Source organism: Strix aluco, chromosome 18 (genome assembly GCF_031877795.1).
Source record: "Strix aluco isolate bStrAlu1 chromosome 18, bStrAlu1.hap1, whole genome shotgun sequence".
In the NCBI taxonomy this organism is placed as follows: domain Eukaryota; kingdom Metazoa; phylum Chordata; class Aves; order Strigiformes; family Strigidae; genus Strix; species Strix aluco.
Window position 1 is genome coordinate 10,604,277 of NC_133948.1, and position 112,402 is coordinate 10,716,678.

At 50.5% G+C, this 112,402-nt stretch overlaps 7 protein-coding genes and 1 pseudogene across 15 annotated transcripts; 5 read left to right on the plus strand and 3 right to left on the minus strand.

The window, feature by feature from the left end:
• Window positions 1-2,484: 2,484 nt before the first annotated feature.
• Window positions 2,485-39,214, plus strand: CLTCL1 (clathrin heavy chain like 1). Of its 4 annotated transcripts, XM_074844063.1 has the most exons (33): window positions 2,485-2,698; window positions 10,583-10,790; window positions 14,893-15,161; window positions 15,436-15,597; window positions 16,406-16,519; window positions 17,866-18,039; window positions 18,317-18,514; window positions 18,903-19,103; window positions 19,227-19,379; window positions 20,016-20,138; window positions 20,883-21,020; window positions 21,222-21,386; window positions 21,808-21,988; window positions 22,361-22,524; window positions 23,264-23,389; window positions 23,706-23,848; window positions 24,437-24,671; window positions 26,545-26,667; window positions 27,082-27,227; window positions 27,615-27,798; window positions 28,351-28,543; window positions 29,045-29,202; window positions 29,287-29,451; window positions 29,784-29,891; window positions 30,254-30,421; window positions 30,499-30,648; window positions 31,493-31,624; window positions 31,964-32,074; window positions 32,647-32,817; window positions 33,593-33,814; window positions 34,520-34,540; window positions 36,801-36,876; window positions 37,881-39,214. In XM_074844063.1, exons 1-33 carry the CDS (start codon window positions 2,657-2,659, stop codon window positions 37,994-37,996), a joined length of 5,040 nt encoding a protein of 1,679 aa, XP_074700164.1. In that variant the 5' UTR covers window positions 2,485-2,656; the 3' UTR covers window positions 37,997-39,214. The 4 variants fall into 4 exon arrangements, with proteins under 4 accessions (XP_074700164.1, XP_074700166.1, XP_074700165.1 ...); XM_074844065.1 differs by lacking the exon at window positions 36,801-36,876; XM_074844064.1 differs by lacking the exon at window positions 34,520-34,540 and having other exon boundaries at window positions 2,487-2,698.
• A 6,825-nt stretch (window positions 39,215-46,039) lies between these two features.
• SLC25A1 (solute carrier family 25 member 1) lies at window positions 46,040-61,389 on the plus strand. The gene is made up of 9 exons (XM_074844229.1): window positions 46,040-46,196; window positions 57,419-57,526; window positions 57,697-57,796; window positions 58,021-58,159; window positions 58,649-58,733; window positions 58,880-58,984; window positions 59,396-59,511; window positions 59,847-59,920; window positions 60,036-61,389. Exons 1-9 carry the CDS (start codon window positions 46,106-46,108, stop codon window positions 60,148-60,150), a joined length of 933 nt encoding a protein of 310 aa, XP_074700330.1. The 5' UTR covers window positions 46,040-46,105; the 3' UTR covers window positions 60,151-61,389.
• Window positions 61,390-61,814: 425 nt separating this feature from the next.
• On the plus strand, window positions 61,815-70,228 carry LOC141931650 (uncharacterized; annotated as a pseudogene).
• Window positions 70,229-71,017: 789 nt separating this feature from the next.
• Window positions 71,018-74,085, minus strand: LOC141931598 (uncharacterized). The gene is made up of 4 exons (XM_074843950.1): window positions 73,980-74,085; window positions 73,824-73,898; window positions 72,236-73,387; window positions 71,018-71,699 (listed from the first exon to the last, which is right to left on the minus strand). The coding sequence occupies exons 1-4, from the start codon at window positions 74,083-74,085 to the stop codon at window positions 71,491-71,493; spliced, it is 1,542 nt and encodes a 513-aa protein (XP_074700051.1). The 3' UTR covers window positions 71,018-71,490.
• On the minus strand, window positions 73,685-88,045 carry LOC141931728 (tRNA (32-2'-O)-methyltransferase regulator THADA-like). 5 transcript variants are annotated; one of them, XM_074844235.1, is made up of 31 exons: window positions 87,902-88,045; window positions 87,045-87,222; window positions 86,740-86,826; window positions 86,429-86,456; window positions 85,939-86,087; window positions 85,625-85,747; window positions 85,274-85,394; window positions 84,856-85,007; window positions 84,267-84,351; window positions 83,820-83,956; window positions 83,161-83,358; window positions 82,086-82,782; window positions 81,836-81,988; window positions 81,634-81,743; window positions 81,345-81,505; window positions 80,923-81,089; window positions 80,452-80,637; window positions 79,718-79,869; window positions 78,979-79,122; window positions 78,556-78,660; window positions 78,144-78,344; window positions 77,718-77,868; window positions 77,360-77,594; window positions 76,978-77,217; window positions 76,625-76,850; window positions 76,279-76,485; window positions 75,837-76,075; window positions 75,450-75,632; window positions 74,784-75,050; window positions 74,485-74,690; window positions 73,685-74,368 (listed from the first exon to the last, which is right to left on the minus strand). In XM_074844235.1, the coding sequence occupies exons 1-31, from the start codon at window positions 88,021-88,023 to the stop codon at window positions 74,097-74,099; spliced, it is 5,682 nt and encodes a 1,893-aa protein (XP_074700336.1). In that variant the 5' UTR covers window positions 88,024-88,045; the 3' UTR covers window positions 73,685-74,096. The 5 variants fall into 5 exon arrangements, with proteins under 5 accessions (XP_074700336.1, XP_074700337.1, XP_074700338.1 ...); XM_074844236.1 differs by lacking the exon at window positions 78,556-78,660; XM_074844237.1 differs by lacking the exon at window positions 73,685-74,368 and having other exon boundaries at window positions 74,490-74,690; window positions 74,784-74,920.
• Window positions 88,046-92,072: 4,027 nt separating this feature from the next.
• GSC2 (goosecoid homeobox 2) lies at window positions 92,073-94,111 on the plus strand. The gene is made up of 3 exons (XM_074844574.1): window positions 92,073-92,379; window positions 93,200-93,447; window positions 93,994-94,111. Exons 1-3 carry the CDS (start codon window positions 92,073-92,075, stop codon window positions 94,096-94,098), a joined length of 660 nt encoding a protein of 219 aa, XP_074700675.1. The 3' UTR covers window positions 94,099-94,111.
• A 1,122-nt stretch (window positions 94,112-95,233) lies between these two features.
• ESS2 (ess-2 splicing factor homolog) lies at window positions 95,234-104,627 on the plus strand. 2 transcript variants are annotated; one of them, XM_074844054.1, is made up of 10 exons: window positions 95,234-95,474; window positions 95,783-95,951; window positions 96,915-97,010; window positions 97,633-97,799; window positions 99,623-99,740; window positions 100,486-100,619; window positions 100,763-100,865; window positions 102,228-102,337; window positions 103,247-103,362; window positions 103,924-104,627. In XM_074844054.1, the coding sequence occupies exons 1-10, from the start codon at window positions 95,337-95,339 to the stop codon at window positions 104,207-104,209; spliced, it is 1,437 nt and encodes a 478-aa protein (XP_074700155.1). In that variant the 5' UTR covers window positions 95,234-95,336; the 3' UTR covers window positions 104,210-104,627. The 2 variants fall into 2 exon arrangements, with proteins under 2 accessions (XP_074700155.1, XP_074700156.1); XM_074844055.1 differs by lacking the exon at window positions 95,234-95,474 and having other exon boundaries at window positions 97,611-97,799.
• Window positions 104,628-104,759: 132 nt separating this feature from the next.
• TSSK2 (testis specific serine kinase 2) lies at window positions 104,760-106,544 on the minus strand. Its single transcript, XM_074844056.1, has one exon. It carries the CDS (start codon window positions 106,192-106,194, stop codon window positions 105,217-105,219), a length of 978 nt encoding a protein of 325 aa, XP_074700157.1. The 5' UTR covers window positions 106,195-106,544; the 3' UTR covers window positions 104,760-105,216.
• Between the last annotated feature and the right edge of the window lie 5,858 nt (window positions 106,545-112,402).

The window sequence follows — 112,402 nt, forward strand, 5'->3', positions numbered from 1 at the left end:
GGCATGAAGCATTATATTATTAAAACTGTATTGAAGAAATATATCAGACCTTTGATTTTAATTATACTTTAAAAGACTCTTGATTTCCTTAGCCACTGCTCTCTCTAGTTCACGTCAGCAGTTTAGTGCCAGGCTACTAAGAATGACTGCACACAGTACACAGTGATTTCTGTGATCTGTAATGTTTGCTAATAAAAATATGTCTGAGACAAACCTGTTGTTTTTTTCCTTTGTCACAATTTTCTTTAAAATATAAACAATATAAAAATATAGATTCTGTAACTATGTACGTTACTTAAGAGCTCCCACTTCATCTGTGATGAAAGTCTGTGGCTTGTTTTTTTTAAACAGAGCAAGTCAGATATAAATTAGAAAGCAAAACCTAGGAATTTGAGCTCTGGATACAAGTAATTAGTATCCATAAAGTGATTGTGAGGGAAGGCTTGACAGAGGCAAACACAGGACAAGTTTATTATACCAAATGGGCTGGTGACAGATCATGTCCCACTGATGGTCTTGTCTCTGCAGCACTGTTGACTTGCCCTCATTTAGAAGTTGATATAGCTAACCCACCGTAAATGAACTGCTACTAACAAACCTATGAAGTAGATGCTACTCAAACCCTCTTTGAAACCATGTAAACAAAAGTTGTCTCCACCTCAGCTTCATTTTTGCATGCTTTTGAGAGAACAGGACTTGGTGCCTAACCCCAGTCATGAGTCCTCTGGGGAGAGCTACAGATCCCAGATTTCCCGAGGGATGGGGCTTTAGTGGCACCTCAGTCCCAGCACCTTCCACCGCCGGTGCAATGGGCTGTTCAGGGTTTCCTCAGTCCAGCTGCAGACCTTCAGATCTTGCATACATGGCAAAGGGGTCCCCACGGCTGCAGCCTGCGACTGTGTGCGCCTGTAGGAACCAAGGTGTCTCAGCAGACCCATGCCTACAATTCCTGTGGAAACCTAACCCAGTTTTGGTAATTCCCAGCTCCATATGTTAAAAATGAATGAGGTTAAGTAAAAATAATGAGGTTTTAAATTGTAATATATTTGGAATTGTTTTAATCTGCCTTCTGGTTTTGAGTCTTCAGGGGTCCCTTGTTCAGCTTTTCTTTGCAACCCACAGCATGAGAAACTCATTTGTAAAAAATTAAATCAGAGATTCTCCTGTAATCTTATGTTTCCCAGAGCTGGGCTCTCTGGGAAAATGTGAACACCACGATGCTCCAGATAAAACTGCTGGAGCTAGCAACACTGCAGCAGTTTCCATCTCTAAGGATTCCTGTAATTTAGGAGAAACATAATAGCAGTAATGTTACCTTCGCCTCCCTCATCTGATGCTAATGAGCTGACTAGGAGTGATGGTAAAAAAAAAAAAAAACGGTGTTGATATATCTCTTGCATGTTAGACCCTTCACTTCATGGTTATTCAGTAAGTTTCCAACTTATGATGTCAACTCTCCGGGGAAGGAACCCTATGTCCCTTTAGAAATTCAAGAGGGCAGAACAGCAGGATGGCTTTTCAAACATACCCGGTAACTGGTCGTAAACCTCCTCACCTACCTTTGGGCATGGCAGCAGGCAGCAAAGCCCATGTGGCGCTATGCTCTCTGGGGGGCCGAGGGCAGCGGGCAGCCGTGCCGCCTGACCGAGCCAGACCCCAGCGCCCGCTGAGCCCCCCGGGGCTGCCGGGGGCTGCGGAGAAGCCACGGCTGCCCTGGCCCTGCGCCCCGAGCCGGGGGCCATGGCTGTCAAAGGCCGCGGGTCCCTCCGCTCCCGTGGCCAGGGCGAGCCGGTGTCCACCCCGAGGAGGAGGCACGACCAGGCACGACGGCAGGTGCCGGGACAGGCCGCGGGCCGCAGCCTCGAGGGACGGGCCCGCTCCCGGCCTTCAGCGCCCACCAAGGGCCGCAGCCGGGCGGCGGGGCAGCGCCTGGGAGCCCCCGGCCTTCCGCCTCCCCCACGGCGGGAGCCCCTCTGCCCTGAGGGGCGCATCACCCCCGCACCTCCGCCCCTGCTGTGGGGAAGGGCGGGCGCGGCCCCGCGGGGCTGGGGAGGGGCGCGGGGGGGCCCGTGTGGGGCGGGCGGCGGGGCAGGGCCCGGGGGGCGGCAGCGCCCACCCGCCGCGGGGAGCCGGGGAGGGGGCCGGGTCACGTGAGGGCGTGTGGCAGCAGCGGAGGGATACCGGGGCTCTGGCAAACCCTCCCGCCCCTCGCCGCTGGCCGCAGCCGGGGCGGGGGGAGCCCCCCCTCCCCTTCCCCTCGGAGCCCCCTCCCCAGCCCTGCCGCTCAGCGGGAGCGGGGGGCGTGGGGGAGAGGAAGGCGGCGGGGGGTGAGGGCGGGCGAGAGGGGGGCGGGGGCGATGGGGCGGGGGGGGGTGTGTGTGTGGGGGGGGAAGAAGCGCCGCGGGGGAGGGACTATTTGAGGAGACCCTGGCAGGCTGGTGAGGTGCGGAGTGATCCCGCCGCCGGAGTGAGCGGCCCCGAGCTGAGGCAGAGAAGGGAGGCGAGCCCGCGGGGCGCCATCCCAGCGAGGGCACTGCGCCTGCGCCGCCTCCCCCTCCCCTCCTCCCCGCCGCCGTGTGGGGTGCAGCGGCGCCTGCCCTGCTGCCACCGCCGGCCCCTGCCCCGCGCCCCTGCCCCGGGGAGCTCGCCCCCAGCCATGGCCCAGATACTGCCCATTCGCTTCCAGGAGCATTTCCAGGTGAGCGGAGGGGGGCGGTGGAGGCGCAGGGACGGGGCTCCCCCTCCTCTGCCTCACCCCGTCCCTCGGAGAAGGGGGGGTGGGCCGCGGCCTAGCCGGGGCTGGGGGCGCGCTGAGGGGACGGGGGGGGCGGCGGTCGGGCCGCGGGAGCCCTCCCCGCGGCCGCTGTGGCGGGGGGTCCCACTCCCTCCCGCCCTCCTTCCCTCTCCTCCGGTGCGGGGCCGCCGTCCCGCTGGGCGCCGCGGGAAGGCGCGCGGGGCCGAGCCCGGCCCCGGTGCGGGCTCCCGGGCTGCCGCCTCCGTCCGTCCATCCCCCGGGCTGCCTCTCCGCGGCGTGCGGAGCCGCCGCGATTTGTGCAGAGTCACTCGCCGCCTGAGGGACCTCCCGCTCCGGGGAGGGGGAGGCGCCGGGCCGGGGCCGGGCTGCTCGCCCCGGGACCGCGGGGGCTCCCCCGCCTCAGCTGAGGTGGGCGCCTTAATCTTGGAGAGGGATCGCGGTTTTTCTCTTTTACCTAAACGACCATCAGCCTCCGGATCGCGGAGGTTCCTGGGAACATCTTGCTGTGCAGCCGCGAACCGGGAGGAAATTGGTGAGATGAGGTGCAAGAAACCATTTGGACTTGGAAGCTGCACAGCCTCTGTCCCTCCTTCCAAACATAACAAGATTAAAAAAATCCTTCCCAAAAATGACATAGTTCTGTTCTTAAGAGCCTGTGAAAACCATACTGCCGGCGTTGGAAAAGATCCATGACTAATGGATGCAGCACAGACAAACCGGTTTATCTGTTTCCTTGTGAACTGGTGGTGAGGGAGGGTTGTAAATGGAGTGAGAGAACGGCAGTCCCTGAACATGCAGTTTGAGGCAGGAATTAAAGGAATTTGCTAAATGAATGAGAGAACAGGAAGTGGACTTGGCAAGTCATCCTTCTGTCTCTGTACCGCCCCTTTCTGTCAAATCAGGCATCCATTTCAAAATGTGAACTGGGTATCATCCATCAGTGTGGACTTTGTGCCACTTCCAGCCCCTTTCGGGAAGTGTTTTTCTGCTTGACTGGAAGAACTGTCTTGGTCACTCCGGAAGGAGTCCTAGCCTACAAGACAGCAATAGGGCTAGTGAACTTCAGAAATATCTTATCTCTGTGCCCAGGGGAGCAGGCACACCTGTCTCCTCAACGTGGTCATGGGTTAAGAGAGTTTAACACAGTGAAGAGTTATACTGTCACACCCCCCCCCCCTCCCCCCCAGTGTCCAGTAGAGCAGTGATTGTAGTAACCTCAAATGAATTCCAAAGAGCTACAGTACAGCTAAGAAACTTGTGATCAAAGTGGTTTTGATGTCAGGCTCTCCTTAGAACGAAGCATGCAGTTCTTGCAATTTAAAACCAGCAGACATAACCAATCCTGCTGATTGTGCTCGGTCTATACAATAATGATGAGAGAGCATCACACTTAATAGGTCATAGGTGTGATGTGCTGATTTGCATATTAAATGACTGTGTCTGTGATGACTAGTGTTGTGTGTCTTGCAACACTGCCAATGTTAGCATTGTGGTACTTCTGTTTTGGGTGGGGGGCTAGCAGCTTCTCAAGGGATTTGTACTGAAGTCATACTCTATTTTTTGCTACCAGCTGCTTTTGCTCTTAATAATTTGGTCATATAGAAAGGACTAAACCTGTGCTTGAGGGACTTTTCCCCAGCATGGAGGCTGCATAGAGGAGCAGGGGAAGCCTTGGGACCCCTGCCGCTAACACGTAGGACCGCACTCTTCAGGATTCACTCTTTCTTGCTTCTCCCCCCAGTCTGAGTGCAGTAGCTCCAAAGCAGTACTGTACTAAAGAGAAATTGAGATTAGTCGTAGCTGGGAGTAGGAATGCAGTCAGCCTCCTTAGTGCTGCTTCTGCAGTTGTCTCTGCACAGATAAATGGGGAGGGAAATCGGAAAGAATGTGGGAACTGGTAGTGTTTGTTCTGGCTGGATGTCTGCAGTACAGATCTATCATCTCTAAGTTAGTATTGTATGTTGTAAATGTCTAGAGTAATGAAGAAATGTTACACGGTGCTTATCGTTAACTGGTAGGGAATTCATGAAAAGACTAGGCCTTCACTCCTCTTCATAAAGCTTCACTATCACCCATATTTAGCTTTATCAGCTTAATCCCTTTTTTTTCCCCTCCTACATCACTTCCAAGAAATTGGCTTGACTACAGTTCAATTGTCATATTTAAAATTAGTGTAACTTCACTTAAATTCAGACTCTTCCCGAGATAGCTGTATGTACTTTACTAAAAGAACTGAAGCATGCGAAAAGTGCTCTCCCGAAAGACTAAACATAAGTTGCAGTGCTAAATACTGAACTCTTCTCTCCCACTCTCTCTAGCTGGAAGTGGATAAATGATAGTGTGAAGTGAAACAGCGATCTTGGTCCACGTAAAATTGGAGGAGTACTAGGGATCAGCAGACTGTTTACATTCTTTGTGAAGCTCATTTTGCTTTATGTTGATCATCCTTCTGACTGAACTGTAGCTCCAAGCCTGTGCAGGAGGAGTGACTGCCAGTCACAGTGCACGTTAAATTTGAAACTGTTACGGCTTGCACATTGAAGTCCTGTGAGAGCTGAAAGATGGAGAATAGCAGCAGTAAAAGGAAGAGATCCAGGTCTTATGTGGTAGTAGTCAAGCTGAGAATGAACACGAGTCTTACTGTTTAACTCCATTTAATGCAATTGAACAGTTGTTTTTAGGTGTGAACTCTGTAGCTATGAGTCTTTGTGGATTCATAAACAACTTGTCTCTTGCTCATTCTTCCCATGGAGGATATTGTAGTTAAGTCCCATAGCAGGGGAGGAGAATAAGATAAGGCCTTAGTTTTTATCTGTCTAGTGGCTGACCAGCTGCAGCAGTACAAACTATGCCAGTCCTGCTGTAGTGAAGTACTAGTACACACTACTTAAGCTACTGTGATTTAATCAGGTTCTTAACCCTAGTGCTTTTGCTGAAGCAGTGAGTTATAAATTATTTACCACACTGAACTCTTCCAAGGGGATTGTAGTTCACAGTGGAAATGCTGTAAAAGTCTAAATATACTGGTACATAGACTGGAAGCAATACTACTGGAGTTCAGTGTACAAAGTGTTCTTGATGTAAAATTAAACTTTTCCTTTACTTAGTCATTAGTTTGCTCTTAAAAGCTTGTCTTTGTCCTCTTTTGAGATTTTTTCAGTTTTCACTAGGAAAAATCTCTGCTTGCCTGCAGAGAAAACTGTTGCCTATAAAGTCTCACATTGCTAGAGAAGCTAAGGTATCCTGGTTTTAAACAGAGGATGTAGATTTACTTCTGTCATTTTCTGGACAAAAAGCGCTTTCTGTTTGGATAGTCTGAGATGTCTTTTCAAGAATTACTATCTGTTGTGCAATAGGCATGACTGAGCTGAAGTGTAATGGCTTTCATGAGTTTGCTTTGGCTAGACATGTGGACTTAAAAGCACTCAGAATATTTGCAAGCTGTAAATGACTTTTTGGACTTGTATTCAAAAGGTAGGGCTAAATATCATGACTTGATTCAGCTGTTTAGTGTTGCAGAGAGCATATTTGCTCACTGGGTTGAGAAGTACCCTACATGTGGTAGGGAGACTCATTCAATAGATGATCTAATCCTCATCACAGACATACAGGAACAGATTTTTTTTGTAGGGAGTAACTGTCGCTTAAGATGAAATTCTAATTACAACTGTGGCTAAAGCCTCTGAGCCAGTGGTTTTGCCTGTCCTTGATGTCCCTTGCCTGTCAAGATGGGAACTATAGTGTGAGATGAGGGTGAGCAACTGAGAGGGGATGTCCGACAACTATATGCAGATCCTTATTGAGCATGATTATGTGGTCACATAAGTAAAAGAGTTCTGAGAAACTGTGCTACTGCATTTTTGATTTGTATTATGCTTAAAATGATATGTGCTTACAGAACTTTTAGCGGGCAGTTTTTAATTGGATACCTATAGCTTCTGTCCAAGCTTTACTCTTTTCTAATGGGTTTAACAATAGTTGATCACCTCTAAAAAGCATTTCTACTAGAGCTGGGTGGCATAAAGCTGAAATGGAATATTTGCTGAACCCTGGAGGGATCTTAAATTCAGAGTTCTTTTGAGTCCATCATTTAACTGATAGTAGGTCCCAAGTATTGGAGTGTCAGTATTAAACAGGGAGTAAGTCAGGCTTAAGTATTTTCCATTAGAGAAATGGACTTAGTTTGAAGACAGGTAGTATCAGTGTCTGAGTTGGTCTGTGCTGGCTCAGTCTGGATCACTGCATGCCACAGAAAGGGAAATGCATTAGAAAGCCCAATATTTAGTAGAACTCTTGTGTAAAAACATCTCAACTCCATTTCTTAGGAAATGATACCATGCTCGTAAAGTAGGATGGAGAAAGACTAAATCTCAGATTAATAGTTGTGTTTCATCTGAAGTGTGTATATCATACTTGTGTATCTTCATTCAGGTTGAGAATCAAATAATACATCTCAGGTTAATCTTTACCATGGTAGTAAGTTCTCAGTATCTATAAGATGCTTAAGAGTAAATTTGGTATCTAATCCAGACTGCAGTAATACTAGATATCTATGAAACAAAAATCTTTGTTATCTGGTTCATTCAGCCTGATGGTGAAGATAGTTCTATGCTGTATGGGTAGATAATGGGCATTAGGGCACGGAAGGCTAGGACAGGCATTAGGCTGTTACTTGTAGAACAGAATGTTATCCTTTCCTCTCCAGTGAGGCTCACAGTAACCTACATGGGGGTGCTTGGGATGATTTAATCGGATTACCCAAAAGTAAAGTGTGGGGTAAAATCATGGGAGGAGGCTATCCTCATAGCAAATGTCTCTGGAATGACTTTGTAACATTGAATCCTTCTTTTTAGAAGAAGACAACCTTAGTTTGAGATCATTGCTTGCCTAAGAATCATAATAAAGAATGAAAATTTAGTAGCAATTGAGAGGCCTGATGGTCACTCCTTTATGAAAATAAACTGCAAAATCTGTAGTTAATATATACAAATTTCAGTAATGACCTGTAGCACCTTCACCCGAGGCCTTTGAAGATATATAGCTAAATGCTTGCGATCTCCTGTAATAAAATTTTCTTAGTTCCATGCTTGAGGAAGCGGGGAAGGTGTTTTAGAACAGCATAGTCCAGATTGTCTTGGCAGGTTTGTCCCATCCTGGATAGAAGCAATGCTGGCTGATGTCCCTTTATTTGGTGGTATAGGGATTTTGCTCATGTTCTTATGTATAGTCATAGGGAATATACCTGTTGCACTGCTTCCATGTTGTAGGAGCACATATGATCTGGTGATGATACTTATTACTCCTCTGATGGCAGGAACAGTCTTCAGTGTTGTCAGACTGCTAAAATGCGAAGCGTTGTCATCGTTCACTGAGGCTTGCAGTATTCACGTGGAAGTACTGACATCTTGCCTTTAGAAGATGTGACTGACTTCCCTAATAACAAGGGTGGCAGTGATACTCATGCATAATTGATCATTACATTTTCTGAAAGCTTTGCTAGATTTTATAAAGTTAAATCTTAATACCAGAACTTGATGCAAAATCTTACTTACCTTAGTGAAGATACCCAAAGTGTTATTCTTCAACGTGAACCAGGTTTTGGAGTGAATAACCTTGGGTTTAAAGCTGAACTTCAAGTAGGCTAATGCCTCAAGATTCTCACCATGCAGAATGAGTGGGCAGGGGCTGTTTCTTGAGAGCAGGTAAAGCTGAAGCACAGTAATAGAGAAGAGACCTTGAAGAGGCTGTGTTTCTACTTCAGTACTCTGGAAATACATCTGAGTTTGGATTAATTAAATCAAGTTAGGAACTTGGCTATGCTGCAGTTAAATCTCTTGACTACCCTTGTAACACTTAACTATCAGTCTTTAGAATGGATTATGTTGGTAGATGGACTCAGATCTTGCTCAACATCAAAGTGCTCAAGTGTCTACTACATGAACATGTGATTTGTCACAATAAGGATATTGTCCGGTCTAGAGCATGTGACCAAGAACAGGGAATTAAGAGCCCATCATTTATTCCTCTGTTGTTCAAGATCGCAGAAGTTGATGGAGTTACAACTGTTATGTTTATCAGGTACTAAAACTTTCTGCATTACATATGAAAGATACATGAGTTGTCTTGGCATGGAAAGTTATTTCCTTACTGACACAGAGGCCTGTAATAGCTGCATGCCCAGTGGACTTGTTTTCAAAACTCTAGTTGCAAGCAGCTTCTGATGTGCTTAAATTTGGATTTTGTTTTGGAATGAATGGCACCTACTGAAGTTTACTAGTGTGTATTTACCTATAAAGTGAGGTGTCAGCTCAATGGGTCTCAATTTTGCTGAGAGGTATTTTTGGGAGGGAATAAATGTCTTTTTACACATGTGTACATTTGGCTTGTGTTGCATTACTGAAACTTGAGTGCGTCGAGATTAGCAGTTAGTGGGCTGAATGGCTCTTCATTAGTAAGCTAACAGAAAACAAACAATTCCTGAGGCATTCTTGGGCACAGTCCTGACACACCACCGTTCTAGGTATCTGTTACATACCCAATTTATGATTTAGTGAGTAGCTTTACAGAAGCTGTAACAAGCCATGATCAGCCAGATCAAAACACACTGAAACAGTGTTTGTGACACCATCATGGGACTTGCTGCCCAAGCGGTTTAGTCTATTGTACGAAAGTCCTGGTGGTACATATCAAAGGAGTCTCATGACTCAGTGATGCTGGTGGTAGTTTCTATCCTGTATCCTTGAGGGCAGTCATTTTTCACTCACTGTGCACTGAAAAGCAGTATAGGTTAATCCCTTAAGAAGCTTCAGTGAGGCTGATACAGTTCCTCTGCTTGAAAAGCATTGCTCTGGGGCATAAAGCAGGTGCTCAGGCTTGTCACTGTTACTGCTACGCTGCTTGCATACATACCAAGCCAGGGTGTGCTGCGGTGGTAAATCTGATGTACTGCAGACCAGTTGAAACAGTGGTACTCAGTCACTGCCACCTGCTTGTGGTAACCTGAAACTGGAAATGAATGGAAACAAAGTTAACACAAAAGGATGAAAATGAGAAATAGCCATCTTCTAGGGCAGTCTATTCAGTGGCACAAAATTACTTTAAGTTACATTAAGAGTGACCGCTTTGTACCTACTGTCATATGATTGAGCACAAGTTATGTTTTGAGAGCTGGATGTAAGGCTGGAGGGGGCTTGCATGGAAATCCCTGCCCTCCTTGAGCCAAATGGCATGATATCCTGGGCAAGGAGAGATGGAATGGCTGATTATTTTAACACATCTTTCTTACCTTTCGCTGGTAAGAATTAGATTCTAAGAAGCAAGATGAACAAGTCAACTTGTAAAAATAGACCTTTTGAGACCTGCTATGTAGACTTCATTCCATAATGTTGCTAGGAGTGGTTTGCATAAGGGTAATTGGTTCTTTCCCAAAGACCCACGGATGCTGTGTGTTGTAGTTCTGCCACTTAGTAAGTTTTTAATATCAAATTTACCAGCCTGCTAGATCTGGAATAGTGATGCTACTCATAGTATATGGCCTATCACATTACTAGAACCAAGTTAAGCAATAAACGCTTAAGTTAAGACTCCTTTTAGCTTGCATCAGTAACACAGCTTTGGAATGTCTTTAGGACTTGAAGGCTGAGAAGTGTGTAGTTCTTTGCCTATGTAACAAAGAAAATCAGAAGATAAATTGTAGTTCTATAATATACACTTGTCAGAGAAATGTGCCAGTCTTGCCTTTCTCTGGAGGAGACTGTAGATATCAAGGCTTTAGTCAGACCTTCAACAATGGAAGGATAATAAAGCAACTCTCTTCTGTCTTTCTAGCTCCAAAATTTGGGCATTAACCCAGCAAACATTGGATTCAGTACCCTAACAATGGAATCTGACAAGTTCATCTGCATCAGGGAGAAAGTGGGAGAGCAGGCACAAGTAGTGATAATTGACATGAGCGATCCAACAACACCCATCAGGCGTCCAATTTCTGCCGAAAGTGCCATCATGAATCCAGCCTCTAAAGTAATCGCGCTAAAAGGTGAGTAACCATTTATTATTGCAGTATGAAACCTACTGTTTAGCTGTATTACTGCTTCTGTATGTTCTTAAGCTTAAGGTTTATTTAAACTTTTGAAGAAGAATGTATATGAGGATACGAATTCTTGCCTGAACTTGCATGCTGTATTTTTGGCAGTGGATTTTTCAGTAATCTTTGAATGATTTGCCTCCAAGTAGGTGTGAGATGCTTGGGCTTGGCACGGCAACCTCCTGTTCTCACTGAGGACCAGGTCAACATATGGTATACTTTACCTTTAAACAGGTGTTGTAAACATAATGGACACTTGTAAAGGTGAATAGGGGTGTAAAGCCATTTGTACTCTCGGCTCTGTCCTGGCCTTTTCTTGTAGCTCTGAAGAGCTTCCTAGATACCAGCAAAATGTCATGAGGGTGGCCAGTAACTGTAAAAGTTTGAATGTACAAGCATGTTAAGTTTGGCAATCGTGAGATCTTGCAGATAAAGACCTTTGCTTACCACTACCTGTGGTATTGATACTGCCTTTAAGTAGTACTCTGAGCTCAAAGAAATAATTTTTAATACATCTCTGGCTCTTAAATGACCAACTTCTGGTATTTAATCTCAATAACTGTTACTGACTATGTACTTTTCTTCCTGCATCTTATCTAAACAGATGGTGAGTGAACTTTGTTGTGACATTTTGTGTTCGGTAGTACAGAATGGTCTAATCTCATAAAAAGTACTGAACTTTAAGTAGCCATTTGACGGTTCACTTCATAGCCAGGTGGGAGATCCTAATCCTCAACTGGTATTACAGTGAAAATGTTCTCCATTGGCTTGTTGCTAACCATTTGGCTGCTTTGACTATTGACTGTACCAAGTGAGGGAGAAGAGTGTGCTGTTAATGTTTTTCTGTTTGTATATATGATGGAAGTACAGTTGATAGACAAAACCAAGTTGCAATATTTTTATGAGAGACCTCTGCTAGCATGTCCTGTGTGCTATTCATTTCTGCCTAAGTGTGTGTTTTATTGTGAAAAATCATGGTGAAATTACTTAGGGGTCCAAGAAATAACTGTCCTCAGAACTGGCACAAAACCTTTAACTTCTTGTCTTTGATCTCGGTCTTAACTGACATTAGGGGAAAACTAATGTGTGTGTTTGACTTAAACTGAATCTGTGATTCAGCTAAGGTGTTTATACAGCTTGCAAAGGACTGCCTTACCTGGGGTGTGGGTAAAGGTAACAATGAAAAATAATTTCAGATCTGTTAAGAGTTCGCTGTCCTTAATCTTGGACCCCTTTAAACAAACCATATTGGCAAGGAAAGTGTCTTCTCTTCACTAGCAGAGCTTCGTCTAGCTCTTAAGAGGAAACTACATCATCTGGTTTTAAAACTAACCTGCCAACTAAATGGATTATCATCAGTTTTGAAGAATATAGCTTTATTCTTGCCAGTGTTAAGACTTGCTTAAAAAGGAGTATTGCTCTGTCCATGCAGAGTGAATAAGCTTGTCCTCTGACCAGAAAGGGTTGAATGAATGATGTCACATTGACGTACAAAGTTGCGTTGTCAGGTATTGCAAGCTTAATGATCTCTTCTTCTATCAATAATCTAATGACCAAAGAGTTGGGTAGAAAAGAGGATGAATAGAGCCACCTAACCAATATGTTGTTACCCATGATAACCAGCAGAACTAGTGAACTGCACTGAAGACGTGGTTTAAGTCAGTTTGTCACTCCAGACTTTCCCTGCTGAGTGAGGCTTCAGTAGTAAAAACTGTTGCATATTGTGACTCAGTGTGCCATGATTGGGAGTTGCTCATAATCTGAAGATTATTGAGCAATAAACATAGAAACTCACCCTCAGAAAAAGAAATGAAATGGTTCTTGATTTAAACTGAAATACATTATGCACAATTTCATTTCTGGATTGCATGTGGCATTCTCCTGTTGTACCAAGATTTATGCTTTGCCCTTGTGTTCATGATTCTCTTGCTTTGCTCTGTACTGAGAGTACTCCCCAGTCGGTGTAAGTGAAGAATGCAGCACTCAGGGGTGCTTCCATTCTTTGTGGAATGGAGAAACTTCATGGTCCAGTGAACTGAAATGTAAATTCTTGTATCAGTGTTCAAGAACTGAACCTGCTTACTTGACTGTACCTGCAGAGATTAGTTTGAGTAGACTGATCAATCTAGTAGCTTCATCAGAAAAACCTATGTAAGAGTCTGGCTTTTTGTCTTGGATCTTGGCCTAAGAAAGCGTTCAATTGGACGTAAGACTCAAACTCATACTTGCCCTCACTATGACTTTATAGTAGGTTCTGCTCTCTCTTAATCCAAATAAGGTATTTTATTGTAGTTTAATTGCAGTTTAGAGTTCTGAAGTTTGAATTTGTTGCCACACTTAAGGAATGGTATTGCTATGGTTCCTGTGGCCCCCAACATCTAAAGCTAGCTGCCTGGTGGAGCTTCTAAAGCCATTTCCAACTGTAACAGAGCAGTCAAATTTAGTCTAGAAAATAGACAAGCATGACCTTTTTGCTCATTTCAGCAGCTTATTGGTTTCTTCTGTGTTCTTAAAACTAGGAAGGACATCTTGCTTCCTTTCCAGGAAGACTGACAGAGAACAGTTTCTGTATGCACATACTGGTATTCCTGTTTAGATAGTGACTAGAGCCCTTCCAGAACTACTTGTCTGACTTCTGCATGCGAGGCTGCAGGCTGAACTGTGGAAGTTCCAAAATCAATCCCTTGATAGCACCAGTCCACTGCTGGGCAAATTGTTGTCCAATACAGTAAATATGTAGTTTTCACCTGTCAAGTTTACAGCTGGTGTAGGTGTATGGGCAGAGCAAGGTGGTTGGAAACAGGCTGCTTTTGGTCCTAGGAAAGCTAGTAAGCTGTCCTAGGAACTAGTTGATCAGGTTAAAAGTTCTTTGCGCAGTTAATCCAGGGAGCATAAATGCTGCATGTGGGAGCTCTGAAGTCTTGCGTTGTCTCTCGGCACTGCATTAAATTAATACGATCAATTTACTGTATAAATTATGCTAAAGGTTATAGAGCAGTCTGAGCTGCATATTAACTTGGGGTTAGTATCTCTTGAAAACAATTCCTCAGTGGCCAGCAGCCTTCATCTATCAAAACTTCCCAGTAGGAGGAGCATCTACCAGTTTGACAGTCAGAAGTGTTACTAGCAGGGAAAACACTTCTGAAATGTGGATAGAAATAATGGCATTACAAGCCAATACTCTAGCAGTCTGAGTGGGTGTCTTGTGAACAGAAAACAATATTCCTGGAGCTGAGTTGTCTCATCTGCAGTGAAGTAAAACATCACTTTGACTTCCTGAAAGGAATAGAGTCCCCTATTCTTTGTAGGTTGGTTCAGTTAATGTTAGTTTTAAGTCTACCCTTACTAGCTGCTTCTGGTAGTTAAAAGGAATACTGAAGTCAAGCTTAAGCCTGCAATATAGTTACTTAAATCATGGAGCAGTAACCTTAACTGGAACTAAAGCTCCAAACCTTTCTGTAATCTTTCTGAACTTTAGACTGTCCTCTTTAATAGACACTTGTACTGCTGTTGTACAGAGCCCACCCATCTCCTAGTTAAGTATGCAGTTCGTTCAGCAGAAAAATAGAATGAAAGTTGTGGTCTTTTGCTATCCCAAGAGTTGTCACAGGTCTCATGCTGTTGGACTCAGTCCAGATCATCTACAGCAGCTACTAAATTGCAAGAAACTGGAGCCATTCTTTCTGTGAGTTATACTGAATGGCATCTACTAGACACCTATAACTTGGTATACCAGTGATGCTACATAAACCTGAGTTTACACAAGCCCTGTAGCTTAGCTTATAGTTAATTAAAATGTCTATGCCTGTCAGTTGTTGGAAGGTCTAGTAAGTGTCCATAAGGAGTACACTTTTTTTGCATCAGGGATGGTAGAGGTGTTGGGGGTGGGGAGAGGATAAGACTCAAGTATCAAAGGAGACTCAGATGTGACAGGACACTAACTCTGTAACATTGCTGGAATAGTGGGTTAAACAGGGCACTTGTAAACAGGTGGACTACAGGATGGCCATTGTGGTAATCTATCTATGATGTTTCTTGGGTTTTGTCATACCAGCTGGGAAAACACTTCAGATCTTTAACATTGAGATGAAAAGTAAAATGAAAGCCCACACAATGGCAGAGGAAGTGATCTTCTGGAAATGGATATCTGTGAATACAGTTGCCTTGGTGACAGAGACAGCAGTCTACCACTGGAGCATGGAGGGAGAATCACAACCCCAAAAGATGTTTGACAGGCATGCTAGTCTTGCGGGCTGCCAAATCATCAACTACAGAACAGATGAACACCAAAAATGGCTGCTGCTGATAGGAATTTCAGCACAGGTAAGTTACCTGGAAACAGCATGCTATGAAAACAATTAGGAGAGCCCTGGCCCCACTTCACTTAATAGCTGTTCTAATTTCTTAACTTTGATTTCTGTAGATCAAAAATTCAAAAAATATCTTTTGTGTAGGAATAACCTGACCTTTAATGTGAATCAAGTGTTGGAGGAGGGGATGAGAGGCATTTGCTGCTTTTTAGTTTACTGTCCCAAAGGTCTTGCTGTAAACATTTGAAATCTTATCTGTGAAAGCTGACCTTTCTTCTTTTTTCTAGCAAAATCGTGTGGTTGGTGCAATGCAGCTGTACTCAGTTGATAGAAAAGTCTCCCAACCTATAGAGGGCCATGCAGCAGCTTTTGCAGAATTCAAGATAGAGGGAAATGCCAAACCTTCTACCCTCTTCTGTTTTGCTGTGAGGAGTCCTGCAGGGGGCAAGGTAAAGTCTGCAACTGTTCTCCTGTTCTGCTGTAGCAGAACTCTGTACTAATAGAACTTCAGTGATCACACAGTTTGTGTATGCTCTCTGAAGAACAGCTTGGGAACCGTGTGTGCAGCATATTTGGTCAGCATCAAAATGCTTTCTCTCAGTAGGATAGAAACTGCAAAAAGTCTTGGTTGTTCAGGTGAAACTTAGACATAAGAACAAATGTAGATGCAATGAGAACTGAGCTCAGGGTGTTAAAGTATCAGTTTATGCCCACATGGTTTTCTGTGTGTATGAAGTTAAGTCATTAAGCAGCCTCTTATGGCTTGAATTCATTACAGAAAGAGACTAGATAAGCCTTAGTACTGTAGGTAGGTTGTTTCCATCAAACTGATAGTGGAATTCAGTAGCAGTTGAATAAGCTACAACTGCTGAGCAGTCTGTAAAGAGCTGAGGTAACACTAAAATGTCTTGAGCTTTCTAGTCTTGTCCTGCAAAATTGTTGATTAATTGACAAGTTTCACTCAAAACATCTTGAACAAGTTGTCTTGAATAGAAATATAGTCTTCTTTCATAGAAAGCATGAGGCTTTTTCTTTTTTTGGTCTTCTTCCAGTTTTTACTTTATCAAGTTCCAGAAAACTTGTCCTTCTGATAAATATATGGAGCACAGCTCCCCAGAGTCTGTTGGTTCAGGACTGGGCAGATAATTCATCAACCAAGTGTGGCAGATGACTTCAGTAGCATACCTGAAGAGAGGAACTTCTTTCATGTGGCTGTACTTGCAGGCAATCTTGTGACATGTACTCTTCTCTTCCTAGCTACACATAATTGAAGTAGGTCAGCCAGCTACTGGAAATCAGCCATTTGTTAAGAAAGCTGTTGATGTGTTTTTCCCACCTGAGGCACAGACAGACTTTCCTGTGGCAATGCAGGTAAATGTTTGACCCCCCAAAAATCAATTTTATAGTCTGGCAAGTAGCTGCTGTCTCTGTTGTAAAGAATGCTTTCTACTAGTGCTTTGCTGTCATTTCTCCTAGTTCTAGGAGGGGTGCTAATAGACTTGTGGGAGCTAGCCTGGACATTAAAATGGTAACTCAAACACAAATACATAGGCTTTCCAGTATTTGTCCAAATATGTCAACTTAAGGTTGTATTTAAAAAAAAGGAAAACAAACAAAAAGCTCCAACAAAACCCCTGCAAAACTTAAGGTTGTATTTAAAAAAAAGGAAAACAAACAAAAAGCTCCAACAAAACCCCTGCAAAATCCCCCCTCTGCCCCCAGTAACAACAAAAACAGACCCAAAAACCCCCTCAATAGTGTCTTCCTGTAGAATGTCTCTAACATTGCTTTGGCTATTGAACTTCCTACTAATGTTCAGAGTTCCTGATAAGAATGTTATGGTGCTTGATGTAGCTGCACATGAAAGTGGCATTTCATCTACAGTAGCTGTCACTAAAAGAGACAAATGGAGCAGGGAGTCCTTTATCAGCATACCTTCTGTACTAACAGCACAGAAAAGGCAATTTGGCACATTAATGGGAAGTTCTTTAGGAAAGAACATAGCTGGTTGCCTTGACAGACCAAACTTTGTTTAGCATGTCAGCAGGACTAGAAATTGTGTAATAAAAATGAACTATCTCAGAGCATGCAACTGCTGACTGGTCTAATAGATCAGCTTCATAAATGAACCAAGAGATGCCTTAAACTAAGTTAAACAAAACAAGCTGTCTGAATGGCAGAATTCACGTGGCTCTGTGCTTCAGCTTGAGGCTTGTTCCAAAGTGAAAATACTTCTTTATCTGAAGACCATTTTGGCTTAAAAGCCTCCCCAGTTTAAGTGACTTGACAGGTAAACTGGAGCACTCAGTAGCTGAGCTTGATTTTAGGTTCTGCTGGTGCTTTGAGTAGGCCTGGTTGGAAGAGTGAGATTATCTCATTAATATTTCTGAACAGAAGATTGTACTGACATATCTAGACTAGAATGCTAATTATGCCCAAACTTTCTCCCTCAGCCTGGCTCATTAGGATGAGGAGTACGTCCTTTGCAGATAAATTTTAATTTCCCTTCAACCTCTCTATTCAGTGGAGCTATGGCTCCAAATGGCCAGCAAAGCTGTTCGTTGCTTTGAGTTTAAGGAAGAAGCCTGAAGCTATATTTGTGCTTGGTGTCAGTGCAAAGGCATGTCGCTGCAGTACTGTCTTGTGACTAGGCTAAAGGCAGCTGTTTTAACTGTTACAATCTTAGTCTTGACTAATAAACACTCCTCTTTTGTCAGATTGGAATTAAGCATGGTGTTATCTACCTGATCACGAAGTATGGATATATTCACATGTATGACTTGGAGTCTGGAGTGTGCATCTACATGAACCGTATTAGTGCTGATACTATCTTTGTCACAGCTCCTCATGAACCTACCTCAGGCATTATTGGTGTGAACAAAAAAGGACAGGTAACAAATCCAGCATCTGTTTTTGAGTTGTCTAAGGCTCAGATGGAATGTAAAAACCTAATGAGTGACTTGATGCAACAAATGTCGTGGAAGGGAGCAAGTAGCTATTTGATTATTTAGTTTTTAACCTCTCCTAGTACAAAACTGCTTGGGGAGGAACTTATTTTTTTTAATAATCTGCTACTTCACTGATGGTCTGCATGGCCATTTGGTTGCTATATTTCATAGTAGTTGTGGAGAGGACAGTACTCCTTAATGTGCCTTTTGTCCTTTCTAGGTGCTTTCTGTATGTGTTGAGGAAGACAACATAGTGAACTATGCTACAAATGTTCTCCAGAATCCTGACTTGGGACTGCGTATGGCCATACGTAGTAATCTAGCTGGGGCAGAGGAATTATTTGCCAGAAAGTTCAACACACTGTTTGCTCAAGGAAGCTATGCAGATGCTGCTAAAGTAGCTGCATCTGCACCAAAGGTAAAGAATTCCAAAGGTAAAGCTTAGAAGTCGTGAGGATTTGCCATAGCTTAGTGGACTTGCTTAGCTCACTTGCATTTCAGTACTTGACATCCAAAAACCTAAAGTGCTGCAGTACTAGTCTTAGTTCTCAGCAGTTTGGTGGCTGTTTCTGACTAATATATTCTCCTGTATCCCATAAAGAAGCATCTGCTATGTTTTTCCAACCATAGGCTGGACTTGGTGTGGCCACTGACTTCTTGCTAGAATGTCATTGGTTTGATGAACATCTCCCCCCAATGGCTTAAGAGTAGATGCTTCAGTGTATAGCTTAACACCTGGTTTTTGACTAATACTATTCAGCCTTCCCTAATTAAACATTGCTTCTCTCTATCTTGTACCTCTTCAGGGAATTCTACGTACCAGCGATACAATCAGGAAGTTCCAGAGTGTACCAGCTCAGCCTGGGCAGGCCTCTCCCCTGCTCCAGTACTTTGGAATACTGCTTGACCAGGGACAGCTGAACAAGTTTGAGTCTCTGGAGCTCTGTCGCCCTGTCCTACAGCAGGGCCGCAAGCAGCTTCTGGAGAAGTGGCTGAAGGAAGACAAGGTTGGCTTGATCATGGCGCTAGCTTAATTCTGTTGCCTTATAACAACTAAGTGTGAACAATACTTTTGTTGATAATACATCTCTGAGTTCTTCTGCTTGACAAAATACCACTTCTGATTTCAGCTGGAGTGCTCAGAGGAGCTGGGGGACTTGGTGAAGACCGCTGACCCAACCCTTGCACTCAGTGTCTATCTTCGTGCTAATGTGCCAAACAAAGTGATTCAGTGTTTTGCTGAAACTGGTCAATTCCAGAAAATAGTGCTGTATGCTAAAAAGGTAAAGTTGTTTATCACAAACTGCTAGACTCTATCTTACACTTTATGTGTACATTCTCAAGCTATCTTCCATGAGATAAGTTTGATTCCTGTCACTTAAAACTGATAAGTAGGTAAGATTGAGAAACATTTTCTTCATTGGGAGAGTGCAAATCATAGTGTATGACTAAGGTCTGAGCAGTCTGCAAAAAATTAAATCCAGAATATCCAGAATTTTATGAACTGTCAAGTTAATGGACTGGTTCAAGCTTATTCTAGAGAATAAAGATAAGATTCTTCCTAGATTCATAAGACTTCTGGGGCTTTTTTGATGGATTACAAAACAATTTGTCTGATGTCTACTTGTAAGTTAGGACCTTACATGACAGATAGCGCCTTAAGACTCTTGAAGGGTTTGTTCCTAGCAGTTTTCTTCCCTAGCAAGAGAAGTGCCCTGATGCAAGTTGAGTTACTAAGTAGGTGAATACTGAATTTCTATGTTAACAGACAAGCAATGCTTTTGTCTGAATTCCTGGAAGATGGGGGATGGGCATGGCAACATCACAGCAGTTCATAGTGCCTATGCTAAAGAATCTGAAAGCTTAAAAAGATGTGTAAAAGCTTCTCAGACATGCATGGCTGTTTCTGAAATCTCTAGGTTGGCTATACCCCAGACTGGATCTTCTTGCTGAGAAGTGTGATGAGAGTCAGTCCAGAGCAAGGCCTGCAGTTTTCTCAGATGCTGGTACAGGATGAGGAGCCACTGGCTAACATTAACCAGGTGATGCCTACAACAAGAGTACTGGTCTCTTTCTAGACAGAGGTAATAGCATAGTACCATTTTGGGGACTGGTAAGGTCAGTTCAGTTGGCTTGGTTAGAAAAGTGACTAAACTATTCTAGCCAAGTTTGATTACCATTAAGTCTTTAGAGGCAAGTGTGCTTTCAAGTTCTTGTGGGAGCTTTCTGGCTTAGTACTGAAATATTGATAGTGAATCTGCCACAGTCTTACATCTGAGCAATAGCGTTACTGTCTTACTGTTGGCTTTATTGGCACATACATTAACTCTTCCCATGCAGAGAATTTACAGGAAGACAAACAAATAAACCTAAGTGGGTGCTGACTGCCAGCAGCTGCTGGTGATTAAATGGACAGAGAAATAAGGCAACAATTTGCATTATTAAATAATTGAAGCTACTTAGAAAGTCTTGGCTTTTCTTGTAGCAACTGTCCCAACAAGAGAGAAGGAATGGGATTTGCATGCTGTGTTAAAACTAGAGTGGGTGGCAAAATCTGGCAACATAGCTCAAAGGAATGTGCTGCTTACATTCTAGAGAAAAAAGACAAAGTGTGAAACCTGTCTCCTTATTACCATGCTAGTAATCCTGTGAAAACAAAGGGAATGTAGCATGCTAGGTGCTGTGATAAGCTGCCTTTCTAGCCTTCTAGCCAGGCCATTAGTGTATACAGGTAAATGTGCATGTGTGTCTATAGACCCCCTTCTCTAATCAACCGATTTCAACAGATTGTGGATGTGTTCATGGAGAACAGTCTTATTCAGCAGTGCACGTCCTTTCTGTTGGATGCCCTGAAAAATAACCGCCCTGCAGAAGGCCATCTTCAGACTCGTCTCCTGGAAATGAATTTGATTCATGCCCCGCAGGTAAGACCTCTTAACCTAGCTCCTCCAAAAAGTGAGGGACGGAGAGTAGTAGGCTTGTACAAGAACATGATGTCTGATACTGATATCTACAAGTAGTTTAGCAACATCAAAGGAAAGACTTGTGCTGTGACTTTTCAACAACTTCTAGGCTGCGCTGCTGTGGTTCTCTTGACAGTCTGAACATGAAATGTAATCTCCTAGGTTGCAGATGCCATTCTTGGAAACCAAATGTTTACCCACTATGATCGTGCTCACATCGCCCAGTTGTGTGAAAAGGCAGGTTTGCTCCAGCGAGCTTTGGAACACTACACAGATCTCTATGATATTAAACGTGCTGTTGTTCATACTCACCTCTTGAATCCTGAGGTAAGTCTGTTGTACGGAGTAAGAAAGTGAAGTAAGAAAGTGAAAGCTTAAGTAAAGTTGAATACTCTTTAGCGCTTCTGTAGCTGCTAAAATCCCTGCAGACGCTGTAAGATGGTTTGTAAGTACCAAAGTAGTACAGGTAGCTGTGATTCAAGAATATTTGTCCAGTTAACAAACTAATCTGTTGTTTCGATGGCTTAAATCTGACCTCAGTTTCCCAAGTGGGCATTTCAAATCTTACTTCCAAACTGCATTTTTGTAGTTGTAAAGATGGTGAGCGTGTTTCTGTTTAAGTTTCTGGTCTTAGCGCATGGAAGACTTCTCTCTAGTAGCTGGGGTAGAAATTCTGGCTAGTTGCCACACTTCAGAAATCAGTCAAATCCTGTATAAGTTACTGAGTAAAATTTCTTTCTCTTTGCAGTGGCTTGTGAACTTCTTTGGCTCGCTCTCAGTTGAAGACTCTGTGGAGTGTTTGCGTGCCATGCTATCAGCCAACATTAGGCAAAATCTACAGCTCTGTGTACAAGTTGCTTCTAAATACCATGAGCAGCTCGGTACCCAGTCTCTTGTGGAACTTTTTGAATCTTTCAAAAGCTATGAAGGTACAGTATTGGAATCAATTTACCTGGAAGCACTACTTGATTGAAGCTAATAGTAAGGATTGTAGCTTTTATGGGAGAGGCACTTGCCGCATGGCTGCACCTTAGGATGTGTCTATCAAAGTGAGCTCATCCCAGGGAGTTCTAGAGGTAGCTTTGTTCCAGGTAGTTCAACTCTGCTGAGAAAGTAGCTTTCATCCAACTGCAGGAAAAAGCAGGAGGATTTTTTTTTTTCCCCCTCTTCCAGGTTTCATCTATCTTTCTGATCTTTAGTCAGGAGGGTTAAGAAACTAAGTCATAAGCTGAAACCCATAACAGTCTACACTTGCTTCACTTACCCTTCTAACTATGTTAAAAACATGTGACTCTTTCTAGGACTGTTCTATTTCTTGGGTTCCATTGTAAACTTCAGCCAGGATCCAGATGTTCACTTCAAGTACATCCAGGCAGCTTGCAAGACTGGTCAGATAAAGGAAGTGGAAAGAATCTGCCGTGAAAGTAACTGCTATAACCCAGAACGGGTGAAGAACTTTCTGAAGGTAAATATTCTGTCCAGTGGATTGAGCAATCCTCTGTATGTTTTGCTTAGCAACAGAACTACAGCCTTCTAATGGAGGGAAATACCAACTCAAGGTTCAGCTGGCATGGCTGTGGGTAGTCTACTACGTAGCTGTAATAGGAGTCTGATCCTATTCCAGGAATATAATAGGTCCTTCTAGGCTACCTCTGCGAAAACAAGCCCAAATCTACCACTCCTTTAAAACTAGCCTGTATGATATAACTTGTACCAAACTCATGAATATGTTGTCACCTAACAACAGGTGTATCCAGGCTGGTAGAAGGAAAGACTATGCTGAAGTAGTCAGCAGGAGCTTTATCAAGGATATTGGCTAGGCAAAGCTTATTAAAACTGGAGTCAACCTGTACTACAACACTTTACATGCTTTGACTGGTAAAATGGGTTTTTAATGCCACTTCATTTTGCATTAAGTTCTTGGCCCTGCAACTGATATGTGAATTGATAATCATTTTGCAGCTAGAGATGTAGTCTTAATGAGGCACTTTATGAAGAGCCTAAAGTTAAAACTCAACCGATAGACTAGCTGCGTGGTATTCACAGTGGGTAACATGCTTTTGAAGTCAATTGTCTGTTTGGCAGTCTTAAATTTGAATGTATTGTGACTTCAAGTGTTAAGGGAACTTGGTCAGACTTTCCTGCTTTGAAAATGCTTCAACAAATGGGGCTTGCTTACTTTTTTTTTCCCCTACAAAATACAGGAGGCAAAGCTCACAGACCAGCTTCCTCTGATCATTGTCTGTGATCGATTTGACTTCGTTCATGACCTGGTGCTCTACTTATATCGCAATAACCTGCAGAAGTATATAGAGATCTATGTACAGAAGGTAAGGAAAATCCAGTTTTAAGCTCTTGCTCTTTCCTTCCTTAGAAGGAACTTAACCTTTCAGTACACTAAAGCAGAATCTGCTGCGTGTTTCTTACACTCACACTTCTAGTGCAAAGGCTCTTCAATAAGCCTTTTGTCTATTACAAACCCGTAAGTGTAGTTTTTCCTGGAAAGTATATGCAAATGCGTTAGTAACTTAAACTATACTTTAGAGCAGTGCATTTTAAATTAACTACAACTTCCCCATGTGGAAGGCTGGGGGTGGGTTATTAGTAATGCTAATAACTAATTTTAATGATGGTGGCTTATTCTAGGTGAATCCTAGCCGTATACCAGCAGTGGTTGGAGGGCTTCTTGATGTGGATTGTTCTGAAGATGTCATTAAGAACTTGATCATGGTGGTTAGAGGCCAGTTCTCTACAGATGAGCTGGTGGCTGAAGTGGAAAAAAGAAATCGGTAACAAAAATGCATCGTTAGACACCAGTGTTAGGCTTTCCCTGACCCTGGTATACACCCAAATTGAATTGGATGTAGTTTTGTTGAATGATACAATACTAATATTGTTTTATGTTTCTTTATAGAAAAGCAGCTTAGATTTGCTAGTCAGTCTCTTGATTTGGGCCATATAGGAATGCCTCACAGCACTGCATGATGAATAACATGGCTTTTGAACACTTCCTGTACAGCCAACCATGGGATGTACCTTTGGAATAAATCTTGTCTTGACAGTCTTGGAGGCACATAGCAGCTTGTGTAATTAGTTTGTAGTTACCTGTAAAGTGGCTTTAAGCGTGAGGAGCTAACTAGTACAACAGGGGTTGAAAGGAAAGATTGCAAAACTGCTGGCATCTGCAACCTTCCCTGATGTTAAACTGCAGATCTGGCCTCCACACATTTAAGACCCATTAAAAATAACTGGCTGGTCTCCATCTGCTTTTAAGTCTGACCAGCAGACCTGCTTGAAGGGAAGGCCAGGTATTAATGGGTAGCAGTCAAGCATACCTCAGTCTGACTTATAAACCTAAAATGTTTGCTTCTTCAAAGGCTTAAGTTGCTGTTGCCATGGCTTGAATCAAGGATTCATGAAGGCTGTGAAGAACCTGCGACTCATAATGCCTTGGCCAAAATCTACATTGACAGTAATAATAATCCAGAGCGGTTTCTTCGTGAGAATCCTTACTATGACAGTCGTGTAGTTGGCAAATACTGTGAAAAGAGGGACCCTCATCTGGCCTGCGTTGCTTATGAGAGGGGGCAATGTGATCTGGAACTCATAAAGGTTAGCAAAACTGCATTTATAAACATGATAAAGAACTACTTGCTGCCTGAAGTGGAAGCCTAGCTGGCTATTTGTCTAACGCTTGCAGAATTGTGTCTTGCAGTCTCACTCAGGAGTTGAGGTAGGCAGGATTCTTCTGTATGGAGACAGTAGTTTTTATGCCGTTGAGAAGAACTCTTATGCTGTATGTCCAAACTAAAATTGTATAACTGCAACTATTTATGTCTCTAATCCACTGATTCTACTCAAAATTACATTGTTTATTGGGCCCAGCTAATGAATATGCCTACTGTTAAACCTTTGTTAACTTGGTTTATATTTTTTTGAGCCTTGAGTACTTGATCAGCAGAAGGGACAGGCTGTCATCTAGCCTGACTCTACAGTAGGAGGAAAATTTCTCTGAAACTAGAATGGGGCTTGTAATTTTCCTTTATTGTGGTTGACCCTTAGTTGCTCCAATACTTAACTAGAAAGGAGGAAAATAAATGTTGACAGTCGAACTGCAAGAACTTACTTCACTGCAACAACTTATTCCGATAGCATTCCTTTGCTATCTTAATCTTGTTGACTCCTAGAACCTCCCTTGGCCATTCAAGGGCAAGTGAAATTCCCATGGTTCTCCAAACACATCCTAGTCTCAAACTGAACACAGAGCTTAATGCTAAATTGTAGTGCTTGTGGCTGCTGAGACAGAAAACATTCTCCTCCTGCCTGTGCTTCTGCACTAGTATATGCAAAGAATGTCAGCTGTGTAGGGGTAAGAACTAGCTCGTTTTTCCCTGTTTGAAAGGAAGTAAATGCTGTTCCCTGGCAAGGCCTACTCTGTGAGTGTTAGATTGGTGGTATAATCTAGGCTTGCTGCTGAAAGTGGATGACTTTCCAGCCTGAAGCAACGATTTTGAAGCAATACTCCTCTGTAGCTGTAAAAAAATGGCTGGCTACATTTAACTCTTTTATTTCAGGATATGAAGGTGGCTTTGAGTTGTTTTGCTAGGAAACTTTGCTAGGATAAGCCTTAACATTCCGGTTAACCATAAAAACCTGTCAGTACCAGTTTCTTCCTTGGACTGATGTTCTGAGCAGGTGTTTCTGGTTATGGAGAAAAGATCTTCCTACTGTAAGAATTATTCTTGAGACATTGTTGCCTCCTAGAAGAGGGTTCAACTCCTGCAATTAATAGATGTACAATGTAAAGCAAAATTGTGCTGCTACTAATTTGCTTACAGCAAAGTATTTGAGATTCCAAGAGCTAATTTGGATACTAACTAAACATGACCTGTTGGTAGAAGATGAAATAGGCCTTCAGGTTTCTACTCTTCTGATCGGAAATTGAAGCTAGTGGTACTAATAGGACCATAACTCATAACTCTTCCTTACTGCACTTCTATAGGACTTTCACATTTATTCTGCACCCTTAACACTTTAACAGAGGAATCCAAGCCACTTGCTACCCTGAACACTTCTAGCTAATGCCACCAAACACGTAACTTATTTCTAGCTTTAAACACCAGCACTGTTCCTCAGTTCACTACTTAACACTGCACAGGCAAGTGGCTCCCTTACTAGATTTAAAACTTAAGTTCTTCAGGCTTCTGCAGGTCTTCACTTCAAACAGAAGCAAATAGTTACTCTGAAGCCACTGTCACAGTATTTGTGTCGGGCAAAACCAAGAGAAGCTATAGAAATTCTGCTGGAGACCTTCTCCATGAGCCTTCCAGATCAGAGGTTGGGTAAGAACTTGTCTGTGGCATTTAGCATTGGTCAGCAATTAGCTCTAGTCAGTCTTCTAGACTGTCTGATTCATAGCTAGTTAAACCTGTCCTGTGGTACTGATCCTTAACATTAACGCCAATATTTGTAACTTCTCCTTCAGGTCTGCAATGAGAACTCACTGTTTAAGAGTGAGGCTCGCTATCTGGTGCGCAGGAAGGACCCTGAGCTCTGGGCAAATGTTCTGGAAGAAAATAACCCATTCAGGCGGCAGCTTATTGACCAGGTACAGCACGAAGGCTAAACTTTCAGTATGAAGAGAGCTCGGGATGTGTCAAACGTTATGGAACATTAAAGTAGCTGTCTTCCCCCCCCAAGGTCCTTCAAGGCCCCATCTCAACCATACAGGAATTTAGAAGAATTTGAGTGGCAGGTATTAATTCTGACCTTCATGGTCAGAAGATTTAGTTACCAGTAAGATATTTGTCCTGTGGAGTGACGTACCTCTGGTGAATTTGCTCCCTATACAGACCCAAGGTGTGACTTTAATAGCTGTATCCAGTATAGAAGTAGCTCACTCTTGTTGTCTATGACAAAATACTCTCAAATTTCTGAAGCCTTAATTTGTAGTTCACTGGAATAGGCTGGCAAATATCTTATTTGGGGAAAACACTTAATACTTTCCTGCCTTTAAATGCAGGTTGTCCAAACAGCTTTATCAGAGACACAGGATCCAGAGGAGGTTTCTGTAACTGTGAAAGCTTTCATGACTGCTGACCTGCCTAATGAATTGATTGAGTTATTGGAAAAAATTGTCTTGGATAATTCTGTATTCAGTGAACACAGGTAAGAGGAGAGCTTTGTGCACAGGTTTAGCCTATTCAGTGCCTTTTTTAGGTTGTGAAGTGACCCAGGTTATTTGTGGGCCTCCTGGTTGTAGGACCTAAGCACTCCTAAATGTGTATAACCAGGTGAAAAAGCAGAATTTAAAGTGCTCTGTGCTTTAAGAACAGAGCTAGTTCACACTATGCAGTTTGCAGTGATATGTTGAGAGAACAGTGATATTGGTAAGTAATTTCTTTTTGGAGGCAAATATCAGTGCTTCTCAATCTGGGGATGAAAGGTTTTTGCTAGTGACAGCAAGCGGGTGTATTTTTTTGCAGGTACAATACATGTCATTTAAGTAGTTGTTACCATGCACAGCTTATAGGCTCTGTTTTCTGTTAACCAAAGGAATCTCCAGAATCTGCTGATCCTGACTGCAATTAAGGCTGACCGCACTCGTGTGATGGAATACATCAATCGGCTGGATAACTATGATGCCCCAGATATTGCAAACATTGCCATCAGCAATGAGCTATATGAAGAAGCCTTTGCTATATTCAGAAAATTTGATGTTAATACTTCAGCAGTTCAGGTGAGGCATGTTTCCTGCATGAAGGTACAGAATGTTAGTAGTAGAGAGAATAGGTTGTATTGATTCTCAAGGAGTGATTGTCACTTAAATCATGAGACTCAAGAGTACAGTTCCCATATGATACCAAGTTTCAGGGAGAAGTGTGATTATGGGAAAATAGCAAAACAAAGTAAAAATAATTACTTTGGAGGCTGATCTGGTCAGAGTAATCAAAATGTTGGGGCACTGCACTATATACTTGGGATGTGTGCACTGCACTTGATTCAGACTGGCTACCTTGGAGACTCATACTTGAAAGGTGCAGAAGCAAATGCTACTAGGCATTGTCTTTGGGCCAGCGTTAACTGACTTCTGTAAGGCAGAGGAGAAACAGTAGCAACAGGAGTCTTATTCTTTCTGCCTCTACTTCACTGGACAGAAATGGCTGTTCTAAAAGCAGTTAGCTTCATACTGCTGACACAGAACAGTGCATACGCTTTAAGGAAGAGTTCTGTTAGAAAGGACAACGTTATAAAGCTTTGATTTTTAACTTGCAACTTTAATTTCAAACAGGTGCTGATTGAGCACATTGGCAACTTAGACCGTGCTTATGAATTTGCAGAGAGGTGTAACGAACCAGCAGTATGGAGCCAGCTAGCCAGAGCACAGCTCCAGAAGGACTTGGTGAAAGAAGCCATTGACTCCTATATAAAGGCAGATGATCCATCTGCCTACATGGAAGTTGTTCAAGCAGCTAATAGAAATGGTAAGGCAAAACACCCTCAAACTTAAGATCATTTCGATATGATCTAGGTTATTGCATCTACAATGAGCAGCAGGGGTTCTTGAGACTTATGAAATCTGTTTCAGAGGAAGTGGGAGCAGTGAGTACATGGAAAGGATGAGTTAGTGTTTAGTGAGATTCCTGTCAACAAGCTTGTCTGTGTTGCTACACCAAAGATAGACCTTCCTGTGGAGATAATGTCGACTGTTATCATCTAAAATATAGCCAAGTATAATGTATTTATTTAGCTGTATGTGGCAGAATTGCTTGCCAACTGGATTGTAGAATACTTGCAAGAAGCTCAATCTCACATGGAGGTGACTTGGTGTTTAGCAGGGAATTCCTTAACTCAGATGCAAATGGCTTAGTACCATGGTGGAGGAGATCCTTGAGACTACTCGTGAAAACTGTCCCTAAGGCAGGCAAGGTGAGCAATACAGAATGACTAAACAGAGGGTCTGAAATATCTCTTCTCTCTTCAAGATAACTGGGAGGACCTAGTCAAGTTCTTGCAGATGGCCAGGAAGAAGGCTAGAGAGTCTTATGTAGAGACAGAACTTATTTTTGCTTTGGCAAAAACTAATCGTCTGTCAGAACTGGAAGAGTTTATTAGTGGCCCTAATAATGCCCACATACAACAGGTATGTCTTGACCCACAGTTCCCATGTATGACTTGCAGCTTAGCTGACTCCTGATTACCCTTTTACCTTGGGCTCCTATTCCAGGTTGGTGATCGCTGTTATGAAGAGGGGATGTATGAAGCTGCAAAACTACTCTATAACAACGTATCTAATTTTGCTCGCCTGGCATCTACCTTGGTGCACCTTGGAGAGTATCAGGCGGCAGTGGACAGTGGCCGCAAAGCCAACAGCACAAGGACTTGGAAGGAGGTAACTTAAACTCATGTTTTTTAATGGTCTGCAGAATGTGCTCTAGTGTTGCTTCTGAGCGTGTTGCTTTAGCTCTGATCGTAGCTTGCTAACTGTTTCTGGCTACAGAGCATGTCTGTAGCTTTATAAGCTGTCCTCTCGCTCGAGGTAATAAAGCGTAAAATGAACGGCAGAGATTTTAATTCTAGAACAAGCATTATGGAAATACCTATTTGAAACTGTACATAAGTCTCAAATTTGGTAAAGCTTTGCTAATTAACTTTCCTTTTAGTATAAGGAGATTAAGCACTTCAGTATTCTGTTAACTGACTATTTGCTAACTCTCATTACAGGTATGCTTCGCCTGTGTGGATGGAAAAGAATTCCGCTTGGCACAGATCTGTGGCTTACACATAGTCATCCATGCTGATGAACTTGAAGAGCTGATCAGTTACTATCAGGTTAGATCACCGTTAATATCCTAGAATACTTTTAGACAGCATACTTATATCTGCTAGCAAAGGGATCACAGATAAAACCTGATACCCTGTGGGGCTGATGTTTAAATTCATTCTTCCTCTATCTCCATTTCCTAATAGACATAAGCATTTTTTTTTCTGTAGTAAATGGAAGGGTGATGGTTTTTACTGTCCCTTCTCTTACAATTCTGCTGCCTCATTGAAATCACGTCTTACAAATCTAAGCACTCTCATTTGGAGGGAGAAACAAAGCGTGCTGAATTTAAGTAAATGTGCATCTTAGTAAGCTTTAAGTGTCAGTTCGTCATGAATTTGCAATTAATTCTTATTTTCCTAACAACTAGGATCGTGGCTACTTTGAAGAACTGATTGCCCTTTTGGAAGCTGCTCTGGGCCTAGAGCGTGCTCACATGGGAATGTTTACTGAACTTGCCATCTTATACTCCAAATTCAAGCCTCAGAAAATGAGGGAACATCTGGAGCTCTTCTGGTCTAGAGTTAATATTCCAAAGGTATGCAGTGAGGTAACTACACTGCAAGTGGGGGTGGGAAGCTGTCAGTGAATCAAACTGATTTTTTTTTTTATCAGGTGCTCAGAGCTGCAGAACAGGCTCATCTCTGGGCAGAACTTGTATTCCTCTATGACAAGTACGAGGAGTATGACAATGCAATAATAACTATGATGAATCATCCCACTGATGCCTGGAAAGAAGGGCAGTTTAAAGACATAATTGCCAAGGTAAGTAACTAGTTAACTGAACGGAAGTAGTGAAAACTTCTTTCAGAACAGGCAAAAATGCACAGCAGAATTGCTGTTCAGAGAATGAGTTTGCTAAGCTACTACTTAGTTTTCCTGCTGTACTTAAAACAACTTCCAATCAGTTTAGCACAAGAATTAGTCTAATCTTATACTCTGTTTTCTGCTGTGCAGCACATTCTCAATGAGTGGCAGAAGCTAGCACAGAATGTTTTCAGAGACTGATCAGGATCATAGGTCACAAGCAAGAGGCGTAACCTCCTTAATGCCTTTGAGCTGACTGCTGTCTTAGTCTGAGGCTGTAACTGTTCTTGAAGGATCTCTGCAAATGTTCCCAGCTGTTTCAGTGTGAGAATTGCAGCGGGCAGTCTCATGAATACAGCAGAGAATAGTGAATTGATGAATAGTTTACACAAGATTTGATACTGAACACATTCTTATTGGTCTTACGGGTTTCAAGGCAACAACTTAAAAGACTGGTTAAGGCTACAGCCTTTACTGGCTTCGGGAGTTTGACAAACGGTCACATTAACTGTAGTGGGCTATCTGCGCCAGGATCTCTTAACTGTGGATGGGTTAGAACTGGTTTGTGCTACCCCTGGTAGCCTGTGACTCCACTATCTAGAAGCAGATGGCACAAGAAGCAGTCATAAGATTGAACAAGAATTCTGCGTGTGAGTGTAACGCTTCTGGCCTCTAGAAGGAAACTTAAGTTTTTAAATTTTTGTTTAAGAGTCAGATAAACTTTGTGCTGAGTTAAGTGGTCCGAACTAAGCACCTTAGGTTTACTTGTGTTTGAAGTGCTAACTAGTATCTAACCATGCAGGTGGCCAATGTGGAGCTGTACTACAAAGCCTTGCAGTTCTACTTAGACTACAAACCTCTGCTGATCAATGATCTCCTGCTTGTATTATCTCCACGGCTGGATCACACCAGGACAGTCAACTTTTTCTCAAAGGTAAGTCTGGGACATGATAGATGAACAAGAAAGCCTCTTGCTCAAGACACTCCAGTCTATGGCTGGAAAAAAGGTTTGACATCTCTCAGGTAGTTCTGCCTCCTGTATACAGGACTGAGAAGTAGTCCAATCCTGGCTTGATACGGGAAACACTGGAAGAGTTAGCATAACTGGCCTACGAGGCTGTTTTAGTTTACTTCTGGTAATATAAGGTGCTTTGTCTGAAGGGTCCTGACAGTAAGCATAAACTCTTGTAATAACAAGTGGGAACCTGTTTCAGGAGTATGAAATGTCAGAATTGGGATACTTAATCTTGTATTGGAAACTTCTTAATTCCAGGTTAATCAGCTACTTCTAGTAAAGCCTTATCTGCGTTCAGTCCAGAACCACAACAACAAAGGAGTTAACGAAGCTCTAAACAACCTTTTAACAGAGGAGGAAGATTACCAGGTGAGCCCCACAAAATAGGTTGCTAGGCCTGAGGGACGCTCCTCTTTTGCCAACAAAAAGCAGCTGTAGTTTGGTTATTCCCCAGCTGACACAGAGTAATTCCCTTGAGTAGAAGGTAACTTATGCAATGCAGTGGTAGTGGGGCTGGTATCAGGCCCTTTGGGCAGGAGTCTTGAGACACTGTGATTTGCAAACAAAGCAGATGTCACAGTTGTTTTTCTCAGAACAGGCTTCAGAAAGTTCAATATCAGGTGTGTACTCTACCAGGCAACACTTCTGTAAACAGATGTGCTTCTGGCCCCAGTGGTTGCTAGGTCTAAGACATGCTTTGTCTTCTAAAGGTAACTAGCTGTTCTGTTCAAGTGAAGTCAGTATGACCGAGTTAGCATCTTGCTTTGTTAAAACTCATCTTTTGGAGAGATGCATGAAATAAGCAGGGTAAACAAGCTGTAGCCATAGTATCAACATCCAGCTGGCAGAACCTAAACACTTGTGCACCATGCTTAGGTGCTTCTCTACTGGAATTCTCCTGACCATCTTGGAAGCACATGTAACTGTTCTCTCTCAAACAGGGTTTGAGAGCTTCCATTGATGCCTATGACAACTTTGATAACATAACATTGGCTCAGCGTCTGGAAAAGCATGAACTTATTGAATTTAGGCGTATTGCAGCATACTTGTATAAGGGTAACAACCGCTGGAAACAGAGTGTGGAGCTATGCAAGAAGGACCGTCTGTATAAGGTGAGTTAATGCAGCCTTTCACTGTGAAGTGTAGGTCTCCTGGATACTGAACGTGTTTTGTTGGTTACAGATCTGGAGTTCTGATTAGTCTTAGTCCTTCACTTGAAGTTTAAGGAAAAATTCTTACGGCAGAAGTGCTTGCAGTTTCAAACGTGTGTCTTAAATCTAATTTCATAATGTTATCCTGTACTTGGAGATCTATCTACGTCAATAAAATGGCATCTGTACAGTTTTCTGTATCAGTATGGAACATCCTCCATAGAACTGAAGATGTACGCCCCTGTCAGGGTACAGATAAACATGATTACAGTGGTATAGTCTTCAAGCCTGTAGTGGGTTCACATAGGCTGGTTCTGCCTACTCTGTAAGAGAGCTGGCAAATAGCGCTCTGTCTTGCCACATAGCGGGCAGTTGATGCAATAATCTCTTCTGCTCTGCGTAATCCTTAATATCTAGTGGTGAGGTAGGTGGGATACCAGAAAGATTGGTTGTCTTCTCTGCTACTAAGCAAAATCTCATGAGGCCACTTCAAGTACTTAAGGAAAGCCTGTTGGATATTGTTAATACAAGTATCTGGATTACCTCAAAATAAGAGGAGTTAACGGAGCGTATGTACTGTAGCTTGGCTCCTACGGAACATGCCTGGTGTTGTTAAAGACTAACTTTATGGTATGTCAAATACCTGGTTTATCAAGCTAGCAATAACATGCACATAAGATGTAGAGGAAGATGCTGACAGAAAAGGGTCAAGCTTAACTGTTGTTCTTTTCTGTAGGATGCTATGCAGTATGCTGCAGAGTCCAAAGATGCAGAGCTAGCTGAGAAGCTGCTTCAGTGGTTCCTGGAAGAAGGCAAGCAGGAGTGCTTTGCAGCCTGCCTTTTCACGTGTTACGACTTGCTGCACCCAGATGTAGTCCTTGAGTTGGCATGGAGGCATAACATCATGGACTTTGCAATGCCTTATTTCATCCAAGTGATGAGAGAGTACCTTACCAAAGTGAGTATGGCGTAGGCTAAAAAGTTAAGACTTCTAGTCTGCTGGATAATTAGCGTTATGCAAACCAGCGCTCTTTGCATGTATTTGAAATATTGTTGTTTCTCACAGACTGAGTCTTCTATGAAGTTCTGTGAGTTTAATCACTTCAGGCTGGCTAGCAAACCTTACAGATAGATGCCTTGGAACTTGAAAGAGGTCTAGTTAAACTTTTGCTTTTAACAGTGGACATAAGCAACTGTGTGCTTTTCAGAGTAGCTCCATAGTTGATGAGGCTGAAAACTTGGTGAGGACTCTTTACTTCATGTAACTACGAAAGTGCTCTCTGTTTTCTTGTTGCAGAGAATACAGCTTTTGAGTAACTAATAGTACACACTATTCCTATATTAGCCATAGGAGTAGACTGCTGAAGGTGATTTTTTTTTTTAAGTAGAAAACAGAGCTTCAGATGCATAGTCTGGCTGTACAATACTGATACCAATAGCTAGTTCTCAACTGAGAGAAGAGAGATTCTGATCACGTGTGGTCCTGAAACGCTTGTCTCAAACAGCTCTAAGATACTAAGCTAAAATCCTTCTTTAGAAGGCTCTAGGGTTGCATAGGACATCACAGTAAAGAACTTCATTAAAATGAGTAATCTAAAAGTGACTGCTTCAGGTTGCTTCTAATCAAGTAATGTTAAGTATTCCCCTCTGAATTTTCTTGCAGGTTGATGGGCTGTTCTATAAGGTGACACTCTGATTTCAAACTCTTTGTGTTCATTTGTGTCCCTCAATATCCTAGGTTTCTTTTACAGGAATCTAGCTGTAGCTTCTGCCAGAAGAGCAGTGTAATTTAGCTCTAACTCATTTCCTGTTCACTTTCTAATGCTAAAAGGATAACTATTCACAAGCAACTTGAAAATCCAACCAGACTCTGCTCCTCTTCATGGGAAAGAGAAACAAGTGGTTGAGAAGGACTTGAGTGTTTGGGCTCCGGTTCACTATATTACAGATACCTTGTGGCAGGGAGGTGGTTGTTTATAAGTAAACAAAAGCAGTTGCTGTGTAACAAGACATGTTTGAAGTGCAAATTGCTTGTTATGCTGTAAATTACCAAAGTGTGCAATCTTTCAGGCATGGAGAGTTTGAACAGGAGCATAAAGCTTCTGTAAACTTCTTGCCTGTTAGTATGATGAAAGTACTTGCACAGATCTTAAATGCTGCCTCCTCCTCATATTCCACTGAGGGGAAGCTTGCTGCACAAGTTCACCTGAACTCTTCCATGTGAGGTTTAGGTCTAAAATCATGGTTTTTTAAACTGCTGGTTGGATTTACAAGTAATCACATGTACTAAATACGGGATAACTTGTCAGAAGGAAAATCTGCATGGTGAAAGTGGTTTACAGTGGAACTAATTTAGTCTGAATTAACTGCAAAACATGGAATTAGAGAATGGGCTTTATAAATGTGGTATGTCTGAAATTGTCACGTAACTAACTTCAAAAGTACAAAAGAATAGACTAGTTTATCAGCGGGGTCTGTACGTCTTCCAAAACTTATCTTTCTTTTATGTATAAAAAGGTGTTAAAGCGTAGAATAACTTATGTCCCAGAGGGGCCAGTCACACAAAGGATGACGACACTCATTTGGAAACCTTTTGAACAACTTCGCTTCTAGGCAGCAAAGCACAGATGTTTGGGCTTTCCTGGAGAGCTGCTCTTGTCCCTTGTAGAGGATGCCTGCTCTCGGCATGCTTGCTGTTTCTCCAGCAGAGGGAGTAACTGCACTGCTGCTCGAAGTTCCTTAATGCTTTAAGGGCAGTAGAGAGGAAAGTCTGATCCAAGAGAGAGTGGGAATCCCAGGTCATAAGTAAAGCAATACAGCTAGTTTGAAACTGGTAGCTCTCAAGTGCTTTGATGCATAGTAATATGGATAGCACTTGTAACACCAATATTTAGTGTTATCCTGAAGAGCTGTTAGGCTGACAGTTATAAATGAACTAGTTAAAGACCTACTAATTTGAGTTGCAAACTTCAAAAAGTCCAGGAAACTGTTAAATGCCAGATCTAGATAACATCTCTAAAGTATAACAGACACTCCTCTTGCAGCACTTCTTAGACCAGATATGATCTTGCAGTGGGAAAGGAGGATGAGGAGCAGCTGAAATACAGCACTGGGCTAAATGTAGGTTTGCCCAGGATGTTAGTACTGCCTGTATCTGGATGTGAAGCTGTGAGATTTTTATGCCTTACAGTCTTCAGCCTCAATGATTCTCTGATGGAAGATACAACTCATTAAAGCTGAGAGAAGGAAGGTACTGTTGTTGCCTTCTCAGATTACTCCCCCCATTCGCAATTCAAAGTTGCATTCAGGGCTCCTGCATTACTGTAGCACTTTCACAAATGTGTTTAGCATGAACAGAGCTTTATTTGGCACAACACTAGGATCTGTATAAAGCTGATACTGCTAGACCACTTTCCATGATGGTTCTAGAGTTTCCTCTAGAAGGAGTCTGTGAATACCAATACGGTTAAACCAGTACTCTGCAGCCCAGGTTAGGCTGTAGTCATAGATAAGATCAAACTTCATGGGTCTGGAATATTTGCAAATATCTGGGTGCTCTTATTGAAGGGGAGAGGGATTGCAGGTTAATAGATAAGTGTAGATTAGGCCCATTTGAGATGATGCTTGGAACTGCAATCTGATGGGCTTGTTTTATGGGTCATGGAGTTAACAGTGACTAGATTAGGACCCCAAAAAGTGCTTCACTTAAAGGTAATGATGATCTCAGCTGCATTTGACAGTTACTGTTTATTGCAATAAATCTAAAGCAATTGGGAGGGCAGGTTTACAGCATATCTTGCTGGGAACATGCAGACTTTTCTAGTCTCCAATTTGGACTAATAAAAGGAACGCTTGATAGCTATGGTACCAGGCATGAAAAGCCTCACACGATGGTGCAATTCCTAGACAAGGCCTTTATACGTCTCCTGTTCACTTCAATGTAGGTGGATAAACTTGATGCTTCTGAAAGCCTAAGAAAAGAAGAGGAACAAGTAACTGAACCCACTCCAATAGTATTTGGTAGGTGAAAGACTTGGATTTAATTGATTACCTATTGTCACTCTGGTCTCTCTTTGTGGAGGTAACTAAAATGACTACCTCCAGTCAAAGTAAACTAGATAGTAAAATGGTTCTCTCTGCTACATGAACTGCATAAGTTGTTGAAGTGACATCTCACTCTTACAGTACTTCTACTCTTCAGCTGAAGTGTTGTTCCTCTTACATGGCTCAGAACTCTAGCTTAGGAATAGACTTTCAGTATGGTAACAGGACAGGGTATACCAAGGTGTGCACAACCCCAGGAATAACTTACAGAGCGTGCAAATTCCTCCTGTTATTCCTGCCTAAGAGGAATGTGTCTGCTTTCTGCTCTTCCAAGTAGAAAGGCAGACTGGCTTTCTAGCTCACCCATTTTAAGACACGTGCAGCCAAAAAAACCATGGCTGTCCTCAAGTGTGCTGCTATTTTAGAAGCCCTTCTGAAGAGGCATTCTGCTAACAAGAAGTGGTTGGTAAGGGAAGGATGTGACTGGGTCACTGTCTGATGTAAATGTTAACCTGAATTTAACATATGCATGAGGCATGTGTGTTCCTAGTGATGAAGAAAAATCTGTCAAGGTACGTTCAGGCCTTTTGCAGCACTCTCCAGACTGAGACCTAACAGAGCTAACTATTTGCTTGAATTGCTGTACTTTTCAGTTCTGACTATGCATGGGTTAAACAGTATCAGTTTGGCTTTTAGTATGGTGTCTTCAAATCAAGCCACGTTTATCATGCCCTCAAGATCAGTTGATGCTCCTCTTCCCTCCAAGTTCTGCCTTGCTTCTGTAGTTTTCTGGTACCAAGAGCAGATGGCTTAGGTGCCCACTCTGTGGTGCATGTTGAGTAATGGTGTGACTAACTAGCATATGCTTGCACAGTGGCTGATTTTTAGCTAAAGCCTCACAATCCTGTCCAATAGTACAGCTAGCATTAGGGAAGCTTGGGTTCTTAAACTAACTTTCTTTTTTTCTCATGCTTTTCTAGGCCAGCAGTTGATGTTAACAGCAGGTCCCAGTGCAGTACCTCCCCAGGCAAACTTCCCATATGGATACACAGCACCAGGATTCACCCAGCCGCCTGTCTATGGTTTCAATATGTAACTAGCTCTCTGACAGACCTTCACTGTCTCTGTTCTCTTCCTTCCCGTCCCTTTTTAACTTCTCCAAGAAGTGTACAATGGTCCTAAAGGCACAGATGACCTTCTGTTGGCTGAACACACTTGCTGCCCGGCTCAGTGAGGAGACTTCAATGGGATGCCTGTTACTGTTATTTATTGATTATTGTCCGGTTACATTTCAACCTCTGAAAGGCAGCTTTTGTTAATGACATTGTGAGACTCTTGTCTGAAGTTAAGGCACTATTTCACTAACTCATATAGCAATAACTGCTTGAGGCCAGGGGGAAGAGAGCATATTTTTCTTTCTTTTGCAAAGCCCATTGAAGGCAGCTGGGAAATTGCCTGGCACCAAGTTGTTAAAGCTTTAGCTGAAGCTACTGAAGTAGCAGGGTTGTTAACAATTCAGTGAAGCATCTCGTTAATAACGAATTGTTGAAAGTTTATGTACATCTGACTACCCCATTTTATTTGCAGTCTTATGTGCAAAAGAAAATGGGCTTTCTAATATTTGTGCTCTGAATGTTTAGAGGAATATGGGGAAAGTTTTTCCTTTTCTGGACAATAATGCTGTTGGGGTTCAATGCTGTTGGAGTCTGTTCTCTATTTTCTGGAGTAGATCTGAGACTTGAAGAAAAAATAAATCTTCTCATGCCAGAGAGCAAACACTTCCCAGATCCTTTTTGTTTAACAAGAAGAGAGCATGTTACTTATTGACGTTAAATGGTACTAAAGGAAACCTCAGCTATGTGTGGCAAGTGAACATAGGAGTGTGCATGGGCTGCCAAAGTACTAGAGACACAAGAGCACAGTGTCAGGGCTGGGGAGGGGGACATACTGCTAAATTATGGAGGCAGTAGGGGGGGCCATAATCCTGACTTTATTTGCACCTTGAACTGATTCTGGCATTGGCTTCCTGCCACACCATGTTCTGACCCTGTCTGGTGGGCAGAGTCAGCACCACCTGAATTGACAGGGTGCAGCGACTCGGTTCTGCTATGCTGCAGTAGTATCAACAGCGTGTCCATCACCCACCTCTTTCTTTGAGAATGCCAACAGGGATGTATTACTACTTTGTGCCACTTAAAATACATGTATCATTAACGTTTTATGTACTTAGATAACAATGTATAATTTATGGTTATGAATCTTGTGCTAATCTTGAATATTATAAAAGTCCAACTATAAATGTAAAACTGCAGTATCCACTGTGTGGTTCTAGTCTTAATATCTTGGGGGTGGGGACTGGTTAGTAGTAATACACTGCCACTAACAGCATCAGGTTTCTTAATCTGACAAGGATGCCAGGCAGGAAAAGGGAAACTTGTGCCAAAGCACCTACCGTGGATGGCTTAGCAATTAACTTAAAAAGGAGCTGTGGACTCTTCACTGGACCCGTCAGCACACTTTGTGGTGTGCAGAGGTCATGCTGCAGGAGGCAGTCACATGCTGACATGACTTCATTCACAGGACTGGAAAAGCTTCGGTCCTGTGCTGAGGGAGGTGCTGCAGTTAGTACCTTCTCCACTAAAATACATGAATATGGCAGCGGTAGTGGTGAGCTACACTTCTTCATCTGAATTCTACTTGAACAGGGCAAAACATCTTCAAATGCCAACCAGCAGAGACTGCCAGGGCTGTGAATCAGTAACAGCAGACTGTGCTTTGGCACAATTCTAACTAGTGTGTTGTCTCCCTTGGTCACTGCACTGGGATAGCAATGGCAAAGACAGGCAGTGTCCACCTTCCTCGTACAGGCCAGAGTGCTCCAAGTGTTGATGTAACATACTAATCTCAGGTTTGTACTGATCAGCACTCAACGGCTCAGCTTGAAATACTGAGCAGCTAATGAGTTAAAGCAAATCTGCACTCTGTCCAGACTTATTCCTACCAGGCATTAGCCAGGTAGCACACTATTTTCCAGACAAATGGTACTTATTTTGTAATCAGTTCCTTGTGGGTCAAGATGAATTTGGTAAGTCAGCTGGAACTGAAGGCCAGCTCTAGGATTAGTATGACTGCAGCAGTTTCCTTCCTCTCAACTTAAAAATTTACTGTGACTTTATAGCAACAAATACAAGCTGATGGTAGAATACAGCAAACTGCTAGATTAAATACTAGAACAGCTCATGACCTGTAGAGAATTGAGCTAGCCTGGGGATCCTTAATAGCTTCAGTCTGGAAATCTAATTACAGGAATGGCTGAGTTCTCAAGGAAAGTAAAGCTGCCAGCTCTGATGATTAGTCCTGATTTAGTTGCTCTCCTGGTATCTTAAACTCTTTCTAAGTATAATGGCTTTTATAAATTTTGTGATTTTTGCATTCTATAATACATCCAGAAAATATATTCCTTGCCATTACAATGCAGATGTACCTAAAATGTGGAACAAGCTCTTGCATGCCAGAATATTCTTCACTGTTTCTTTAACAGTTAAGTCATTCTTGGCAGGAAATAACCCCTCTTCTAGTGTGTTAAGTGGAGGATTTAATACAGTTTATGAAGAAGATGTAGTGTCCATCCAGATTTTTGAAAATTTAGATAAGATTATTTTGCAGAAAACTTTCTTTAAAACTAAACTGCTCACCAATTCCCACTGCTTGGGTGAGATGGGGCTAGTGCTATCATGTAGAATGAACTGTTCATGCAGAAGATGTTGCAGAGTGCAGCATCTGGGCTTACAGTACTGTCAAATAGTAAGTTGCTTGAACCTACATACAGGCTTTTACTGACTCATGCTTTTCCTGTGAGAAACTGAGTATGGATTTCCTTCTGTAATAGCTCTTGCTATTTGTCAGACCTTAGGGGAATTTTCCCCAATCTGGCAAACTTTGGGCAACTACAGATCTGGCATTGGAGATGACAAGCAATTCAGAAGCACTGCTGTGTTTTGTGAGCTAGGTGGAAACTGATCTCTCCACAATTGACTGCAAGGAATGTGCTGCTCTTGGCATAAAATTCTGACCTGCATTCAGCTCTCTGTGCTAGCACTTGAGCTCTTTACACTGTCTGTTGCTCCCTTACATCTTTAAAGGTTACTGGTTTCTTTTGGTACAAACATCCAAGTGAAAGGAGAGGAAGAATGTCTTAACAAGAGCTGCTGCTAGAAGCAGAGTTCTAGTGGAGGCTGCTGCTCTCTGCTCTGCTGGGCCAGAGGAGCCAGCCCCATAAACTCAGGAGGAATTAAACCTGGGAGGAATGCATCACTGGGGTAAGTTCTGCTTCTTACTGGCTACATAATGTTGTGGTATTTTACTAGACTTCTATTTCCCTTCCCACCTTTTTAGGGCTCTAAAATCAAATGGTGTAGCAGAAGAACTCCTAACTAATTTTGTCCTTAAAAATTGAATAGGCTTCATGTGCCTACAATTTTTAAGTTTGTACAAATTATGGGAACAATACAGGAAAGACAGTAGTAACTGTAAGGTCCAAAACCTACTTTTGATTTAATAGCCTCTTTTTTTAGCAGCTGCAGTGCTGAGAGCTGGCACTTAGAGCATGACTGCGTGAAACAAGGAACAACTTTTTTTCCCTAGCAAAACCAGCAACAGTTACTCAGAAGCATGAAAGACTTCTTCTGTTTTTTGGACTCTAAAACTGACAAATCCTTTGTCTGACGTGCACTCAGATGAGCATGGGTAACTCTTGTACTTGGGCACATATGATACATTCGGGTAAAGCTGACAGTTCAACTGCTGTGTAGTTAATGTTCATGCTTCAATGTGTGACATTTTAATTGGCAGGCTAGAACTTGGCCACTGAGAAACTCTTAGTGTGGTAAAGCTAGCATGACAGTGGATCCAATTTGTACTGAAAAAAATTGAGGCTAGAAATCTTGCAAATCTTGGAACAAGTAGCACTGCATGTACCAGGTTCCTGTAACAAGCAGTTTGGAAAGTGTGTGTGCTACCTTGTGCCAGGGTGTATTTCTCATCTGTAGAACTTCTTTCAGTCGTTCTGGGTCCTTCCTATTCTGCTGTAAATGGTTTGGCTTGTCACTTGGTTCCAAGCTGACCGTATTTCTTTTTTTGCTTTACAGAGTACTCCAAGACTGCTTCAATCTCATTTGTTCCCACAAAGTAATACTGGGGCATATTGAATTTGTGATAAAATGTTACGGAACATAAGGGTGGAAAATGCTTAACGACACCAGAGTGCTTTGTGACACTGGTGTGTGATTAGGTTGTGGTTTGCCAAGTAAATTAACACTTGCTATAGCAACCTGCAGGTACACCAGTCCAGCTTAATGGATCTGGAGTTTTTTTATTCTGCTGCATCTCTTACTTCAGCAAGCATTCAGCCTTCGAAGCGTTTGTTGCTAGTACAGCTTTCTTGTTTTTCAATACTATGCATTATGGGCATCTTTCCAGAGGTAATGACAAATCCTGACTCATGTTTTGCTAATAAAATGATGCAAAATTGTTAGCATAGCTATGTGTTTGAGTCTGGAGCCTTTGAGATCTTTCAGGAAGGTGGCAAAATCCATCTGTTTTCTTCCGAGCTAAAACAGACTATAAAGTTGACAGCTTTTGTGCATTAAGAGGGTATGAATTTGAAATACAGTCAGTGAAGCGTAAGTCTTGTCTTGCTTTTAGGTGTCAGATTTTAAAATTCTGAGTTTGTCATGCATTCTCCTGCATGGTTCAATGACTCAAGGAGAATTTTTTTTGTCTGTCTGTTGTGGTTTTAATCAAGACTTTAAAATATCCATCTAAAAATCTGTATTTCTCCTTTTCCCCCTAGTGGTTATGAGCGGAAGGAATTACAGAGTCATCTGGTAAGTTTTTTTCCACAGCAATGAGCTCTCCAATATTATGCCGAGCACGAATTCCTAAAGCGCTGGTTATCCAGCTGGGAAGCTAGGAGTGGATTTGAGTGGGAAGGGGTGGTTAGTAAATCTTTTAATTGCTTTCGTTTTAGAAGATACGTTTTTGTTTTCAGTTAGAGGGCGGGGAAATGGTCTCATCTAGGGTAAACTGCTAACAGGGTTTGTCAGCTGGAGTAGTTTGTTTCAGTAATTGTATCATGCTGTGAAGGAAGCGTGGCCATGGTCTGGTAGCAGAATGATAACCTTTAAATGCTGTAGGCAGTATGTGGATTTCATGTCTTCTGAGATGAGTCAGGCCCACTGAAATGTTAACGTAACAGGGCCTTCTGTTGGGTTCTTCAGAGGCTCAGTCTTGGTAATCTCAGTGAATTGAGTATCAACAGGAGCTCTTTTTGCACGTGTGCTCAAGTGGGAATCATGCAAGTTGTTTTGGAATAGCATCATTTCATAGTCACAGTAGCTCCTGCTGCACACACTTGAAAGCTGGGGAAATGTTGACTCAAATCTTCAATATGATCACTTCTTGAAGCCCGTTATTCACAGGAATAAGTATAAAGGATTAATAAGCATAAAGGAATCATTTGTTCTTGTCAGGGAACCAGAGAGGAAATGAGTTTTCTTATTTTACCATAAGACCCCAAGTGATGTGGATTAATAATGCATGGAAAGGTTTGTAGTAGTTGGTGAGTTGTAACAATTCAGATAATGTAGCTGTTCAGTGAAATGAAGAGATTCTATGATTCAAGGGCTTATAATAGGAAGTTATCTGCCCTATATTGACCGCTTATGGTCTCTGAAACTATAGTGTGCTCCTGGGTGCATCAAGCTGTGCCAATTAAAAAAAAATACATATTCTGGGGAGGGGCAAGGGGGAGAGAAGTTGGAACTGACCAAGTGTGGTCACTGTTTATGTGCTTTCTGGGATCCAGAAAGCTCTGTCTGCAATTGGTGCTTGTGTTTAAGAAAAGTCACGGAAGTTGCTTTCATCTTCAGTAGTTCTCTTTAATTCTGATTGTTAGGGCCTGGAGAGATGTCATGAGGTGTACAGGCTGCAACAGCACGTGACTGCGTCTCACAATTCTCGTATCTTTCCATGGCAGCAGAAACAAGAACCAGCCACCAGCACTGGAAGCGGGTTAGATCCACGGGGTTGTTTCCATGAAAATTCCTGAAGTGAGAGCAGTAAGATAGAGGACTTGATATCCTGTCTGTAACAGTAGCTGCTCTTTTGTGCTTTGACCACCCATTTCCTAGGAGATGCTCTTGACCATGCAAGTACGGTCAAGTCTTTACTTACATGTAAGTCACTTATGGGATTTAAAATGCACTTTTTGCAGCCTCTGGTATTTCAGGGGTTGTTTATCTTCCTTAGATGCTCTTCTCCTTCAGACTTTCTGCTGACAAGTGTTGTTAGCAGCTTCTTGGAGGTCAAGTTGAGATGGCTTACAATCTGCATGTGATTAAATATGAATAATCCTTTCCCCGTTCAGCAAAGTAAGCACTGTTGTGAATCCCATTGAGGCTGATGAGCAGTAAGCATGTGGTGTAGTATTGTCTTGTACAGGATGAGACTCTGCACAAGGCCTTTCTGACTTGATTCAGGAATCCATAAGAGACAGTGTTTGTTGCAAAGGTAATCATAGCCTCATAGCAGTGGGTATAATGTGTCTACAAGCATATGTGAATGTTATGGTAATTTGATGGGAAGGCAGTGAAATGCATTTCCATTTGTTTGCCATCTTTGAAAGGATTTATCTTATTTTTGCCATTCCAGTACTATTAACCTGAGTGAGCACCGAGTAGCTGCTCTGCATCTGGGATTGGAACTGGGACTGCGAATGGTTGTTCCTCCCCTGTACGCTTCATGTGTTATTTTTTTCCCCTTACTTCCCTGTACTGGCCTTAAATTTGACATGGGGCCACCTCACTGGACTTGCCTCTGTGACTGTCTTAACTCTGTTCTGAAACCACATATAGTTCTTGCATCATCCGGGGGTGAGTTCTGCAATGCAAGTACGTGTTCATTTGCTTTTAATCCTGGCAGAATAAAGGTGCTTCGGTTTCCCAGAGGGTCTTTCTGCAGTTGGTTTAGCCACGAAGCCACTGCTGTATCGCTGCCCTGTAGCTGTGGAGTTTGCTTTCAGATGAGGCTGACAGCCAGAATCCAGCTGCCTGAGTGCTGAGTCTTGTTAATAAAAATCATGTCACGAAGCGCACAGATAGCAAGTCTCGACAGGAATGTGCTCTACGCCTGACCAGGGGAGCTTTCTTACACAAAATGTTCCCTCTTCGGACTAGGGCAGCTGCTCCAGGTGTGAGGGAGAACACAGTGCTGGAGTCCAGCTCCAGTGTTCCCTGCTCTCTCTGAAAGCCCGGACAGAAAGGGGAACAGCGTTGGTTTCGCTCCCCAGCACTTCTGTAAATACAGCTTTCAGACATGAGTTAGTGAAGGGCTGTCTTCTTACGGCTGCAGATAATGCAAAAACAAGTAGTGGTGTGATTAATAAATCCTCCCCCCTAACAACCTAACTACAATCTGAAACAAGGCCAAAGTGCCAGTGCTCTCACAAGCAGTCTTTTGATTGGAGAATGTTTTGGTTAAGCGTTCACATGTGGCTCCTACCCCGGGACTTTCCTGCTCTCCTGTCCTCACTGACCAACCCAGGACTGGTGCCAGCACAAGGCCCGAGAGGAGCAAACCCACCTCTTAAAGCACACTCCGACCCGCAAAGGCCAACTCTACCTTCGTCCAAGTGCAGCGAGCGAGCTGTTGTGCCGCTCCTACTGACCGAGGGGTTTTTAGGGTGCTTTTTAGAGCTAGTCCTGGTTTAGGTGTGCCCGGGGTGTGCTGCCTGCGGCACTGGGTGCTTGCCGCTGTTCAGCGGGGGGAAGGCCGCGTTCCCCGGTCCCTGCGCCTCACGCCTGCTCAGCCGGGGCTGACATCTCCTCCTTGGACCCACGCCGAGGGTTTTCCCGCAGGTCTATGGCAGCAGGGTAAGAAATCACCATTTTGGTACTAGCGAAGCCCCAGCCGGGCCCCACCCGAGTTACGCCCGCTTGTTTATAATTTTTTTTTTTTCTCCCCCCCCTCCCTCCCTACCACACCCCGCCCCAGAAGCCCGTTTTCCGCAGCCCGGGCCGCGGGATGCTGTCCCCGCCCCGCCCCCCCGAGGATGTGACGCCGCCGGGGCCGCCCCTCCGCGGGCGCGGCCCTGAAATACGGCCCCGGCCGCCGCCGGGCAGCGCAGGAGCCGCGGTGCAGCGCGGCCATGCCCGCCCCCACCGCGCCCCGCCACCTGGCCGCCGCCGCCCCCGCCGGCAAAGCCAAGCTCACCCACCCCGGCAAGGCCATCCTGGCAGGTAAGCGACCCCTCCCTCCCCGCCGCGGAGCTCCCCGGCCGCCGCTGCCAGCGTGGGCATCCGTGACCCGCCCCGGGGGGGGCAGCGCGCTCCCCGCAGGTGTTGCCCTGTCCCTGCCCGCCCCCCCCCCCCCGCCTGCTGCCCGCTCGGGGTCCCCCCGCCCTGCGAGCCCCCCAGCCCCGGGGCGGCGGCCGGCGGCCAAGCGGGGTTCCCCTTTGGCAGCGGCCGGAGAGTCCCGCAGGCGCACCCCGATCTTGGGCGGCAGCGCTCGGGGGGGGGCGGGCCGGGGGTCGCAGCGTCGCTGTGGGGCGGTTCCTGCAACCTGTGGCCTTGCGGGTGCCGGGATGCTCGCCACGGTACGGCGGGGTGGGCAGCAGGGGGGGTTTTCCCGTGAGCAGGAGGGAGCTGAGCTGGGGGCGGAGGAGCCGCGGGGGACCCCCTTACGCACCCCTGAAGACGTTAAGGGAGCAGGCAGAAGCGCTCGGGTCCTCCCAGCTTCAGCCTTGCTTGCACGCTGCTTTGATGCAGCTTCTCTGACGGCTTCGGGGTCCCTCCTTTGTGTCTCAGCATCAGTCCCCGTGGACTGGGATTTGTTTTCCCGTCCATTCTGACCATTTCCGTGGGATCTAAACAGGCTCTAAGCAGTAACTGCAGAGTTAATGCCCTTCCTTCTGCTTGTAGCTGGTTTGAGCTTTGAGCTGAATGAAGTCCAAGACAGTCGAAGGGTTGTTAAACTCCTTTGTAGCCGTTCATTAGCTCCCTGGTTTCTCCTGCCACTCGCAGGACTTAGAGTCTTCCCTTTGAAATGAGCCATCGTGGTCTCGACATGATTGGCGTGTTTTAGAGCTTTTGTGTTTTCCAGCCAATTCCTCCTCCTACGATTATGCCTTTGTTCATCTGTCCAACTCTCTGCTCCCCTCCAAGGGCAGAGTTCCAGCCTCGTGCAGCAGGGACCCGGGAGGAGCTGCCTGCCCTCCGGCTGGGTGCGGGGACCCGAGCCCCTGCTGCTCCGGCTCTGCCGCCGGTGCTGGCCCCTGGCCTCGGTGGTCAGCCTCCCGTCGCGCAGCGCCGGAGAACTGCCGGAGAAACGGAGGGAGTGTGCAAAGGGTGACGAAGCCTCCCAGGGTCATGTCGCCTGGAGGGGTCCATGCTGTCACCCGAGCTGCCAGGCCAAGGGGCTGGGGCATGAGGAGGAGGCAGCTGCAGCCAAACGAGAGGGTTCGAACGAGACCTTCGGTGAGGCCAGACTGCTCCAGAGCTCTGTGCTCTGCAGGGGTCTTGAGATTTGGGCTGTCACCCCCTCAAAGTGGGTTCTTAGTTCAGGCCTCTTAGTCCCTTTTATTTAGAGGTCTTTTAAATGGGATTTAATCCAAGTTTAAGATGGGAAAGACAGGCTTTTTGCTCCCCATCCAGCCCTCCCAGTCTTTCCGAACTCACTGCCCATGTGCGCTGTGTCAGGTTAGCGCTGCCTGGGCCAGGGCATCAGGAGACTTCCGTAGCCTTTGTGTACGTTTGTAATCGGGGATCATCAGCTGTGGATGGCTTATCCACACTGTGAAAGAGGCCGCAGCAGCCTTGCCTTGCTCTCCCCTGCCAGGAAAGTTGCCGTGGGTGTGTTTGGAAGCTGTTCTGGTGTAAAGGAAGGAGCATGGTGCTTGTGGCCTCTGCCAGGTGTCAGGTTGGGCAACATAGTGCAAAGCTGCACATGCCCCCGCTTGGAGAAGCCCTTCCGTGTCCATGTGAGGCTGCAGAGGTAGAAGAAGGACCCTATTGAGATGCTAGTCCTCTCCTCGCCTGCAGCAAATCATAGTAATTGGTTAATGGGCAGAAGTCCAGCCAAGCCTCTGTGGCATCTAATTGTATTAGAGAACCACATAGATGGGAGAACACTGCTGTTAACTCCCTGTGTCCCGGTCTGCTCAGCCCTCCAGCCCCTTGCTGGGGGGATGCAGTGCCGTTTGCGGCTGTTTCTGCTGACTTCAGGGGGTTTGCTGATGCTCTCAGGGTTTCTCATTTGACATCTGTCTGCACAACAGGGGTGTGTGCTCCAAAGCTCAACCTTCTGAGTAGCTGGAGGTGCCCAAGATGGACCATTCCAGCTGTGCTGTGCTTCATCAGCCTTGTACTGGCGGAGTTAAATAAGCAGCCGTCATCCCACCCTGGATGCATGTCTGCTCCCAGACCCTGTGTCTAATTGAGATCCTCTGCCAGGGAGGCACAGTTCCCTCGTGCTGAGCAGGCTGGGTCTGGCTCTTTTCTGAAGAGACACAAGTGAAGATCTGGCTGCCAAGAGCTCTTCTCCTCCCGTTGTTGCAACAGACAAACTCAGAGTTAAAAATTAATTCGCTAATGGGCTCTTGTTTGTCCAAGCAGTTGTTGTGTGCCAGGGCAGCGCTTCACCTTGCTGTGACCACGCAGCCTGTGCTGCTGCCGGTGCTGCGGCCGTGTGTGGCCTGAGCGCACGAAGGCAGCTTGGCCGTCCTGGCTGGTTGGGTGGGTGTCGCTGCCAGGACTTGGTCTTGGGGGTGCTCCATGCAGAATGGACTTCCAGAGGGCAGAGCTGAGTGAGCATGGGTCCCTGCCACTGTTCAACCCCTACACCCCCTTTGCAAGAGGAAGAGCCCCCCAGGCTCTGAACTGATGGTACAAAGTTGGTTTGGGGGACCTGGCACTGGATCAGAAGTAACGTGGCTGTAGGAGAACACTAAGGTTTGGTATAATGTGACTTAGCTTAAACTTTGTTAAAAACTTGTAAACATGCAGGCTTTATGCTCACATGGATGTTATCTGTGTCTTTCTAACTCATCTGCTGGCTCAGTTACCTGTTGTAAAGCTCACATAATTTTCTTGGTTTGAGGACCAGCTTGTGTCTCTTCTGCTGGGAATAACCTGTTAGCAGCCAGACCCTGGAGTCCAGCCGTGTCTCCAGCCTCCCTACAGCCAGCTTTCAGTTTCTGTGCCTTTGTTTCCAAACAAACCCCTCAGCCCACCGGGTTCCCTCCCACCAGCCTCCTGCAGGGATGGATGGGTGCTGCCAGCTCCCAGCGCAGGGCCGCACTGCGATGGGCAAGCAGGGAGATTGAAATAAAGGCAGCAAGTGGCAAGATGGGAGCGCTGGCTGCAGAGCTGGTGGAGGCAGTCACCCCTGTGAGGGCTCCTTGCTGGGGTTTTGGGCACCGCAGTGCTGTTAAGTCAGCTCAAGCCAGCCTGTGGTGGACTATTCAGAGCCCAGCACAAATGGTCCTTGCCATTTTGCAGGCAAACCCCCGCACCCCTGCCCTTCTCCTGAGAACTTTACTCCTGGTTAGCAGCAGCTGTTTGATGAAAGGCTTTGTGTGCCCTGCCCAGAGTTAAGTACAGTCTTACTCTGTTTTTAGCCAGCTTTGAAGCCTGGGGTCTGCTCCCTCCCACGAGAAGCTCCCAGCTGCCTTGCTCTTCGCATGGTACCTCTGCTCGCCCGGAGGCTGGTTCACAGTTGCTATTTCTGCCTACACCTAATCCTGCCTGGTCAGGGAGGCAGGACGCCTGGATGCTGTCCTACATGATGCTTGATTTGGAAAGAGCTCACAATGGTCGTGGCTGCTGCTCTGGTGTCCACTACAAACATTGAGTACTGCTGGAAAATAGCAGCAACATGCACCAAGGTCCCAGGAGGAACATGGGAAGGGGGCAGAGGGGGTCTGCAGGGAGAAAGAGAAGGGCCTACAGGGTAAGGCATGAAGCACACGTTTAGCAGGGAGCCCAGGATCACATGAGAAACAAAGCACTAATTAGAGCTTCAGTTTCCTCTTCTTTGTTAATCTCTTGGTACGATCTTTCTTAGGATATGCTGTACCTACAGAGGAGAGGAGTCGAGGACTGGGTGTGAAAGCTGAGACTTGCTTCTTGCAGAGTAGGACTCCTTTCCCAGAAGTCCCAAGTCCACCTGGGCTTCCAGGGCCATTGCCCTCCTGGGAGGGTGGGAGGGAGGTTGTGCTGCTGGGAATGGCTGTGGTCCAGCATGCTCCCTTGGCTTTTAGATGGGTGCCGGTGCTCACACCAGAGTAGGGGATGTTCCCCCCTCGATGCTGAGCCGGGTGGTGGGCTGAACATGGCTGTGGGGGAGGACTGGTGAGCATGGAGGGAACCAGTGTTGCCAGGTCTGCTTGCCCTCGGTGCATCACGCCTGGCTGTGTTTTCCCCTGGGGTTGCCTCCTCTGGCTGTCATTGTTTAGGGAGTGGGGCAAAAGGAGCACGGTGGCTTTGAGTGCGTTCTTGCCTGCCTGGGAGCCCTCATGGACTGCAGCTGCTGCGGAAACCTAGAGCAGCCCCAAGGCTTCTGGTGGGAGGAGGCTGTTGGCCCTAGGACTGGGAAACCACATCGGGATGCCCAGCTTCTTCGGTCTGAATGAATTCTGTGTGAGCTGGGGGTTAACCCTGGGCTTTGAAATGTGAGTTTCTGAGATTTTCACATGCCTGATGCTCTGCTTGACATTCTGCAGGCGACCATTTTCTTTGGGTTGACGTAAATGATCAGAAGGAACTATCCGTCTTCCTGGAGACGATGAGCACCACGAGCTGACAGCTCAGGGATGTTGCAGCATCTCTCATCTCTGATGGCCTTGTGCAGTGCATGCCAACGCACCCTCCCTGCTCCTGCCTCGGCGGAGGTGACCCTGTGCTTGTGCCCTGAGGTCTCACATCACCTCCTGACAGCAGGGGTTGATTTTTAGACATCTCCTCTCTCTGCCTGCGCTCCAGTGCCTGATACATCGTTGTTCCCCTGTGCTGGTGGCCAGGGGACCAGAGCCTGTCCCTGAGGAAGCCTCAGTCCTGGCAGCGGCTCCCTCATACAGCTACGGGGCTGTGCTGGGGGAGGTGTCTGACAGCCCTGGGCTGCAATGTCGGCTCCCTGTTGCCTGTCTTTAGAAAAGATTTTTGGATACTTAAGGAGCAGGTGTCGGAAGCAGTATGGTGGGTTGGCCAGGAGCCAGCACACAGCAGTGGAAGCAGGGCCTCAGGGTGTGCAGGGCAGTGGGGAGAAGGTGAGTTGAGCTGGGATGGGGGACTTGGCAGTCCCCAAAGGTGAAGTCATCACCGAAGGCAGATGATGCTGTGACTGCGAGCAAAGGGAAGTGGCTTTTGTCGTCATACTCATAGCCAAGGAGTTTAAAATATAATAATGATTTAGTGCAATATTGACCCATTGAGAAGTAAGCGCAGAGGCGATGAATGAGCGGGTTGTGAAAGGGTGGCCTGTTGAAACAGGACAGTTCCAGTAAGATTAGGGACAAATTACTCCATCCCATCCCCAGCATTATCTGCAGTGCTGTTTGCACGGGGCTGTTTATCCACCCGATGGCACAGGGTACAGAGAGGTGCGTTTCATGTTTGTCGTTCTGTGTATCTCCGGTGGGGTTCAGACTTTTGCCAGCCTGGCCGTAGCACACTCCTGTGACGAAAGCGGCCGTGTGCGTATTTACCGATGGATATGCTGAACCCCCGTGTCCCCCACCGGCCTTGCCCCTATCAGATAGGAGACTGTCCAAGGGCCCTAGCCCCAGGGCAGGGGATGGATGCTCTCTGAGATGGGCTGACCTGTTGCAAGACGTGTTTTTTCCCTTCTAACTGACACACAGGTAATCTTTTAGCAGTCTGGTTTGGGGGAAGTGGCCTTCCCTGATCTCAGCGCCGTGTAAGACCCTTTCCCACAGAACAGTCCACGTGGTGGTTTTCCCCAAGGATGGGGCTGTGGATGGGTGGTGAAGGGCTGTGCACGGCAGGAGGAGGTGCCCAGGTGAGGACTGCAGCGCCAGCCTTGCTGACAGCCAGCCCTCTGGCCTTTCGGCCCTGCTGACAGCCAGCTCTTTCTCTGAGAGTGCTGTCCCCAGCAAGGTGCCTGCCTGCTCCTGAGCCAGGCTCTGCCTCTGAGCCCATTTCACAAGATGGCCCGTGGTGGGATGATGCGGAGAGGGTGGGGCTTGTTAAACTCGTTTCACCACTGTGGTCATGGTAGGATTTCTCCACCACTGCCTTTAGCTGGGTTATGTTAATATGTGGCTCAAGAGCAGCATGGATGGCTGCCAAGGAGGGGTCGATCCCGCAGCGGCAGGGAGCAGGCAGAGAGACCTGGGCTGCAGAGAACCGTCATGAGCTGGTATTTCTACCTCCTTGATTTGTAGCACCCTGCTGGTCTTTGATTATTTTTATTTTTTTGTTTTTTATTTCCCCAGCTCTGAAAAGTATCTTGGCTAACAGGGAAGGGCACCAAGTCCCCTCATGAGGGTAGGAACTGTAAGCACAGCATTCAGGAGGTGGGCAGAATTGCTGGCTGTGCCCACAGCGTGTGACCCGTGTCACGTCTCGGCTGCTCAGCTCACCCTGTACACCCGCACCTTCTGCAAGTGGGCTGGGTGCCTTCCAAAAAGGGGGGAGTGTGGGGGTCAGCTTTCACTGGTGCTCTGGAGAGGAGCTGGAAGCCTGTTTGTGCCTTCCCTCCATCCTGAGCCACACAGCCTGCAGGAAGGGCAAGCTTCAGACATGGATCCTGTGGGAGCTCTGCTGCTTTGCTTCCAGGCCCTTAGGAATAACTGCCTCTGTCCTGAAAGGATCCTGCCAAATCTGAAGTTAAAAGGAGCTTTTTGTATGGAAATCAAGTGCTTGTGTATCTGCATCTGAAATTACCCCTAAAATGGAGAGGCTGAAATTGCTCTCCAGGTGCTCACTTCTCATCAGAGCTGCACAGAGCCCTGCTGCTCTGTCAGCAGGAGCAGGATGTTTTTGCAGGCGCAGCCACTTGCAGGAGTGGAAGAGGGCCAGTGCCACCTCCTGCCCCTCTGTGGCTCCTGAGCAAGGTAGTGAGTGCTCTGCTTGCTGGGGCACTTGCCCCTCTGGGTAGGGGTTTGCAGGGGCTGGCAGTGCCAACCCCAACTGTGCAGCCTTGGTTTGTGTCAGCCTCCGATGTTCTACTCGTCTTCCCCATCACGGCTGCATCCTCCTGCCCTTGGCACCCACTGGGTGCTGGAGGTGGGGTCCCTGGGATGGGCTGGTCAGGGGGTGGCTGGTGGTGTCCCCAGAAGCTGCTCACTAATGGGGTTTGAGGTCATTGACTGAACCTGAGGGCGCTGCGTGAGTGTTGCAGGGGCAGCACCCTCCTGCTGTCCCCCAAACCCCTCTCCTTTCTGCCAACTCTCCCCAGCCATGTCCCCGAATAACTCTGCTGGCCCCTCCACAGAGGAGAGCTGAACTTTTTCTGGGAAAATCATGCCAAGTGGCTGACAAACAGGTATTTTTCCCTTCTTTCCCTTCCCTGCTGGGCCTGCGAGGTCAGGATTGCTGGCAGGCGGGCGCTTGCAGGCACGCTGCAGGCAGGGAGCCATTCCTAACACCGGGCGTGGGATCCCCCCCGCCCGAGGGACCTTCTCTGGGCCGGGCAGAGCGACCTTCCCTGAAGGACGTCCTCTCTCCTCTGCCTCTGCTGCATCCAGCTAATAGCCAAAAGCCTTGGCTCGGCCTCCGGGCTGCCCCACTTGCTCTTTCACCTCCTGAGTGCTGGCTGTGGGCTGTTCCTGCTGACTCCGCAGTGTTGCAATAGCTGAAGCTGCTGGTTAAAGTCCGGGTAAACAGGTTGCAAAGCACTCGACAGCCCTGTCGAGGGAGAGGGGCTGAAAGAGGCTGCTGCTCATGGGCAGTAGGGTGATTTATTTGCATAGAATAAGGTTCCTGGTGGAATAAAACAGCATGGGGAGAGGACACTTGACCTCTGATGGGTCTCACTTCCAGGGAGGGAAGGGGTTAAAATTGCCCCAAGTCATGGAGTTCGTCTGGAGTCCCTGCCTTCTGTGGAGCACCTTCCCGTGGGATTTGGGGCCAGAGCAACACCAGGGGGCAGGGAGGGGACCTGGCAGCGCTGGCAGCACATGTCCCAGAGCAGGGCCAGGGAGAAGATCCTCCTCTGGGTGCATTTCCCTGAACAGGCCTGTTTACCTGCCCTGTAATTTGCCTGTGCGGAGCTGCCAAAGGGGTGTCGGAGTCTGTCCTGGCTGTGCAGCAGCAGGGCAGCCTTCGGGCAGGGTCCCCTCCCCTCCCCTGTCCCCCGTGAGTGGTGATGGAGGCAGTCAGGGGGCCAGCGTCCAGCCATGTCCCTGCCACTCTGCTCGGGCCCTGGGGTGTCCCCTGCCACAGACGGGGCCATGTGTGTGTGCTGCAGCGGGCCAGGGTGGCTCTGGGCTGGGGACACCTTTTGCATTCAGCTTGTGGTTTGCTGTGGGGAGCCAGCGTGGGTGCCCTGTTCCTCCTTAGCTCAGGTGGCTCCATGCCCCAGAGGCTGCTGGTTCCCAGGAACAGCACGCTGTACCTTTGCCAGGACACTCACAGGCTCCTGTGGATGCAGTTTTGCCCATGGGATGCTGGGCAGAGCCTCTCTGCCTCCCCAGCATGGACAAATGCCCTTAATCCTGGCAGCTGCTGAGGCTGTGGGCAGGTTGCAGGAGGCGCAGCATCCCTTCCTGTGCCATTTGGTGTGGCTGCCATAACTGAGGTGCTGGTTGCCCTGGACTGGTGCTTGTCCCGGGTGTTTCCCTGCTGTCTGGCTCCTGGAGGTGCTGGAGCAGCCACTGGTGCTGGGGGACTGAGAGGGAACAGATGTTTACAGCTCTTAAAATGTCCAGCACTTTAGGTCTGCAGTGTAGGAGGGAGGGAAGTGGCCTTGGCAGCACCTGGGGTGTTTGTGTGGCTGCGTTGGCAGTGGGGCTGGTGGCACAGTGGTGTGTAGCAGCACAGAGAGGTGCCAGCTGGTACTCAGCTTTTCGGGGACCATTGCACCCAGCTGGAGGACACCGCTTCTCATCACATTGTTCGCCAGGGACCCCCCAGCTTTTCCCACAGGAGCTGTTTGACTTTGCAGGAGTAATTATAGTGCTTGGCAAGCCCCCAGCTCCCGCTGCTGTGGGACCTGCAGTGTCTGCCATGTCTGCTGGACATGCCGAGGACGGGACACGGTTGAGGGGAGCAGCAGGATTGCTCTGGGGACCCTGGGGATGGTGGCTGTCTTCCTGTGGTGTAGCAGAGGAGCGGCGGTGGCTGGCCGCAGTGGCGTGAGCTGGCCTCGCTGCGGCTGCCACGGCTTCCTCCCACGCCGCCAAAGCACAGGGTGCTGCGGAGGCGTAAAGGCTGGCCGCAGTCACCCATCGCTGCCTCCTGGGAGGTGCCTGCCTGGCCCGTGCTGAGCAGCCACAGCCCCTCCTGGGAACACAGCAGGAAACAAGGGGCCTTTGTCTGCTGCTGTGGAGCCGAGCTGGCCTCGTGCCCTGTCCCCAGTGCTCCATGGGGCCAGGATGCTGCCAGGCTGGGCTGGCAAGTCCTGCCCTGGGGCTGGGGGACCAGCGCTCAGTGCCATGGCATCCCCACCCCGCCATGTCTGCAGGAGGAGGGGGTTACTCTTGGAGCGTGGAGCTGGGCTTTCCTGTCATCTCGGCTGTGCTGAGTGCTGGCACCGAGGAGCGCAGCCCACTGCTGCTTGTGCCTGGGGGAAAACCCAGGATAAGGCTGTTTTAAGGTGGGTGCTGCCCAGCTGCTGGAGGGAGTACAGTGAGGCTGCTTTCCTTTCCCTCCAGAAGGACACCCCTCTCTCTTCACTGAGAGAAGGTAGCGGTGCCCTGGGGGATGCCAGCCTGCCCCCCAGGACATCCCTGTGCTGGGTGAGCGGCTTTGCCAGGGGCGCTCTGCGGGAGGGAGCTGGAGGCAGCACCAGAGAAACTAAGGTTCTCTCTTGTAAATCTGGAGAGACTGTACAGAAGAAATTAAGACTATATGAGAAACTCTGCTGTCCAAGGAGTTGGGGCTGGCTGGTGCTGTCACAGGGAGCAGCCATGGCCTGGCTCCCCGTCCCATGGGCTGCCGTGTCCCCTATCAGTGTCCCCTTGCAGAGTACTTTGGAGGGTGCTGATAAGCAGAGCTGTGCTCCGCTGCGTGGCATCAGGTCTGTACTTGATCGCAGAGCAGGATAACCCACCACTGCCCCCAGCCCCTGTGCTGGCCCTTCCTCCCTGGGCCGTGGCAGAGCCGTGCCGGGGGTGGCTGTGGCGGGAGCCGCAGTGCTGCTGTCACACTGAGAGCGTGGCTGGACTGCAGGGGCTGGTGCAGGTGGTGTGGGAGACTGAAAGCTGCAGCCGACCTGGCCCCGCACCGGGCCATGTCCTGCGGCCTGGGGCCCGAGTCGCCCTCCCTGGGCAAGGAGCCAGGAGGCCCTCGAGGGCTGCTCTGGTGGGTGCCCAGCCCCAGCGGCAGCATCCTGGGGCTCCCCAGCATTGCACCGTGTAAAGCTGCTGCTCAGGGGCTTTGCCCCAGTGTTGGCTCGTGCCCTGGCCTGGGCTGCAGCGGGGTTTGCTCCTGCGAGGCCTGGGGGAGCTTGGCTGGGCCCCGTGCTTCCTCTTTGCACCGGCACAAAGAGCTCCCGCTGCTCGGCAGGACCCGGCTGTGCTTTGATGCAAGGAAACGAGCTGGGCGGTTGTTAGCCGGCCGGAGAGAGCCCAGCTCCTGGGGACCCCCAGCCCAGCCGGGGTTGGTTCTGCTGCCCCGAGGCAGCTCGCAGCAGGGCCGGCTGCAAGTGCTTCGAGCGAGCCAACGGGAGCCCAACCACCGAGAGCTGGTGCCACTTGTTGCTGTGGTGCTGGCGTGTCCCCTGGCTGTGGTGGGAAAGGCTTCAGCCAGTGTAATCAGTGCCCAGCAGCCACCGCTGCGTGAGCCTGGGGCGGCCAGACAGGCTTGATGATAATTGCGCTTCCGCGCTGGCATGGCTCAGTCTGCAAATGGGCTCCTGCCGGCGCTGGATGAGTGGTGCTGGGCCTCGTGCAGCACCGTTGGGCTCCGTCGGGTTTATAAACCCCCATGCTGGCAGCTCACGTATGGGGTGCGGGGCTGTGGAGGGGAGAGGTGCCTTTGAAGGGGAAACAGCAGCCATGGGTGTGGTGTTTTGCCCGGTTTTCCCACCCCTTTGGCCGATCCCCTTGCCAGCTCTTGCCATGACCAGGTGGTGATGCCTCTGCTGGGTGCCGGGTTGGCACAGAGCCCAGCTGCCATGTGAAGTCCCCGGGGGTTTGTTGAGGACAGGGACACGGTGTCCCAGCCCAGACCCGGCTGCCAGAGGTCTCGGGTTCAGCTGTCTTGAAGCCAGCAGCAGCCACTTGGCGCTGGATGGGCACGGTGCTGCTCCAGGCTCCAGCATCCCCTCCTCTCCCACCCAGGTGGCCTGGCCGGAGGGATCGAGATCTGCATCACATTCCCCACCGAGTATGTGAAGACGCAGCTGCAGCTGGACGAGAAGGCAAACCCTCCCCGCTACAAGGGCATCGGTGAGCGCGCACCCAGTGCCCTGCACCAACCCACCGGCTGGATCTGGAGGCTCCTGCGGAGCCTGGTTGGAGCTGGGGGGGTGAGCGGGGTTTGGTGGGGTGGGCAGTGGGGGTGACACAGTGGCCCTCGGTGTGGCGGGTAACGGTGGCACCGCTGTGCTCTGCCGCAGGGGACTGCGTGAAGCAGACTGTCCGCGACCATGGCATTCGGGGGCTGTACCGAGGGCTCAGCTCGCTGGTGTACGGCTCCATCCCCAAAGCTGCCGTCAGGTAGGTGTCCCCCATGGCATGGGGTGAGTTGGGGGGGACCTCAGACAGCAGCAAACAGTGGGGTGGGTTTGTCCTTGGTGTCCCCAGCGGCACTTTGCCAAAGCTGGGTGCTTTCTCAGATGGAGAGGGTCCTCTTGCGTGGCTGCTCCCAGGGACCGACCCAGAGCATGGGGTGCAGCCCCGCGGCCGGGCGCTTGGGGGTTGGCACGGTGGCTCCTTTGCAGGTTCGGGATGTTCGAGTTCCTCAGCAACCAGATGAGAGATGAGAAGGGGCGGCTGGACAGCACACGGGGCCTCATCTGTGGGCTGGGCGCTGGTGTGGCCGAGGCCGTGGTGGTGGTCTGCCCCATGGAGACCATAAAGGTGGGTGGGAAGCAGCCACCAGTGTCCCCCTGCCCCAGCACCCCTCCCTGGGCCAGGTTGGGAGGGGGCGAGAGCCAGGGATGCCCAGCTTTCAGGGACCTGAGGGCTGGTGGGTTTGCTCGGGCTGGTTTTGTAGGGGAAGAGCTGATGCTGGAAAGCCCCATGGATAGGTCAGGTCTGGTGGCTGTGGATCCTTCCCTGCTCCAGGGAGGACCCCCCCACCCAGGAGCCATCCTGTCACCCATTTTAGCACTGTAAAACCCATGCGGATCGCTTGCAGGGGCGGTTTCCCAGGTTTTCCTCTGCAAAATACACTGCTGGCTGTGGGCGCAGGCTTCCCCCATGGTCTCACCCAGTGTTGCCTGGTCACGTGGGTCAGCTCTGATCTCGGGGCCATCCCTGGAGCAAGGCGAGAGGTGCCCAGCAGCCCTTTGGGGCCATCGCATCTCCCCTCGCCTCAGCCAGGACGAGCACGTCGTCTCCCCACAGGTCAAGTTTATCCATGACCAGTGCTCCCCCAAGCCCAAATACCGCGGCTTCTTCCACGGCGTCCGGGAGATCGTTCGGGAACAGGGTGAGTCCCGGGGAAGTTGGTACTCCACGGTGCAGGGATGGGGTGGGAGGTGGGGGACGGGTACAGGCTGGGACCAGCGGCCCAGGGAGGTTTTTCTCTGCCTGTGTGAGGCTGGTGCTCCCCTCCAATGCCCTCTCTTGCTGCAGGATTGAAGGGAACCTACCAGGGCTTAACCGCAACTGTCCTCAAGCAGGGATCAAACCAGGCCATCCGCTTCTTTGTCATGACCTCCCTCAAGAACTGGTACAAAGGTATGGTGCTCCCATGCCCCCAAGCCACGCCAGCTGCATTGCTGGGTCCCCCAGCCCATCCTCGGGAGTTAGGCTTGGGCTTTCCATCAGCACATCTTCCGCTTCTTGTGGCTCAGCCTCTTGTGATAGAGAAAGGTGAAAGCTGGGGCAGGGGGGCCCCAGCTCGTGGGGCTGCAAAGTCCTGGTGCCGGAGCATCACCTTCACCCCCACCCTGAGCCCCTCAGTGCTGCCTGGGCTCCGTGGGGCTGATGCTGCTGGACAGGCCCCTCCAAAGGCCCTGGTCCCCAGCTTAGCATGGTACAAGTCCTGACCACGAGCAGCCAGACCTGGGACCATCCTTGTGGGCTCCCTTGGGGATGCCATGCTTCATCCCCACACCACCACTGCCCTCAACCTCTCCTCCTTCCCAGGGGACGATCCCAACAAGGTCATCAACCCCTTTGTCACGGGGGTGTTTGGAGCCCTTGCCGGAGCTGCGAGTGTCTTTGGCAACACCCCCTTGGATGTGGTGAAGACCAGGATGCAGGTACGGCACCAGGGCACGGTGTGGGGCCACTCTGCCTGTGGTGGGCTGGGGTCACTCACTGTTTGGGAGCTGTTTTGTGCAGCCCCTGGGTCAGGTGCCCAATTCTGGCGAGGTTTCGGGGGAGCCTGGGGATGCTGCCTCCTCTCAGCTGGGCCGTGGGGGTGCTGGGAAGTGTTTGCACAGAGGTGGGGACATCCCTGCCAAGTTTCGTGGCCTGCAGCAGTGAAGGGGGGTTGGTTCCTCCTGGTACACCCTCAGCTCTCTGCCTCCCCCACAAAATGCCCCCAGATGTACCCCTGGCTCTGGCCTCTGACCCTGCTTTTTCCATTCCACAGGGACTGGAAGCACACAAGTACAAGAGCACCTGGGACTGTGCCTACCAGATCATGAAATACGAAGGGCCCCTGGCGTAAGCCCTGTGGCGGGGATGGGCAAGGGGCGGCACGGGGGGGGGGCGGGGCAGGATGGGCGGGGAGGGGGCTGTGAGGGCACCCAGCCCGACGGCCCCCCTCTATCCCCCGCAGGTTTTACAAGGGCACGGTGCCTCGCCTGGGCCGCGTCTGCCTCGACGTGGCCATCGTCTTCGTCATCTACGATGAGGTGGTCAAGTTCCTCAACAAGGTGTGGAAAACGGACTGAGGGGGCCGGGCCGGGGCGGCCCCCACCTCCCTTGCCCCGCGGGGCTGCAGCCGGAGAGCCGTGACCAAGCCCGCAGGTGCTTGCTGGCACTGCCCGGCGGCCAAGTCTGCCCCACACGCACGCCCTCCCCCCACACCCGGCCACCTTTATGTTTAGGAACAGGCTCTGGAGCAGGTTAAATTATTAGTTGTGTGCTAAAAGGAGTGGGGAGGAAGCAGCATCCCAGCATCCAGACCCCCAGCATCCCAGTTATGCCCACCCCGATCCCCTGGTGACACTTCCTCCTGGTCTCCGGGGTGAGGTGTCCCCTGGGATGGTGGCCCTATGCCCCCAGGGCCCCCCAGCAACCAGGAGCTGCCAGCTGCCTGGGGGCCAGCTTTTTCTGGGGGTGCGGAGATCCCCCCTGAGCCGTGTGGGTGCAATGGCCAAGCTGTGCACCAGGCATCACAGCGGGCAGAAGCTCCTGGGGCCGACACCGCTGACTGGGAGCAATGCACCACATCTCACAGCAGCTCGGGGGGGGCCCACCACCTCTACACCCACGGGGACGGGAGGGCAGTTACCCACTGGCACTACCCTGGCCTCCCTCCTTCCTCCTCCCTGCCAGCACTGAGACCCCCTGGGGTCCTGCTTAGCCCGGGGTTGCTGAGCAGGTGCTGCTCAAAATTGCACATACAGCCAGGCCTTTAGTTCTCCTCACCGCGGGACCGGGATTGGGGCGAGCCGGGTGCCCCCATCACTTGCCGTTTACAGTTGAGACGCGTGTGCGAGCCGGGGTGAGGAGGTACAGCCCCGTACCGCAGACTTGGCCCCTCGGCCAGGGGTGCAAACCCCTTCTTCTGCCACATTCCCCCCATCTGCCCTCCCGCCGCCTCTCCGCGGCCCCATAGGTAATCCTGTAGCTTTCAGAGCTTCATGCTGACCCACTAATACCTGTGGCTGTGGGGCCCGAACCCTGCCCTGCCCCATGCTGGGCTCAGCCCCACCAGTTTGTGCCAAACTTCTCCCAAAGGCACCGGGGAGGTGTGGGAGCCAGGGTTGAACCCGTCCCTCCTCCCTCCTGTCGCCAGTGGTGAACGCAGCCTTAACACGGGAGGGCGAAGGAGGAGAAGGAAAGCCCGGACATGGTTTGCCTGTGGCTTTCTGCTCTGAAGCCAGTGAGGGTTGGGTGCTTGTTTTTTTTTTATTATTATTATTCTGTTTTACATTCCCAATTTGAATAAAATCAGTCTGGCTTTAGCAGCTGTGTTGGCGTCCGGGCTGTGCTGAGCAGGCAGCGAGCAGCTCCTGCGGTGTGGATGAGGGTCGGGGATGGTTCCCCATCACGTCGAGCTGGCACTCCTGGGAGAGCATCAACTTCAACCCAGCACTGCCCATTCACAGATGCTCCCAGGCAGCTCCAGGGTTAGATTGTCCCATGCACAGCATTTTATTAACCATCCTGGTTAATTTTGTTAAATCCTCACCCTGGCTGCGGAGTGAAGAGCTGGGATGGTGAGGGGCGGTGGAGCAGAAGGGAATGGGCTTTGTCCCCCCACCCAGCCCAGGGGAGGTGTGGCCAGGGCTCCCAGTGCCGCTGCTGCCGCAGCCCTCGCTGCTTGCCCAGCGTTTGGCTACATGGGGCAGGGAAGCCATCCCTCGGGGGCTTGTGGGGTCCTGGTGCCATGTGGGCCTTGCTGCTCGGTGGGGCCTGGCTGCTGGCCACCGGCCACCTGGTGTGTGCCACGGGCAGCTGCCCGCACCGGTGCTGCCTGGGCAGGAACAACACCTGCTGGGCCCTGGGCACCCACCGGCCTCGCTGCTACTGCCACTCGTACTGCGAGAGCATGGGCGACTGCTGCGAGGACTACTGTGCCACGTGCCACCGCGCCGGTGAGTGGCGGGAGGGGATGGCACCGGCTGATCCCCGGGGCTGGGGACACCAGCCTGGGTGGCAGGTGTTTGCTATTATGTGTTAGCCCATACTTTGAGCAGTAATGGGATGCATCTGGGGATGCCGGCTGGGCTGGATTTGGAGCAATATCCCAATTTTCCGCTTTTTTCCACGCTGAATGTCTGGCTGCTCCCAGTGCAATAAGAGCCTGCAGGGGTGGCCTCTGGTCTGCAGCTGGTGGCAGCACTGTCATTGCAAGCCTCAGAGCTGTCAGTGTGGGACCCAAGCGGGACAAGCCCAGGTGTCACCCCTGCCACTGCTGCGGGCAGTGCCTTGCATGGGGACACAGGAACTGGGGGCTGCGCTGGGGGTGACAAACAGGGAGCAGGGGCCAGCCCTGGGGAGTGCAGAGCCAGCCCACCCTGGGGACCCCAACCTGGGTGGATGCTGACCGTGGCCCCCTGGACAATTGCAGCAGTCAGCCCTCCCTAATCTCCAGGGAGATTAGCGGGGTCCCAGGTCAGCGCAATGCAGAGCCGCGGCAGTGGCGCGGGGATAAAGGCCTGCGGAAGCGGTGCACAATGCCACTGCACTGGCGGGCAGCCCCTGCCTGGGGGTTGGGGGAGAGGGGCTGCCGGGGTCACCCTGGCCCTTTTCCTTCCTCCTTTTTCCCCCTCCCCTGTGCTGCATGTCCCCTGCTCTCCTCTGTCCATCTTTCACACCACTGAAGTTCTCCTTTCCCCCTTCCCATCCCACCCGCTCCCCCGGCCTGCTGGCAGCGGTGAGCTGCATGGTGGGGCCCTGGGGGCCATGGAGCAGGGGCAGCTCCCCATGCAGGGTTGGCAGCAAGGCCCGCAGCTGCCAGGTCACTGTCCCGCCCCAGCACGGATAGGAGCCTTGTCCCAACCTCAAGCAGTGCTGCAGGTGCCTGGGGGAGCACCCGACCTGTGGGACAGCCGAAGGTAATGCGGGTCCCTCGAGGACGCCCACCTCCCTTGTGTGTGACTGTCTCCCGGTGCTGCCATCCCCGCTGCCTGTCCCGGCGTGTCTGTAACTGTCTGTGTGTGTCCCCTGGCTGTTCTTCTGCCAGGGGTGGCCAAGATATTACCTGATTCCTTCAACTGGGACTTCAGGGATCCCTGGGGGAGAGCTGAGCTGCTGCTGCCAGAGGAACTGTCCAGGTAGGTGTGGGGCTGGGGCCCCCCTGCACCTCCCATCTCCAAAGCTGTGACCCCTCTGCACACCCCCCTGCAGCCATGGCCCCTTTGTAACCCCCAGATGCAAGACCTCTTTGCATCCCCCCAGCCATTACCCTTCTTCCCCTCCAAACCATGGCCCCTTTGCACCCCTTCCTAGACCCATGGCCCGTTTGCACCCCCCTAGAGCCAATACCCTCCTCCCCCATCCCAGCCCCATGGCCCTTTGCACCCCCCTCTTAGAGCTGTGGCCTCTTTGCATCCTCCTAGAGCCATCACCCTTTCCACCCCTCCAAACCATGATTCCTTCACAACTGCTAAAGCTATTGCCCCTTTGCCCCCACAGACCCATAGCCCCATTGAACCCCCGTACAAAGCCACTGCCCCTTTGCACCCTCCCAGAGCCATTACCTTCCCACCTCCCCCCTCTCCTTGAAACCATGGCCCCTCTGCAACCCCCTCCCCAGAGTCATTACCCTTCTCAACCCCCCAACCATGGTCCTTTTGCACCCCCAAACCCACAGCCCCTTTACATCCCCCCATTCATCAAGAAAACACCACAACCTCTGCCCTCCAACTACCATTTCCCCCCACTTTTCCCCGCCTTTTCCCCCTTCCCAGCTGCCCCCTCCCCAGCTACTGTGGCTATTTCCACCTGATGCAGGTGGGGCCCCCCTGCCACGGGCAGGCCTGGAGCTGCTGGCTGCACCGGGACAAGCGGGTGTGTGTCGAGTGTCGGGGGATGTGTCCCACCACAGCCTCTGTTGCACCGGACATGGGCTGCAAGGAGCCAGGTAGGTGTAATGTGGGGGTGGGGAGCACCCCTTCGGAGGCGCTGTGTGGTTTAAACCCAGCTGGCAGCAAAAGACCACACAGCTGCTCACTCACCTTTGCCTGCCCAGGGGATGGGATAGAGAATTGGAGGGGTGAAGGGACACTCGTAGGTTGAGATAAAAACAGTTTAATAACTGAAATAAAATAAAACAATAATAACAATAATAAAAAGTACAAATGGGTAATGCACGATGCGATTGCTCGTCACCCACTGACTGATACCCAGCCCGTTCCTGGCCAGCGATCCTGGAAAAAGCCAAGATCCCGGAACCACAATCCCAAAATCGAGAGAGAACCCCCTCCTTCCCGGCTACCCCTCCTCTATATACTGAGCCTGACGTTACATGATATCAATATTCCACTGGCCAATTCGGGGCCCGTGCTCTGGCCGTGCTCCTCCCCAGGTTCTTGCACACCTGCGCACGGGCAGGACACGGGGAGTTGGAGAGTCCTTGATCTCTTAGCAACAACTGAAAACATCAGCGTGTTATCAGCATTCCTCTCATACCAAATTCCATACTGAATCCAAAGCACAGCACTATTCTAGCTACTAAAAAGAAAAATTAACTCTATCCCACCCAAAACCAGGACACTATCCACCCCTTATTCCACACCACTTACATTATTCTCAGGTGCCATGTTACCCAATACATTCTAGTTAATCACCATTCCTTTCCCTGTTTTTTGATGTATACACACAGATATCATTCTCTTAGTCTATGGACTGTCCCTCCAAGATGTATGATGAGTTCATTTACTCCATAACTTCAGATTCCATCTGTCATGACAGTCTTTTAAGGCAGGAGGGGTGATGCGGAGTTGGCTCAGTCAGTGGAGTGTGTGACCTTGGTCAGAGCAGTGGAATGGTCTGTAATCTCTGCTACATTTGGAGCTCATAGCTGATGTATCTGGTGTGGTCGATGTTCACAGTCTGTGGGCTGAAGATGACAATTCTAAAGGAAGTTGCTGGGCACCAATTGCTGAAATCAGTTGTAACTGTTGAAGTTCATTTTTTTTTATTAATGTGATTCCATTAGTATAATATGTATCAGCTGTAGCGATGATGATATTGAATAACAGGGGTTTTTAGCAACTGACATCACACAGTTCAATGACTCGGCTATTTTCACCTAAGATCAAATCCCCTTGAGGCACACATCAGACTTCCCCTTCCTTCTGCATTACCTACCCAGATTCTTGAGCAAAATAATCCCATGCATGGTCTTACCTTTACCTGAGGCAGGAATAACCCAGACTGAATTCCCCAGCACTTTTACTGTGCACTCCAGGGACTTTATCTCCATCTACAGTATGTGGAAGGTTTGACTGGGCAGGGCCAGCCTGGTGGGCAGAGCCTCTAGTTTTGACTAACCAGGTGGCTTTTGCAAAATGTGTGTCCCAGTGTTTGAAAATTCCACCGCCCATTGCTCTCAGTGTGGGTTTTAGCAACTGTCATGGTTTGGACTCGGCTGGCAGCCAAACACCATGCAGCCACTTGCTCACCTTCCCCCCGCCCAGGGGATGGAAGAGGGAATTGGAGGGATAAAGGGGAACTCATAAGTTGAGATAAAAAAGTTTAGTAATGGTAATAAACAATAATAGTAATAGAAAATACAAACAAATAACGCACAATGTGACTGCTTGCCACCCGCTGACTGATACCCAGCCCGTTCCCAGCTAGCAATGCCAAAAAAACAAGATCCCATAATCGTAATCCTGGAAGTGAGAGAGAACCCCCTCCTTCCCGGCTACCCCTCCTCTATATACCCAGCCTGACATTACATGATATGGAATATTCCATTGGATAATTTGGGTCCGGTGCACTGGCTGTACCCCCTCCCAGGTTCTTGCACACCTGCGCATGGGCAGGACATGGGGAGTTGGAGAGACCTTGATCTCTTAGCAACAACTGAAAACATCAGTGTGTTATCAGCATTCCTCTCATACCAAATTCCATACTGAATCCAAAGCACAGCACTATTCTAGCTACTAAAAAGAAAAATTAACTCTATCCCAGCCAAAACCAGGACAGCAACCCATTGTACTGCTTAATTTTCCAGAGGCTGGTGCATGACAGGGGATGTGATATACCCACTCAGTGCTATGTTCTTTGGCCCAAGTGTCTATGAGATTGTTTTGGAAATGAGTCCCATTATCTAACTCAATTCTTTCTGGGGTGCCATGCCACCAAGACTTGCTTTTCAAGGCCCAGAATAGTGTTCCAGGTGGTGGCATGGGGCACAGAATATGTTTCCAACCACCCGGTGGCTGTCTCCACCACTGTGAGTACATAGCATTTGCCGTGCCGAGTTTGTGGGAGCATGATATAATCAATATGCCAGGCCATCCCATATCTATATTTTAACCATCATCCTCCATACCGAAGAGGTTTTAACTGCTTGGCTTGCTTGATTGCAGGACATGTTTCACATTCACGGATAACCTGTGTAATAGTGTCCATGGTTAAGTCCACCCCTCGATCACGGGCCCATCTGTATGTTGCATCTCTTCCCTGATGGCCTGAGGAGTCATGGGCCCAGCGAGCCATAAATTTCTCGCCCATATGTCGCCAGTCCAGGTCCACTTGGGCCACATTAATCTTAGCAGCTTGATCCACCTGTTGGTTGTTTTGATGTTCTTTGGTGGCGTGGCTCTTGGTCACATGAGCATCTACATGACATACTTTCACAACCAAGTTCTCTACCTGAGCAGCAATATCCTGCCATATTTCAGCAGCCCAGATGGGTTTGCCTCTGCACTGCCAATTGCTTCATTTCCATTGCTGTAACCACCCCCACAGAGCATTTGCTCCCATCCATGAGCTGGTGTAGAAATAGAGCACCGGCCACCTTTCTCGCTCAGCAATATCTAAGGCCAGCTGGATGGCTCTCACTTCCACAAACTGTCTCGATTCACCTTCTCCTTCAGCAGCTTCTGCAACCCATTGTGCAGGGCTCCACGGGGCAGCTTTCCACTTTCAGTGTTTTCCTACAATGCAACAGGACCCATCAGTAAACAGGGCATACTGCTTCTCATTATCCAGTAGTTTATTATATGGTGGGGCCTCTTCAGCATGTGTCACCCCTTCCTCTGGTGCATTCCAAAATCTTTGCCTTCTGGCCAATTTCTGACCACTTCCAATATTCCTGGGCTGCTAGGGCTCACTATTCAAACCCATTGTAGGATCAGTGTGACCCACTTACTCCACGTGGCATCAGTTGCATGGTGTGTAGAGGGGACCCTCCCTTTGAACATCCAGCCCAGCACCAGCAGTTGGGGTGCCAGGAGGAGCTGTGCTTCACCTGCGGGGCTGAACTTATCCTCAAATTGCTGAAACTCTAAGACAGTTTCTCCATGTTTCTCTAGGCTGCCTGGTGGTTTCTCCACAGCTGAGATGCAGGCCTATAGGGAGGAAGAGAGATTCTCATTGAACTGCCGGAGTTGAGTAGCCACTTCATTCATGGGTGGTGCCTAATTGTCTCCTCCTAAATCTACTATCGCCAGTGAGGTGGCATATGATGATGGTGTGCTCCGTACAACCTTCTGCCATGCGGCTTGTCCACATGGGACATCATCTGGGTCTTCAAGTAACTGCATGTTGGTTGGATCGTAATAAATCACCTCCTGCACAGCTAGTTCCCTCCGGTACCGAATACCTCTATATTGACCCACGTGCCCGAATTACATACAATCTCTTCCTTGTAGGGATACCTTTCCCTCACACCTGACAAGAGCTGCCTCCAGAGGCTATGGATTCCCTCCCCTTTTCCAATTGCTTTATCAATGTCCCCTTCCCTAGCAAGGGACCCCAGCTGCCTGGCTTCTTTACCCTCTAAATCCAAGCTACTCACCCCGTTATCCCAGCATCTGAGCAGCTAAGTGACAATGTGCTTGCCTGGATGACAGCTGAAATCTTTTCATATATCCCTCAGCTCACTCAGGGATAAAGATCAGGTGGAGGTGGTTACTGTCTCATCTTCTCCTTCCTCCTCCTCCTCCTCTTTCTCCTTAGGAGGAGCATCTTCATCCCTTTCTAAATGTGATGACTTTTGTGTCCATTTCTTCTTCCATATGGGGGCGACTGATACCGGCGTGGGTTGGTCCTTCGGTTCAGTCGCAACGCCTGTCGTGGGGGCTGGGGTGGCTGCAGTGTCTGTTGTGGCTGTTGGAGTGGTTGCAGTGCCTGTCATTTTGTTATCAGGTCCAGAGACCTTCTCTTCCCCTTGAGGGTACCGAATAGTGTTGAACAGGGCTCGGTAGGCATGGGCCAGGCCCCAGCACATTGCAGTGATGTGTGCCTCTCTGGAATTGCCAGGGTGACAGCATACTTTTTCTAAATATTTTACTAGTTTTGGGGATTCTGCACTTGTTCAGGGGTAAAATTCCAGAACATTAGGGGTGCCCACTGTCCTAGATACTGTCCTTGCCACTCCTAACTCTCCAGCCCCGGGGTAGATCTCCAGGTGATACTCTTAAATAGTTGCTTAACCCTGAACAAAACTGAACCACATGCAGGAACACGCTGGCTCCCAGCAATAAGACAACCGTGTTAGTGTCAACATTCCAAGGATATTCAAAATCTTCTAAATTCTCAAATGCTATTTTAAGTAGCCTGGAGGAGAAGGGGAAGGTGAAGGAAAGTGTCTCCCTCATGGATTGACTTTTCTAGGAGAAAAGGTCAAGCAGGTAGTTGTTAACCCTTTCTGCTAGATGACCCCCGAAGTACAGATGTGACGACAGTGCTGAATACAAATACTGGACTAGTCTCAGGACCGACAACTTTATCGTGCCATAAACCAGTGTTACATAGTACAGCAAAACAAAAATCTCAATCCACATCCCAGAGGTGATAAGCAATAGCACAGGGACTCTATACGGCCAGTGAGGTGATGCACAACTCTAAGAATGAAAGCCACAACTCTAAGAGCCAATAAACCGACATTATGACCAGCAACTATTAAAAAAACATAATGAATGATTATAACAAATGCATTGTAATACCCTCTGGCCAGATCTGTTGTTATCCCAACCCTTCGTGCCCCACATTGGGCACCAAAAAGGACTGTTGTGGTTTAAACCCTGCTGGCAGCCAAACACCATGCAGCTGCTTGTTCACCCTCACCCGCCCAGGGGATGGGATAGAGAATTGGAGGGGTGAAGGGACACTCGTAGGTTGAGATAAAAACAGTTTAATAACTGAAATAAAATAAAACAATAATAACAATAATAAAAAGTACAAATGGGTAATGCACGATGCGATTGCTCGTCACCCACTGACTGATACCCAGCCCGTTCCTGGCCAGCGATCCTGGAAAAAGCCAAGATCCCAGAACCACAATCCCAAAATTGAGAGAGAACCCCCTCCTTCCCGGCTACCCCTCCTCTATATACTGAGCCTGACGTTACATGATATCAATATTCCACTGGCCAATTCGGGGCCCGTGCTCTGGCCGTGCTCCTCCCCAGGTTCTTGCACACCTGCGCATGGGCAGGACATGGGGAGTTGGAGAGTCCTTGATCTCTTAGCAACAACTGAAAACATCAGCGTGTTATCAGCATTCCTCTCATACCAAATTCCATACTGAATCCAAAGCATAGCACTATTCTAGCTACTAAAAAGAAAAATTAACTCTATCCCACCCAAAACCAGGACAGGCACAATGCACTCTAAGGTGTGTGGTGCCTCTGAAGGGACATCCCCCCCATGGAGGAGCATCTGTCCACATGGCATCTTCCTTTTATATCCTTAATTATAAATGTAATATATTTATATATAAAACAAATATTATAATATACCACAATATATATATATGCCATAATACTATAGGACATTACAATATACCATAATAAGATAAAGCAATAATATGTACTATAAATCAATAATATATCATATAAAAATAAATATATTTAAATAGAATATTTCAGTTGGAAGTGACCTATAATGATCATTTAGTCCAACTCCCAATATGTATTATTGCATATGTAATACATATAGCTATACATATATTTTTATAATTATATTTAATTATTCTTGGCACACCCCAGCTCTCACCAGCTTTCCCTTCCAGGATGTTTTGGGTAGCCACCTCTGTGGTGGGGTGCCAGGGCTCATGGGTGCAGGAGGGGCTGCAGGATGGGTTGTGTCTGCTCCCTGCAGGCTCTCATTTTCGTGTAGCATCCCCCCAGGAAGGCGAGCTGAGCTTCCCCATGCCACTGCTTGTTGCTGGGGAGGCAGGAAATGAAATAAAAATGTGGTGTCTTTTATAATTTCACCCTCCTGCAGGCTTGCTGCTTGCCCTTGGAGCCGACTCCCTGTTTTTTCCATTAAGTATTTTGTTGAAGAATGGGAAGAAAACCCTGCTTATAAAGATTAAATGTAAGGGAATTGCCAAAGTATGGTCATTAATGGTGGAAGAACATCATGCTGTGGTTAAATCTGGGTGAGAAGATGATGTGGCAGTGACACGGGAGGACAACGCAATGATGTCATGCTCCACCGTGACATCACACCATGCAACAAGCTGCCAACGGCGAGCAACATGAGGATGGAGCTAGCATCCTTCCTCTGTGTGTTCGGGCTGGCCCGACTGCAGGGAACTGTTGGATGAGCCATGAAGGGTGGCTCAGCTGCGTGCTGTGGTTTGCAGAGAGAAATTAAACGTAGGCACCCAAAGTCTGCACGTGGGCGATGATGCTGGTTGGTGTCCGGGTCCAGCCGCAGGGCTCAGCATCCCCCACTGGAAGGAGCAGGGCTGGACTGGGCAATGCTGGGCTGTGCTGGTGCCCTTCCCCACTCCTCGCCCAGTGTGACATGACCTTGCTGGTGGGGGTCCCTGGTCCAGCCTTGGCCGGTGGTACCCACAGCTGAGACACTGTGCTGGCAGCCTTGGCACCTGTCTGCACTCCCGAACCACCCCCTGGGTGACCTCATCCCCACCCCTGTCAGGCACAGCACTGGGCACTCGACCTGCAGAGATCACCTTTATTCAGACATGGCCGCCTGCAGCGACCAGCAGTGCCCAAGCCCCACATTGCCACCGCCGAGACGCTCGGGGAGCTCCAAGCTATTAAATGTCCCCAGGGAAATGGGTGACAGTGGAGGCAGCCATGCCCACACCATGAGCACCCCGCCACCGCTGCCCATCCACACCCCTGCCTCAGCGGGACGAGGCTCCTGCGGTGGCGGGATGACGTGCCATGCCAGGACTGGCTCCCGCTGGGCTGGCCGAGGGCACGCAGGCAGGCAGCAGGCAGGAGGGAGCCCAAGGTGGGCACAGCCCCAGGTCTGGAGATGGGAAGGAGAGGGCAGCTCATGGCACAGCCTCACCCCACGGGATCCCGGCTGCAGCCAGTGCCCACCTCCCGGAGGAGCGGGCTGTCCCCATCCCCACAGTGGGGACCGTGGCCCTGGGCCACCCCAGCACCAGCAGAGGACTGTCAGGTGCCCAGTTCCCTGCGGAGTTTGATGATTTCCAGGAAGAGCTTCTCCTTCTCCAGCAGGATCTTCTCCTTTTGCAGCTGCAAGGTCTCCTTCTGCAACTCCAGGATCTCTGTCTGCAGCCGGCTCTGCTTCTCCCACCGCTCCCCAGCTGTGCCAACACAGCCCCCCAGGCCGGGCTGGGACCCCTCCGGTGCTGATGGGTGGCCTGAGCAGAGCAGAGAAACCCGTTAGAGCCGGAGAGGGGATGCGGAGCCACAGGGAACTGCCTGCTCCTGCCCTTTCTCTCCCCCTCGTGCCCCTGCCACTGCTGCACGGCCCTCCAGCTCTCCGCAGGGCACCGGGCTGCTGGGCTGGGTTGGGGACACTGAAAGCAGACCCCAGGACCAACTCCCTGGCGGCTGTAACGCAGCCTCCCAAAAGGTTAACGGGCAGGATTTGGCCTTTCCCCCGAGCCACCTCAGTGTGCTGCATCTGCCAGTGGGAGCAGGGCAAGGCACGGCTGCCCCAGTGTGGGAGCTGGGACCAGCAGGGAGAGCGAGCGGGCCCTTCTCTTGGAAAAATGTGGGGTTTGGACAGCTTGTCCATGCCAAAGGAGGAGCTGCTGCCCGGGGAGGGCTGCTGCAGCTCTGCAACCCACCCGGCCTGGGGACGGGGCTGGGAGCCGCAGCGAGGGTCCGGCGCGCCTGGCTCGGTGGGTGTTAGGGAGGCGGGCAGAGTCCGGCAGTAACGCGGGTGCCTCACCGTTCTCCTCCGGGGCTGGGGGGCTGGGGCTGCCTGTCCCCCTGCTCTGCATCGCCGGGCTCGCCATCGCGCTGAGGCATGGTGATACCAGCATCGGGCTCAGCGGGGCCTTGATGCGGACGGGCATGGGGGTCTCGGGGGAGCCGGCCTGTGGCACAGGGGCCATCCCCGCTGCACCCTGGATCTGCACTGAGGCGGGACAGAGAGCCGCTGCCGGGAGCACCCCAGCCGTGGGCAGGCTGGGGGTGGCGGGGGCCGTGTCGGGAGGCGTCAGTCTCTCTTCCACGCTGGCCTGGGGTCCCGCCGGGAGCAAGTTCTCCTTGGAGTTAGGCTCCCCAGCGGCTGCACCGAGGAGGCTCTCTGGTGCGGGGCTGGGGGCTGGTGGGGTCCCTGTGGGGCAGAGCGGGTCATGGCCCGGGGAGGCAGTGCTGCTCTGGCCATGCAGGAGCAAGTCCGGGGCGGCCTCCAGCACGCCGAGGGGGCTGCCGTCCGCCCTCGCTCTTAAGGGCGAGGCTGAGAGCAGCGGGTCCGGCAGCCCCGGGCTGGGCTTGTTGAAGAGAGCAAAGATGTTGTGGAAGAGCCTCTCCTGGGGCCGCTGGCGGAGCAGCGGGTGCTTCTCCACAGCCAGCTCCCTGCGGGCGTCTAGGACCATGTTGTGCCACTTCTTGCGGATCTCGTCGGGCGTGCGCTGGACCAGGGGGCTGAGGTTGTTGACGGCGGCTGCGATCTCCTCCCAGGCGCGCTGCCGGTCCAGCGTGTGCTTGTACCGGCCGCTCTTGGGGATCAAGATGTCCTTGCGGAGGCTGAACTCCTCCAGGATGAGGAATTTCTCCTCCTCAGAGAACTTGATGCGCTTCGACTTGGCCGCGCTCATGCTGCCCGGGTGGCGGGCGAGGAGGGGGTGAGGATGAGGATGGGTCGGGGTGGGTGCACTCACGCCGAGCACCGCTCCGCTCCCCCGCGCCTGGGGCACGCCGAGCCGGGGCTGCCGCACCGCTCGGGGCTCAGCGAGACCGGCTGTCCCGGGGGTGCCGATGCCGGGGCGCGTCCCCCCCACGCCCGGGCGCCCGGCGGGGTCCCCGGCTGCCGCCGCTCCCCTCCCGCCGGGCAGGGACCGGGCGGATGGCCGCGGGAAGCGGATGTGGCCGCGTCCTGTTCCGCGCCGGGGCGGGGCCGGTACCGGGGCGGGGCGGCGAGGGTGGCCCGGCCCGGCGGGGCGGCTCCGGGCCCGGGGCGGGGGGGGGCGGGACGCGGGGCGCTGGGTCTCCACCTGCCCCGCGGCTACCGGCGGCCGTGAGCCCGGGCGGCGCCGCGGGGCCGGGGAGCGGGGGCGGATGGCGGGGTTTGGGGCTCTCCGGCTGCGGCCCGCCCGCCTCCCCCCTGCCGCAGGCTCCCCCTCTCCCACCGCCTCTCCTGAGCAGGGAAATGAAAAGGCTTCAACGCTGGGAATGGTCTTGGCCTCTTTATTTGGGATGAAAGCCCCAGGTTGGCCATGAGCTAAAACACTGGTTAAAAAAAAGAAGGTGGTGGGAGTCGAGCAGTGCAAGGGGATGCGAGGGCTCTGGGGTGCATGTCCCCTCCTCCCAACCAGACCCCGGGGCAGGGATGCTGCGGGCAGGAGTGCAGGCACAGGCCAAGGCGATGCTGCACTCGTGTCCTTGGGCTGGAGAGTTAGAAGACATTGGGAACGAAGTGAATCTGTCCCGCACGGCGAGTGGGGTTCCCCTGAGTTACACCACCGAACTGGCAGTCCTGGCTGGTGGCCAGAGTGAGCATCTGGCAATTGGAGGGATGTGGCAGTGTGAGCCAGGAGCCTCGTGGCTGCGGGGCTTGGCACGACGCTGCTCCATGCCCAGAGCTGTCAGGCAGCCCCGGATGGTGGTCCCAGCTCCCCTGGTGCATTGCCCCGGCTCAGCACATGGGCCAGTCCATGCTGTGCCAGCAGCTCCTGCACCAGCATGAGCTCCTGCTCCAGTTCCTGGGTGCTGCAGCCCAGTCCTGGCACGGTGGTGGCACTTTCCCCCAGCACCTGAAGCGCCTGTGCCACCAGCCGGGCCCTCACCAGCAGCACAGCCACAGCCACATGCAGCTTGGCACAGCCCAGTGCCTTCATCCCCCCGCGGGCAGCGGCCTCTGTGGAGAGAGCAGGTAAAGGAGCTGTGAGCATGACAGGGTCCCCCCAGGCAGAGCTGGCCCGGGGGATGAGGACATCAGCTTGCCTGTCCTGGGGGTTTCAAGCTGCACCGTACCTTGGCTCCAGCGGTGCTTGCAGTACCGCAGGTCACGCAGGATTCCAGGGCCCACAGCCGCCAGCCAGCGCAGAGCCGAGGCACAGAGTGGGCTGCTGGTAGGTGCCTTCTCCAGGAGCTGCAGCAGGATGGGGAGCAGCTGCTGCGCCAGGGCAGCTGGCTCCGCAAAAACGTTGGGTTCATCCTCCTTGTACAGGCTGGCAGCTCTGAGGGGGCAGTCAAGGCGCAAGTGAAGCCGAGGGCCAGCCCCATGGCACCCCACACTCACCCGTACCCAGCCCACAGGTCTGGCAACTCACTTGTTGGTCTCCAGCTCCTCCACAATGCCCCTGAGATCTAGGACAGGAAGGTGCCGCAGCAGCGAGTCAAAGGTTTCGGGGTGCTCCCCAAACTCTGCCAGGAGGAGCTGCAGGAGGGCCTGGAGCCCCACATTGTCCTGCACAAAGACGCAGCCACCTGGGAGTGGCTCCCCGGGATCTGGCCTCAAGAGGCTGGCGAAACCCGAGGCCTTGTGCCGGACCTCCCGCTCCTCGTCTTGCAGAAGGTGAATGCCCACATTTATCAGCCTGGGGGAAGGGAAGAGAAGAAAAGGGAAGGGAAGGCCACCACACTCCCCTGAGCATCCCCAACCTGCCTGGAGAGGGAGGAAGGATGAGAGCTCCCCGGGCAATGCTTCCCTGAAGGACTTTTCTCTTGGATCGTGAAAGGCACAGCCACTACCCGAAAGCTCACTGCTTGGGAGAGGAGGGACCCATCATGCAGTTTACTGCTCGTAAGGGACTGGCTACTTCTATAAAATACCACCATAAATTTTTGTAGGCTGCAAGCTCTTAAGTGCTAGTGATTTTTGAATGAGTGGAGTTTTCTTTAATGCCCTTTAATTTTTTGCAGAGGACATTGCCTTTTACAGGGTCAGCCTACAACACCCCAGGGCTGTGGGCAGTGCTGCTCCTGCAAGGACTTACCGCAGAGCCACAGGGACAAGCGAGGGACAGGCACCATGCAGGGATCGTCGTACCACATTGGCACCCGCTGTCTGCAGGGAGCAGGCGGCCGCCAGCCGCAGCACCTCGGATGAAGCAGACCGGCTGCAATCCTCCAGCGCTGTGCACCATCGCTCGACCAGGGGCCCGTCCTCGGCCCCAACCCTGTCAGAGGCCAGGGAAGGAGAGGGATTCAGGCACACCTACCAGCTCTATCCGAGTGTCGAAAGACCACCGGCTGCCCTGAGACCACAGGACCCAGAGACAAAGCTGTGATTTCTAGGCAAGAAGTTGTGGCTATTTCCAGCAAGGACTAAGGAGAAATCTGGAAGGGTCAGACAGAGCTCCCTGGCAGTGGCAGGGACCTACCGGTGGGCCAGAAGCAGGCTGGCGGCGCACAGCACCTGGAAGAGGAGGTCGGGGCCAGGATGCTCAGCCTCCACCATGTGCAGCAGCGTCTCCAGGCATGCTGCTGAGGAGCCCTGGAGCTTACAGGAAGCTTCGTGGGACCACGATGAGGGATCTCTGTAAAGATGCAGCAAAGCCTCAAGGTACAATCTCAGGAATTCTCTGTCTCTTCTCTTTCGCAGCACTGACCCCAAGCTTTCCTAGTTGACAACGGGAAAGAAGGCACACAGTTAGTGGCCCCGGCCCTGCAGGGTGGTAACCTCAGTGTAACCGGCTGAGCACCCTGCACCTGTGACCCTCAGCCTGGGGAGCAGCGTGCTTCTCAGTGAGCACACAGCACCCCATCTGTGCAGTGCATTGGGGACCCTCTGCTTTACTCGGTGACTTCTGAGCCTCATCGTACCAGCAGTGTCAGCCTGAGAGCCTTCTCCAGCTCCTTGCACATTCCTTCCTCCCCAGCGATCACCCAGCTCAGGACAGCAAGCTGGACATCAGGATTTGGTTGCCGGAGAAGTGAGCAGACAGCACCAATCCGCTCGCCGTCCGCCAGCCGGGCTGCCTCGCTGCACACAAAGTGGGCCATGGTTTGGTGGAGGATGGCTGAGCCCACCTGCAGAAAACCAGGATCCTCCTTCCGACACTCGGCCTTGAGTGGGGTGTGTGCCCCTGAGTGGGGGTTCCTCACCTCCCACCCCCAGGCTCACCGCCAGGAAGGCCACAGCCATGATTTCCCTGGCAGGCAGCAGTACCTGCAGCTCGGCACATCCCAGCTTTCCCCCCAGCAGGAGGCTGCCCAGCTCGGTGCTGATGGCAGCATGGATGCTCTGGGTGAAGCTAGGGCTGAAGGATGAGGGTAGGAGGGCAACGATCTGGAGGAAGGCAGCACGGATGAGCGGGCAGCGCTGGGCAGGGGTGAGCAGCCAGCCCCGCGCCTCCAGCTGCAGAGCCACGGGGCGCAGAGCCTCGGCCGACAGCCTGCGGGGAGACACGCAGCCTCACCATGGAGCCTGCAGCACAGGCGTGGGCGCTGCTTTTCAGCTGGAAAGCTGCATCTCAGCACAGAGTGACCACAGGGGCCAGGGGATGGCGTGGGACCACTCACCCCTTGGTGCCTGCGGGGGGGGCCAGCAGCGCCCGCATCTGCAGCAGGCACCCGTGGACGGCGTTGTGCGAGCGGACCCATCCGGGTGTGGCGGGGAGCTGCCGGGCCAGCTGCAGCAGGAGCCCCTGGCGCTGGGGTGGTGGGACGACCGGCACCAGTGCCTTGGCGGCCATTGCTCTCACGGCATAGATGGGGCTCCCCGCCAGCTCCAGCAGCGGCCCCAGGAAGTGAGCAGAGGGGCTGCAGAGCAAAAAGGGCACTGCATGGTGATGCTCCAGCTGGAGCAAAACCCCTCCCAAGAACTACGGCCAGCCCTAGCACTGCAGGACCACCCGCTGCAGGAGCCCGTGGCCGGGGCAGAGCATCCCTGCTGCCCCCTCACCTGCCGGGGCTGTCGGCACCAGGCTGCAGCTGGGCCAGGAGGGTGAGGACAGCGTGGAGTGCGGGGCGCAGGTGGGGCCTCCCCGGTGTGAGCCCTGTGGCTGCCCCCAGCTCGCCCAGCAGCACGGTGCCCAGCTGGGGATGCTGTCCAAGGAAGGCTTGCAGGCTCACCCCCTCCGCTGGGCAGCCCTCCCCACGGCTCCACTGCTGGCCCAGCAGCCGGGACGTGAGGGCGCCTGCAGGCACGGAGCAGAAAGCACGGTCAAGTCCTGTCCACCCTCTGCCCGACCCCCGGCACTTCGCTCTCTCCCCGAGGGGCTGCAGCGGTTCTGCAGGGATCTCTCCCCCTCAGTACTCACTGAAGAGCTGGATGGCCGCATTCCTCATGGCCCAGCACGGCGAGCTCAGGCCCCGCAGCGCCAGGGCCACCATCGGCGTGACGTGCCGCAGCAGTGCACTGCCCAGCCCTGTGCCACGGACCAGCGTCTGCAGCACATGGAGGGCACACACCTGGGGAGAGCATGTGGGGCTCAGCAGCACTGCGTGGGGAGGGGGCTCACAATTCCATCCAAAGGGAAGATGGTGGGAAGAGACAGGGGAGCCATGGGGCCATCAGCTCCCAGGCTGCCGGGATGGGCGGCGTGGCCAGGGATGCAGTTTTTTGCTCATCCTGAGGTTTCTGTGCTAGCTAGCTCAGAGCCCCAGTGCAGCTCCCTTTAGGAGACCTCGCACAGATCACCCAAACAGGCTACAGCAGCCAGGAGCTCAGTGCCCACCGTGCTCACCTGCGGGAGGTCGAGGGTCTGGTCCCAGTCCTGTGGCAGGGCTGTGGTGGCCAAGGCCAGCAGCGTCTGGACACAGCGGGTCAGCAGCGGCCGTGCCTGCGCCGGGGCCTCCCCGCTGACGATGCAGAGGAAGAGCATGGGGAAGCCAGCAGCACGGCGCGTGATCGAGCTGCTCCGGGGTCCACTCAGCGCTTCTAAGCCCTGAGGAACAAAACCCACCCGAGATATGGCTGGAAACTTGCTAGCTGGAGCCTGCAGCTGCTCTGCAGGGGAGGGCACCGGCTACACCAACCCCGCCCTGCATCATCTCAGTTGCCAGGTGGGTGCTCGCCTGAGGGTGGGGGGACACGGGGACATGGCTCTGGGGCTCCCCAGGGCACAGGAGGAACACGGGGCAGAATGAGCGCGGTACCTGCTCCAGCATGGTCTGTGGGATGGCCTGCAGCTCCGCGTCTGGGTGGTTCAGCAGAGCAGCACAGAACTTGGTGAAGCCCATGCTGCAGCCCTCCACCGCTCCCTAGGGCAGAGCAGCGTGAGGCCCCTGTGCCCCAAAGACTGCATCTACCAGCACCCGCTGGCCCCCAGAAACCTCTTTGCAAAGGGGAAGGAGAAAGCGAGAAGACATGATGGTGCGGGGACGTGACAGGGTTTGGCACTGGGATCTCAGCCAGGGGCTTCCAGCCGTTCTCCACATCCTGCCCCAGAGCAGACCCTGCCCCTCTGCGCTCGCCCTCCCTGCAGGCCAGCGAGAGCCCCTGGCTATTGCCCCGGGGCAGGGACAGGGCTGGAGGGGCGGGCAAGGGGCCGAGCCACCCCAGGCGGGACACGCTCTTACCCAGTGCCGGCAGCGCAGCAGGATTTCCTGGAACACCCTCGCGGCCGTCTGCAGGGTGGGGAGTGGCAGGAGGGGCCCCAATCCAGCAGGCAGCGCGGGGACTAGCAGCAGCTCAGCCAGGCCCCCCAGGAGCAGCCCTATCTCCTGGGAAGAAGCAGAAGGTCACTGGGACGGGTAGTGGGGCTGCCCCATTTCTGTCCTGCCCCACCATCGCCACCACAGGGAAGCACAGTAGTGCTGCCATCACCCCCCAGCATGGGTGCGCTCGGTTGCTGGTGCCATCAGGCAGCGTGGCCACCAGTGTGGCCACGAGCATGCACAGGCTCTGCAGCACGGCGGTTTCCCATCCAGCTGCAAGGTGTGTGTGGCAGAGATGGCCTTTTTCCAGCCTCTGGAAAGGCTGTGGAGGAGAAGCCGGGATGGGCGACTGCAGGGCTGCAAGCCATGGAGCTTGGCTGTGCCACAGCTGGGGTCTGTCAGTGCCTGGGAGCCAGCTGGGCTGCATAAGGGCAGGCAGGGAGGTGGCTGCTTTTGGGGAGGCTGGTGGTTGCATTCTCCTTGACAGGGGTGAGGATGGGTGCAGCAGCTCCGAGGTAAGGGCAGAGATTTCCCCTTGTTCATCCCCAGGGAGGGTGGATGCCCCAAGGGGAGCTAAAGAACTCAGCTGCTGAGGTGGGCTGGGTGGTGGGTGCCATGCTGGGCTGCCCCTCTCCCCAGTGCCATGAAGAGGGGTGCCTACCTTCACCGATACCCAGCAGCAGGTCAGGATCAGGCTGTGCTCCTCTGACAGCAGGACTGAGTCCTCCTCCTCTTCCTCCTGCCCCCGTCCTTTTCCCAGCATGATGAGGGAGCCGATGGCGTTCCCCATGTCTGCAAACGACGGGGCAGCAGCTGCAAAATGGAGAAGTCTGGTCTGAGCAGAGCAGTGCCTGCAGGGAGTGTGGGGCAGAGGGAGGGGGACGCTCCTGGAGGTTTGGGGGGACCTGCTGTCCCCTGTTCAGAGTGTACATAAGTGGCAGCAGTTCCTGTCCTGCAATGTGTCCCGCTCAGGACCGTGGTTGTGCTTTGCCCCACTGCTCTTTCCACACCATTGCTGTAAGGGCTCTGCCAGTCCCTGCTCTCCCAGCTGCTCCAACTGGGCAAGTGCCTCGCTGCTTCCGGAAGGGTTTTGCCTCAACTTCTGCTCTGTTCTCACATGCAGTTGAGAAAGGGACCCAAAACCAGGTGCTAGCCACTCTGCTCCTGTGGTTTCCAGGATCCTCTGCCCAATAGCTGGAGTGTCCTTGCCCGGGTGTCCTCCTTTGGACCTTCCAGGCCAACCTTCCCTGCCTGGCCCCACTGCCGTCCCCTGCTAGAGGCAGTGAGCCCAAAGCAAGTGCACTCTCCGCAGGCTGGAGGGCTGCTGGGTTAAGGATGGCTGTGATGGAGGTATCAGTGGTTCCCAGGGCTGGTAACCCCCAGGGACATGCTCACCTTGCTCATCAGCGCCGGGGCCTTGCTGGCTCTGCAGAGCACCCAGGAGGAAGGAGGTGATGTCTCTCACCATGGTCACGAGGCGGGTGAGGAGCTCCTGCCAGCTCTGCGCCAGCTCTGCTGCCCGCATGGAAGTAGCCACCTCCGGCACCTGGAGCAGGCACCTCCGCAGGGCTGCGATGGCTCCTGCACACACACCCACCTCTGGTCACAGCTGTGGCCAGGGCAGCCCCAGCCCTCCTGCCTGAGCCTGCAGCTGAAATGGCTCACGGGCAGGGGGGCTCAGGGCCCCCAGGTGAAGGCCACGCTGGGCAGGTGGAGCAGTAATACAGGGGAACTGCGGCAAGGACATGGCATCAGCACTGAGTTTGTGGCCTCAGTCTTGCCTATACAATTCCTGCCTGCTCCAAATTCCCAGAAGGGAGACCTGCTGCAGGAGCCACGTGCTGCCCTGCTGGGCTGGGGCCATACCGTGCATTGGTGCGCTGGCTGCTGCCTGCAGCAGGTCCCGGCATGCCGCAGCATACTGGGCTTGCAGCATGTGGAGAAGGTGCTGAGCAAAGCACAGGCCTCGGTTGGGCAGTGTCAGGGCTGCTTCGGCCTCCAGGGCCAGGCTCTTCATGGTGCTGCTGTCTGACCTGGGGGAAGAGGCAGACACTGCTGTGAGAATGAGGGAGTTTTCTGCCCATCTTGTGCTATGCAGTTCCTTCCTTCTCCAATGCAGGCTCCTGCACCCCAACCCTACCCAGCTCCCCACTGCAAGGCTATTTCAAACCCAAGCTATTGCTGCCCTGAACTATAAACACAGACTCCAACGAGACACCGGTGCTGTCAACACACACTCCCAGGGGCTGCTGTGCCACCGCGGGGAGGGGGAAGCCGGGAGCTCATACTTCTGCAGGATGGTCTTCATCAGCACGGCTCCAGCTTCAGCCTCCTGCACTCGGGGGCTGCCCAGGGCGTCCTGGGCCAGCTGGAAGAGAGCCAGGGCGATGGGCTCGGGGAACGTGGCAGGGAAGTAGCGGACAAGCAGCTCCGATGCCAAGTCTCTGATCTGCCAAGACAGGAGAGGTGGGGGGAATCAAGACATGGGAGGAGGGAAAGACAGTGGGCTTCCCCTCCGAGCCTGCTCGGGCCAAGATAGGTGTCCTTATGGCCTCACCTTGTCTTTACAAGGCTCACCTCATTAGTGCTGTCCTGCAAGCAGCTCAGCAGTGCCAACAAATTGGGCTGAGAGAAGAAGTCCCAGCAGCCGCGCTGCCTGGCATAGCTCAATAGCACGGCCATGGTCCCTGTGGGGGGGATATGGGGCAGCGGGACAGGATTGGCAGGGAGCACCCCTGCAGCCGAGGGGTGATGCTCCAGGTGGGCTGCCCATACTCACGTGGGGGCTGGCCTTTCTTCCTGTCAGGGCTCCAGGTGTCTGTGCAGGTCTCCAAAACAGCGGCCAGGAGGAGCAGACCTGTCTTCTTCCTCTGATAGTTGGAGCCCGGGCTGAGTGAGGTGATGCTGAGCTGCAGCAGCCACTCCACAAAGCCTGTGGGCAAAGAGTGTGGCAGCGAGTGATGCCAGACTGGGCACCCACGTGCGAATCCCCCAAGGCTGTGATGGAGGTGCTGGGGTGGCCACCTCACCTACTGCCTGAGCGAGCTGCCCTGCTCCCTCGCCCGGCTCGGTGCCTCGGGGTGCCTTCCCTCGCAGCTGGGCCAGCGAGCTGTCCCGCAGCCGGACCAGCGCCTTCCTCACCGCTGCCTGCAGCAGCTGCCGGAATGAGGAGGAGTCGCAGTTGAGGTTGAGGGGCAGAAACTCCCGCAGCAGCTGCACCTCACTACCCAAGAGGGGCTGGTTGGTGCTGGGGCTGCAGCAGAGCAGACCCAGCGCTGCCAGCCGAATGCTCTCCTCGCGGGCACCCAGGCAGCAGGAGAGTCGCTCCAGCGCCTCGCCCCGCAGCGGCAGGGACCCTGCCATGCTCTTCTGCGCCTTCAGCAGCGAGACCCAAGCCCGGAGCGATGCTGTGTCCTGGCCACTGAACTGGGTGGCCAGTGGTGCCTGGGTGGCCGGGAGCTGCCGCAGGGTCCAGGCGAGGAGGTGGTTGGTGGCATTGCTCTGCAGGATGGGCCGGGGGGAGCAGAGTGCCTGGGAGAGCAGGGGCAGCCAGTACAGCGTCCACTGCTCTGCCAGAGCTGCCTCCGCACCCCGCTGCCCGTCCTGCCGTTCAGCACACTGCTGCCGCACCAGGGCCTTGTAGACCTCGGTGGCTGCGGGACACAGGTGGTTGGTGGAGAGGCAGCTCAGGAGGTGCTGCGGCAGGTCCGGGTAGGCATCCAGCACCTGGGAGAAAGGCAGACGACCCTCATCCCCATGCCAGGCTGAAGGCTGGGTATGGTGGGGGACGGATCTGGGTACAGACCACACTGCGGTCACCCACGGCACCAAGATCTCTGGTACCCCAAGCTGCTTTTGGCCAGATTTTGGTGGGCATCCACAGGCACAGCTTCCCTCCCCACTGGCAGTGCCTAGGGATGCATCAGTGTTGCTGCAGCTCACTACCCCACCAGGGATACTATCGCTTAGGTGATGTCAAAACAGCCCCCCGGGCTGGGAAGGCTGCCTGCCCGCATGGCTGAGCCAGGCAGGGGAAGGTGACAGGCAGTGGACAGAGGCTGTGCCACATGGGACCAAGCCTCCCTGTCCCCCCGTCTTCCCTACCTGCTGGCTGCCCACGTAGGGGATGATGGCACACAGGGGCACATATCTGGCTTTGATTTGCCATGGCATCGAGACCACCCTCTGCAGCATCTGTTGGTAGAGGGGTCTCTCCTGGTCCTGGAAGTGCTGGCACTCCAGGTGGTAGATCTCCAGGAGCAGTCGGAAGGAGCTGTGGATGAACTCGGACACCCCTTCCACCTGCGGGGAGAAGGCCAGCAGCAAGCAGGAGCAGTTAGGGTGGGCTCCCTCTTGTCTTGCTGCGTCAGAAAAGACCCTTTGCTTTCCCGTGGCCATGAACTTTCAGTACTGGCTGGTAAGGGTTAGGAGCTGTGGACGTGGGGATGGCAGGTGGTGAGCCAGCAGGCGTGGACAGGCTGGGACTGCACTGGTGGAGGTGCAGTCCCAGCCTAGGATGGCAAAACATGGGGACATGGCCCTGCACAGGCTGTGTGTGACAAGTGCCCCGGCCTCAGCAGTGTGGGTGCCCCTGCCCTGCCAGAGGGCAGCTGCAGGCAGCCGCAGGCAAGGGGGGTTGTATTTGGTTGGTGGAGCTGAAACAGTCAGGGCTGTGTTATGGGCAGGGGAACAGCAGCTGAGGCAGGTGAAGGAAGGGCTGTTTCTGGCTGCCGTGGCATGGGCCTTCAGGACCCTGGTCTTACCGGGGTCTCAGCATTGTCCCACACCAGCTGGGTGAGCTGCCGGAGCAGCTCGGTGTCCTGGGCCAGGATGCGGGTCCCGGTCAGGCGCCAGACGGCAGGCAGGCTCTCCCGCAGGCGCTGCAGCCACAGGGCACAGGCTGCAAAAGCAGAGAGCACCGCTGCAGCCCTCGCCCCGAGACTCACCTGCGCAGAGCCGGGGTGGGCTGCTGGGCTTAAGGACCCCATGCGCAAGGGGAGCAGTTTCCCCGTTAGGTGCAGAAGAGCCCAAGACGGTTAGTAGTGTCCATTGGGCTGAATGGAGAAATTAATAGCAGTTTCCAGACCAGCTATCAAGATCCAGAAAAGCATCTTCCCTGGGAGAAGATAAAGCACCACAGGGGCTCTGTGCTGCATGGGCACTGTGAACCTTCCAAACCTCCCCGCCACGGCGTGGTCATCATCTCCTACCTTGGAAGCAGTAGTAGTGGCAATCCTTCTGCTCCTTGGTCAGGGCACACACAGTGGGAAAGACCACATCCAGCAGCAGGCAGGCCTGCGGGAGCACAGTGGCTCAGGCAGCGGGCAGGAGCGGGCTTTCCAGGGTGAGAAAACCCCGCCATGAGACAGGCAAAGTGAGCACTGCCTAGTTTTTCTGCTCTTACAGCAGCTTATTGCTAGCTTTTGCTCCCTGTCTGGAAGTTCTCAGCTCTTGAGAATTCAGGATATGCTGGAGATGGGCAGAGCTGGAGGCTACACCTGGCCCAGGGCAGCCCTGGGTTCATGCTGCAGGAGCACCGGGCAAAAGCTGCTACCATTTTGCTTGTGCTGGGGCTACTTTTAGCAGCTCCCAGCTTCTCAGCTCCCCAGGAGAGGGAAATTCCTGCTCAGATGTCTTTGGAAAAAGCAGGCTCCTGCCTAACACACCGTGCACAGTGGGATGTGTGGAGCTGCTGGTGCAGCCTGGCTATGTCCCCCGGTGACTCAGAGCCCCTACCAGTGGCTGCCAGCCCTCTCCAAGGGTTCTCAAGCCCTGGCTGTTGCGTTTGAGCTCTCCTACCTTGTGGGTGAAGCTCTCCAGCTCGCAGCTGAGGATGTCCATTTTGCAACACGTCAGCAAACCTCTGGTGAGCACCAGCTTCTCCAGCCCATCTGGCTCCAGGACAGGAGGGACCTCCACCACCAGCTCCCCAAACTTCAGCTCCTCTGCACCTGGTGGGAAATGGCTGCATTAGATGGCAGAAAGATGCCAAACCCAAATGCTCTTCCAAGAGTGAACTGCCCTGGCTCATTCTGGAGTGACCGTGGGAGGTGGCCTGTGGCAGCTGGGGCTCCCAGACCCCAAGAGCAGGACGCTGCAGTGTCTAGCTTGCACTGCTGGTAAGTGGGACTGGCTTCTGTCCCCTTGCACCTGAACACACCTGTCCCTGCCATCCCCTTCGCCAGAAGCCATCCCTGCCTCGGGACGGAGCACCTACCTTGGTCGGGGAGCTGGAAGAGGGCCAGCACGGCGCTGGCCCCACGCTCAGGCTGTGGGGCTGTGTTCACCAGCATGCTCAAGGCTGTGCCTGCCAGCAGCCTCGTGTCCTTGTTCGGGGCCTGGACTTGCAGGGAAGGCAAAGGCACAGTGCAAAATGCCATTTAAAACCAAACTCCATCGAACCCTCCCTCCATGCCCATGCAGGCAACTACACAGGGTGTCTCGGACACCTCAGACACTGGAGCTGCCTCTGCAGGCTCCCCTCAGGGAGGGGAAAACACCCTGGAAGGACAGCATCGCTCTGCTCCTCGGGACAGGCAGCCCCGTCCCTCCCGGGGGCCGTACGCACCTTCCCCCATGCCACCTCCAGCAGCAGCCCTAAGAGGCTCTGCAGGGCTTCGCTCTTCCCTGCCGCACTCCACACCAGGGGGGCCACGTCCTTCGGGAGCGCCTGGAAGAGCTGGAGGCAAGCCTGGAGGAGGAGGGACAGGGCCTGTGGGGATGGCTGTCAGCATCCCTCACCTCCCAAAAAGCAGCAGTTCCCCAGGGATGGCCATCTGAAGAGGTGCTGTGTGCCACATCTCTCCTGGACATTGTTGCCAGTGCCCGGACAATCCTTGCAGGGACTGATCCTTCCCCCCTCCTCCAAAATTCGGCTCTTACCTTGACAGCCAGGTAGCCCCACGTGCTGCCGGGCGCGGGCTGGCTCTGCAGCACCCAGCGTAAGGTGGTGGCCAGGCGCTGCAGCAGCGGGCCCAGGTTCTGCCGCCAGTGCTGCCGGCCCAGGCTGCTCTCCTCCATGAACATGCAAACTGCGGGCAAGGGGACAGCATCATTCCCTGGCCCTCCCAGCACTGTGCCCACAGCCAGCCCTGCTCCCAGTTAAGCCAAGGGCTGTGCTGCTGGTAAGCAGTGTGAGAATGGGGCTGGGATGCAGGGGGTGCTTTGACTTGTCCGGTTTCCAGTTGTCCCAGGTGGGTGGGCAGAGCCATTGGGTGTTGCTGGGACCTCTGCAGAGATCCCACAGATCCAGCTGATCCCTGCTACCCCTCCCACAAGCACAGAGAACCCAGTCTGGGTGGGCAGGAGATGTCTCTTGTGTTGGTGGTGTGGGCTGGGAGAAGCCCCTGGAGGGGAAGGAGCAGAGACTGACCTGACTGAAGGTCCCCAGGAGACAGCACCTGCAGGGGCAGAAGGACAGTTTGTCCTGAATGATGACATGGTGGGGCTCGGTCCCTTGGGCAGGAGGGTCCTGCCTGTGCCAGGAGCTGTCCCGGGGATGAGCGAAGGGCTAGTGTGACGGGCAGCCACATGTCACCAGCTGCAAGCAAGGGCGAGCACCCAGCACGGTGGGAAGAGAAGCAAAGGACCCCGAGCAGCCCAAACCAGGGGGCCCCTGTCACACATGGGCCCTAGCCAAGCCCCCGCAAAATCTGTGCCACCGCATAACTGGGGTGCTCTCACCTCTCCCTGTGGCGCCAGGCCGGCCAGCAGCGTGCCCACCTCCCGGGCCAGCAGGGCTTCCTTCCCCACTGCCAGCTGGGTCACGATCTGCCGAGAGACACCCCGAGTCAGCCGCTCTGACCCCCAAGAGATACCAGCTGCAATGCACTTTAGGGGAGCTCTGCGGCGTCACCGTGGCCCCTTTGCTGGTAAGGATGCACTGCACCGGAGCTGTGCCGGCGGCAGGCACAGCCGGGCAAGATCACTGCTTGCACTTGTGGCTAATAGAGCTCCGAAGCCACAGCTCAGCTGGTTGTGTTACAGACCTGTTCCAGTTTCTGGAAGGAGCTGGAGCTGCCGGTTGCCTCCATCTGGAAAGCCAGGACGCAGCGGAGCAGGGGCCGTGCCTCCGCCTCGCCCAGCGCCCGTAGACCCTCACTCAGCGCCCGCGCCAGCAGGAGAGCCTCCTCCAGGTGCTTGTCTTTACATCTCTTGGCAGTACTCCTGAAACAGGACAGGGATGGCGGTGAGGGTACCCCAGCTCAGTGGGGATTGGGGTGGGGATACCCCAGCTTGGTGGAGATTAGGGTTGGGGTGCCCCGGTTCAATGTGGATTGGAAAGGGGGTACCCCAGCTCAATTTGGATTGGGGTGGGGGTGCCTCGTCTTGGTGGGGATTAGGGTTGGGGTACCCCAGTTTGATTTAGATGGGGTAGGGGTGCCCCAGCTTGAGAGGGGTTAGGGTTGGAGTGCCCCAGGGTGTGATGCTCCTCTCTCCCAACTGCACTCAGCATTGCACGGGGCAGAGTGTGGGGAGGGGTGGCGAAACTCCTCAAAACTCAGCGTCCACAACCCAGCCTGTTCTGGCAAACGCAAGTCCTTCGCGAGGGGCGGGCAGGAGGGCCCAAAAAATCCTAAAACTTGCTGCCCAGCTTCTGCAGAGCGGGTGGAAGGAGATGAGGGCAAGTGGGGGTGGGTCGGTCCCCATGCCGGGGACAGAGACACACCCCCCCCCTCCCTCCCTCCCTCCCCACCTCCCGACCCGCGCCCGGGGACGCTCGGGGGCTCCGCGCCGGGTACCCGCACCCGGGGGGATGATCGGGGGCTCCGCGCCGGGGGGATCCCCGGGAGACCCGCGCCCGGGGGGATGCCGGGATCCCCTCGCCCAAGGTCCGTCCTCTTACCCCGCGAATTGCCGCAGGCAGCGCAGGCAGGAGAGCACCGGCTGGGCGATGCCCAGCGCCCCGTAGAAGGCGGCGCAGGCCCGCGCCTCCCGCTCGGCCCCCGCGGCCGGTACCGCCGCCATAGAGCTCGGCCGCGCCGCTGCCGGCTCAGCGGCCCCCCCTAGCGCTGCCCCCCACTAGCGCTGCCCCTCCCCGGCCGCCGGGCGCGGTCCCAGGGGCGGTGGAAGCTCCCGGCAGCGCTGGTGGTGCTCAAGGCTGCAAAGTCGGGGATTAAAAAGCAACATCTGCGAGTGCTGCCGGAGCGGGCGGGGAGCGAGAGCCCCGCAAGTGCTGAAGGCGGCGGGCTGGTGCTTGCGGCCGGACAGCGGGAGGTGGTGCCTGTTAAGAGGTCGGAAATACCAAATGAAGGGCTTCAGGGTGAAATAGTAGTCTCACTCCATCGTACCTCGTTGAATTAGAGGAGGTTTGCCCCCCCCCGAGTCGTCCTGCTACACCATGGCACCATCTCTGTCAGCCAGCATCCCTGTTACAGCCAGTGGAGGGACTCCGCTTCTTCCTGTGGGATGGAATGGCCTTTGGGGAGAGAAAAAGATTTATCGTAACACTTGATGTTAATTATCATCAAAGCCGAATTATTTTATTTGGGTTCTTTTTGTCAGTTGGAACAGGGTTGAACTATTTTAACAGGCACGATTTTAAGATGACCTTTAAAGGTGCCTTTCAACCCAAATCATTCTATGATTTCTGTGTCTTTATTAAACACAGTTATCACTCCTGACTAACGCATCCCACTGAACTTCACCCAGCAGCTACTGAGAAAGTGCTTCTTGCTGGTTTTGACCTTGACGGATTGTTTTTTCCCTGGGTTGTTTCTCACAGTGGCACTGGAGCAAGCGATGGGCATCAGCCGCTTGGGTGACGGCCCAGGCAGCACAGGAGAGCATGACTGGGACGGGCCAGCGTCTGTGCTGGGTGACCAGGAGGATGTTGAGATGTGGCTCCCTGGGTGAGTGCTGTGCTTGGGGACAGAGGGACCCCGGCCTGTAGGTTTTGGCAACATTTGAACATTTGCCAGCAGCACCCGTCTCTGTTTCGCTTTAGAAATCAACCTAGAAACCCAAATCCACCCAGGAGTCCAGGTTTGCCCAGACTGCTGCCAATATCAACCAGTGAAGCAGCCCAGGATTTACCCCAGGCAAGGCAGAGCAGTACAGGAGGACAGTCATGCCCTCGGACCTGCTCCTCTGTTCCCTGAGCACCATGGCCACCTCACATGGGTGATGAGGGAGTGGGGGAAGCGCTGCCAAACCAGAGCTCTCACAGGTGCTGGCACCCAGGCAGGGGCAAGGTAGGGAAGGGTGCTCCTGTGTTTTAGGGTGTCCAAACCTCCTATTCCCATCCCCTTGTGCTGACTGCAGAAGGGAGGTGCAGAGGAGGGCGAGGGGGATTTTTCTGGTTTCACCATAGGAAGGATTTTCAAACCCTATAAATTCACTTTTGACAAGTGAATGGCTAAAGCAGATTAACCTTTTTGCTAATCCTCTATAATGGCTTTGGAATCTCCTTAACCAATAAGAAAATGATAAGAGCCTGTTTCTTTTCTTTTTATCTATATCTATATTGTCCTCCCTTGTCTGCATTTTTTTTCTTTCTTGTTTTATTTTCCTTTCCTTTTCTAATATGAAATAGCCCAGCGATCCTATCTCCTGGAGGCTCAGTAAACAGAACATCAATAATCCCTTTCCTTTATTCCTCTGCGGTAACAGGGTGCAGAGAAGTGTCTGCCGATTGGGATTTGATTACCAGCAGCTATCAAAAGTCTCTTTGTAAGATCTGGGTCCTAAATCCCATAATTCTTTGATAAAAGAAGTATTACCAGTCCATTTTCTGAAGTGAAAGGTATGGGAGGAATGAAAGAAAGCAATCAGCGGAGATCCTAATAGGCTAAGTGTATGTGTGGTGAGAAGTCAGGGACGGGCAGGGGAGGCCAGGGAAAAGCCTCCTTTGTTAAGGATGGGGAAAGAGAATTAATCTGCTTCAGGCATATGATTATTACAGCTGAGAGCAGAAAGGGTCAGATCCTGTACTTGCCCATGGCACGTCCCTGCTCGCCTGCCCTATGGTGCCTCTGGACCAGCACAGTGTGGGGAGCAGAACCTGGCCCTACATCCATCTCCCATGACAGTGTTTGGGTACGTGCACAAAAACTGGGAGCAGTTTGCGATGATCCCTGGCATTGGTGCATCCCCAGTGCCTCTCTGGAGCGCTGACAACTCGGCAGGACAGCAGCAAACATGTCCAGACCAGACGGCTACAAAGGTGTGACCCTCTCAAACTATGGCAAGTATGTAAAGCACAGTTATGATTTATGTTATGTCATTGGAATAGCTGAAGGAGAGACAAATAAAGGGATGGAAGGAAAAATAGTTGTTTGGTTTTAAGTTAGATTTTACACAGATTTGAGAGTCACAGGTAAAGTGGCTATGGGGCATCTCTTCCTGGCACTAGGAGATCAGCAGGGTGAGGAAGAGCAGGCAGAAAGTAGGGCCAAGGAGAAAAGAATGGTGGCTGAGAGGGGGCTCTCCTGGAGACTGGCTCTTATTTTTGCACAATGCTGGAGGAGTTGCTGGGCTGTTGAGTGTGAAGCCACGAGGTGCCACAAGGACCTTTGATGTGCAGTGGTTTAACAGCACTCACCTGTGTGTCTCCTCCTCACGAGTGGGACTGGTATCTTCTCTCCCCTGCAAAGAAACACCAAGCGGGAGAGTGTTCCCCACGTGAGCTCCTGAAGACTTGCTACTCACCTTGGCTTAAACTGCACTGAGGGCAAGAGAACTTGGGTTTAAACTTTCCTAAACAACCTGAGCTCAACCACACCTTCTCTATTTTAACCCCAGCTACTCATTTCATTTATAAACCCAAGATGGAAGATGTCCTCTCTCCTTCTGTGGGTCGCATCTGCCAGGCCTTGCTGTTTGTCCTCAGGAGGGTTGGTGCCAGGCATCCCCTCCCACCCTGAGTCACCGCTCTTGGCCGTAGCCTTACCCCAGTTTCTCTTGCTGGACAGAAGAAGTTGGGAATTGAACTGACAGAGCTTTGGGGAAGCTGTGGGCTCACTGAACCTCCCATTAGCTGTGGCAGTGAGACCACGCTCCTGCCTGAGCTGCTGCGGGACCTTGCTGCCTGCCTGCCTGCACACAGAGGCAGCAGGCAGCAATCCTCCCCTTCCCTTCCCAGCGCCGAGCACGGGTACGACTCGGCTCTACAGGACGTAGCTACATGCCACTAAGCTATGCCACAGAGCTGCTGTGAGCTGCCGGTAATCTAATTTATTAAGGGCTTTGAATTCTTACAAAGAATATGTTGCATACATGCAAAGCATCTGCATTATCACTGTGATTAGGGCAGTGGAGGTAGGGGAAAGGGGAAGGAGGGAAAATACAATTTCTCTTTCAGCAGAAAATAAATCAACTTTTGCAGAGAGTTCTGGTACAGCCAAAGGCTGCGCTATCATTAAAAATGTTTTTTTATTAAGCTGAACTCTCTCCTCTCTCATATTGTATGATATGACAGCTCTCTTTTGACGGGAAAGCTTTCATTTGGCCAGAGAAAGGGATAATTTGCTTCTTTTAAGGAGTTAATCCTCTGGTCCATTTCCGGGCTGGGAACAGCTATCCTCCCCCTTCCTTGGATCGGAGGCTGCAGCACAATGGAGATCATAACCACCTCAAATCTACACCCGAGATGGAGAAATCAGATTTCCTTCTCCAGTCATTTCTGTGGGATTAGCTAAATCTTAGATCCACACTAACCCTTCACAAAGCTGCCAAGATTAGTTAGAATTTATTTTATTCACAGGGGGGTTTATGGTTTTCTTTCCAAAGGGATTATATCTCTCTATATATATATTTAGGGTGGCTTCAGTCATAAAGCAGGCAGGTTAGAGGAGAAAAAGTGCGTGTGTGTATAAAATAAAAACTCAGCTGTGAGAATGACAGTCACTTGAAATGCCAAGACAAAGCAGCAATTCTGGACGGCTTCACCAGCCCATTTTAAAAGCTATGTAAGCTGTCTTTTTCCTTGCGAGACCCCACTCTGGAGTTAGCACAAGGAGAGCAAACCCCACTCAGCCTGGGCTGCCCATTCCCGCGGCTGCTGCTGCTGGCAGAGGATGTCTTCGGAGCCAGCACTGGATGCCAACGCTGGCAGGAGAGGCCTCAAGAAGCCGTGTTCATTCAGCATCGAGGACATCCTCTCCAGCCCAGCAGAGAAGAGCCCCCAGGTCCTGGTCCCACTGTGCCTCCGGAGCATCTTGGACTGCGCACCCAAGGGGCTGTGTGAGCTGGAGACCATCCCGGCCAGCTCCCTGCAGGAGGAGGAGGAGGAGGAGGAGGAAGAGCTGGAAGGGGCAGGCTGCAACTGCTGCTGCTGTTCTCACACGAGCACCCGTTCCCTGCAGGACTCATCGAGTTGGCTGGGTGAGTGTTTGGGTTTGGTTCATGGTGTAGGGCTCATGGAGAGGCTGGTGCCAGCGCTGGGCAGAGGGGTGGAGGGGAAAACCTGGGCGTTGAGTGACAATATAGCATCTGGCCTGTCACCACGGCTCCAGAGCTCCAGTGAGCTGAGCTCTGTTCTCAGCATGGCTCCCAAGAGCAGGCACTTTTACCTGCAATGCTACCGGGGTTTTAAAAGCAGCAGGTGCTATTTATTACTGGATATTACTTGTTTAGTGTAAAATGCTTGAGAGGATGATGCTTCTAGGGGTGGAAGTTCTCTGTGGAGTGTGGGGCCCCATGGTTATGCAGCCCATGTACAGAGCTGTGCTTGTGCATCCTGAAAACACAGGCTGTGAGGAACCTCACGGGTCCTTTAAGGAAAAGTTTTTGACTACATCCAGCAAAATTGCTGCATCTAGTGGAGAAGAAAAAAAAAAAAAGTGGCAAACCCTTAAAAATGCAGTTCAAGAGCATCCTGAAAGTTCAGAAATCCCCCGTGTCAGGACTGAAACATGGCTCTTTGCTGGGCTGTGAGTTTCCAGCAATTTTCTGGAGCTGGCCATAGTGCAACTGGTAAGTATACAAGGAAAACCCAACCAGTGGTCCTCACCTGCACACTTCTCCCAGAGGGATGCCCTATGCTCTTCTCTCACCTGCATGGTGATCCCATAGCTTGTCACCCGGACCAGCTGGCTGGCTGCCTCCTTCCAAACAATAGGCGTGGATGTAACTTGTGCTCTGAGCAAGATGGGTGTTTCAGTCTCCCACACCTAACACTGCTGTTGTACCTCTCCCCTTGCAGACACCCGGTTCCCCTGGCCCATGCGACTCTTCCACTCAGCAGTCAGGGTCTGTAAGAGTCCCCAGGGGAACCCAAGCGAGCTGCAGACTTTCCACCAGATCCAGCGCCGGACGCGCCGGCATCGCACCATATTCACTGAGGACCAGCTGCAAGCTCTGGAGACACTTTTCCATCAGAACCAGTACCCGGACGTCATCACCCGCGAGCACCTGGCAAACCGCATTCACTTGAAGGAGGAGAGGGTAGAGGTGAGATCCTGCCACTTGGTGAGGTGCTGTTTGCTGCAACCCCCCAAGAACAGAGACTGGGGCATTGTACTGTCTTTTTCAGGAGGTGCAGACCCAGGGCCTCATTTTAAAAACCATTCTTGGGTATTAGACAAAACACGGTTTAGGTTTGACAAGCGATGGAAGAATATAAACCAGTTCTGCTGGGCTGATTTGTTCTGGTATCCATTCCCATAAACTCACGCACTCCCTCTCCCCTGGAGTCACCTATATAAACACACAGACATGCCCCGTTCTGCTCATCCCCTGCACCCAAGTGTATATTCCTTATTTATGTGATTTGCATGACTTCTGAATTTTCCATGGGGAGGTCCCAGCTCCCTTGTGCCCCTTACATGTATCTGAGCAGGATTGTATGGGAATGACTGGTTAAATCTTGTATCAAACTTTTATATCGGGAAATGTGTTACAGTATCCTAAAGCTTACACTGTGGCCCATGAGTGTAGCTGCCTGCCCCCCTGCAAGTAACACATGAAATGCAGAAGTTCTTGTTTTCCGCTTTGTAGGTTTGGTTTAAAAATCGGCGGGCCAAGTGGCGGCATCAGAAGAGGGCGTCTGCTTCAGCACTGATCCTTCAAGGCACCAAGAAGCCCTCGGAGGAGAGCTGTTAGTGGTCGCAGGCTGCATCGCAGCAGAGAACGCCAAGAGCACCCATTTCCCATAGCTGACAGGTTCTATAGAGGGGTAACCCGAGGGGGACTAATGAAGCAAAAGGGAATCTCTGTGATTTCCAGAGGAGGGGGACAGGTAAAAGCAGACATGGCACTTTCATGTGCCAGTTTCTTCCAAACCTAGTTCACGTGGCAAATACCTCACCAGGCATGAGCTCAGATGCTTAAGCAGAAACCACTGCCAAAAGCCCGTGCAGGGGACAGAGCTGTACCAGTGTTACGTGTGTGTGCTTCAAGAGAGGGGGAGACTCACCTTCTTGTCTTTGCTCTGTGCAGGTAGTATTTGTGCTTGTTTTACTACTGTAGATTTGCAAAATACCCTGCAAATGCATGTTTCCTATTTTCGGCACCTTGATGGCACCTAGAGTTGCTTTTGGGCTTGAGTTTACTGGACAGGCGACTTGTTCCTTAACAAAGAAACACGGATTTCTCCCTACAGCCCGTGGGAGAGATAATCCATCTGCTGTGGTGAGAGGGGCTGGCACAGCGAGCGTTCAGCTCACCTCTGTGGCCAGCCCATGTCTGTGCAAGTGGTGTCCGTGTCCCTAGCAGGGCCAAAGGGGAACCAAGTCCTGTAAAGCCGTGAGAGAAATAAAACTGTCCCATCACCTCTGTACGTGCCATGGAGAGTCGGCGGTGGGGGGCCCAGGCCATACCTGCCAGCAGTGCCCGCTTGCCGCTGGGCCTTCGCCTGCTCCACGGCCCCCGGGGGCCTTCCGCAGCCCTCGAGCACCAGGCGGTGGTCCCCGGTCCCCGCGGTGTTTCTGAGGAGCCCTGAGGGCGGCCGTGGGGGTGCTGGGGGGGAGAGGCCCAACGCGCGGCCTGTGGGTGCTGAAGGACTCGGCCCGCCCCGGCAGGGACAGGATGCGGCCGCTGCCCCCCGGCAGAGCCCGGCCCGTGAGGCCGCCGCCGCTCGGGGCCGAGGTCAAGCCGTGTCACGGAGCGGGACCGGGAGCGTCCTCCCGGCCGGTAGGGGGCGCGCTGGCCGCCGCGCGCACCGCTCAGGGCGTCTTTCCGGGGCGGGGCGGCGGGTGCGGGACCTTCCGGTTCCCCGTGGCGCGGCGTCGCGTCACGTCACGTCGCGTCGCGTCACGTTACGTCACGGCACGTTACGTCACGGCCGCGACGGTGGTTGAGGAGGGTCAGGGCTCTCGCCGGTCTACCGGGGCCCCGGCGCTATGGAGGCGGCGGCGGTTCCAGCGGCCTCCTCCGGCGCCTTGGTGCCGGCTGCTGCCGTGAGCACCGCTGTGGCGACGGGGAAGCAGGCGACCCCGCGGCGCCCCAAGAAGATCCTGGATGAGGAGGCCTACATCGAGGTAGGCCTGGGCCTAGGGGAGCAGCGTCCGCCGGGCCGCGCCGAGGCCCGGGAGGCCCCGCTCTCCTGGCACCTGGGCCGAGCGGCTCCCGGCTCGGGTCTGCCCGGTCTAACCCCGGGTCGGGCCTGGGGACGGGGCAGCTCTGGGGCCGCCCCCTGGGCTCCTGCGGCGACAGCGATCAGCGCGGTGCCACCGGCCCGGCCTCGGCTTGAAGCGCCCCCGGGCTGCGCGGTCTGCGGCTGGCCCCGGGCTGAGCCGGCACTCCGAGGGGCGCCGGCGCGGCCTGGCAGGTGTCTCTCTGTTTGTAGGGTTTAGAGAAAATCATTCAGCGAGACTTCTTTCCTGACGTGGAGAAGTTGCGAGCGCAGAAGGAATATCTGGAGGCTGAAGAAAACGGTGACTTGGAGAAAATGAGACAAATTGCTATAAAGTTTGGGTCCTCCTTGGGCAAATCATCGAGGGACACACCTGCACCCTGTAAGAACTGGCTCACTGGGGCATAAGGGTTTTATATCTAATACTACTGCTCTGGCTTATCTAACTTTGTGCAGGCAGTGTTTTATTTTAAAGATTTAAGATTGACGTTGCATGGGAATTAGTATACCAGATTGGGCAGTAGTCACTGTCTGATGGCAAATGCTGAATTTCTCTTTGGTGTCTAATAATTCTTTCTTGAGGGAATGATTTTGGAAAAAACAGCTATTGAATAACTGTTCCTCATAGGCATCTTTTGCCAAGTTCCTGCTCCCTAGGGAATGTTATATGCTCTAATGTGTGATATTATACTATTAGAAATGCTAAGATACGTTTTGAATCCTTATTACAGTTTTAGGGGTTCTTGTTGCATCTGCAGACATGTAAGATTTTCATATATTGGGGACAAGGTGTTGGAAGCTCGTGAGTATCAGAGGTTTACAGAGCAGGCTTCCCATGCCCTGATGTATGTTTGCTTTCACTTCAGGTTCAGGTGTTTCCTATACTGAAGCCCAGTCCCTGGCTGAGCTCTCGCAGTAGGGTTTAGGTAATTAGCTTTCTGGTGGCAAAGGGCATGTGTCACCAAGTGCTTTCTCTTCCTCCCCTGCTGCAGGTGCTGGCCCTGGCCTAGATTAATTAAGATTGTTATGCCGCTGCTTGTTTCTGTTGGTTAAAGCTGTAGGTAGGGTGGCAAATATACTGGGCTGTGGCTCTCCTGTGAATTTTTCCCGGCAGGAAAAGAATAATGTCTTAGATGTGTGCAAAATCTTATTCAGTGGTTAGAACAGAATTAAATAGAATATTTTGGGGTCTTTTCACAACTTTTTAATTAAATTGTTGTTCTCTTGATATGTCTTCTGTGACTTGTTTGGCACATGACCCTTACTATGGTGGAAGATGTCACAGCATGAGTCCTGTTGCGTGCTCTAGTAACCATGAGAGTTTGGTTTTTTTTTTCTGTCACAGATGTTACTCCAGCCACGTTTGAAACCCCAGAAGTGCATCCAGGTGGCCTTCCACCAGGGAATAAATCCAAAGCTGGTATCAAAGCTGCAGACGAAGGTAGGACAGTGATGTTTCTCTAGCTGAATTTTTCAGCAGCAGGAAAATACTTTTGTGAGCTCTGTCTTCTGTAAGGGTTGTGGGTATTTAGCAGATGTTTAAGCAGTGTCCTTTAACCTTCTAGTAGGTGAAAATGATCACTCTGAAGTTGAACTTGTTGTAATGTTTTACATCATGTATGTGATTTCTCAATTATGGATCTCTTTTTGGTGTAAATTCTTACCTCATTTGATCTCTTTGAAGGCAGTAAATTTTTCCTGTGTCACCTGAAATTAATTCTGTAAGTAAGTAAAGATTGTAGGGAAAGAGCTATTCATACAGTATATTAAAGTATATTAAAAATTTCTGCTAGCAGCTGGCCACTTATGCATTTTCTCTTTAATACAAATAGCTATAAATGCCATAAAAGGTTTTAGGTGAAGTTGGATATATGTCTTCCAAAAAAGAATTTGTTATTGTACCGCTCTGCATCCCTGTATTTTTTTTTTTCCACCAAGCTTCATGTTAATTATTAGTGGATCCGTAGAAGGCTCACTGTCAGAAGGGATTAACAGTTCTGTATAGTGCTCTTGTAGAAAGGGAGGTATTAACCTTTCTCAGGCTTCTTCCCTCCTCTTGTTAGGAGAAGCAGAAAAAGATGATAAAGATACACTTCCCAGTCTGGACAGCTTCTTAGCAAAACACACGAGTGAAGATAATGCTTCATTTGAGCAGATCATGGAAGTGGCCAAAGAGAAGGAGAAGGTCAAGCATGCTTGGCTGTACAGTGCAGAAGAGGAGTATGCCCAGGTAGGGAAACGGCTCAGCGGTATCTCTGCTCTTCCAAAGTGACACACCAGGGAAATACCATCTTACTCTATTTCTTCCTTGTTTGATTAAATAGAATATCATCTTACCTTCTGTTTTCAAATCCAGCTGTAAATATGGATGAGAATTCGTGGGTCTGAGCATGGGGCTTTTGCATTAGACTGTTAAATTACTCTTCTTACTGAATAAGAACAGAAGGATCTTGATTTTGAATAGTAGGTGCATGGGGTGGTCACATCTAAATCTGAGCTAAGCCTGAGTTTCCTGGGTCCTGTGACAGCTCATCTCTTCCTTTTGCAGTCCTGTTTTTTCCCCCATCTGTAACACAAGAACAGTGTTGACGTAATTGCTGAGGATCTGTCTCTTCCTAAAGCTTTGAGACTGTGAAGCATTGCACAAAGTGCAAGTACTGCTGTTCTTGGCAGTCTCCTCCATAACCAGCAATACCAAGGAGAGCAGCTGAGAACAGTTCCTGTTGTTTGTGTGTCAGCACTTTATTATTTGCAGTTAAATTGTTTTTCTTGTTTCAGTTTTCTGTTTCTACTAGTAATAATCCATTCAGCTGCTGAAGTAAAGTACTGTACACAGTATGGCTGGCTGTGCTGTCTTCCTAGGAGCTGTTCTGGGGCTGCCATGTCAATCTTTCTCCATCAGCAGTGAACAGCTGGCACTGTTGCCAGATGTGTCAGTGATGGATGTGAGCTGCAGTGCCTTTTAATGAAGTTTGGCACCGATGCATGAGTGTTCACTGCTGTTCTTGGGAGTGAGCGTTATGTTTTTATCCCAGCTAATGTAAACCCTCAGAGTCTGTTATAATAAAAATGCCCTCTGTGGCCTCTTATGCATCATCTTTGCTTGAATGCTTTCATCCAGAATTAAAAGGCAGGTAGCAAGAGAACATTCCCAAATCACAGGGGTTGTTTCAGGTCAAGGTGAAGTTGCCAGAGCCGGTCTTGTGCTGATGTTGTGTGTCTTCCTGTCAGCCAGCACTCTGTTCAGACCTTGCATTTCCTTGCGCAGCATGCCTGTGCAGCAGACAACTGCTGTGCCTCTAACATATTCAGTGATGATACTGCTAATTAAGTGTATATGGATGATACCTATTAAAGACCACATCAGTTGATGTCTTTAATATATAGCTTCTAGTGGTAATTGTCTAGTTTAATTAGTGTGAGAATTTTAAAATGGAGGAACTTACCAGTGGCTGACTGCATTCTATTAGGTTTTTTTTGGTATCTGATACCAGTATGCTGGTAACAGCACACAAGTAATCAGGTGAATGTCAAATGCTTCCATACCTGTACTATGGAAATGTTTGAAAACTTTCTAAGTATTGAAGAAATGTCTGTTCTTTTATTACTTCTTGCCTCAGCTAATACAGTTTCCATGAGACTAGGGTGGTACAAATATTCTCCTGCCAAGGCCTTGTAGACTGTCTTTATATTAGACGTGTCATATGTTGCTCTTCCCTTATTTAGTAGATAGAGGAAAAACAGAGAAAGTTTGAACAAGTGTTGTCACAAGATTTAATAAACAAAGTCATAAACATAACCTGAGAAGTTAATTCTTTAGTTCTCACTTGATTTTTATACCAGAACTGCATATGGAGTTGTTGTTTGCAAGCTTACCTGGGAATGGGATGATTTCTCAAATGCCACTTGCCAGAGACAGAGTGCTTGTGCCATGCTAGGGCAGGTAGCTGAGCTCATGGTTGAGCTCTCCAAGTTGTGTATGCCTGATTAAAGGATTGCAGGAGTCTGTTTCAGACCTGATGACTTTTTTTTTTTTTCCCATCACCCTTTCAGCGACGAAATGAGAACCTGGCACTTCCTTCAGCAGAGCAGCAAGCTCTGGAGAATGTGAAAGCCGGACTGGAGACCTGGGAATACACGGCTCGAAACACCCTCATGTATTATCCGACAGGTGAGGCGTGCAGGTTTCTCAGAAGAGGAATTGGTTCTAGGCGGATTGACTCCGAACAGTGCTTACAGCTTTTCTATAGATGACTGAGCAGCTCTTACTGGTAATACTGCCCTTTTTCCTCTGTGAAGCTCAGATATGTAAAGTTGTTTTTAAAAGTATTTTTTTCTTTTTCTTTTTTCCTTTTCTTTCTTTGGACCTGGCTCCTTTGCCTCTGATTGCAAAGTTTGATCATGTCCTATTTGTCTTTGAGAAACTCATTATCTGTATTATAGAAATGCTTGTTTTCAGGAACCAAAGCTCTTTGCAGCTTGGTCTGTCTTATTTATGAACACTTTCTTGTCATCTTTATTCATTCTTTGCTTCTGCTCAAAGAGTGTTTCTTGGGTTTGTTGGTCCCTTGGTTGCTGTAGAAAGCTACATCTTGTAAACACAGTTTTCTTTTTGTCTATAAATGTACTATTGGTACTTTCTGCAAACCAGTGAAGTAGAGAAAAGAAAGTCTTGTTGACTGTTTCCTAAAAAAAACCCAAATCTGATCTTAATTTGTAAATTTCAGCTGTTCCAAAGCATATATCTAGTGCAAGTTTTGTTTTAAATTAATTGCTAGAGAGACACACTGCAATTGCTGATGGATTCTGTGTTGTGTAGGAATGTGTGGTAAGTGTCATGTTGGTCGGGAGCTTTAGAACACACTGCTGCCTAGTGTTACCTGAGCCCTTTCTTAAAAGACATTTTGCTTTTCAAGGTGTATCTGATGAGGATGATGTATTTAAGAAGCCCAGGGAAGTTGTCCATCGAAACACCCGTTTTGTGAAGGACCCTTTTAGCCAAGCCGTGAGCAAATCACAGCTTCAACAAGCTGCAGCCCTCAATGCTCAGGTTGGATAATTTTACTTTCTGACTAAAACCTTGTTAGACTCTGCCCTCTGGTGTTGTTCATCAACCAGGAGAACTGTGTGTGCTAGATACAGCTGATCCACACCTTTCTCCACATGAATGGCATTGTCTTTTTTTAATTTCAGTACAAACAGGGCAAAGTGGGACCAGATGGGAAAGAACTGATACCTCAAGAGTCTCCAAAAGTGAATGGATATGGATTTGTGGCTACCCCCTCTCCTGCCCCTGGTAAGAGGATTTTCTTTTTTTTTTTTTCTGATGTAAGAGGACTGCTCCTGCACTTATTTTGATGCTCTGTTTGTTCAACACTGGGCTGTCAGTGTTGGTTTAGACAAGGAGATAAGCCTTCTATCCCTATGTCTCATGAGTTGCTGTCTTTCTTGTGTACTCTCTTATGCCAGCTCGATGCAGTACTTAAATCCTAGTCCAGTACACTGGCAAGAGAAGTCATGCTGTAACCGAGAGGCCCTGAGCAAACTGCTGTGCCATCGCTTAGGAATCGTCTAGAGGGCGGTTAGCCTTCCTAGGCAACTGGGGTGATGCGACTGCTTGTTTTATCTCTGGGTGATGCTTCTCTAGAGCTTAAAGATAAGAATTCAAGTATTTCACAAACATTAACCTTCCGATGAGTGCTCATGTTTCAAAACGAGGAGCATTTGTGTCAGTGTGTCCAGTAGTTTGCTGAGTGATGGTTCAGCCTGGCTCACAGGGATATAGCATATCTCACTTCCTTCACAGTCTAACCTACTGTTTTCCTCCAGGTCTGCTGCTTTCTAGGTTCTTCCTTTGTCTGAATACACTTGTGTATTAGATTCCTTTTGTTCTGCTATATTAGCCACAGAATACTTTCAGTTAGGACAAACTGATTATTTTTCTTCAGTTGAAATATGGTATCTGAATTTTCAGCTGTTCTTCACCAGCCATTACGTTTCCCTGTCTTTTGTTGTTATACTAAAAGGTGAACATAGGGAGGCTTTTCCTCCAGAAAGCCTGTAGGTGGCATTTGGAGCGCACCTCCTTTCTCCATTGTAAATGCCTTTTCCAAACCCTGGACAGCAGGATTTTCTAGCCAGTGACTTAATCGGGCTCTTAAAATCTTCTGCAGTTGTAGCTGTTAGACAAGGTGCAGTCACTGTCTGGTACAGGCTAGCCTCAAGATGAATTGAGGGTACATCTGGCTATTACATGTATCCTAAATCCTCTGCCTGTTTCCCTGCTTTTAGATAGTTCCCCATGTTGAAGGAGTTTTCATACAATAGCAGAGGACTAGTACTGTAGAGGAAAAAATGAAAGTGTCACTAATCAAAAGCTCACCAAATGGAAAAATAAACCCATGGAAGGGACAGTGTTTGGATGTTGTAACCTAGAGGATGACACAGCCACAGACAATCCTGTGAGTTTAAGGTCATGCCCCTTTAATGGGAACCAAATGTTCCTATTCAACATTGGCTGTGAATTCCTCTGTAGTGGAGGGACTCCTTTGTGAGCTGATGAATTTGCTGGATTTCATAATTTGTTTCTCTGGATTTTTTGTGGCGAACAAATAATCAAATCTGTTGCATGAGCATGACTTTTAAAATTTGTTTTTAGGTGTGAATGAGTCTCCTTTTATGACATGGGGTGAAATTGAAAGCACCCCTTTGCGCCTAGAAGGGTCAGAAACGCCGTATGTGGACCGAACACCTGGACCAGCCTTCAAGGTATCTCATGTCAGGAGTCAGCATGTCTCCTTCTTTTTCAGGGGGAAGGACTAAGAAGGGAAAGGCGAGTGAGTAACTAATAGATTAACATTGTTGTGGGAGTGTGATGCATCTCTGGGCTGTGTTCCCAGTCCTTGAGACTAATAATCTAGGTTCTGCTTGGAGGGTGGAGATGGACATGGCTCCACATGAAACCTACTTGGTGGAGATACCTGAGGTGGAACAGACAGTGTCTGCAGGAGAGTGAGATTCAATATTTGGTGATGTGCCCAGACAGAGGGGCTTTCAGAGGAAGCTGAAGAGATACCTGATTTCTCTGATTCTAATATATGTAGAAATTGTAGGATTTCCCTCTGTCTTGATCTTCTGGCTGTCACAGCCTGAGGCAGGTGTATCACTTGAGAGTAGAAAGGCAGGCTTTGGTAATGGCACCTGACCTTGCATGGCACCTGTCTCCTGCTGGTGTCATTGAATGTGAGCTGTCTGAGACTCTTAGTTTAAGAAGGGTGTAATCTGCTCTATGTGCCTGTTTTGTCAGACTTCGAAGCCATTGACTGGTTCTCCTGCTGTTTAGCAATGTCTGTGTTTGCCTGAGAGCTGGCTGACTACAGGCCAGGCTAGGCAAGACACAGGTGACATTGTTTGTCTGGGAGAGACAGCAGGAGGAAATGCCAGAGGTAATGGCTGCTTCCTTGGCTGAACTGGTTTTACCATTTTTGTTACTTGCTAAGGCAGGTTGAAGGTCTCTCTGTCCTCTCTGGCTTTATACAGCAGCAGAGGCGTGGGCCAACCCTACTACTCCCCGGTTTAGATCCCTGCAGGCTGGAATCCAACTGTGAAGGTGCTTTGACTCATTTTTGCAGCACTCATATGAGTGCCTTGGTGAGTGAACTGTGTGATGTGTTTTAGATCCTGGAGCCTGGGCGCCGTGAGAGGTTAGGACTCAAGATGGCCAATGAAGTGGCAGCTAAAAACCGAGCAAAGAAGCAGGAGGCACTTCGAAAGGTGACAGAAAACTTGGCCAGGTGAGATTTCTGTTCTGTTCAAGTGAGACTGGGGATGGTTATTTTCTGATGAAATTTAAATCGACATATATAGAAAGGGAGGAATGTTAAGAGTACTGGAAGCAGGGAGAGGTACAGGCAAACTAGAAGTTTTTAGAAATTAAAAAACAGTTCCTGAGAGGAGGTGGCTGGTGGCTGCCCCTGATACTCCTCCCACTTGTCAGCATTACTGTTCTGCCCTACAGCCACCCAGCAATGCATCTGGACCGGTGTCTTGCCTCATTGCAGAGAGGAGACGTGATAAGTCTTGCTTGGCTGGGTCATGGGAAGGACGGAACAGGCTCAAAGGAAAAGGCACGCAGTGTCACTCGTGTCTGGGAGGGATGTAGGAGGTTTCTCTGTCACTTGCCTCTCTAGAGAGATGGGCTGCGTTTACCTGCAGGCGTAGTGACACCTGCAGCCGGTGGGTCTCATCTGGGGGGGAAGTGGGCACTGCGCTTGCCTGTGGAAGCATTGATACTCTTCCTAATAAATGGCAGATTTTTACTGTAAAATCTTTTAAAACTTGTTATTCTATTCCAGCCTCACTCCGAAAGGACTAAGCCCAGCAATGTCACCAGCTTTGCAAAGACTAGTAAACAGGACTGCAAGTAAATATACTGACAAAGCCCTGCGAGCCAGCTATACTCCTTCCCCAGCCCACACAGGAACTCCTGGTTACAAGACCCCAGCAAGTGGGCCTCATACACCCACAAGCACCCCACAATCTAGGACAGTATCTCAGACGCCAGTATCTCAGGATACTACATCGATCACAGACAATTTACTGCAACTTCCTAAAAGAAGGAAGGCATCTGATTTCTTCTGAATATTCCAGTCACCAGCAAGGCGACAGTGAACTGGCTGCACTCAGCTGTCTGCAGACGGGGTGTTGTGAGCCTTCGGTAGTAAGGGGTGTCTAGATACAGCTGCCAGAATGGAAGCCAGTGGTTACAAGATCTGGGACCAGCGCTGCTCTAGACTATATAGCTAAAATAGCCTGTGATGTGTTTTCTGGAAGCAGAGTATCTCCTGCTGTGCTATAACTTCCCTTTGACTGCATGGGTGGGATGCACAGGGCTACTGTACCAAAAGGACGCCTCCTGCAATGGCAGAGAAGATTCAGGACTCTTGGAAAACGGCGATAATTTTCTTAAGATGTATTTCTGTTTTTAAGATGGCCATGCATTTAAATACGTTTCTGTACAGATACGTCTATTTATAAAATGTGGTAAGCCTTCCTAAAAGGTTGAAGTAGGCTTTCTTCCAGCTTGTCGAAACTCTTTTGGTTTTGTACTTTGCAGAACAGGGGATACAACCATGTATATATTGAGACATGACCCAGAATTTTACAGGGCTTCTCTTTAATTTAAGTGGTGTTTAAACTTATGCTCTTGAACATACAGTGGGCCTGTCAAGAGAGTTGCATACAAAACAGCGTGCAAACAGTTTCAGACATCAGTTCACACTTCCTAATAACCTGCCCTCTTACTGAATCCAAAATGTGGCTGATGCATGTGTGAATTCTGCAGCTGGTGTAGTCAGGAACTTGAGAAACGTGAGTGTAAGAGCTGTTAAGTGTCAGCAGCACTGAAAGAAGCTTTCCAATGTGTTTTGACAGTAACTTCTCATCCCTGTAAACGTTATCAGACAGGTCTTTTGAGAATAATTGTGTTAAGCTGTTCATTCACCTCAGCAGATGTATTGTAGCTTCTCTGGTCTCATGGTTTGAGCTATACTTTGTAAAGTGAAAGATAAGGACTATTGCTGAAAGGGTCCAGAGAAGCTGAAGTTGAGAACCAGCAGTTCACAAGTTAGACCAACTTTGTGGTATTGTTAAAACCAGCCATCCTTAGAGGATCCTGTTTTCTTCTCGTCTCCTTCTGCAGAATGGGATTTGGCTTGCTGCTTGTGCTCAGGCTTTCCTTCATGCAGGTTTTCGGAACACTCACCCTCTTCTGCAGCTGGCAGAGGGGGAGGTATGGATTTTTGAGTCTGCAACCATGAGTGTTTCAAAACTTCATCTATGCACAACCTCTGAGATGCATTGGGCTGGAGCAAGTGGTAAATGAGGTCCTTGCACTCTGCACTCAGGTGTTTTGAGTTGGGGAAGGGAATCCTGTGTTGTTTCTGAATAGAGATCATTTTCCTGACATTGGAATCATCAAATGGCATTAAAGCGTAGACTATCATGTACAGGATGACACCCAGGCTCCATATGTCAGAAATCTTGGGGTCATAAGGAACACCCTCTAGCACTTCAGGGGCTGTGTATGCAGCAGACCCGCAGAAGGTTTGGCTGAGAATAGTTCTTCCATCTTCATCCCGAGACAAGGATTTGGAAAAGCCGAAGTCTGACAGCTTGATGTTGAGGTCTTCATCGAGAAGGATGTTCTCGCATTTCAGGTCCCTGTGAGCCAAGTCTGAGTCGTGGCAATACTTGATGGCAGAAGCCAACTGCTGAAACTTGATGTGAGCGATGTCCTCTTCCATAGCTCCTGTGATCTTGATGTAGTCCAGGAGGTCTCCCTTTTCCCCCAGCTCCATCACAATGTACACTTTCCCAGCTGATGTCTCAAAGATCTCATAGGTTTTGATGATTGAGGGGTGGTGCAAGCGTCTCAAAGCCTGTATTTCCCTGGGGAGAAATCTTTCCAAAAATTCCTGGGGGGCTTTCCTCTTGTCGATTATCTTGATGGCCACATTGCATTTCAGCTGGTCACAGTAGGCAGATTTCACTTTACCGTAAGAGCCTTTTCCTAGTGTGTTGCTCAGGCTATAGCCTTTCTTTCCAAGCATCGCAGCATCATCCATGGTGGGAGAGCTGGGGGGAGCTGCGTGTGTCAGTGCTGGTGTGCATCACGCATGGCGGCAGGTGGCCAGCCCGTGTGCCATGGTGGCCACCGGCGCGGTGGGTGGGTGGGCACCCCAGCGCTGGCCGCTGTGTGATGTCACAGGCAGCTGCCCTGTGTGGGGCATTTGAAAGGACCTTTCAGTTCTTTTATAAAGCTACTGGATGATGTCACCCAGGGCAAAACTTAACATCAGGTCACTGAGAGACATTGGTTGTGCTCTGCCTTCATAAAATGATCTTTAGTTTTGCTAACAGGATGGAAGTAGCTTAAACGTTTTTCTTTTTTTTCCTAAAATGTACCTAAGTATGTTTATTCACATGTTGGGTGAAATTTTGTCTGTTGTCTTTTTGTATGTCTCAGATGATCTTTTAAGTCCCACATGGGCTTGCTTGTGGCCTGTGGGTGGCCTTGCTCCTTGTCAGCCAGCTTTCCTCAAAAAGGACAAGATGCTGCTTTTCTTTCTTCACTGGGGCTATGTTCAAGAAATGTGTGTTTTTTTTTTTTTTTTCTCTTATGAGCTTATTAGGGGAAGGAAGTGGCTTCTCTTAAGTTCATTTCCTTGTTGTTCATCCAGCCCCTCCGTTTTGTAGCTCTGATGATTGGCTGCTTTTGTGGGCTTTGCAGCTGGCTTTTTCTTAAACCCTTACTCAGTGAGGGAGTTATATTTTGACTTCCAGCTTCTGGTGTTCTTGAGAGGCTCACACCAACACCTTCCTTGGAAGGATTACTGTTTTGCATGTTGATTGCTTCACTGTAATCAGCCTCTGGGGCTTTTTGCTTTGCATTGATTTCGGCTTTTTCAGATCTGTTTTTACAGCTGCTACATGTGTGACTCCAAAGACTTGATGATGTTGATGATCACAACACAGGGGTTAGGGACAGTCCGGCTTCGTCCACCAGCACGGATGACAATGTCATTCTGAAGAACAGAAGTGGTACTTCTGACAGCCACACTGGGGCTTTTGTTTGGTTTTTTCCTTCCCATTCTTTGAAACTTTCAGCTAACTTTTATAATTACCCAAAAGAATGAAGAGCAGTTTTAACCATACATAGTCTGCACTCAGAGCTGTGGTTGGTTCAGTATGAGCTGACCTTCTGAGTGTGGGATGAGCACTTGTGTGGTGTGACCCAGCCTGGAGAAGCACCGAGCAAGCACCTTTTAGCGGGAAGCAGGCGTAGTCAGATGTGTACACCTCTTGCACAATGCCTGAGTACAAGACAGCCTGGGTAACACTTGGTAGTCTTGACATTTGCTATAATCAGGTGATATTTTACCAAAACGTCCATGGAAAAATCTCATGCAGCTCTTTGAGCAGTGTCTGCAGCCTTCTGTAAGGCCTGGGGTGTCTGATGCTGTGCTTGTCTTGGTGGAGAGCTTCATTCTGCAGTTTCCACTGCCACTTCCAAAACTCATGTCCCTGACTCTGAAAAACTCTTCCAGGGAACTTGATTTTTGTAGTGCACCTTGCAAAAATCAGTTGATCAATATGGCATTGCTAGGAATTGTGACTGCAAGAAATTAGCAATTTTCGCTTTTTTTTGTGTTCAGAAATAATTGGAGGCTAAGTTTTCTCTTTAAGCAAAAAAAAAATTCTCAGGTACTTATGAATGAATGTAAAGGGAATCTATTTATTAATGTTTCTATGTTTCAGAGATGTTCTTTGAGGACTGACCTGGCTAAGTAACAAGTTCTGAGGTAATTTAAAAAAACTCACGATCACACGATCTGCTTATCTCCATGAAAACTTGGGATATGGGCTGGATGTGCGGAAGCAGGCTGAGATTAGCGTGTGTGTTTCAAGCCTGGTGCCTTATCTCCTCCATCATCTTGTTAGATGGTTCGTACTGATTCACTGGGTGCAGGAGCTCTCCTGTGCGTGGGATGCACGTAAAGGCTGGACAGTGTTCGAGGGACCGTGGATAGGGTGTGCATGTGGGTCAGAAGCAGGATGGGCTGTGCAGCTTTCACAGAATTTTGAACTGGTTGTGCTCATACCAAGGTGTAGCTGGAGTGACAGAGGGGAATATGATATCTGAGAATGATTAGTTCCATGTTGTGTAATTCATGCTGAAAAGCAGATTGCATTAAATATCCTGTGGGATGGTGTTGGTTTTGTCTTCACCCTCAAGCATATTAACCTAGACAGCACAACTTAAAATCAGTCTTGATTCTGCCAGACTGAGGGGCCTTCATGTATTTGCTGGGAATGTAATTTATTTTCAATGAAATGCTATAAAACTGGATCTCTTGAAGGGGATGTAGTGCTCTTCAGATGGGCTATTCCTGTAATGCCTGCTGTAATGTCTGGTCTCTGCTTCCTGCTGCAGTTCAGCCCCTGCTATCTGTAATTAGGGAATCAGTAAACTCTTTGTTGCCAGATATATTTGCTGCTGTAGCACTAGCAGATAATGTGCCTTACAGAGCCACATCCAGTGTGAAAAATCATCTTGGTTCTTGATGACTTGTGATTTTATTTTTTTTTCCTCCCATTTTTCAGAGGGTTATTTTCGTTTTGCTGTTCTGTATGTCTGCATTTTCCTATGTGCAAGGTCCAAGCACACTTTCTCCCTGAACCAAAACAGCACCTGGAGCTCTCCCAATGCTGCAGAGATGGTGAGCAGCCGTGGCAGCGGGGCTCTCCTTGGTGGCAGGGCAGGCTGCAGTGGGTTATCGGCTGCTTACAAGAAATTGTGAGAGCCCCGGAGGACCTGAGGCTGTGTAATGTGGGGCTGTAACATCATCATGTGCAGTCTGGGGCCTGGCTCCTTGCTCCATGCAGGAAAGAAGATTCTTGCTTTTATAAGAGAAAGAGGGGGGATTATGGTTGATTTGGAGAACAGCAGGATGTAATTCTTAGAGAGAAAGTTGCAAGAACTGTTAGTGAAGAGCAAGTGAGGACAAGGGATGAGTTGCTGTGACCTGGACAGAGAAGGCAGGCTCAGATGCCTTAAAGAAGCAAAACACCCATTACACCAGAGATGAATGCTGCTCTTTTATTTTTGTGGGGCACAGGTAAGAAATGCTGAGCAGCAGACAAGCCTCACTACAGGGTTTGGTGAGGCACATAAGTGAGAAGAGAAACTCTCACAATCACTCCATGACACGCTTTGAGCACACAGCCAGGCTGGAGTGGCCAGGGGAACGGTGGGTGCACTGCCTTGGGGTAGGAGGCAGCGCTTCAGCTTTGTTTTGCTGATCCCCTCTGGCTTGTCTGAGCTGTGTCTTGGGGCAGGGAGCTGAGTCTGCAACAGGACTTCCCAAAGGCACTGAGCCCCAAGCTGGTTCCCTGTGCACCTCACCTTCAGGGCCAAGAGCCCTTCCCTGGGGCAGAGGTAGCCATCCCTGCCGTGGTGCAGGGGCTGCAGCTTTGCACCCACCCTCAAAGCAGGTTTCAGTAAGGACTGCTAACTATCCTGTACTACTTTCTACTTCTCTGATTATTTAGCTCAGAGGGGAAGCTGTGGTTGTAGATACTTTGTTGTTTTGGAGGACTGTGCTATTTCTCTGCAAAAATAGAGGAAACGGATCCACTCACGCAGAGGAGTGGGAGATGGAGCAATTCCCGCTTCCTCGTGTTTGCATCTGTTGCCTCAATCCCAGCTTGCTGCTGCTGGTCCCACAGCAGCCAGCTGCAAACCCCAGCTCAGAGTCAGGCCAGGGCAAGAGCCTGGTCCGGCCACCCTCCTCGTGACCCCCTTCCCTCTGCTCTTCCTGGGCACGGCAGCTTTTCTCTGCTGTTTTTTGGGTGCAGGTGATCTGCACTCACTGGTTAGAGAAACACTTGTGGGAAACTGGGAGTCCCTGGGACATGCCAGATCCCTATGCCCTGGGCAGAGGTGCTCAGCATGTTTTCACCAGCATGCTCCATCCTTGCCCCTCCTGCCCTGGTATGGGGCTGCCCCTCCTGCCTGGGGGCCCGGGGCTGGTAGAGCCGCACAGGGTGGCTCTGCCTCACACCTGCCTGTGGCTCAGCCAGGGCATTGGCAATCCCATAATATCAGTCTCCACCAGCATTACAGCACTTGTCATGGCACAGCCTGGGGAAATGGGTGCCTTTTACCCTTCACCTTTGTGCTGCTGGGTGACTGAGCCATTTATTGCCTGTTTGCTCAAGGGTGCTGCGTGGGTTGCCATGCTCACCTGGCACACGTGCGTGCTCCAGACCTGCCTCTGTTCAGAGCTGGTGGGGTGCTGTGGGCTACAGCATGGGGAAATGAGGTCTGCCTTTCCTTGAGACAAAAGCCAGGGACAAGCAGCCTGTGTCCTGTTCTCATGGTGGAGCCATCATAGGGCATTTATATGTTCTCATGTACATGGTGTAATGCCCAGGCCCTGGGTATTGTGGGCTTGAGGTGAATAAGGAACATACTGGATCAGTCTGGGGTCAACATGTGCAGCTAGGCTGCAGCAAGCCAGGATGAGAACAGCCTCCCCCTACAGCATCCCTTGGGAGGAACAAAGCTGGGGAGTTTGACACTCATGCCTGCATGCTGGAGGATTTGTCACGCTTCAGGTCCCCACGGACGCTTGGATCGTGACAGTATTTGGCAGCACATGAGAGCTGGGGATATGGGTTTTGGCCTAAATTTTCAGGCAGCCTCCCGCTCTTTGTGACGCACTCCAGTCTGTCCCCAAGCACATGTCCCCTGCCACCCAGCCCTCCTGAGGCCCTGCAGGGCTCACAGCTCCAGGGCAAGGAGCCACGGCTCACACTTGCTGTTACCCTAGCGCTGGGGAGCAACTGTTCCCAGCTCTTGGTGGGTACAAGTTTCCACTGCCATGTTAAACTTCACATTTAGGTTTGGAAAAAGCATCTCTGCCACACTGATGACATGAGCACAACAGCAGCTCCTCTGGGGCCAGAAGCAGATCCCCCTGCCTGCAGGTCAGCAGCCAGCACCGGCCTCAGGCAGCAGCTCCAAGGAAGCAGAAGCCATGTGAGAGCAGAAGTGTCTGTACATCCATGGGAAATACCCCTAAGGGAGGTTTGCTGCTGGGTATAGCGAGTAATTGGTATTAAGAGGGAGTGTGTAAGATTGGGTCACAAGGGTCCTTATTGGAATTTCAATGTTTTATTTGAAAACTTCAAACTGTAGCATAAAAGTGGGAAACACTTTGTTGTAAACTATTAAAAAAACACCCAGAAAAACTTCTCAGGCAGCTTCCCAGGTTTTGCCTTTGACTCTGACTAGGATGTTACTGAAAAGCTGGAATTGCCTGCAGAGGAAAGTGCTGTCTCTCTGCTGACTCCAGTGGTCAGCGCAGGTCAGCTGCTGGGCTGAGCCCCTGGCCGAGACCAAGCCCTTGGCCAAGGCCCTTCCCTGGTGTTGCCCAAACCACTGCTTCACTTCCAATCATCAGAGGAAATTCCACCTCAATTTGAGAAGTGGGTGTTGAAAGTAAAACTTGATCCCAAATGCCACCTGGACTGACCCCCAGCACCAGGAGAGTTGTGGCACTGGGGCTGGTGCCTCCTCCCCAGGCTGGGCTCCCGGGCAGGGACAGCCACCACCCTGCCATTCGGCAACACCCAGGGTCAAATTCCTAAAGGCACCTGTCATTTGCAGGGCCATTAACAACCATCTGAGCCGCACAATTGGTTTTCTTTATGGGTTTCCTCTCTGGCTAGGCCTGGGAACAGGGTGTTTCCAGGAGATGGAACCACAGTCTGGCTCCGGCCCTGCTGCGGTGCTGGGATCTGCTGTGCTGGGGATGCCCCAGCACCGGGGGCTGCTTGTTGGTATCAGCCCTGCAGACATGTGAAAACAGCGACCATCTCACCCTGTGGTGGACAGGTGGAAGCAGATTAATGAAGCAGGCAAATGGTCAACCTCGGAGCCCGCTGGGGCTGGGACACCTGTGCCTGCGCCATGGGGACAAGCAGGGTGATGGGGCTGGGAAGTCGCTGCAGCAGCAGGGAAAAACTGTTGCAGTGGGCATGGAGGGGATAGGGAAGAGCCATCCTGAGGGACAGAGGAGGCTGGTGAAGGCTGTTATGGAGGGGATGGGGAAAGGCTGTCTGGTGTGATAGAGGGGAGCAGGAAAGGCCACCCCAGCTGGGGACAGGGAAAGGCTGTCCCCGAGGGACAGAGGGACTGGTGGAAGCCATCCTGGGGGGACAGAGGAACTGGGGTTGCCATCCTGGTGAGGACAGAGTGGACGGGTA

Bases quoted from the DNA above. Each gene is read 5' to 3' on its own strand.
- ESS2 (XM_074844054.1), top strand. From the start codon at position 95,337: ATGGAGGCGGCGGCGGTTCCAGCGGCCTCCTCCGGCGCCTTGGTGCCG. The intron at 99,741-100,485 runs GTGAGGCGTGCA...TTGCTTTTCAAG, and splicing joins CCTCATGTATTATCCGACAG to GTGTATCTGATGAGGATGAT. The intron at 103,363-103,923 runs GTGAGATTTCTG...ATTCTATTCCAG, and splicing joins GTGACAGAAAACTTGGCCAG to CCTCACTCCGAAAGGACTAA.
- LOC141931728 (XM_074844235.1), bottom strand. From the start codon at position 88,023: ATGGCGGCGGTACCGGCCGCGGGGGCCGAGCGGGAGGCGCGGGCCTGC. The intron at 82,783-83,160 runs GTAGGGAAGACG...CCTTTCTCCCAG, and splicing joins CCTACGTGGGCAGCCAGCAG to GTGCTGGATGCCTACCCGGA. The intron at 80,638-80,922 runs GTATGGCCCCAG...GTGTGTGTGCAG, and splicing joins AGCCAGCGCACCAATGCACG to GAGCCATCGCAGCCCTGCGG.
- LOC141931598 (XM_074843950.1), bottom strand. From the start codon at position 74,085: ATGGAGCAGCGTCGTGCCAAGCCCCGCAGCCACGAGGCTCCTGGCTCA. The intron at 73,899-73,979 runs GTTCGGTGGTGT...CTAACTCTCCAG, and splicing joins GCCACCAGCCAGGACTGCCA to CCCAAGGACACGAGTGCAGC. The intron at 73,388-73,823 runs GTTGGGAGGAGG...GGCGCGGAACAG, and splicing joins CATCCCTGCCCCGGGGTCTG to GACGCGGCCACATCCGCTTC.
- GSC2 (XM_074844574.1), top strand. From the start codon at position 92,073: ATGTCTTCGGAGCCAGCACTGGATGCCAACGCTGGCAGGAGAGGCCTC. The intron at 92,380-93,199 runs GTGAGTGTTTGG...CTCCCCTTGCAG, and splicing joins GGACTCATCGAGTTGGCTGG to ACACCCGGTTCCCCTGGCCC. The intron at 93,448-93,993 runs GTGAGATCCTGC...TCCGCTTTGTAG, and splicing joins TGAAGGAGGAGAGGGTAGAG to GTTTGGTTTAAAAATCGGCG.
- SLC25A1 (XM_074844229.1), top strand. From the start codon at position 46,106: ATGCCCGCCCCCACCGCGCCCCGCCACCTGGCCGCCGCCGCCCCCGCC. The intron at 58,985-59,395 runs GTATGGTGCTCC...CCTCCTTCCCAG, and splicing joins CCTCAAGAACTGGTACAAAG to GGGACGATCCCAACAAGGTC. The intron at 59,512-59,846 runs GTACGGCACCAG...TCCATTCCACAG, and splicing joins TGGTGAAGACCAGGATGCAG to GGACTGGAAGCACACAAGTA.
- CLTCL1 (XM_074844063.1), top strand. From the start codon at position 2,657: ATGGCCCAGATACTGCCCATTCGCTTCCAGGAGCATTTCCAG. The intron at 2,699-10,582 runs GTGAGCGGAGGG...CTGTCTTTCTAG, and splicing joins GCTTCCAGGAGCATTTCCAG to CTCCAAAATTTGGGCATTAA. The intron at 22,525-23,263 runs GTAAATATTCTG...TACAAAATACAG, and splicing joins GGGTGAAGAACTTTCTGAAG to GAGGCAAAGCTCACAGACCA.
- TSSK2 (XM_074844056.1), bottom strand. From the start codon at position 106,194: ATGGATGATGCTGCGATGCTTGGAAAGAAAGGCTATAGCCTGAGCAAC.